This window comes from Cydia pomonella, chromosome 10, assembly GCF_033807575.1.
Source record: "Cydia pomonella isolate Wapato2018A chromosome 10, ilCydPomo1, whole genome shotgun sequence".
Classification (NCBI taxonomy): domain Eukaryota; kingdom Metazoa; phylum Arthropoda; class Insecta; order Lepidoptera; family Tortricidae; genus Cydia; species Cydia pomonella.
This window is the reverse complement of record NC_084712.1, coordinates 23,385,352-23,518,771: the sequence shown is the minus strand read 5'-3', so window position 1 is coordinate 23,518,771 and position 133,420 is coordinate 23,385,352. Positions and strand designations below refer to the sequence as shown.

At 38.5% G+C, this 133,420-nt stretch overlaps 6 protein-coding genes across 11 annotated transcripts; 3 read left to right on the top strand and 3 right to left on the bottom strand.

The window, feature by feature from the left end:
• Positions 1-135: 135 nt before the first annotated feature.
• On the bottom strand, positions 136-5,199 carry LOC133521773 (uncharacterized). The gene is made up of 3 exons (XM_061856840.1): positions 2,988-5,199; positions 2,564-2,822; positions 136-2,213 (listed from the first exon to the last, which is right to left on the bottom strand). The coding sequence occupies exons 1-3, from the start codon at positions 4,899-4,901 to the stop codon at positions 481-483; spliced, it is 3,906 nt and encodes a 1,301-aa protein (XP_061712824.1). The 5' UTR covers positions 4,902-5,199; the 3' UTR covers positions 136-480.
• A 14,262-nt stretch (positions 5,200-19,461) lies between these two features.
• Positions 19,462-64,897, bottom strand: LOC133522464 (CD209 antigen-like protein B). 2 transcript variants are annotated; one of them, XM_061857827.1, is made up of 8 exons: positions 64,801-64,897; positions 64,090-64,221; positions 63,678-63,794; positions 48,024-48,164; positions 23,523-23,714; positions 22,296-22,429; positions 21,373-21,499; positions 19,462-20,382 (listed from the first exon to the last, which is right to left on the bottom strand). In XM_061857827.1, exons 2-8 carry the CDS (start codon positions 64,133-64,135, stop codon positions 20,189-20,191), a joined length of 951 nt encoding a protein of 316 aa, XP_061713811.1. In that variant the 5' UTR covers positions 64,136-64,221; positions 64,801-64,897; the 3' UTR covers positions 19,462-20,188. The 2 variants fall into 2 exon arrangements, with proteins under 2 accessions (XP_061713811.1, XP_061713813.1); XM_061857829.1 differs by lacking the exon at positions 64,801-64,897 and adding an exon at positions 64,372-64,635.
• LOC133522463 (protein I'm not dead yet-like) lies at positions 48,283-62,843 on the top strand. Of its 2 annotated transcripts, XM_061857825.1 has the most exons (15): positions 48,283-48,725; positions 49,985-50,117; positions 50,493-50,648; positions 52,179-52,303; positions 52,947-53,058; positions 53,800-53,875; positions 55,650-55,710; positions 56,189-56,314; positions 57,483-57,585; positions 58,531-58,649; positions 59,259-59,350; positions 59,603-59,698; positions 60,688-60,884; positions 61,487-61,636; positions 62,004-62,843. In XM_061857825.1, exons 1-15 carry the CDS (start codon positions 48,715-48,717, stop codon positions 62,166-62,168), a joined length of 1,722 nt encoding a protein of 573 aa, XP_061713809.1. In that variant the 5' UTR covers positions 48,283-48,714; the 3' UTR covers positions 62,169-62,843. The 2 variants fall into 2 exon arrangements, with proteins under 2 accessions (XP_061713809.1, XP_061713810.1); XM_061857826.1 differs by lacking the exons at positions 48,283-48,725; positions 49,985-50,117; positions 50,493-50,648 and adding an exon at positions 50,668-50,792.
• A 3,444-nt stretch (positions 64,898-68,341) lies between the features above and the next one.
• Positions 68,342-132,126, bottom strand: LOC133522462 (ecdysone oxidase-like). The gene is made up of 4 exons (XM_061857824.1): positions 131,648-132,126; positions 71,981-72,117; positions 70,436-70,569; positions 68,342-69,965 (listed from the first exon to the last, which is right to left on the bottom strand). Exons 2-4 carry the CDS (start codon positions 72,102-72,104, stop codon positions 68,469-68,471), a joined length of 1,755 nt encoding a protein of 584 aa, XP_061713808.1. The 5' UTR covers positions 72,105-72,117; positions 131,648-132,126; the 3' UTR covers positions 68,342-68,468.
• Positions 83,825-106,751, top strand: LOC133522461 (sulfotransferase 1C4-like). Its single transcript, XM_061857822.1, has 7 exons — positions 83,825-84,178; positions 85,249-85,377; positions 87,564-87,663; positions 91,257-91,564; positions 91,755-91,849; positions 93,592-93,769; positions 106,316-106,751. The coding sequence occupies exons 1-7, from the start codon at positions 84,109-84,111 to the stop codon at positions 106,432-106,434; spliced, it is 999 nt and encodes a 332-aa protein (XP_061713806.1). The 5' UTR covers positions 83,825-84,108; the 3' UTR covers positions 106,435-106,751.
• On the top strand, positions 94,668-105,370 carry LOC133522460 (uncharacterized). 4 transcript variants are annotated; one of them, XM_061857821.1, is made up of 9 exons: positions 96,196-96,515; positions 96,948-99,165; positions 100,390-100,598; positions 101,357-101,709; positions 102,026-102,157; positions 103,516-103,772; positions 103,860-104,031; positions 104,208-104,304; positions 104,573-105,370. In XM_061857821.1, the coding sequence occupies exons 4-9, from the start codon at positions 101,592-101,594 to the stop codon at positions 104,598-104,600; spliced, it is 804 nt and encodes a 267-aa protein (XP_061713805.1). In that variant the 5' UTR covers positions 96,196-96,515; positions 96,948-99,165; positions 100,390-100,598; positions 101,357-101,591; the 3' UTR covers positions 104,601-105,370. The 4 variants fall into 4 exon arrangements, 1 of the variants encoding a protein (XP_061713805.1); XR_009800060.1 differs by lacking the exons at positions 102,026-102,157; positions 103,516-103,772; positions 103,860-104,031; positions 104,208-104,304; positions 104,573-105,370 and having other exon boundaries at positions 94,668-96,467; positions 101,357-101,563; XR_009800061.1 differs by lacking the exons at positions 102,026-102,157; positions 103,516-103,772; positions 103,860-104,031; positions 104,208-104,304; positions 104,573-105,370 and having other exon boundaries at positions 94,670-96,515; positions 100,390-100,468; positions 101,357-101,571.
• Positions 132,127-133,420: the final 1,294 nt, after the last annotated feature.

The following is a 133,420-nucleotide window of genomic DNA, read 5'->3' as shown; positions in this document are numbered from 1 at the left end:
ATACGTTGGGGCTGATGGCCAGGATTTGCGCTGATGTGGATGGCAGGTTGTAGAAATGACGAAGGCAGCGGGTTCTTCGAATTAATTATATAATTCGGATTTTTCTACATGGTTTTTGATAATTAACGTTATAAAAAGGAGCAAAAAATAAGTACGTATAAGCTACGTGGTAGTTCGGTGAGAGATCGAAATGTGAGTGTCATTCTCTGTCTTCATTGGTGCGCGCAGGGATGACGAGCCTCTACACCATTGGCTGCCGATCACGACATATACGCGATGGATGCCTCTCATTGGCTGCTGGTGACATGACGCGATAACATGTATGTGACGTAGGTGCATCGCAGCCGGGGATGAGCGCACGGGTCGCTAGGCGCGGCCAGGCTGAAGGTCACAGGCCGCCGCCAGTTTCTATGCGGTTTAGGTATGCCTTAACATAAGCTCCCGGCCTTGGAAGAGTCAACTTCCAATGAGACGGTGAAGTTAGTCATCATGCGTAGGTAGCGGGCAGATCTTCGAAAAGGCTCGACGTACAGTGCCGCGGGATGTGCGGATATCGGCCACTCGGGAGACGCCGTCTTTACCCGGGAAAGTCTTGGTGATTCGCCCTAAGCTCCATTTGAGGGGCGGAGCATGGTCCTCCTTGATCAAGACGAGAGTGTCCACCTTGAGGTCGTCCATATTCCTCGTCCACTTTGTTCTGACCTGCAGCTCGGATATGAACTCCTTCGACCACCTGGCCCAGAAATGTTGTCGCATTTGCTCCACTCGCTGGTATCGTGTCAGACGGTGTACGGGAGCATCGTTGAGGTCAGCGCACGCAGGAGCTGTCAGCGGACGTCCAACGAGGAAGTGAGCAGGGGTTAAAGGGGTGTAGTCTTGCGGGTCTGAGGACAAAGGACTCAAAGGCCTGGAATTCAGGATAGCTTCGCATTGAGTCAAAATCGTGCTAAACTGTTCGTAAGTTAGCTTAACATCACCTATCACGCGTCGCAAGTGATGCTTGCAACTCTTAACACCAGCCTCAACCAGACCGGCAAAATGACTAGCATAAGGTGGTGTCATAATAAATTCAATTTTATGAGAATTCGCGTATTCTTTTATTTCGCCTGAACATGATTTTAAAAACTTTGCAAAATCATTCATAAGACCTACAAAGTTCCGTCCGTTATCTGAATATATTTTTGAAGGTTTACCACGACGCGAAATGAACCTTTTCAACGCCAGTAGGTAAGCATCTGAAGAGAGATCGGTAACCAACTCTAAATGAACTGCGCGTGTAGCAAAGCATATAAATATACATAAATACGCCTTAACAGTTGTGGCTCCCCGACCTTTGCGGTTTAAAATGTAGAATGGACCCCCGTAGTCCACAGCGCAATTGACAAACGCGAACCCGGGTTCTAATCGCTCTGAAGGTAAATTACCCATAATAGGAGTTAGCGTTTTACCCTTAAAACGAACGCAAACAACACAGCTGTGTACCACTTTCCTAGCTAAATTCCTACCGCTTACAGGCCACCAGGCCTCGCGAAGCGAGAACAATATATGCTGCGGTCCTGCGTGCAATAATCTTTTGTGTTCATATCGGAACAATAAAACAGTAAAATGGTGCTTACTAGAAAGTAATATCGGGTGTTTCTTATCGTAATCAAACCTAGAAGAATTTGTAAGCCGTCCTCCGACTCTAATTACCTTGTTATTGTCAATGAACAAATTTAATTTGGCTAAGAAACCCTTTGCGATACATTTGTTCTTTGTCAATACATTGTGAACATCCGATAATGACTCCAATTGCGATAAGCGCGAGAGTAATATTTCAGATTCCCTCAGTTCATCTACAGTGAGCGCACCGGTTCGACGTGCATCTTTATTGCGCGCGTTATGAATGAAGCGAAGCACATATGCGGCCGCGCGTTGCATACGGTTGAACTGAGAAAACCTGTCGAATGTAAATAGGTTATTGTTATTGTCGTTGCATACCAGACTAGTCATAGGATTAGTTTTACGTTCGGGTATCTGGGACTCGTCTAGCAACAATGACGGATCGACACTCTGAGCATTATAATTAATGTCATGAAGGAAGTCGGGACCGGTCCACCAGAGACTGGAGGTGCGAAGTGCGTCCAACTGTACTCCCCTAGAAACCAAATCGGCCGGGTTGCACTTGCCGCTAACGTGATGCCACGAATGTTCTTTCGTTATTTCGTGGATTTCTGCAACCCTATTTTGAACGAAAGGTTTTAGTAAATTAGGCTGCATTCGGAGCCAACTTAAAGCAATTGTTGAATCGGTATAAAATATTACTCGGTTGAATTTTGCGCGGAACGATTCTTTTATTTTATTATATAATTTAGCGCCCAATAAACACGCGGACATTTCCAATCGAGGCGTACTCAACGGAGGCGAAATTGGGGCCACTTTACTTTTTGAGCATAGCAACCGGACGGTAACAGCTGATTTATCATCAATCGTTCGTACATAGGCGCAAGTGCCATAAGCTAATTGGCTTGCGTCTGAAAATATATGCAATTCTATACATATATGGTCATTGCACATAACATGCGTGGTATGCGAATGCTAGGTAAAATAGCTAGATTGTTTACAAAGCGGTGCCAGGCTTGCGTGACGTCATCGGGAACCGCTGCGTCCCAATCCACCTTTAATAAAAACAACCGTTGTAATAAACATTTAGCGATAATTATCATCGGACTTAATAATCCGAGCGGATCAAAAACCTGTGATGCCGTGGATAATATTATGCGTTTTGTGACAGGTTTAGGATTTGACTCGTGTCGCGTATGATAGAACAATTCGTCACTTTTGTTGTACCAACCGAGACCTAAAGTCTTACTATGCGCGTGTTCGCCTAATGATAATTCCTTTGATGTATCATCATTATAACGTTGATCGGTACAATCGAAGTTAAAAACCCATTTTCGTAATGGGAAGCAACCAGAACTTAAAACTTTCGCGGTTTCGTCACAAATTCGTAGCAATTCGGGAATTGTAGACGATCCAGAGATCAAATCGTCTACGTAAAAATCGTCTCTAATCGTTCTAGCTACTTCGGGGTCATTACATTCTAGCGCCAACTGTTTGAGACACCTGCAACTGAGGAAGGCAGCGGCCGCCGTGCCGTATGTAACGGTACTCAGCTGATATATGTCAAGGTCGTCGCATGGATTATCGCGCCATAAAATAAGTTGTAAGTCGCGTTGAGATTCGTCAATTAAAACTTGTCTATAATGTTTTTCTATGTCGGCGCATGCAACAAACCTATTTTCGCGGAATCTCAGCAATATGGCAATCAAATCGCCTTGAATAGGTGCACCTACGCGTTGTATGTCGTTCAGCGACTTGCCACTGGTCGTGGGGGCGCTAGCGTCGTAAACGACTCTAAGACGTGTTTTTTGTGCATGTTCACGATAAATTCCATGGTGGGCCAGAAAGTAGTTAGGGGTTCCGTAGGTATATACTCGTTTCATATGACCTAACGCGAGATACTCTTTTATAAAGTCGCTGTACATGCCTTTATATGTAGGATCGCGACTGAGACGTTTTTCTAACGACATAAAGCGTCTTTTTGCTTGCGCGAATGAGTCACCGAGAGATTCGGGAGGTTCTTTGAGAGGAAGTTGCACGCAAAACCTACCATCCTCGAGACGGGTGGTCGTTTTGACAAAATGGTCTTCGCATGCAATTTCCTCTTCGCTGCGCGAATCGTGCGATTTGTTGTTTGCCTGCACCTCCTCTATTTCCCAAAACCTACGTAATTGATTATCTAATGATGGCATGTCAAGAGATTGCGTAAAATTACAATTGATAGGCTTCGTGTTGCGCGTATTAGAGGAAACAGGTCCGGAAACAATCCATCCTAACTTAGTGTTTACTAAAAATGCCCCGTTTGTTAAGCGCGTTATCTCAACTTGACCTTCGAGGAGCTCCCAAAATAGGTCAGCTCCTATAAGTAACTCAACGGGTTGACTTTCATAAAAGTTAGGATCTGCCAGACGTACGTTATCTGGAATGCGGAATTGATTACGTTTGCTCGGAAACGTAGGCAATGATGAGGTTAATTGCGGTAAAACCCTACATTGTAATCGCGCCTTGAAATTGGTAACAAGTGAATTTATTTCGATTTCACATACTCGCGAACTATGTGTAGCTAAATTCATGATACCGTTTAATTCTTCAGTGGACTGTAACGATTGCGGATTTAATTTGTCACACAACGCTTCGGTAATTAGACAACCTTCGCTCCCATTGTCGAGAATCACTCGCGTTTTATGATAATTACCGTAATTATCTGGAATTTCGACTAGGGCAGTTGCTAACATTACAGGTCGCCTCGAAGACAATCGCGCGTATACGTCTTCGTCTATGTGTGCGTTCGATACCTGCAATACGTGTTGTGCGTGTGCGATATTATTATCAGTGATCGAGGAGGAGGAGGAGGGCGACCTTGATGCGTTGTCTGTTGCCAGCAATGCTACGGAGCGCTTGTCACTGGCACCTTCCTTCTCGTCCTCGTGAATTATGGAATTGTGTTTTTTGTTACACTTTCTACACGGGCCATATCGACATTCACTGGATGCATGTCCTGTTCGTAAACAATTCTCACACAAACTTTTATCGCGAACTAACTTTAATTTATCTTGCAAAGTTAAATCAATGAATGCTTGACACGAGTACAAAGGATGTTTACCGTTGCACATAAAACATAATTTTTTGTTTGGTGTTTGTTTGGAGTGAGATTTGTCGACGGACTTTTCGGTAACGATATTGCAGTGAACCTTTGGAGCCGTGTGCGCGTTATGAGTGTATGATTTTTTAGCATCATGCTGCGGATAAGTGCTATTAGTGTTAGACCGGCTGTGCGTAACCAATAAGGTTTCTAACATATCGGCGCGGTCGCGAATGAACTTAAGCAAATCGTCTACCTTAAGCGCGACTTTATTTTCGTTCGACACTGGTAATAAAGTGCATTTATATTGCTCCCACTCACGTTCGGTGGTGGAATCTAATTTAGAGACAACTAAATAAATAATTAGTGTGTCCCAACTTTCTGTGGCTCGCCGAGCAGTTTTAAAGCGCGTAAATTCTTTAAAACTGTATCTAATAACTTTCTTAACAGTGCCGGCGATTCTTTGTTAAGCGATTGTATAGAAAATAAGGCCTTTACGTGATTGTGCACTAGCAATCTACTATGTCATACCGGTTCAATAGCAATTCCCAAGCAATCGTGTAATTATCTGCCGAAACTCAAGTGAATCGATAACAAGAAGCGCATTACCCTTGAGCGATGACTTTAAATAATGGAACTTTTGAATGCTGGTTATTTCTTGCGAGTTATGCACTAAGGACGCAAATGTGTCACGGAATTGTAACCAGTGTTCATAAGATCCGTCGAAAGTTGGCAAAGAAATGACGGGGAGCCGAACTGTTTGGGCTAAATTATTCGAAGCTTGCACTTTAGGTTCGTTAGCTTTCTCCGAGCATTTCACCATACATTGAGTTTCAGCCAAATCGCGTAATATTCGCTTTCGAATGCCTCTCTGGCTTGAAAAAGTGAGTCCATTTCGCTATCGGGAATTAAAATTTCTAGCTGATTATTAATTTCAGTAAAATCATCGAAAATACCCCGAGCTCCCTGTATGCGTAAATTAAGCTCTGTGCGCTGGGTATCGGACAAAATTAAACCCTCAAACGTTTTGACAAACTTTTTGAAATTAGTTAGCCTACATTTTACGGAACCTCGCCTACGGCTTAAATGTTTTATCTTTTCCAAGTCCGTTCTTGATTAGGACCTAACGCGGCGTGAAACACAAGATCATCTTTGCCAGTCATTTTGCGAATCGAATAAAGGCAGGCGCCAAGTACTCACAGTTGCAATCACCACCACGGTCGAGCACAGCAAGGCAGCTAGCGGTAAAGCTGATGCGGGCTGCTTGCAGACTTTTGCGAAGGTCGATTCGACGACGTGCGATAGGGTCACAACGAAAGCACAAGCACTGGAATTGAGAAAAGCACGGTATGACGCAAGCGTAAAAGGGAAAGGTAGGAAAGGTAAGCTGGCTCGTCTCACCGAAGATCTTCACCGCTGCCGATGACTCAGGTCGTTACAGCACTCTGCCGATGCGTTCTCACATCCAATCCGTGTATCCAAGGCTGGTTGATATCCGGTCTCGATGGATCAAAATTTATGTCTGCGCGTATAGACATACGTTGGGGCTGATGGCCAGGATTTGCGCTGATGTGGATGGCAGGTTGTAGAAATGACGAAGGCAGCGGGTTCTTCGAATTAATTATATAATTCGGGATTTTCTACATGGTTTTTTGATTAATTAACGTTACATAAAAATGAGCAAAAAATAAGTACGTATAAGCTACGTGGTAGTTCGGTGAGAGATCGAAATGTGAGTGTCATTCTCTGTCTTCATTGGTGCGCGCAGGGATGACGAGCCTCTACACCATTGGCTGCCGATCACGACATATACGCGATGGATGCCTCTCATTGGCTGCTGGTGACATGACGCGATAACATGTATGTGACGTAGGTGCATTGCAGCCGGGGATGAGCGCACGGGTCGCTAGGCGCGGCCAGGCTGAAGGTCACAGGCCGCCGCCAGTTTCTATGCGGTTTAGGTATGCCTTAACACTTTTGATTGTTTTCGTTTGATGTTTTTAAGTGCGCTTATTATATCTGACAATGTGAAGTTTTCGAAATGAAACGTTGGGGATAGCGATATAAGGTGTCGTTCTAAGTACGCGAGGGCGGTGTTTACACAGGGCTTTGTATTGTTATCGCTCGTGTGCGCGTAGTACCGGTTTACTATAAAAAAACCATTTAAAAAATATATGAGAAACAATTTTCGGAGAAACGATGATTATGACTACAAAGCGGTATCATTAAAAATATTCGAATAATAAATTGTATATGAGCCAATATGGACCCTACGGAAATAAGCCTCGACTCTAGTTTGTCTCTAAAATTAACCGCCAATCATCATTAATTTACCGCTATTTGACGTAAAGTAGACAGTTTATTGTTTAATTAGTTTTAACTATAAAATGAATTTGTTTTTTTTTTTTTGAAGTAACTATAGCAATAGCAAACGTTTCCTTTAAAATGGATGATAAATATATTTCGGTGACGCCGCCACACATCCGCGAATTCCGCCAAGAGAGCAACGATGCCCCAATGTTGGCTGTAATTTGGGGTAGAGACTATATCACAGAAAGTTTATAATATGGTGTAGATAAAATGGTGTATGTAACTCTACATAATTAGGTGTTAAAACACTAGTGTGATAGAAACCACACTCGTATTTTAATGGCTTTCATTATGTAGCAGTCACATAAACCCTATACACGTGCAACCTGTGGAGTGACTACACTAAAAAGCCTACAATGCTCTGCGCGTCCAGTACAATAACGCCTTCAGGGGTTGTTGGGGCTGCCCTGGGCGCTGCAGCGCGTCAGGGATGTTCGCCGCATGGAGAACCGACGGTTTCCAAGCCGTGATGCGGAAGCGGGCGGCGTCCCTGAGCGAGCGTGTTCGGGGGCAGTACCAACACTCTCCTGAAGGTGATTGCTGAGGGGATGGACAGCCCTATCCTTATTCACTGGATGTCTCTGCATGCCATTCCAAATTGCAATTATACTTTCTACTAACACACTTGGCCGTAAGTCATTACTAACATAATATGGATGTTTTGTCCGAAATAATGCTTTCATTTCATTCATTTCGTTTTCTAAAATATATGAGTTTGGAGTTTTTTTTAATTGGTGCGAAAATTTATTTTTCACCTCAGCAGCTCGAACAAGCTACTTTCGTCACTCCAGGGAGTGAGACAAGCTTTCGTCATAATGATGATGCCTTTCATTCTTAAATGTAAATAAATGTGGTTAACTTTACTGATGTTGTTTTTTTTTTTACCTTTAATATGTTCTCACTACTGAGGTGATAAGTTGTATGTGTCACACGAGAGCAAAGTTATTTTCCATTTCGGTGTTTTGGAGTCCTCACTACGCTCAAGAATCTAACTTAGAATCACTCGCTTCGCTCGTGATTCCAATTATAGAACCTTTAAAAAACATAGCTAATCATCCTCAGACAAAATAAGACATTTCCTTCCAGCCGTTTCTCTCGGCGAATTGAGTTTTGTCCTACACTAGAAGGATCAATTCTTCCTCCTTTGTTTAAGTAACCATCAGGATGTCGATTGTAAATTAAACTATTGTATGGCTTTGAACTAGTTTTGATACAAAACAGTGAGCGATGTTAAAGGTATAAAAATAAGATCAAAACCGGTCACAAGTCATTTAACCTGAGTCGGGCCCCGCGTGGGCACGACACCGGACGCGACAGCTCACGACGCGGCGACACGGCACTTGCCCTCCGCTCCGCCTGCCACCGGACGGAAGCCTAACACAGCTGTATTTGTTGAGGGAGAACGTTTTTGTAGATAAAACTCGTATGGGTACGTATACGTATTTTGCAGGTTTGAGACGGATTGAGGTAATAAAGTGGTCAGGTCGGCCACCGTCATCAAGGAGGCCGACTCTGTTCTGCACTCGGGGCTCGACACCAGCCACTTCAAGCTCCGGGAAGAAGGGAGGGAGCAGGGGCTGGGGGGGGCTGAGGTCGAGCCTTGCGGGGACGCAAGGGAGGGGGGGGAGGTAGCCCAAGAGGCTACGGTAGCTGTGGCGACAGGGGGGGGCCCGGAACAGGAGGCGCTGCTACCCAGTGGCGCACCTGTGGAGGAGGCTGGGGGCCAGTTGGAGGAGGCGGGGAGCATGGTGCAATTCGGGGAGGACTATGCCGGACCGCGCATGGCTCGAGAGTCGTCACCGATTCTCATCGATGGCGGGCTCAGAGGATTTGCGTGGGCCTAGCGGAACTCTACCTGGAGGGCACCATGTCACCCATGTCCTTCGACGACACGGTCCAGGAGGTGGCTGCTGATCTCAGCACCACCAAACAGTAAAACGCCGAAATGGAGGGTCTAAGGTGTGTACAAATAAATCTTCAACACAATAAAGCAGCCACCGCCCTTCTGGCTAGGCAGTTAAAAAGCGACAAGTTTGATATTGCCCTTATTCAAGAACCATTATCTACAAAGGCGAGATAAGAGGCTTAAACGGTACTGGCGGGACATTGCTTTATGTTTGTCCTGAGAGTAATATGAGGACATGTATTTTATGTTAAAAATGGCATTGATGCTATGCTTCTACATGCTTTCTGTTCCAGGGATCTGACTACGGTCAAGATCCAAAACAAGGGGGGGGTAAGGCACTAATCATCTCATCAGCCTACCTTCCCTACGAGGCAGCGGATCCGATCACTGGGCAGCTACGGGATCTTGCTGACTACGGCAGCCAAGCGAACACGACCCCTGATCATTGGCTGCGACGCGAACGCGCATCATGTCATCTGGGGAAGCTCGGACGTCAACAGAAGAGGGGAGAAGGTACTGGATTTTCTGGTAAGCTCTTCCCTTACAATTATTAAATAAAGGCAATGAACCAACATTCGTTAATGCTAGACGGGGTGAGGTTATTGATATAACGCTAGCGTCCAACAACGCGAGCAATAAGATTAGTTCATGGTATGTCTCTGGGGAAATCTCTTTATCAGACCACAGATACATATGCTTTAGGTATAAGACTAAAACTCAATTAGGAACTATACGTAAACGGAATCCCAGGAACACCGACTGGTTAGCTTTTAAAAGCGACTGAAGGTGAGGAACTAGGAGAGCCGAAAGGTAAGCTAAACTCTATCATTGACATAGAATTTGAAGCAGACAAAATAGTACAAGCTGTCTATACAGCCTGGTCTAACAACTGCCCGGAAAAGAAAATTCTGGCGAAGAGGGTGCCTTGGTGGAACCCGGAGATCGCAAAACTCCGGAAGGAAACCAGGGCAGTCTTCAACGATGCTAAAAGGACTAATGACTTTGAACATTACGCGCTAAAACTCACAGAATACAGCAAAGCTGTGAGGAAAGCAAAAAGAAAAGCATGGATGAACCATTGCGATCAAATCAGGTCCATACCGGAAGGTATGAGACTTACAAAAGCACTAGCCACGACAAAGTCAGTTCCGCTTACTTCCATTAGAAGAGGGGACGGAGGAATGACTGAAACGGGGTTAGAGACCCTTAAAGTTATGTGTACAACACACTTCCCAGGCTCGATAATACATCAGGGCGTAACGGACGATGTAGCAATCAGTGCAATGGAACAATCCAGTAGCACAACCAGGTACAACTGGGACACGTCTAAAAAAGTAGTAGATCACAATAAGATACAATGGGCACTATCAACATTTCAGCCATACAAAGCCCCGGGGCCAGATGGAATCTACCCCATACTACTACAAGAAGGTGCCAATGTACTAATACCACACTTAGGTAGACTGTACAGAGCGTGCATAGCCTTTTGGACACGTGCCACGTGTCCTGGAGGATGGTAAAAGTGACATACTTGCCTAAACCAGGCAAGGCAGATTACACAGAAGCCAAATCGTACAGGCCGATAAGTCTGTCATCATTTTTCCTTAAAACACTGGAGAAACTGGTAGACAGACACATAAGGGATGGTCCTCTTAAGAGACATCCACTACACCAATTGCAGTGTGCGTATCAGCCAGGTAAATCAACTGAAACAGCACTACACCTGGTGACAGCCAAAGCGGAACAGGCAATAGAAATAAAGGAACTATGCTTGGCCAGTTTTCTAGACGTGGAGGGGGCTTTTTGACCGCACCACGTATCAGGCAATCAATACCGCAGCATCTAAACACGGCATAGAACCGACAATCTGCAGATGGATCGGTAACATGCTAAATAGCCGACTAATGAAATCTTCCCTTATGGGAGACGAAATATTAGCAACGGCCACGAAGGGCTGCCCACAAGGTGGAGTTCTGTCACCGACTCTCTGGAGTCTGGTAGTGAACTCACTGGTGGAAGAACTTAACAAAGGCCCAACATACACGGTAGGGTATGCAGATGATTTAGTGATTCTTGTAAACGGGAAATTCCCGGGAACAGTATCAGGAATCATGAATACGGCACTGAAGCAAGTGGAGAGATGGTGCAACAGCCATCAACTCTCTATCAACCCAGGCAAAACAGTGGTAATACCGTTTACCCAGGAAAAAGACCCTCAATGGCATGGAGCAACTGAAGCTTTATGGAAGGGTACTGGAAATGTCCGATGAAGTGAAATATCTAGGTGTAACACTAGATAAAGAACTGAACTGGAGGAAGCATGTCGAACTTACCACAACCAAGGCGCTGAGAGTGTTTGGAATGTGTAGAACGGCATATGGGAAAACATGGGGTTTAAACCCAAAGGTACTAAGATGGATCTATACCATGATGGTAAGACCTATCATTTTGTACGGATGCCTGGCATGGTGGACAAGGACACTAAAGAGCACATGCAGGGAGAACCTTATGAAAATACAGAGAACAGCATGCATGGCTATTACCGGGGCGTTTAGAACAACGCCAACAGCGGCGATGGAGGTACTGCTAGACCTCCCGCCGCTACATCTGGTGATACAATCTGAGGCGCGGAAATCGCTACACAGGCTGGCTCTAACCGGCCTATGGAGCGATAGCAAGCCAAAGACTAAACACACAAACATGGAATGTGACAATTTCATGGAAAGGATAACGAATATGGGCTGCGATAAGATGCAACCCAAGTTTGTGTTCCGTAAGAATTTTGAAGTTAAAGTTCCAACAAGGGCTGAATGGACCGAAGGTCTTCAAGCACCAAATTCGGATGAAAACGACATCATATGGTACACAGACGGGTCCAAGACAGTATCTGGTACGGGGGCAGGCATTTATGCAAATGACTTTAGTTGTAGCATAAGCATGGGTAATTACGCTACTGTCTTCCAAGCCGAGACGTACGCTATAATTGCCTGTGTGCATGAGAATATAGTTAGGCAAACCCAAGGGAAGAATATCTATATACTCAGTGACAGTCAGGCTGCACTCAAGGCGCTCAGGGCGCCCAGAGTGGACTCTAGACTGGTGTACAATGGTGTCCAAGCTCTGAACGAGCTTGGAAGACAAAATAGAGTGCAACTGGTATGGATTCCAGGGCACGAGGGATTCATAGGCAATGAAAATGCAGATGAACTTGCCAGAGCCGGATCCGCAAGTAACCACATAGGTCCGGAACCATTCGTGGGGCTCTCACAGGGAACCATTATAACGGCTATTAAAGACCACACTAGGACGAGACACCAAAAAGAATGGGACAGTCTGACGGGTCTAAAGCACTCAAAGCTCTTCATACAAGAAGTAGACTCCGGTTGGAGCAAAAAGCTATGGAAACTTAGCAGGAGACAACTCCAAATTATAACAGGGGTGTTTACGGGCCATTATGGGGTCAAAGGGGTTTTGGCCAGGATGGGACACTCTGACAACACCGATTGTCGAATGTGTGGTGAAGAGGAAGAGACAGTAACACACCTAATGTGTGAATGTCACGCCCTCGCCAGACAAAGAATGAAAGACTTTGGAGCAGGCTATCTGGAACCAAAGGAATTCAAAAGGCTACCCATAAGCTCCATCATCCGACACATGGAAATGGTCAAAAAGGCTCTTGAGTAGCTAATGGGTCTTTCCTTAGGGGGCAACTACACAAAAGATCCCTATGGGTCGAAGTGTATCCGCAAGGGCCCCCGGTAATCAGAAGATAAGATAAGATAAGTGGTCAGTACGATTTTAAAGTAGATTTGGAGCTTATTTTATATGTATACCGGGTGTGGCATGTAACAAGGGCAAAAAAATTAAACTTACCAACATTTGTTCAGCAATTTATAGCACACTTAGTTTATTCCAAGACGCAATGTATTGCACATTTTGTCATGTCGTGATAAACAACGTGAATTACACTGATAACGTACATAAATACATTGAAAATAATGTTTAATTTGTATGAAGAGTAGGAAGTCTAAAGACTTCGTAATTTTTAAAAGTTATTGAACTAAAGTGTCATCGTTTGAAGAGTATTATCTATGTTTAAATTATTTGCTTATGTTACAGGCCACATCCGGTATAAATTATAAATCCTAAAACTAACATTACAGTTACTTTAAAGATGTGTGCGGTTAGGTAGTTTTGTATATACATATGTATTATATAGTACAGAATGTATTATATATCTTCTGCTTCTTTCTCTTTTAGAATTGATTACTTCGTACACTAAATCACACAACTAAATCTAAAGGTACTTTTTAAGGCACAACGGAAACACTGCGCCAATAGTCTCATTTCAACCCTTTCACAAACTAGTAGCTATTTACTTTCTAATGCGGCGACCAAAGCTCGAGGCTCGTGAGTGACCTCAGCCGAAGTGGGCCGGGCAAATACCACGTACAAACAACCAGATCACTGTAGCTGAGCTGTGGTGGGCTTTACGGCTTTGGGATAAGGTTTACGAGTTAACAGCAAAGAGGAGGGTCTGCCATCTTGTGACCTAAATCGGAAACTTAAACATGACATTGACACGTCATTCCAAAGCAGTTGCTGCCCCCTACTGTGCACGCACGCTCACTTGCGCGTTGTAGGCTCTGTCATCTTGTGGCCTAAATCGGAAACTTAAACTTGACATTGACACGTCACTCCAAAGCAGGTGCTGCCCCCTACTGTGCACGCACGCTCCCTTGCGCGTTGTAAGTTCTGCCATCTTGTGACTTAAATGGGAAAACTTAAACTTGACATTGACACGTCACTCAAAGCAGGTGCTGCCCCCTACTGTGCACGCACGCTCCCTTGCGCGTTGTAAGTTCTGCCATCTTGTGACCTAAATGGGAAAACTTAAACTTGACATTGACACGTCACTCCAAAGCAGGTGCTGCCCCCTACTGTGCACGCACGCTCCCTTGCGCCTTGTAAGTTTTGCCATCTTGTGACCTAAATGGGAAAACTTAAACTTGACATTGACATGTCACTCCAAAGCAGGTGCTGCTTACACTTTGCGCTAATAATCAAGGGGCTCTGCCCCTTACAGTTCATGCACGTTTCGATATACAAGTTGTTCTCGAGTTCGGTGTACTTAAATTATATTTCGTCAACCATATGTACTGTTAGTTATGTAAGCGTACGTATAACTAACAGTAGGTAACACTTAAAAGAGTCACCATGTATGGTATGTTAGAACTTTTCAGTTACCTAATAGTATGGGTATAACTAGTGATCGCGCTAAGAGACTACCAAGAATATTTAAGCACACAACACAGGTACGGATGTCTGTAAGTAAGAAAGTATCTGGGCTTTTTGTGCCTATATAACTACCGGCAGGTGATATGATTTTACGTCTAGGTATATAATAATATTTTCAGATGTAAGTATTCCTGCATCAAATAATACAAACGAAGGTGAAATAACTTTCCCACACAACAGTAGACGCTAACAATATTGAAAAGGTCAGGATACTAGTGCCAAAACCCAAAATGCAACAAATAAACCGAATAAAAATATACCAACGACTTGAAATTCGCCGCGGCATTGTTGCCTCCCGCGCTCACACCACGCATAATAGTCGTAAGTGCCTATCGAAAACTCATTCAAATCTTTTCTCTATTCCCTAGTAATAAAGTCCAAATTCAAACGGTTTTATCAATGGCTGTTATATACGAGACGGGCAGCCGTCGTAGTGAAAATATGCAGCAGTATTAAAATTGCATCTCCGGGTGCAAATACTTGCAGCGTCTTCGCTTGTGACGGCTCATTTTAAATATTCAGGACATTGTGCCGAAATTCACTAGCGTTTTGAAATATTGCTTCGGAACGGTAATGTGAAGTGTTTAGAAAATGCAGGTAGCATGCTCTAGGTATTTTGACTTCTGCGATATTCCTCGACATTCTTATAACATAGCCTAGTAGTAGATATAAATAACATACCCTTTACTAGGCAAAGGGAGATATATTTCCAACATACGGCACTTCAAACTTGTGTTCTATTTTCGATGAGTAAGACTGACATTTTCATTTTTGAACTTTCAGCCTGATAAAGGGTTAAATAATAGTACCTAAGTAGTTTATGTGACTGCTACATAATGAAAGACATTAAAATACGAGTGTGGGTTCGCTACTCGCTTTTAGCTCGTTTTATAAAAACATCACACGAGTGTTATAATGCCTAGTCATGTACAATTACATACACTGCTTTAAGTAGACCTAGACACATATTATAAGCTCTCTATGATATGTTTAGGGACCGTTACGAGTGCCAGTTCGGCATTATTGAAGACATTTTTGATAAAGATAGTTATTATTCAAGGAGGCATATCACAATGCGCTTATGAACGTCAGAAAGCTACGCCGGCTCTAACCCTACACCTTTGAATGTACATACCCACAAAGAGCATTTTCCCAGTTTTATAACAAAGGGTGGATTGAGTCAGAACGTATTGCTAACCATAAGACCATTAAGTGAGATGTTATCTTCCGGGGCCGGAACCGGGGCGAATCGGTGCGGCGCATCGGAAGATCCGATTACACTTAATAACGGGGCGAAACTGAACGCTCAGCTTTACGGTCATCTTCAATGTACAGGGTGGGTTTTAACTTTTACCCATATTTTTAGATGACTATATCATGTGTCAAAGTTCAGAGAAAGATCCCTCTTTTCGTGTAAAAATTAATGTAAAAACTCTTGAAAATAATTACAATCAGTTTTCGATAAAAACAGATATGATTTAATCTAAATCTTAACAATCAGTGACAGGTGCTCCACAAGGCGCTCGGAAAACTTTAGTTATTTTAACTGTAGTTAGTTTTATATTCATGTTGTAAGTTAAAGATGCTTGTGAGTTTTGGTTGATATTTTTTTTAGTGACTTGGATATGGCTTAAATGAAGTACCAATTTAAGCACTTTTATAAGGTCGAATAACACTAAAAGCGCATACATACACTCGTAACGTTACTATGATGATTTGTGTCCTATGCAGTATTAATGGTGAAAGGAATTTATTCAACAACAACAAATGTTAAAAATAAACTATAAATAATCTTAATAATAGGTAATAATAACGACTACAAAAAAAAAAACTTCAAGTAAAGGCATTATAAATAAAACACGTCCCCTAAGTCGCTGCCGATGGGCAGTGTGCCCAGAAGGCTGGTCGCATTGCCACGTTGGATGGCAATGCTTATCCTTTGAACAAAATACTGGCCAGCCCTCTGGTCACCTGTGGCATCTATAAGGCGCGAAGCTGGGCCCTTGTAGAGCCGACGCGCGCTTGGCTCCCACGGCCCCAGCGGTTCGACCCCAAACGCCTCGAAAATGTAGCTACTGGCGAGGGTGGCGTATTTTCGGTTTTTGAGGTCTTCGGCCGCGGACGCGGCACGCCCAGCACCACTGCTGGTACCCGGAAGGTGGGACGGCTCGAGGGTGTCAACGCATGTGGCATCCCCAACCAGAGGCCGTCCCAACTTCCAAGGCACCAGAGTCATACCGTCGGACCTCTTGCCATCGTCCCTTGCCAAACCGACGAGCTCCAGTATGACCGGAACTTTGACACTGACAAAGGCCCTTCGGATGACATCGTTGATGCTGGTGGGTCGGGCTATGCGGCCGGCGCTTCTGCCATAAGAGAGTCCATGGTGACCATAGCTGTCCATGGCACCGCAGCGGCAGCGATGGGGGACGTTCGTTATAGTCCCTAAACGCAAACAAGCCGCCAGTCGAAACGTGGAGTTGTCTATTAGTGTCTATTAGGGTGGGGATGGATGGTGAGGGTGGAGCTTGCAACCACAGTCCCACTCTGCAGTGGCAAGAAGACGAGCTCGATCTGCCATACCAGTTGACGTATCAACAAGACTATTCCGTACTATGGGTGTACCGTGTTGTGGGTATGAATAAAGAATGTATCTATCTATCTATCTATCTACTAGACGGCAGAGCGGCTCGTCCCACAGCCTCTGCGAGCAGGGATTGGTAGGTGGCTCTGTGTTGCCACAGGTTAGTGACCAAACATTCCTGGCCTCGGTGCTATGTGCTGCCTCTATGACCCCGAGAGTAGGGATTAAAATACTCTCAATTAAGTTTTGAGCACTATGCACCGAGGACAAGAAGGCTGGCAGCGAGACACTAGAAATTTTGCGGATATCCAGGTCACCGTGCCGGATAGGTAGAGTAGTCTGGGTTCAAGACCTTTCTTTGAAACGTATGTTGAGGACTGATGCCAAAGTGTCCTCAATTAGCGAATCTAGTTTAAGGAGTAGGCTGGGATGCTTCCAGAGGTGGCTGCAGCGGAGAACGTAGGTGAATTTGGGCAGTGTCGAATGATGGAATAGGCGGTATGCATGTTGATATTCAAAAGTCGTTCCGAAACAGAACTGAAATTTTGAATTTATTGACTTATATAAGTATTAATTGACTTCAATTGTTTTTCACATTTCGGAGACAGTCACCCGAGGGCCTCGGAACGCACTTTCCTATTGTATATACAAATACGTATGCAGGGGTGCTAAGCTAATTGTTTGGCTGACTGTACATACAAGCTATACGCATCGTCGAGAGTTCCTACATACTCGGAGCGTGTGTGCCTGAGGCACGAGTCCTTAATGGATGACAAGATGATGATGATGATGATGGAAAGCACCACGTGATCACCGATCACCCGTCAAAGAAAATGACGTGTCGGACACCTTGGCCCGGGCCCGGGCCCGTCTAGCATGAGTCATCCTTTAGTCTGTATTCAGACATCTCGCAAAGCTTATCAAGATATTGAAAACACCTTGTATTTAGAACTTGGACATAATTTGTGTAGATAATTATAATTTAGCTTTAATTCTCTCTAGCTGTAAGTATGTTGCCGGCCTTTAAGGAAAGAGCGTACTCCTATCTTAAATGCCGGCAACGCACTTACAACCCCCTCTGGTGTTGCAGGTGTCCATGGGCGGCGGTAATCGCTTACCATCAGGTGATCCGTCTGCTCGTTTGTTTCCTGTACGTACAAAACCGAGCTGCGTTCATTACTGAACGGCCCGCTAGACGCGATTACCGTTAATAACTGCAATGGAACGATTCTACTGTTCGCTGCACGGCTGCACTAACTCACTGCCCTCCGAACAGGTCTTACAGCATTTGTAGCCAGTTGAGTTACTTATATTACGGAACTGGTTCTAAACGCGAGCGAAGACTTTGGACTCGGATATGTCCTTAAACTACGTGCAAAAGACAGGTATGGGGCACAGCACAGGGGATGTCATTCCAGATCTAGAGCAAAGCCTAACTGGGGAAGTACTTCCACCTTACAGAAATCCGCAGCAAAATAACATTAGATACTACTCATAGCGTTGTGTTCCTGCCGGTGAGTAAGGTTGCCCAACGCGCATGTAACACCTCTGGAGTTTCAGGCGTCCATAGGCCACGGAGATTGCTTACCATCAGGCAGCCTGTGTGCTTGTTTGCCACCGACGTAATATAAACAAAGAAGTGTTTGTTTTAGGGCTTGCCAAGTAATCATCGCTTATGGAAAACGCCAAGGTCACGTGACTGTTCGTAACATCTGTCATCTTGGCCGTCGTTTACGCTCCGTAGCAACTGTCACTGTCGCACTAATATGGAAGAGAGATAGAGAGACAAAGCGTTTCGTTGTCATATCGCAAGCGATTGTCACCTTAGCTAGGCACCCAGGATCAGGACCTACAAGTTATCGTTTCGTTTGGCGCAGGCCGATTTTCATTTTGGCTACTTCGACAAGAAGAGTAGCGAACGGCGAGCGAGCTAAATAACAGCTTTCCAATCTGCATCAAAAAGCGTATTATAGTTTTTAACTAGCTTATAGTTTTTAACCGGTTCATTGGACAAAAAACCTAACAAAAAAGACTTCCTTTCTAAATAAAACCATTTTTGGAACGAAACCAAAATAAATCTGAGCAAACTTTCTGCTGAAGCAAAAACAAGTGTAATAACCACGTTTCCGAAATAAATAATAGTTGAAATAAATCCTGACCTCTCTTGCTTCGTGTTTACAGAACTTAAGTTTTGATGACGGCGTGAAAATGGGATCGAAAGTTTTTAACTCGTTCTACGCGAACGCAATCGCGGGTTATACTCGTACCTAAGAAAAGAAAAGAAAATGACACTAAATTTTATCCACAAAGCACTGGCAGAATGAGAATAATGCAACCACAAAAGTGAAAATGTTAAAGGTAAGCCCACAGTGGACAAAGGGATTTTCATACGTTAACATTGGAGGCAAATGTTGCGCCATTTCTGTGTTTATTATGCAGTTTTCCTGTAGCTCTTGGGCTTATAATCGCTGCTGAAACTCCGACGTTATGTATAATATACAACGTGTGTCTACTCTCTGGACAATGACCGAGATCCCGAGTAGAGTTCCTTCTCTGGAATGTTCTAATATGGTAAATTATTTGATGAGACAAACAAAATTAATTTTAATAAATCATCAATAAATAGCGGCATACTGTATTAGTCGTTCACAACGACGATAAGATTAAAGTGACACAACTCAATTTCAACTTAATTGATGTTATTTAACACAGAAGTATATCACGGACTCGTCCATAAAAAAAGAGAAATAGTTTTTCCACTTCTAAATTCTCCATGAATTTTTAGTATGTTATTGACACAAAAAAAAACTAGGTTTTTCAATGTAGTTTGCAAAGCTTTGTTGTTGAAGCGGAAACTTCTTCAGCGGCGCTGTGCACTTTATGTGATGGAGAAAAAATGTTTATCCCACAACAAACTGTCTAGAAACTTCTCACAGATGAACTCATACGGTATGTGACACCACAGATCGTCGAGGTGTTTAAAAAAATACAGGTTAGTGCCTCTTTTTAAGTATAGAAATACCTTTTTTTCATTTGTGATGGTTCTATTATTAACCCCATAACAGATTAGTTGAGTCTTCTCACATATCGTCGAGGTGGTGGAACGTGTGGATATTGCTGTGTTGGTTCTACTGTTCAACCCACAGCAGACTGTCAGGTGCCTCCTCATAGATGAAGTAATATGGCAAGCCGAGGTTATGGAACTTACGGGTGTTATTGTGATGTGATGGGTGCTCTACTGTTCATCCTACAACAAAAAGTCAAGTGCCTTTTCACTGATGAAGAATGTTTACTTGTCGTGCAACAGGTTGTTGTGGGTGTTGGAACAGGTAGTGTTGTGATGGTTCTACTGTTCATCCCACAGCAAACTATCAGGAGCCTTCTCACAGATGAAGTGATACGGCATCCCGCACCACAGGTCATCGAGCTGAGCAGAGCGGAAAATGCCACCGCAGAACTCCCCACGGTGCTCGTTGTGAGTCCCGTTGTCTGGCTGCCCGCCCGACCAGCGCACGTAGCCGGCCTGCTCCAGGGTCTGACCTTCAAGATCGAATGACATATTTAAGTCAATTTGTTTGGGATTTTAACAAATAACGAAAAGCATTTTGGAAGCAGTGAGCCTAGTCAAAAACAAGAACCCATTTGATTACAAGACTGTTATGACTTAAAGCTTTGGGTCATGAGTGTATTCTTTGTTCTACTCCAATTCGACAATTAATTTCATGAATTGATATATAACGTCAAAATCTGAGCGTTATGAACCATCTTATTCTCCACTAGACGAGGTCCAAAAATAACACAAATTTTTGGTATAACAATATACAATATGTTGGTGACCTATTACGAGAGGATGTAAACTAAGTTCACTTTGTAACATCGATTTTTTTGCCTCCATAATTATATCAGAAGGTTACAACAATAATTTTTACACAAGGTTAAGACTAGGACCAGACCAGGCGGTGCCGCGGGATCGTGTTAGTTAACTGTGTGCGCACTGCATGTCTTGCGCTAAGTGACTGACTGAGCTAAACGTTCCTTTGAACTGTATACCAAAAATGCTGACTCTAAACACGCGTCACCACCATTTCCTTGCATATATATATGGAAGTGTCTTATTTTGACTTTTTTGGTAATTAATTTTCTCGATCAATAAATCGCTAAATTGTGCATTTAAATTTTTAAAAATCGCTACTACTAATGCCATCTATCGGTGAATTAAGTCAAACTTTGTACTTTTACCATTACTGTAATTTATTTTTGTAAATCTGTGTTGTGTACAATAAAGTGATTAGTTGATTACTATTACTACTACAAACTGTCAAGTACATAAGAAATTTACTAGATTAAAATATAGGTTTCAACCTTTCAACATCCACACTCGATTTTCTACTTCCTAATACTTAATGCCTTAAAACTTGACGCGCGTATCAAATCCCATTTTATGTTAGTCTTAAGTAGTTAAATTGTTCGTTTATTTTTTCTCGATCACGTTTACATTGTTTTATGAAAAAGGAAGTATAAAAAGATTACCTTGGACGGTGAGCCATTCTCCATGCTCGTTCCAATCATGGAAGCCGATAAAGACGATGTCCTTGCCAAATGGCGCCCTAGACTGCAGCTTGCCGGGTGGATTCTTGGCGAACAGTTCTTCCAGGACCTGAAAGAAAATAAGATAAGAAATAAACACAAACACAAAAGAAAAAGTTATGCCAATAAAAAACGGGACCCGAAAGCTAGTGTAAGTGTCGCATGTGGCCGTGACGGACAGAACATATTAAATAAAGCTACGATATTAATTTAATACACATTTTAAAATAGACGACAACATACCAAAACCAAGCAACGTAATTTAGTCGGGTTTGATGTTGAAAAAGCTTTGTCAGGGAACCAGACGCACGTCGTACTTATGATGTTTTAGTAGCATGAAAAAATTAAAAGACTACCTACGAGTATAAACAAGACGAACAATAATAGCATAGCGCTTTTATTAAAACAATTCTACGGATTACACTCACGTATTTTTAGTCACTCGCGCGACATGTTTCGGAGAGCTTAGGTCTCCTTTCTCAAGCACTAACAGTGCGAGCAGCGCTCACGACGGCCGTGTATCGGTCGCGCGAGTGACTAACAATACGTGAGTGTAATCCGTAGAATTATTTAATGTTAATATGTCTCACGACAGAAATCCGAACATAGTGCTTTCTCTGCTACTTTGAAAGTTCCATAAGAATAATATAAGAAAATCCGGTTCCACTTGGTATGTTGGTAGTTTGGCTTCGGCTTCGCTGATGATGATGGCAAGATGGCCGACCTTGGCCGTGCAGGTCATGTGCGCGCGCAACCACATGCGCGGCACCATGTGGAACATATACCAGCTGCCCGTGCGACTGTCTACCTGACCTGACTCTGTTGAAGTTATTAGTTCGGACGAGGTTCTACTGTAATATATTAACCTTAGCTTCAGCGTCGCTGTTGATGACGGCTAGATGTCCGCCCTCGGACGTGCAGGCCAAGTGCGCGCGCGACCACGTGCGCGGGACCAGGTGGAACTTGTAGCAGTTGCCCGTGCGCGCGTCAAGCTGGTACTCTGTTGAAGTTAACATTGATTTGGATGCTGTGAAACCATGTAGACACCGTGCGTCAAATGCGAATCCCAAGGAGCTTCGGTGTCTGGCTAGACCACAATGAAAACTAAAAGTCACTAATCATTTTTTCACCCTTGTTGAGTATATAAAATAAAAGTCACTAAAGTTTCTACTGCTACCCTGCTAAGCTTAAAGTCTGTCTTTTAATTTGAATACCTTACTGAAATAAGTTAATGTTACGTTTACATGCCTACCGAAACTTGGCAGGCGTCCACAAGCGCCAAGTCTGTACAAACACTTGGACTGGCTCGAACACCATTTACACGCTTGCGACTGCGGCATTGTATTCCGGACAGGCAAGCATGGCAGACGTGAACATAGAAGTTATTTTGTCTCTTGCGTTTGGCTTGACATTTTTTTAAATAAAAAAAAACAAAGGAAGCGAAAAGTTAAGTAAGCAGAGATGATGGTGGATGTGATTTTTTTTTCGTCTTGAAGTTAGGAAACACACTACACTACGTTCTTCTTTGAACGACTGTTTAATTTAACATTCATTTACGTCAGTCATTGGCGTCTATTTCAAAATTATCAAAAATCTAAAGTAACTGTAGAAATTGTACTAAAGGATTGGCAATAAACGTGTTCACGGTGAGAGCTCGTGAGCGATACTAAAAACGCGCCCATCGGTTAAATGCGTCGCAAGCACTTGCTGCAAGCTTCCTTTGATATGTGTCCAAAAACAAGCAGCGGCCCGGGTCGTGCCAAGCTCTGGTAAGCTCAGGCACGACAAGCCAAACATTCTCGTTTACACTTATGCCTGCGGGCGCCTGCCGAGACTCGCCACGCGTATGAACGTACCTTTAGATGTATCTTGCTAAGGCATAAACAACATGCTGAATGGATTGAAACGACAGTGTGGATTAATCCTTTTCCTACTACTTTTATTCCCGCAATCTATCGCCAAAGAGAGCTAATTACTGGTTAAAAGTTAACCGCGTGGAGGTAAAGGAATAGTGGAGTAAAGGGAAAAAATATGCAGGGTTTATTTCATGACGAAATTTTGGGCAGTAGCTGCAATATTCTAATATTACTCACCATTGTCAAAAGTTCCGCAGGCGTTGGTTATCTGGTTGGTGTACTTGCGGTAGCAGATGTAAGGGTATGTGTCGCTGCAGCTCACGTCGGCCAGCGAGCCATCCTTCAGTTGCAGGATGCACTGCTCAGAGTCCTGCTCATTGTCAGGCTCGCCAGAAGCCCAGTGGTGCGGGATCCTCTCCAGGGGAACTCCTGAAAAGTAGGATTTATGTCAGATGTGGACAAGTGAGAGAGATGGTTCAAATTCATGTAACAGTATTCGGAGATAACACGTTTGGGGTTTGGTAATGTAGTACGGCATGTGAGAATATTCGGAGGTAACAAAAAGCTGTTACATATATTTAAGGCATATGTGTAGAACGCTGTAATGGTTTTTCAAACGGGATTGATCCTTCTCACTAATGAGAAATTAGAATAGAATAGAATAGAATAGAATAGAAGAAATTTATTCAGAAAACGCTTAAGTTTAAGTAATACATGAGACGACAGAATCAATTTATTATTAAGCGTCACTGAAAAGGTCTCCACTCAGCTTAATGTCAAGATACCACCTAAGGATCTCGACGCTGGTCTTCCGTGGAAACCTTTCCGAGAGAGCGCAGCTACACGCTAAAGTACAAAATTTTATATATTTAAGTACAGAAGTTTCAAGTAAATATCATAAGGCTATAATTATTATTCAATTAAAAACTACAATAACAAATAAATTATTTAAATTATCGGTACCTAAACAGTCAGTCAGTCGTCATACAAGGCGAAATAAATTATAGGGTAGGCGTTCGTTCTAATACATGGCATAGTGATGGCACAGGAGTATACCCAATATTTATAATTTTTGTATGTGTAAAATATGTTTTTTTAAATTTACATTTAAATGAACTAATTGACGGTGAGTTCCTTATAGGTGGAGGTATATTGTTCCAGCACTTCGTGGCAGAGTATTTAAAACTGCCACGAAATGCTGCGGTGCTGTGCCTTGGGCAAATAAAACGAATGGCTCCCCTAATATGGTGCTGTGAAAAAGTTAACTTTTCATAGAGGTAGAGGGGTGTCATGGTCTTCATAATGCCAAAAAGCATGCAAGCAAAATGCAGCGAACGTCGCGATTCCATATTCATTAACCCACTATTATTTAAATAAGGAGTTACATGAGTTCGAGGTGGAATATTAAAACAAAAACGTGCACATGCGTTCTGCAGCCGCTGCATTAGCTTTTTTGTTTGGTACAATAGACATCCACCTATGACAGTATCAGCATAGTTGAGTTTTGACAGTATTAAAGATTCACAAAGAGATATTCTTACGTCAGTACTTAAATATCTACGTACACTATATAATATCTTAAGTCTATAAAAACATACTCTAGAGATCTCCAATACGTGGTCGTGGAATCTAAGTTTACCGTCCATAAGCACACCCAAGTTCCTTGCTTCCGTTACATGCTCAATACAATCATCCCCAATCTTAATCAAAGGGTTGTGGTTGCACATTTTACGCCTTTGCTTCTCAGTACCAAGTACAAGGAATTTTGACTTTGCTGGGTTTAAGACTAGACTGTTTTTGTTGGACCATTAACCCGATAAATTAGGTAACTACCGCGGTGCACAAAAGAAACAATGTCTTCTGTTTAACAGCGTAGGGTTTGGGGCCAAAAAAGAAATTACAGATATTTCATGCTATAATCATTTATGAACTTTACTGCAATAGTACATTGTGCAATGAGGGGGTTAAGTGAAATTTTGCAAACGAGGTCTTTAGATGCACGACAGCCGCAGGCCATTTAACCATACACAATAATAATTTAAAAGCAGCTCTCCTTGCGTAGAAATTGACTAGATGATACAAAAAACCATAATGGCCAATTACACTAGTCGGCATAATGTAGCTCATTCCATCTCAGTATGCTGGCATACAATAACATCGTTTACGAACAAGTGTAATGATAAAGTAATTTTTCAAACTAATCAATTGAAAGTAATCCGGGGGGGTATTAATACCTCTGCATAAAGGATGACTCACGCTACACAGTGCCAGGACCGGGCCGGGGCGGACCGGAGCGAGCCGTCACACGGACTTTCAGGAGCGCCACCGTCGCCGGACCGTTCCGGGGCCGGGGCGACCGGGCCATCATCTCTATATTATAGTATCTCTATGCGTTGACACTATCGTTGAGTCTCCGAGCGCGAGACAGGCCGGGCCGGGCTGTCCGAGCTCACCGAGCCGTCCAAATAACGGACTGTTCATGACAAATGTCACAAATGTCAATCATATTGAAAAAATTGGTTCGATGGGAAGCAAGTCGATATAGAAATAAATAATAAAATCAAAATATTGGCCCTGGCTGCCATAATAGCTGATGAAGAGAATACTGCATACTCTGGGCAATTTTGCATTTGGACATTTCGCGGACACTTTCGGAAAAAGGAGAATTACACAACATTATGTGAAGAGCTTTATTTCCACATGACCCGAGACTCTTTCGAAGCCACCGTGTTCTCTGCTTAAGGTAATGGAAATACAATGCGTGTATATTGTCTCAAATAATCATGTGCCGAAGCATATTAAACTATTAAAAGGTAAAGGGATGACCGGTTCTCCATACAAACATAGTCCCCATTTTCCTCTCTGGATATTGATATTCCCTTCGTTCTACATCCAATTTTGTAATAGTACATTACGATACAAGTGCGAAAAATAGGAAATTCGAAACAAGTGGCGATAAATTAAAACACGACCGAAGGGAGTGTTTTAAATCGACACGAGTTGCGATTTACTTATTCGCACATGTATCGTACAACGTTTTACAGTACATGGCTCTTTAAATGTTCGACACAGTAACGTAATATGCTAATTTTCGCACTAGTGCGGTAAAGTAGCAACATATGTACTGTAAAAATATTATCCGTAATGGGGACTACGTTTGTATGGAAAAGCGGTCTCGTTTTGAGGTAGGTAACTAGGCAGATTACTTAGAGATTGACTCATCACAAGCTGCCCTAAGTGCTTCTTAGCGAGTAGACAGGCCTATTGTTTTTCAGTATTATTTTCTTCTATTGAGGTGTGCATTTGTGTTGTATTGCAAAAATATATCCGTTGGGGTTCAGTGATACCCGATAGATATTAACCCTGAATCACAAATGATCATTTTGCTTAATGCCGCGTTTTTGCATTATTTTCTCCCATCAATCCTATCATAGACTTGTTCCGTTTCAGGAATACATGAAAAACTTAAGTTTAAAAGAGAAGATATTTAAAATGGCTGTAGGAATACCACAACCTTTTAAAGTATCGATATAAGATAATCATTTACAAACATTCAGCTATAGAGAAATACGCGTACACCACTAAGAATGTCGGTGGTGCGCTCTCAAAGTAAAAAAAATAACCTTTAAGTTCGGTACACTAAGATAGAATTGTCTAACAAGTACAAAAAATAAACTTACTTACTTCTTGCGGAAAAGGAATTTTTGATCTATAATACGAGTGGGTTAGGTAGTTGAAATTTACAGTGTGCATTTTATGGTTCCGTAGCCAAAATGGCAAAAACCCTTACAGTTTCGTCATGTCCATCTGTCTGTCTATCTGTCTGTCCGTATGTCACAGCTATTTTACTCAAAAACTATAAGATAACCAAAAGAGAAAAGTGGAAAGTAGGTATTTTTTATACTACGTTGGTGGCCGGCCTGATGGTAAGCTACTACTTAGTTTAGAAGTTCAAATGTATAAAAATATAATTTTTAGGCACGCCATACATGTAACTAAAAGTGAAAAGGTTATTCAAGTGAAAGAGTATTAAATTTAAGATTTTTTTTAAGTAAGTGAGATGGCAAAGGAGTCTTGCGTAGCCCGTCATGCTAGCCCGAAATGATATGAACGCTCTGACGTCGGGCTACAGCGGCGGCCTCATATTGAGAAAGTTGGGCGTAGCCCTTGTGCTATGCGTGCTCTAAGGCCGAGGGCCCCCTCATAACAAATGAATCGGGGGTAGCCTTACGTACCTAAGTAGCTTCCTCATACTAAAAAGTCGTGCAGAAGAAGATAACAATATAATTTTTTCAATATGTCAATTCCAGTTTTTCTGTGTTTCTTAAATGTATAGTAACATGGCAGCAGTTTTCATCTTTAGGGTTCCGTACCCAAACGGGACCCTATTACTAAGACTCCGCTGTCCGTCCGTCCGTCCGTCCGTCCGTCTGTCACCAGGCTGTATCTCATGAACCGTGATAGACAGTTGAAATTTTCAAAGATGACGTATTTCTGTTGCCACTATAACAACATAGTATTGTGTTCCTGCCGGTGAGTAAGGTTGCCAGAGCTCAACGAGGGGAAGGAGGGTTGTTAGGCTCGGCAACGCGCATATAATTCCTCTGGAGTTGCAGGCGTACATAGGCTATGGAGACTGCTTACCATCAGGTGGGCCGTATGCTTGTTTGCCACCAACGTAGTATATAAAAAACCAAATACTAAAAAAATTACGGAATCACGTTGGGCGAGTCCGACTCGCCCTTGTCCGGTTTTTGTATTTATTCGTAAGCTTGCATTAATTGCCATGGCACTTTAGGCTTAGCTTGTAAGTACAGTCGAGGAAATTGATTCTTTAGCAGTTAACGTGTCACGTTACAATGGACAGCTCTTACCATAAGTATGTACAGCCAAATTTACTTGAACCGCAAGTTGCTAAAGAATCAATTTCCGCGACCGTACTAATAGGATATTCTTTGCTAATAGGTCTAATAAATAATATGTTGCGGACTCTTTTCTTAAACCTTTTTACTTGTATACTTTTTACGACATTTGACGCTGTCATGTTATTCAAATAGTAAAATAAATCTGACAAGAGAGAAAATTGTGATCTTATTTACAGAAAGATACTTAATGTATGAAAAAATAAGCAAAAATAAGAATGAATGTTTTGTGAGTGTGAAACAATTTTATTTTCTTTGACAAATAGAGCACTGCATTGCATTAACGATTATTATTATTTTAATTTGTATGTCTTTCCCATCACGGAACAATGGTATTCCGGACCTTTGAGAAGCGTGCGCCGAGCCCTAACCTAACGTAGAGGCCCTTTTGACACGTTCATGAAATGTAAGATGTACACCGAGCTGATGCTGCCCTTGCCCATGTCATAGGACGCACGCAGAGGCAGGCCCGACAGGGTGTAAGGACTATTGAGAGTTGTTGGAATCTAAAATAAACTAGGTTATTGTGTGAAAGCGACGGGCTAAACACTGAGCTATGGGATAAAAAACCAGACGCCTGCCTAATAAAACGGTATACAATTTTATTTCCGGCAGACGACACAAAAAGCGACATCTGGGATTGCTCAAGAGTAACACTGGTGTGAGCGGCTCAGGGGTATCGAGAGGCGTGCACCGCTTTCAACCCAGTGGCTGTAACAGCCACTGTGCCAACTCGCGTCTTGCACTTCCACCCTTGGAACTTATAGCTCTAACGACTCCACCCTGGCCGGCCGGCCAAGGCAACCCAGAAGCAGATAATCCTGTCCCACCCACCCTCCTTCGAATGACAGAACTCCCTAGGAACACTCGGGTACGTGAGATCGTTACTCCCCAACTGCATGCCACAAGCTGCCCGAAGTTGACTGATTGCACTGGTAAAATCAGCGGGCCATAGATTATTAGTTTGCAGTTCCTAAAAGCCATTGCTGAAAGGATGTGTAGCTGTCATATACAAAAACAATGGGTAGACAGTCTCAAAGGGTACGTCTTATGATAAATAGTTTCATGCCGCAGTAAAATAATGTGATTTGTAGTATTTAGTTTTAAAATATATTTTTATAATGTGTATGCTAATCTTAAGGTATTTATCTATGGGCCGCTAGTTTCCTGAAATAAATTATGATAGATAGACGGATAGATGGGGTGTTCTAAGAGAAAGTCGCTTTGAACATGCTTTTGTCTTGTATGGCAGCTTCCTCAATCAACTGCGTAAAGCTCGAGAAAATACTGCCAAAAGGCTAGGCTAGATAATAAGTTTTTATAAAAGAAACATGTCTTTATGGGACCCATAACATTGAAGCAATACAAAAGTTAGAAATGAGAGTCAAATCTGACAATCGTTATCTACGCACGAAACGCCCCTTATTAAATGATACTTGATCGTGACGTCATGATTAAGTTTAATGCGTTTTATTTGCATTGCATTTACAAAAAGAGGAGCTTTCGAGTTTCGAGGATTATGTTTTTAAAATACGTGTATATTACGTAGGTTTGTTTGTATTGATTTTTTGATTCTAGAAATAATAGTTGTATAACCTTAATATGTATGTAGGTAAGTACTAAGTACATAAAAGGTACCGAAATAGGTCAGAAGAGCAGTAAATTCAATATTACTATACAGTATATCCAAAAAGAGCGCTATGATAAGTAAAAGTTCCTTTTTAGGGTTCAGTACCCAAAGGGTAAAACGGGAGCCTATTACTAAGACTCCGCTGTCAGTACGTCTATCCGTCTGTCACCAGGCTGTATCTCGTAAACCGTGATAGTTAGTTGATATTTTCACAGATGATGTATTACTGTTGCCGCAATAACAACAAATACTAAAAACTACGGTACCCTAGATGGGCGAGTCCGGCTCGCATTTGTCTGGTATTATTTAAATATAGGAGGCAAATGAGGAAAGCCCATGAACAGAGGTCGTACCTATCATAGGATAAGTAGATATATATGTACAAAGAAACAGCGGCATGTTAAGTAGATTTTTTTTATATAGTAGGCAAACGAGCAGAGCCCATGAACAGAGGTCATACTCTTATCATAGAATTGGTAGATATGTACAAAGAAACAGCGCTATGTTAAGTAGAATCGATTTTTTTTAAGTTTTGCTAAACGAGCAGAACTCATGAACAGAGTTCGTATCATAAGATTTGTAGATATGTACATAGAAATGGCGCTATGTTAAGTAGAAGTATTTTTTTAAATATAGGAGGCAAATGAGCAGAGCCCATGAACAGAGGTTGTATCATAGGATAAGTAGATATGTACAAAGAAATGGCACTATGTTAAGTAGAATTTATTCTTTTTAATATAGGAGGCAAACGAGCAGAGCCCACGAACAGAGCTCGTATCAGAAGATTTGTAGAGATGTACAAAAGAATGGCGTTATGTTAAGTAGAAGTATTTTTTTAAATACAGGAGGCAAACGAGCAGAGCCCATGAACAGAGGTCGTATCATAAGATTTGTAGATATGTACATAGAAATGGCGCTATGTTAAGTAGAAGTATTTTTTTAAATATAGGAGGCAAATGAGCAGAGCCCATGAACAGAGGTTGTATCATAGGATAAGTAGATATGTACAAAGAAATGGCACTATGTTAAGTAGAATTTTTTTTTTATATAGGGGGCAAACGAGCAGAGCCCACGAACAGAGCTCGTATCAGAAGATTTAAAGAGATGTACAAAGGAATGGCGTTATGTTAAGTAGAAGTATTTTTTTTAATATAGGAGGCAAACGAGCAGAACCCATGAACAGAGCTCATATCATAAGATTTGTAGAGATGTACAAAGAAATGGCGTTATGTTAAGTAGAAGTATTTTTTTAAATACAGGAGGCAAACGAGCAGAGCCCATGAACAGAGGTCGTATCTTAATATTTGTAGATATGTACATAGAAATGGCGCTATGTTAAGTAGAAGTATTTTTTTAAATATAGGAGGCATAAGATCAGAGCCCAGGAACAGAGCTCGTATCAGAAGATTTATAGAGATGTACAAAGGAATGGCGTTATGTTAAGTAGAAGTATTTTTTTTAAATATAGGAGGCAAACGAGCAGAACCCATGAACAGAGCTCATATCATAAGATTTGTAGAGATGTACAAAGGAATGTATGACCTATTATTCACCTCGTAAATTATTTGCAGGTGACTAAATAAACACCCTGTATATATTTGTTGTTGTATTAACAAATCAAGCATTTACATTAAAAAAGTGAGTGACATTTAATTAAGTGGAACTGCTGATGAAGACCAGACGGAACACCTCAACTACGCGTATTTCACGTTTGGCGATATCTTCTTCGTTGAGATTGTTCTGCAAGTTATTTTTTAAGCTTCATTTTAGTCAAGATCTATTTCTGATAATGGATCCCAGGAATAATGGATGAAACTCTTCAAATATTTTACATACAGTATATTTTTATATTTGCATTTAAACAGTGCTATTTGGTGAAACGTGTTCATGAAGATTAGAATATAACTTCTCCTTGACAAGTATTTTACGAGTTAGGGCTTAGGTATATTATATGGGCTTACCTATGGGCTATTGTTTTTCATTCAATAGTTTACATATGTGAAAGAGAAAGTATAACAATATGCTTGTTAGACTAAAATAGCTTTAGTTTTGTTAATTTCAAAAACTTAGTAGGTGATAATTATAACATAGGTATAGAATCTTCAAAAATAAAACAGTAGATACAAAGCAGGTGTTATTGGCCCGTCTTTATATATAGAAAATCGATGGCATGATTCCTAGGAACAGATCTTCGTATGTGTTATAGTTTCAAACTTTCCCATACTGAACGATCTAAATAGGCCACCATGTATACCCTACGGAACATTTTATTTCGTTGGATGAATTTAGGGTGTAGGGGAGAAACTACCTAATTATGAGCTACTTACTGAAAACTATCATTAATAGACAATTGTAAGGATATTTAACATTGCCAAAATAAGGTTAAAGGTGCCCTCTAGTAGTACTTAGTCGATATTGTGATACAATGAATGGTATTATAAACATTTTTCTTTTTTTCATATACTATGGACATTCCTCGATGGCACCAAGCTGCAACTGGAAAGCGATGATCACACGGCAAATAAAATCGTGAAGACTGTAGCAGCCACGTCTAAGGAGGATGAATGTATCCACATTCAATATTTTTTATTTATTTTTTGTTTGATATGTAAAAATGCACGTCAATAAGGTGGCAAACTATTATTAACAGAGACCGGAATTATTGTGGCATTCTTGAACTGTCATAGAGAGTTCTCATTTATCGACTTCGGGTACACATATATCGATACAACGTAGAACACAAAATATTAAAAAGTTATAAAGTTAATGGATATTTGACTGTAAAAGAAGTAACTGCTTTTTTGCATTTCTTTTTACTTATTAAAAAATAGCTCTATAGTTAGGGAGTACAAGTCCAGTAAGGGTTGCTAGATAGCATCTCTCCAGCAACTCTTACTGAGTTTCAACATAATTACTTATATTTTCAAGAAATGAGAGGGGTAAAAAATTATAACTAACCATATTATTCTCAAAATGTTGGATTGTTTTAAGCATGACATTCAGTGGAATACATTTTGAGCGCTGGGATTCGGTGGTTAACAGTCATAGTCGGTCTTTCGCATGTATTGCCGTTATTCTTTAAAAACGGATGGGAAAGTTACTTACATTTTATTCACAAGAAATGCAAAGTAATTTAATCATTCAAATTTTGAAATATTTTATCACCTAGGAATGTAAAATTAACGACGACGACGACTTGTGATGATTTTGAAGTTTAAATATTTTTTGGCGTTGGTGTGGTAATTATACATTAATTCATAACGAGTTCAATTATTCACAACCAGTGGCAGTAAATTAAAACACGATCGAAAGAAGTGTTTTAAATCGAAACGAGTTGCCAATTATCTATTCGCACATATACAACGTTTTACAGTACATATGGCACTTTAAATTTTCGACATAGGCGCGTAAAGTGCTAATTAACGCCCTAGTGCGGTAAAGTAGTACCATATGTACTATAAAAAATGTTGTGTTTCAGTCGTTAGAAAAAATTGTTTAACCCTCGTGTCATCAAACCCCCGAAACGCTCAAGATTTCCACTTCTCTAAAATACATAACTGTTTTAGCCAAAAATATTAACTGTTGAACTATATTGAAGGCCCGGTTCACATTGAGTGGCTGCACCACTGTGCACATACAAAGTTTATTCTAACTGTAACTTTTTTGACCACATTATTTTCAATATTTCTCGATTTTTAGCGAGGTAAAATTTTTTTGATGTCATGTACCAAATAATACAAAAAAGGTACTAAAACTGGGAGTAAGCGTCAGGATGTCAGGACCATGATAGCTATTTATATCGTTATAAATAGCTATCATGGTCCTGACATCCTGACACTTACGATACTACAATACAGTAAGGGCTATAACCGCGAACCACTTCATTAGTTCATCTATTCGCCTCTCTATCACTGCGCGATCTTTCTTTGTGCGAAAGAGAGGCACATAGGCTTCCCCTTCCCCCTGACGAAATTATGCGTTCCACGTCTATCATTAATTTAATAACAATAAAACATACGAAGAGTATTATTGTATTATTTCAGTAGTTACAGTAATAATAGGCATAAAATAGGGAATATTACGCAAAACTCTGCGTAGAGGGCGTTACTAACGCACACGGGGCCTACCGCGAAATGGAAAATCTAAATTGTGGTTTCTGCCTCCATCATTCTTGCATATTCGATAGACAGAGAGGCAGATAGGTAACGAAATTTCGTTTCGCGTTAGACCATCTGTAACCAAAACGCCTTGATGCATCAATGCCATAGTGAAAACTTGTCAAAAAACTGTTTAAGGCATAGTATGCATAAGTTACTCTCAGGTTTATAATACATGCTAGTGCTGCTCTCTACAGCCTGAAAAAATGTATGGCCTATCTATTTCAGGAGAATGCATCGTACGCGAGCAGTTAGCAATAATATCGCTAACGACAAATTGCAAATGAAATATAGGCACCTTTATGAGTAATTCAATAACTGCACTGAAATATGATGTTCGTACTCTCTGCAGGCAGATTTACAGAAGATCAGTTGGACTCTAAATTAAGTAAAAGAAATAGTTTCCCGTAATCTACAGATTTATTAACGAGATATTTCATTATATATAACTTCGTACGAAATGAAAAGTAATACGTGGGAATATGAGAAAAAATTAGTATATTTATATTAATTTATAACCTACATGCTCATTAATGAATAATTTTTACAAGCAGTAACATTACTAGATATCTCATTTAATATAATCCGACTAAATTACATTTCCGCAACACCTGCGTATTTCACAAAATAAATCAAGACATTATGCAACTTATATAATTTTGACGTATATATCCGAGTCGCCCGTGTTGCGACCGTCGCGACTTTCATGTAGTAACACCTAACATGGAAAAGTAAATAATAAAGACTGAATCTTCACGGATACCGCGTTGTTCGGGAAATATATATAGGTCAAATAAATACTTAACTAAGTCGCTTGTAATAAACCTTGCGTAGATAGATAGATAGATAAATGTATAAATAGAATACTCTTTATTGGAACACCTCAGTAAAAAGATACAAAAGAAAATAAAAAACAAACAATTGATTAAATGTAGAGGCAGACAACAGGCGGCTACGTAACGACTTATATATACTTATAGTACGTTATTCTTTTGTTATATAATTTATTTCATTGTCAATAATATGATAATCCGACAATATGTACGAAACGGCAGTATATAGTTCTTAAAGCTCTGCTTCTTCAGAACATTTTTTTATTCCACTTCATTTACTATTAAAATTGGTAACAAATTCTTAGGCAACTTGTCTGGCGCTATCAACTATCTCAAGTAAAATGTGGAGCCAGCGTGACTAAAATAAATATAAGTACTATTTTTTTATTGCTTTCCACAAAACCGGCAATATGTAGAATTGTGTAGCTTTATTTACAGGGTTTCATATAGAGATTGGCAGTCATTGTTAATTAACTTCTCTCTGCGCCGAGTAAAATATAACCCGACCAAGTAATGTATTGGCTATACCATCCATATTTAACAAAAAAAATTATGACGTTTTGTAACCTTCTTATTTTGGCAAATATATACCGACACATCCGAGCATGCACATTGCGAAGGGTGGTATTCTGGTTTTTCATCTTGGTCCAATGTGTATTTGCGTCTGACATTTTGCTTAATGAGAGAGTGAGACGCAATGCACATTGGACAAAGATTTTAGACTAGTGGAATATCACCCGAAAGGAAGAATTGAGTCACCGGGTGGCCCGGAGGCTCCGGGAAGTCCGATTTTTGCTCATAGCATGACCGGCTAGTCTCCGGTCCGAGCCCGCACCGGGCCACTACAGAGCTCCGGTGATGACGTAATGCTTTCCATAGAAAACGAAGCGCCGGAAGCTCCGGCCCGGCCCTGCCCCTGTGTAGCGTGAGTCAACCTTAAAGGATGACTCACGCTACACAGTGCCAGGGCCGGGCCGGGGCGGACCGGAGCGAGCCGTCACACGGACTTTCAGGAGCGCCACCGTCGCCGGACCGTTCCGGGGCCGGGGCGACCGGGCCATCATCTCTATATTATAGTATCTCTATGCGTTGACACTATCGTTGAGTCTCCGAGCGCGAGACAGGCCGGGCCGGGCTGTCCGAGCTCACCGAGCCGTCCAAGCAACGGACTGTTTATGACAAATGTCACAAATGTCAATCATATTGAAAAAATTGGTTCGATGGGAAGCAAGTCGATATAGAAATAAATAATAAAATCAAAATATTGGCCCTGGCTGCCATAATAGCTGATGAAGAGAATACTGCATACTCTGGGCAATTGTGCATTTGGACATTTCGCGGACACTTTCGGAAAAAGGAGAATTACACAACATTATGTGAAGAGCTTTATTTCCACATGACCCGAGACTCTTTCGAAGCCACCGTGTTCTCTGCTTAAGGTAATGGAAATACAATGCGTGTATATTGTCTCAAATAATCATGTGCCGAAGCATATTAAACTATTAAAATGAAAAGGGATGACCGGTTCTCCATACAAACATAGTCCCCATTTTCCTCTCTGGATATTGATATTCCCTTCGTTCTACATCCAATTTTGTAATAGTACATTACGATACAAGTGCGAAAAATAGGAAATTCGAAACAAGTGGCGATAAATTAAAACACGACCGAAGGGAGTGTTTTAAATCGACACGAGTTGCGAATTACTTATTCGCACATGTATCGTACAACGTTTTACAGTACATGGCTCTTTAAATGTTCGACACAGTAACGTAATATGCTAATTTTCGCACTAGTGCGGTAAAGTAGTAACATATGTACTGTAAAATATTATCCGTAATGGGGACTACGTTTGTATGGAAAAGCGGTCTCGTTTTGAGGTAGGTAACTAGGCAGATTACTTAGAGATTGACTCATCACAAGCTGCCCTAAGTGCTTCTTAGCGAGTAGACAGGCCTATTGTTTTTCAGTATTATTTTCTTCTATTGAGGTGTGCATTTGTGTTGTATTGCAAAAATATATCCGTTGGGGTTCAGTGATACCCGATAGATATTAACCCTGAATCACAAATGATCATTTTGCTTAATGCCGCGTTTTTGCATTATTTTCTCCCATCAATCCTATCATAGACTTGTTCCGTTTCAGGAATGCATGAAAAACTTAAGTTTAAAAGAGAAGATATTTAAAATGGCTGTTAGGAATACCACAACATTTTAAAGTATCGATATAAGATAATCATCTACAAACATTCAGCTACAGAGAAATACGCGTACACCACTAAGAATGTCGGTGGTGCGCTCTCAAAGTAAAAAAATTAACTGTTAAGTTCGGTACACTAAGATAGAATTGTCTAACAAGTACAAAAAATAAACTACTTACTGGCTTACTTACTTCTTGCGAAAAAGGAATTTTTGATCTATAATACGAGTGGGTTAGGTAGTTGAAATTTACAGTGTGCATTTTATGGTTCCGTAGCCAAAATGGCAAAAACCCTTACAGTTTCGTCATGTCCATCTGTCTGTCTATCTGTCTGTCCGTATGTCACAGCTATTTTACTCAAAAACTATAAGATAACCAAAAGAGAAAAGTGGAAAGTAGGTATTTTTTATACTACGTTGGTGGCCCGCCTGATGGTAAGCTACTACTTAGTTTAGAAGTTCAAATGTATAAAAATATAATTTTTAGGCACGCCATACATGTAACTAAAAGTGAGAAGGTTATTCAAGTAAAAGAGTATTAAATTTAAGATTTTTTTTAAGTAGGTGAGATGGCAAAGGAGTCTTGCGTAGCCCGTCATGCTAGCCCGAAATGATATGAACGCTCTGACGTCCGGCTACAGCGGCGGCCTCATATTGAGAAAGTCGGGCGTAGCCCTTGTGCTATGCGTGCTCTAAGGCCGAGGGCCCCCTCATAACAAATGAATCGGGGGTAGCCTTACGTACCTAAGTAGCTTCCTCATACTAAAAAGTCGTGCAGAAGAAGATAACAATATAATTTTTTCAATATGTTAATTCCAGATTTCCTGTGTTTCTTAAATGTATAGTAATGGCAGCAGTTTTCATCTTTAGGGTTCCGTACCCAAACGGGACCCTATTACTAAGACTCCGCTGTCCGTCCGTCCGTCCGTCCGTCCGTCCGTCTGTCACCAGGCTGTATCTCATGAACCGTGATAGACAGTTGAAATTTTCAAAGATGACTTACTTCTGTTGCCACTATAACAACATAGTATTGTGTTCCTGCCGGTGAGTAAGGTTGCCAGACCTCAACGAGGGGAAGGAGGGTTGTTAGGCTCGGCAACGCGCATATAATTCCTCTGGAGTTGCAGGCGTACATAGGCTATGGAGACTGCTTACCATCAGGTGGGCCGTATGCTTGTTTGCCACCAACGTAGTATATAAAAAACCAAATACTAAAAAGTACGGAATCACGTTGGGCGAGTCCGACTCGCCCTTGTCCGGTTTTTGTATTTATTCGTAAGCTTGCATTAATTGCCATGGCACTTTAGGCTTAGCTTGTAAGTACAGTCGAGGAAATTGATTCTTTAGCAGTTAACGTGTCACGTTACAATGGACAGCTCTTACCATAAGTATGTACAGCCAAATTTACTTGAACCGCAAGTTGCTAAAGAATAAATTTCCGCGACCGTACTAATAGGATATTCTTTGGTAATAGGTCTAATAAATACGGACTCTTTTCTTAAACCTTTTTACTTGTATACTTTTTACGACATTTGACGCTGTCATGTTATTCAAATAGTAAAATAAATCTGACAAGAGAGAAAATAGTGATCTTATTTACAGAAAGATACTTAATGTATGAAAAAATAAGCAAAAATAAGAATGAATGTTTTGTGAGTGTGAAACAATTTTATTTTCTTTGACAAATAGAGCACTGCATTGCATTAACGATTATTATTATTTTAATTTGTATGTCTTTCCCATCACGGAACAATGGTATTCCGGACCTTTGAGAAGCGTGCGCCGAGCCCTAACCTAACGTAGAGGCCCTTTTGACACGTTCATGAAATGTAAGATGTACACCGAGCTGATGCTGCCCTTGCCCATGTCATAGGACGCACGCAGAGGCAGGCCCGACAGGGTGTAAGGACTATTGAGAGTTGTTGGAATCTAAAATAAACTAGGTTATTGTGTGAAAGAGATGGGCTAAACACTGAGCTATGGGATAAAAAACCAGACGCCTGCCTAATAAAACGGTATACAATTTTATTTCCGGCAGACGACACAAAAAGCGACATCTGGGATGGCTCAAGAGTAACACTGGTGTGAGCGGCTCAGGGGTATCGAGAGGCGTGCACCGCTTTCAACCCAGTGGCTGTAACAGCCACTGTGCCAACTCGCGTCTTGCACTTCCACCCTTGCAACTTATAGCTCTAACGACTCCACCCTGGCCGGCCGGCCAAGGCAACCCAGAAGCAGATAATCCTGTCCCACCCACCCTCCTTCGAATGACAGAACTCCCTAGGAACACTCGGGTACGTGAGATCGTTACTCCCCAACTGCATGCCACAAGCTGCCCGAAGTTGACTGATTGCACTGGTAAAATCAGCGGGCCATAGATTATTAGTTTGCAGTTCCTAAAAGCCATTGCTGAAAGGATGTGTAGCTGTCATATACAAAAACAATGGGTAGACAGTCTCAAAGGGTATGTCTTATGATAAATAGTTTCATGCCGCAGTAAAATAATGTGATTTGTAGTATTTAGTTTTAAAATATATTTTTATAATGTGTATGCTAATCTTACGGTATTTATCTATGGGCCGCTAGTTGCCTGAAATAAATTATGATAGATAGACGGATAGATGGGGTGTTCTAAGAGAAAGTCGCTTTGAAAATGCTTTTGTCTTGTATGGCAGCTTCCTCAATCAACTGCGTAAAGCTCGAGAAAATACTGCCAAAAGGCTAGGCTAGATAATAAGTTTTTATAAAAGAAACATGTCTTTATGGGACCCATAACATTGAAGCAATACAAAAGTTAGAAATGAGAGTCAAATCTGACAATCGTTATCTACGCACGAAACGCCCCTTATTAAATGATACTTGATCGTGACGTCATGATTAAGTTTAATGCGTTTTATTTGCATTGCATTTACAAAAAGAGGAGCTTTCGAGTTTCGAGGATTATGTTTTTAAAATACGTGGTTTTTTGATTCTAGAAATAATAGTTGTATAGCCTTAATATGTATGTAGGTAAGTACTAAGTACATAAAAGGTACCGAAATAGGTCAGAAGAGCAGTAAATTCAATATTACTATACAGTATATCCAAAAAGAGCGCTATGATAAGTAAAAGTTCCTTTTTAGGGTTCAGTACCCAAAGGGTAAAACGGGAGCCTATTACTAAGACTCCGCTGTCAGTACGTCTATCCGTCTGTCACCAGGCTGTATCTCGTAAACCGTGATAGTTAGTTGATATTTTCACAGATGATGTATTACTGTTGCCGCAATAACAACAAACACTAAAAACTACGGTACCCTAGATGGGCGAGTCCGGCTCGCATTTGTCTGGTATTATTTATATATAGGAGACAAATGAGGAAAGCCCATGAACAGAGGTCGTACCTATCATAGGATAAGTAGATATATATGTACAAAGAAACAGCGGTATGTTAAGTAGATTTTTTTTATATAGTAGGCAAACGAGCAGAGCCCATGAACAGAGGTCATACTCTTATCATAGAATTGGTAGATATGTACAAAGAAACAGCGCTATGTTAAGTAGAATCGTTTTTTTTTAAGTAGGAGCTGAACGAGCAGAACTCATGAACAGAGTTCGTATCATAAGATTTGTAGATATGTACATAGAAATGGCGCTATGTTAAGTAGAAGTATTTTTTTTAATATAGGAGGCAAATGAGCAGAGCCCATGAACAGAGGTTGTATCATAGGATAAGTAGATATCTACAAAGAAATGGCACTATGTTAAGTAGTTTTTTTTTTTAATATATGAGGCAAACGAGCAGTGCCCACGAACAGAGCTCGTATCAGAAGATTTATAGAGATGTACAAAGGAATGGCGTTATGTTAAGTAGAAGTATTTTTTTTTAATATAGGAGGCAAACGAGCAGAACCCATAACAGAGCTCATATCATAAGATTTGTAGAGATGTACAAAGGAATGGCGTTATGTTAAGTAGAAGTATTTTTTTAAATACAGGAGGCAAACGAGCAGAGCCCATGAACAGAGGTCGTATCATAAGATTTGTAGATATGTACATAGAAATGGCGCTATGTGAAGTAGAAGTATTTTTTTAAATATAGGAGGCAAATGAGCAGAGCCCATGAACAGAGGTTGTATCATAGGATAAATAGATATGTACAAAGAAATGGCACTATGTTAAGTAGATTTTTTTTTTATATATAGGAGGCAAACGAGCAGAGCCCACGAACAGAGCTCGTATCAGAAGATTTATAGAGATATACAAAGGAATGGCGTTATGTTAAGTAGAAGTATTTTTTTTAATATAGGAGGCAAACGAGCAGAACCCATGAACAGAGCTCATATCATAAGCTTTGTAGAGATGTAAAAAGGAATGGCGTTATGTTAAGTAGAAGTATTTTTTTAAATACAGGAGGCAAACGAGCAGAGCCCATGAACAGAGGTCGTATCATAAGATTTGTAGATATGTACATAGAAATGGCGCTATGTTAAGTAGAAGTATTTTTTTAAATATAGGAGGCAAATGAGCAGAGCCCATGAACAGAGGTTGTATCATAGGATAAGTAGATATGTACAAAGAAATGGCACTATGTTAAGTAGATTTTTTTTTTTTTAATATAGGAGGCAAACGAGCAGAGCCCACGAACAGAGCTCGTATCAGAAGATTTATAGAGATGTACAAAAGAATGGCGTTATGTTAAGTAGAAGTATTTTTTTAAATACAGGAGGCAAACGAGCAGAGCCCATGAACAGAGGTCGTATCATAAGATTTGTAGATATGTACATAGAATTGGCGCTATGTTAAGTAGAAGTATTTTTTTAAATATAGGAGGCAAATGAGCAGAGCCCATGAACAGAGGTTGTATCATAGGATAAGTAGATATGTACAAAGAAATGGCACTATGTTAAGTAGAATTTATTTTTTTTAATATAGGAGGCAAACGAGCAGAGCCCACGAACAGAGCTCGTATCAGAAGATTTATAGAGATGTACTTACAAAGGAATGGCGTTATGTTAAGTAGAAGTATTTTTTTTAATATAGGAGGCAAATGAGCAGAACCCATGAACAGAGCTCATATCATAAGATTTGTAGAGATGTACAAAGGAATGGCGTTATGTTAAGTAGAAGTATTTTTTTAAATACAGGAGGCAAACGAGCAGAGCCCTTGAACAGAGGTCATATCTTAAGATTTGTAGATATGTACATAGAAATGGCGCTATGTTAAGTAGAAGTATTTTTTTAAATATAGGAGGCATAAGATCAGAGCCCATGAACAGAGCTCGTATCAGAAGATTTATAGAGATGTACAAAGGAATGGCGTTATGTTAAGTAGAAGTATTTTTTTTAAATATAGGAGGCAAACGAGCAGAACCCATGAACAGAGCTCATATCATAAGATTTGTAGAGATGTACAAAGGAATGTATGACCTATTATTCACCTCGCAAATTATTTGCAGGAGACTAAATAAACACCCTGTATATATTTGTTGTTGTATCAACAAATCAAGCATTTACATTAAAAAAGTGAGTGACATTTAATTAAGTGGAACTGCTGATGAAGACCAGACGGAACACCTCAACTACGCGTATTTCACGTTTGGCGATATCTTCTTCGTTACGATTGTTCTGCAAGTTATTTTTTAAGCTTCATTTTAGTCAAGATCTATTTCTGATAATGGATCCCAGGAATAATGGATGAAACTCTTCAAATATTTTACATATAGTATCTTTTTATATTTGCATTTAAACAGCGCTATTTGGTGAAACGTGTTCATGAAGATTAGAATATAACTTCTCCTTGAGAAGTATTTTACGAGTTAGGGCTTAGGTATATTATATGGGCTTACCTATGGGCTATTGTTTTTCATTCAATAGTTTACATATGTGAAAGAGAAAGTATAACAATATGCTTGTTAGACTAAAATAGCTTTAGTTTTGTTAATTTCAAAAACTTAGTAGGTGATAATTATAACATAGGTATAGAATCTTCAAAAATAAAACAGTAGATACAAAGCAGGTGTTATTGGCCCGTCTTTATATATAGAAAATCGATGGCATGATTCCTAAGAACAGATCTTCGTATGTGTTATAGTTTCAAACTTTCCCATACTGAACGATCTAAATAGGCCACCACACATTTTATTTCGTTGGATGAATTTAGGGTGTAGGGGAGAAACTACCCAATTATGACCTACTTACTTAAAACTATCATTAATAGACAATTGTAAGGATATTTAACATTGCCAAAATAAGGTTAAAGGTGCCCTCTAGTAGTACTTAGTCGATATTGTGATACAATGAATGGTATTATAAACATTTTTCTTTTTTCATATACTATGGACATTCCTCGATGGCACCAAGCTGCAACTGAAAAGCGATGATCACACGGCAAATAAAATTGTGAAGACTATAGCAGCCACGTCTAAGGAGGATGAATGTATCCACATTCAATATTTTTTATTTATTTTTTGTTTGCACGTCAATAAGGTGGCAAACTATTATTAACAGAGACCGGAATTATTGTGGCATTCTTGAACTGTCATAGAGAGTTCTCATTTATCGACTTCGGGTACACATATATCGATACAACGTAGAACACAAAATATTAAAAAGTTATAAAGTTAATGGATATTTGACTGTAAAAGAAGTAACTGGTTTTTTTGCATTTCTTTTTACTTATTAAAAAATAGCTCTATAGTTAGGGAGTACAAGTCCAGTAAGGGTTGCTAACTTGCTAGATAGCATCTCTCCAGCAACTCTTACTGAGTTTCAACATAATTACTTATATTTTCAAGAAATGAGAGGGGTAAAAAATTATAACTAACCATATTATTCTCAAAATGTTGGATTGTTTTAAGCATGACATCAGTGGAATACATTTTGAGCGCTGGGATTCGGTGGTTAACAGTCATAGTCGGTCTTTCGCATGTATTTTAAAAACGGATGGGAAAGTTACTTACATTTTATTCACAAGAAATGCAAAGTAATTTAATCATTCAAATAATGAAATATTTTATCACCTAGGAATGTAAAATTAACGACGACGACGACTTGTGATGATTTTGAAGTTTAAATATTTTTTGCCGTTGGTGTGGTAATTATACATTAATTCATAACGAGTTCAATTATTCACAACCAGTGGCAGTAAATTAAAACACGATCGAAAGGAGTGTTTTAAATCGAAACGAGTTGCCAATTATCTATTCGCACATATACAACGTTTTACAGTACATATGGCACTTTAAATTTTCGACATAGGCGCGTAAAGTGCTAATTAACGCCCTAATGCGGTAAAGTAGTACCATATGTACTATAAAAAATGTTGTGTTACAGTCGTTAGAAAAAATTGTTTAACCCTCGTGTCTTCAAACCCCCGAAACGCTCAAGATTTCCACTTCTCTAAAATACATAACTGTTTTAGCCAAAAATATTAACTGTTGAACTATATTGAAGGCCCGGTTCACATTGAGTGGCTGCACCACTGTGCACATACAAAGTTTATTCTAACTGTAACTTTTTTTACCACATTATTTTCAATATTTCTCGATTTTTAGCGAAATAATTTTTTTTTGATGTCATGTACCAAATAATACAAAAAAGGTACTAAAACTGGGAGTAAGCGTCAGGATGTCAGGACCATGATAGCTATTTATATCGTTATAAATAGCTATCATGGTCCTGACACTTACGATACTACAATACAGTAAGGGCTATAACCGCGAACCACTTCATTAGTTCATCTATTCGCCTCTCTATCACTGCGCGATCTTTCTTTGTGCGAAAGAGAGGCACATAGGCTTCCCCTTCCCCCTGACGAAATTATGCGTTCCACGTCTTAATCATTAATTTAAGAACAATAAAACATACGAAGAGTATTATTGTATTATTTCAGTAGTTACAGTAATAATAGGCATAAAATAGGGAATATTACGCAAAACTCTGCGTAGAGGGCGTTACTAACGCACACGGGGCCTACCGCGAAATGGAAAATCTAAATTGTGGTTTCTGCCTCCATCATTCTTGCATATTCGATAGACAGAGAGGCAGATAGGTAACGAAATTTCGTTTCGCGTTAGACCATCTGTAACCAAAACGCCTTGATGCATCAATGCCATAGTGAAAACTTGTCAAAAAACTGTTTAAGGCATAGTATGCATAAGTTACTCTCAGGTTTATAATACATGCTAGTGCTGCTCTCTACAGCCTGAAAAAATGTATGGCCTATCTATTTCAGGAGAATGCATCGTACGCGAGCAGTTAGCAATAATATCGCCAACGACAGATTGCAAATGAAATATAGGCACCTTTATGAGTAATTCAATAACTGCACTGAAATATGATGTTCGTACTCTCTGCAGGCAGATTTACAGAAAATCAGTTGGACTCTAAATTAAGTAAAAGAAATAGTTTCCCGTAATCTACAAATTTATTAACGAGATATTTCATTATATATAACTTCGTACGAAATGAAAAGTAATACGTGGGAATATGAGAAAAAATTAGTATATTTTTATTAATTTATAACCTACATGCTCATTAATGAATAATTTTTACAAGCAGTAACATTACTAGATATCTCATTTAATATAATCCGACTAAATTACATTTCCGCAACACCTCCGTATTTCACAAAATAAATCAAGACATTATGCAACTTATATAATTTTGACGTATATATCCGAGTCGCCCGTGTTGCGACCGTTGCGACTTTCATGTCGTAACACCTAACATGGAAAAGTAAATAATAAAGACTGAATCTTCACGGATACCGCGTTGTTCGGGAAATATATATAGGTCAAATAAATACTTAACTAAGTCGCTTGTAATAAACCTTGCGTAGATAGATAGATAGATAGATGTATAAATAGAATACTCTTTATTGGAACACCTCAGTAAAAAGATACAAAAGAAAATAAAAAACAAACAATTGATTAAATGTAGAGGCAGACAACAGGCGGCTACGTAACGCCTTAATTATACTTATAGTACGTTATTCTTTTGTTATATAATTTATTTCATTGTCAATAATATGATAATCCGACAATATGTACGAAACGGCAGTATTTAGTTCTTAAAGCTCTGCTTCTTCTGAAATTTTTTTTATTCCACTTCATTTACTATTAAAATTGGTAACAAATTCTTAGGCAACTTGTCTGGCGCTATCAACTATCTCAAGTAAAATGTGGAGCCAGCGTGACTAAAATAAATAAGTACTATTTTTTTATTGCTTTCCACAAAACCGGCAATATGTAGAATTGTGTAGCTTTATTTACAGAAATTTGGTTTCATATAGAGATTGGCAGTCATTGTTAATTAACTTCTCTCTGCGCCGAGTAAAATATAACCCGACCAAGTAATGTATTGGCTATACCATTCATATTTAACAAACAAATTTATGACGTTTTGTAACCTTCTTATTTTGGCAAATATATACCGACACATCCGAGCATGCACATTGCGAAGGGTGGTATTCTGGTTTTTCATCTTTCCAATATCTTGGTCCAATGTGTATTTGCGTCTGACATTTTGCTTAATGAGAGAGTGAGACGCAATGCACATTGGACAAAGATCTTAGACTAGTGGAATATCACCCGAAAGGAAGAATTGAGTCACCGGGTGGCCCGGAGGCTCCGGGAAGTCCGATTTTTGCTCATAGCATGACCGGCTAGTCTCCGGTCCGAGCCCGCACCGGGCCACTACAGAGCTCCGGTGATGACGTAATGCTTTCCATAGAAAACGAAGCGCCGGAAGCTCCGGCCCGGCCCTGCCCCTGTGTAGCGTGAGTCAACCTTTAACCTCTGCGGCGTCAGTGTGATAATCTCCTCTTAAAGGCCGATCTTAGATCAAGCAGATCGTAATTTGTTCCTGTGTAATGTTTTGACGGTAGTCACAATTAACCAATAGATAGGAAGGATAGGTATGTACGGCAGATGCCCGAAGGGCAAACTGCCCAGATATAGGATCCCACGTAGCGGGGCTCCGTCGACTCAGGGAACGAGACAATGATTTTCACGTTTCACGATATGCCTAGAAATTGCAGGATATGCCTGATTTTACGATGGGCTGCCGACATGTAGAATATTGAGGCATTTGTCATTGTTGTGATAGTTCATTTGTTTAATAAATAAAAGATATAATTAATTGGCTCCGGGTTAATGCTTTTACCAACATAAAATGTAAATAGGAGTTAGATAGCAGCTTCAGCTTATTTGCTGATATTTTTATCAAGTAAATAACCTGACAACTGTCTTCGCATCGAATAACAACACTTCTCAGGATTGGTTAAAATGTGAAATTAATGATAAATGATGCATGCCTTTCCCTACCAATATCCGTTGCAATCAGCCAACCTTACAGAAAACTGCAGCCAAATAACACTAGACCCTACTCATAGTGTTGTGTTCCTGCCGGTGTGTAAGGTTCCCAGAGCTCAACGAGGGTGCAAAGTACTAGGGTAGCAACACGCATGTATAACAATTCTGGAATGCGTCCATAGGTTACGGTGACTGCTTATCAGGCGGACCGTGCGCTTGTTTGCTACTGACGTAGTATTAAAAAAAACCTCGGTAGTTCAGTTGGTAGAGCGGCGGGTATCCCAGAGTTCCGAGTTCAAAGCTCGCCTGAAGCTCGTTGTCTTGCACTATACTCTTTAACAGTTCCATCAGCCCAGCGATTGCCATGCCTGTATAATGAATATACCCTCAACGGTAGCAAAGTCACATCTGTGAAATATGGCATGGGTTTGTACCATACATACCTAACATACCCTAGAAGGTGGCATGGATGCCGGTGAAGTTGCAGCCAAGCTGTTTGTCTTCCACGATACTCTTCGATTCTAACTCAACTTGGAAGGTAGTTCATTGTTCATTGCACCTTACCCTCGACGGAAGAGAAGTCACCCCTGGAGAAGGTAGCGTAGGTGCCGGTGAAGATGCCGCAGTCCAGCTCGTGGTCTTCCACGAAGCTCTTCAACAGTTCCATCTACTGCGTGTCCTCGTATCTGTACAGCAATGAACATACCCTCGATGGAAGCGAACTGTCCCCTGGAGAAGGTGGCATGGATACCGGTAAAGATACCGCAGTTGCTCAGCACGTGGTCTTCTACAAAGCTCTTTAATACATCTGACATCTTTTGAGTCAGCGGCGATGCCAGGGTGCCTCCTGGAAACAGAAAAATAACGTTTACGAGTAGAAAAAAGCGTTTAAAGTTTAAAATACAAAATTTTATGAAAAATAAATTATGGAAATGGATTATATCGCGTATAATGAATTTATAATACATCCCGACGTTTCGAGCCCTTTACAGCGTTCGTGGTCAACGGGTCACCACTGAGTGCAGACCACATGAGTAACTGTCGCGGTAACCGAAGACAATATGACAAAATATTAATTTTAGGCTATTTAGAAAGCTTGCAGGCTCTTCTAAATTCCCGACTTACGAGTAGGTATATTAAGAATGTTATTATTTTGACTATGGGCGTATTTTTATTTAGGTCTGGGTAGATAGGTATTATATATATTTTATTTGTATATTGAAGCCTCTTTAGTCGACTATTTACGATTACAGTAGGTGTACTGTTCTTATTTCAATTTACAATATTGACATAATTTCGTCATAGGTACTGTCATTGTGTCAAAGGTGACATTCGAAAAGATCTTCAGTCTCTAAAAATGCTATAGATTATCAAACAAAATATAATAATCTAGAAAAATGGGAGCCTTGTAAGTATTCATTTTTAGTTACCTATTCGTCCTTTCAATGTATTCATAGGGTTTCGTAGCCAAAATGGCAAAAATGAAACTTATTGTTACGTTAAGTTTTCATGCACAATTAAATGCTTGCTAGTACTACCACAATTACTGCTTAGTGCTTAGTTTTTGTCTTCTGTACGAGTATAAGGGTTAAAGGGTAATGCTTTTGTGCATGTATGTGTGTTTAGTTCCTTGTGACGCTCTACAACTTAATGAAGTTGCTAGGTTTTAATGTCACCAGGCGGGAATTATTATTGTTGAAGTCATTGACATATATCTAAGGAGGGGCCTTACGGGCAATAAGAATGGGGCCAGTACAGCGGTGTCACGCACACAGAATTCGAGTCCATCCTGCAGTCTAACGCCACAACGCTATTGGTTCATGAATCCTTAGTGCCCGTAAGGCCCGTCCTTAGATATATGTCAAGGGTTGAAGTCATATTATTGAAAACACAAGGGGAGGTTATGAGGCTACGATTTTAGAAGTTTATGATTTAAAATTTCAGCAATTATATGTACTTATGTGGGTATCGTGGGCATCATGTGTGTGTCGTGAGTCATCGATGTTTAACTGATTTGTTTTTATGACACAGGGCAGGGTTAAATAAAATCTCGTTTTAAATTATCATACGTGTCTGTATTTATTAACGAAGTTTTTATCTCTTTACAGTTTCTCGCTATTGTAAGTAAAACACGTTTTATTTTTACTAGAGTCTAAATGAACCCAAAATATGCACTTGTGAAACTTTTGTCATTTAATAATTGTGAATAATAACTGTTTTATTTTAATAAACAATTATTATTATCATTTATCATCCATTAGAATAGGTACTAGAATCATTGAGTTTGATGATACGTTACACGGGTTGTTTACGTGCAATTTGTGGCATGGCATTGATGACACTTGACCTGGCGGCAAAAAGGTTAAAAGTGAAAACGGGACACTAATACCGAGGTCACGGGACGGTGCCGCGGCGGCCGCTAGCGCGCGCACGCGGCGCTCCCACCGCTCAACCCCGAGCTGCCTTTAACTGCATCATATTAGTCATATAATATTGACATACTTGCTGATAGTCCTGGTGAATTTCACAAAACTCTTAAGGTGCATAGATGTGATATGTTACCTCTGATCTCTTTGTTAAATTTTTTGTAGTTTATTCAGATATTTGTGGACACCTTGGTTGGCCGCCTTGACTGCACAAACTGCAACATTACCGTTTTATGCACAGTTGGGGCAAGGATGAGCGGAAGCCCGTGCCCACCTTCGGCGGGACTTTCAATATTTTCAAGAACAACTGGAGGGGGTGCCTCACCTTCGACCTAACTATAATTATTCTTATCCTGCTATGCGAACCCGTTATGGTAATCATCGCGTATATTTTTAAATGATATTAAGTTTACATCACCGATCAAATACCGCAATGCAATGTAATAAAACACGCATGCGAGTTTGCACTTCGTCTAAATAAGCCTTAACCACAGAGAGAGAGTAAATGCGAAGACCGGAGGCTGAGCTCTGTGTAGGGCCGTAGGATGTACAGATGTGATGTATTTCATGTAATTTACTTTTGCTTTGGAGACTTTTGGCAACTTTTATATCTGTATGCATCCTGTAACTTTATAATGGGTAGAAACAATTTATCTGATACATATTATACACACGCGCGTGCGTGCGTGCACTTTTCATAAAAAAAATCCTACATTTAGTACTTGATTGCTGTAGTAAAATGTTTGCAGGAAAGCAAAAACACGTTGATAGGAATATGGCTGACGATGTTCGTGTTCATGCTGATTCGGCCCATGGCGGTGAGCGCGAGCGCGCTGTTCCCCATCTTCGCCTGTCCCATGCTGGCGGTGCTGTCCAGTGACGACTGCTGCGGCGCTCTTGTTAACGTAACTACCTTATTGTGAACTATGTATAGCCTTTATTCATGTAGTTCGGCTCATGGCGGTGGGCGCGAGCGCGTCCTGCCCATCTTCGCCTGTCCCATGCTGGCGGTGCTGTCCAGTGAAGACTGCTGCGGCGCTCTTGTTAACGTAATTATATTTTAAATTAGTCTTCATTCGCGAACTCTCTTTATTCAAATAGAAGTTGTTACTTATTTTTCACACCCATTGTAGTTGAATAAAAAAAAATCTTTCTTAATAGTACAGCTCACACACAGTCACCAATGTTGTATGGGCTGCTATGGAGGTTTGTACACGGCCACGATTTAAACACTTTTTTTTTTAAGGACATTATTACACAAATTGACTAAGTCCCACAGTAAGCTCAATAAGGCTTGTGTTGAGGGTACTTAGACAACGATATATATAATATATAAATATTTATAAATACTTAAATACATAGAAAACACCCATGACTCAGGAACAAATATCCATGCTCATCACACGAATAAATGCCCTTACCAGGATTTGAACCCGGGACCATCAGCTTCGTAGGCAGGGTCACTACCCACTAGGCCAAGCCGGTCGTCATAACACGTCGCGGCTATATATTTAAGTATTTGTATATTTATTATATACATAGTTGTCCTGAGTACCCACAATACAAGCCTTCTTGAGCTTACCACTTCGTCAATTTGTTAAAGAAAGTCCCTATAATATTTACTAGCATGTTGCCGGCGCCCGATGTCTTCACGTTTCAGTCCATTACAATAGAGTAGTACATGTGTTGTGCCGTCTGTTGTTTGACCGCGTCTTGACCACGCGGTTCGACCACGGCGTCGCTAACACGCCGTGCAGCGGTCAAACCGTGCCATGGACAAGATGCCTTAGGGAGGCGTTGGGTGGTTGCAGTATCGTATGGAGTCGTATCACTCGTATCTGCTTAATAAAAAACAACTATGTCCGTTTCGCACCATTATCGCCGGTCTCGAGGTCATGAAATTGCTTCGCGTCGCTCGGCCCTGTAAATCACGCTCAGCCATCAATTCCCTATATCTTAGCATATGTAGTAATAAGTAATGTATTTTTCACCACACCAACTGGTAAAGACCCTCATGTTTGTTTAAAATGTGAGAAAGTTGCATTTTATGCACATGTGGGGCAAAGTAATCAGATGAAAATTTTCAGTTGTGTTATGTTACCTAGTAGAATTGACTTTTAAATGATGATTTTGAATGATATTTTTTAATACGTTCATTTGGATTTGATTTAATTTAATTTTTTTGGTATTTCATAGTTAGTAGTTTCCTCGTGTTTGTGTGTCGAAAAAGTTTGTGCTTCACTCGGAAGCAAAGTTTGTTTAACCCTCGTGCATTGAAGCCCTCGCAACGCTCAAGATTCCACTTCTCGAACCACTCGCTACGCTCGTGATTCAATTTTGGAATGTTTCGTTTGCTCAGGTATAAATATTAGCACGAGCGGTTAAACAACAACTTTGCCCCCTTGTAAAACAAATAACTAATTATCTGTTTTCAGGAGAACATAGTGTTATTCTTTCTTGGCGGATGGCTACTTTTATTGCTGAACAACTGCGGCCTGGACAAGAGGATGGCCTGTATGTTTCTGGCCGCGGGAGACAAGAACACATATACGCCGCTTAAGTAAGTTACTCCAACACATGGTGGTGATGATATTTTTGAGCATCTTGGCCGCTCCATCATCATCAGATGATGTCATTTGTTATGATTTAATTTTGATTGTAATTCCGGGCGCAATGTCGCCTCAACTATGGTGCTCCCATATTGGTTTTTATATAACATTGTGTGACAGGGACGAAACGATAGTATCGATAGTGTTTTATTATGTTGTCCATGTGTGTTTTATGTTATTGTTGTATGAGCACCAAGGCCGTGTCCCCACTAAGTTGTAACGACACATGATAGCCGGGCGTCGTGGCTTGTAGACTTAAACGGAGGTGTTCACATTTAGGACGGCACGATTACTGCGTTGCGACGTAGTGGGAACTCGGCCTTACTCGGAACAATTAGTACCAACTACTGTTATTATTATTTTATTTGATACACTAGCAGCTCTTGTGTTTATTTAGCACTTATTAATGTTCTAAAATGTGTATGTAGTCTATTTTTGAAAGAGTTTACCGACGGTGCACTGACAACAGTTTCTGGTAGAGAGTTCCACACATTTACTACACGATTTGGCAAGAAGTGTTTCCTAGGGTTGCTAGCACATGGAGGTTTGATTAGTTTATTGTTAAAAGCTTGATTATTAAAAGATTATTTTCAGATTGCTCTTAAAGTCCTGTATGGCAGCCTTCTGCATATCTGCGGTGGCTGAAAGGGATTTGACAACACAAGCCATAATGACCTATGTTATAGACGCGCTGGAACCTCTTAAGGTAACGATTTATTAAATATGTGCGTAATTTTGTGCCCACCAATTTGCGTCTGCCGGCCGAAATATTTTACAGATGGCGCCAGCATAGCTTTTACCCGTCAATCCTATGAACAAAACTATAGAAACAGGTAAAACCATTATACCAGTTGATGGGTAGGATATGTTCGTAAGGTTGCTCCAGATGCCGGGGCAGATGCGGGCTACGTCACTTTACGGAACGAGACAAAGATTTTCTAGATATGCCTAGGCATATAACGATCGGCCGCCGACATATACAAAACTTTGACAGCTGTCACCCCCATTTTGTTAATCTACTACAGACTTTGTAACAAATGGCTTGCGAGTTTAGAGAATTGTTGACTAGGAAGGAGCAACCGCAATGTATTGCAAATAGCATGCGATCGGTAACGTTTTAAGAGGCAATACGAACTGCGTTTATTAAACTGGATAAAGCGACCCATATTTAGGAAAGTGCAAATCGAGAACGGTTCATTTTGGTAATAAGTTCATTTGAGTTTCATTCGTTATGAAAATAGTTTGTTATAATATTGGTAGTAATTGAGGAGTGGTGTATTTTGAGTTTAGTGTCGCATGCACCGGAAAGGTTTTATGTATTAACTTAATAACTTGTAAACTTATTTTTAATACGATCTAAGAATCAGTCATCGTAAACAATGATACCGTCACGTTCAATACTATACTTGTTTTATTCTTAACTATACAAAATATGTTTTTGTTGCAGGCAGTGAAAAACGAAGCTAATTACGTGGAGTTAAAGATCATTCTGTGCAACGCTATAGCTATTTCTTCTCTTCTCGGTAAGTCATTTGCTACAGCGATGGAATATATAATTATATAATATACTCGTAGATGAAGCTACGAGCTGTGTACATATTTGACTTCCTAAAACAGTCCGTATGACCGCCGCTTATCGGACACATATAACTGACAGACATGAGTTTCAGACTTAAATAAACGTAGTACCTGGGCGACCGAGCTTTGCTCGGTTATAACTATTTATTGTAATATGGTGGTGTATAGGTGATAATCTTAACTACATTTTTTTACTAAATTAAACTTATCTAAAACAATAAAAATTAAAAAATTATAATATAAACTTGAACATATAAAAAAAAAGTTAGTCACCGGGCGAGATTCGAACCCGTAACACTCGTTTAGCAGTCCGAGTCTTTACCCGCTGGACCAGACGGACAGTGGCCGGCAATACGAAATTAGCGACCATATTCTGCGTCGAAAGAAAAACGCATGAAAACTCGAAAACACGCGTTTTCCCAAACATAAGAATAATCTAGATAGATTGTATACCCCCAAAAACCCCCATATACCAAATTTCAGCGAAATCGTTAGAGCCGTTTCCGAGATCACAGATATATATATATATATATATATATATATATATATATATATATATATATATATATATATATATATATATATATATATATACAAGAATTGCTCGTTTAAAGGTATAAGATAATTATCGCGATAGGAATGTACAGCTTTGTCACTCAATATATAATATATCTCCTTTAACATGTTGCATGTAAGTATAGTCGTTCGTTTTGTAGCTGGCCCTGAACGGCTAATCCTTTGTCTATTGTAAGTAAAACCGCACGTGGAAAAAAATCTTATTAGCACCTGAGCACGGGCTAGTCCAACGCTCAAAAAATAGTGTAAGTGCGCTCTCCGATAACGCCCCTTTGTTATACAACTCGATGACACATTTTAGACTGGTTCTGTAGCGTTTGGCTCGCCGGCACTCAGTAACGTAACGTAGTGGGGTTTTTGCATTAGCTCATTTTGAATCTTATTGCAATACCCATAGAATCGTAATTGGGTACTTGACACATGTTGAATATTATAACAAAATTTAGTTAAGTGGAAAGAAAATGAGCCATCAATTATAAAAAAGTGGAATTTAAAAAAATATATTGAGATTATAAAAAATACAAGGCTCCGAATTGTCAAAAAAAAATTTTTTTTTGACTTTCAAAAATAGAAAAGAAAATGGTACCATTCGTTTTTTATATTTTATTGAAAAATAAATTGTATGACAACTATACACATAAACGCAATATTTCAAGGTCAAAATGGCAATTTCCTTGATCTTCCATACATTTAGGACAGACTTATATGATGTGACGTCACATCACCTTATCATTTTGTTAGAGGCGTTTCAATCGTCGAGTACGAGCGTCAAACTTTAACTATCATTTATGATTTTTTTGTTGCTTAAATGCCATGAGTCCTATATAGACATTTGATCCTCAGGAAAATCAAGATAGTTTGTCATTATTTACAAAAAACAGTCAAGTAGCCAATTCAATAACCGGTTAAAGCGAACGAAACTTTTTATGCAGGTAAGTAGCACCAAAGAGAGTTTAAGTGGCGCCATCTTGCCGGGCATCGCTTGAAACGATGCTGATGTTTGATCTTTTAGATGGCGCCACTTTTTGATATTTAACAAATTTAACACATATCAGTGAAAGAATAAAGCAACAAAGTCAAATGGCGTTCTAAAAGTTTTAATCATGTGTCGAAAGATGGCAATCAGTTATTTTTAACTTTCAGGTAGTATGTGCATGGTGCATGCATCTCTTACGACGTTGCAGCTCAGGTCACTGTATGCCGAGTAAGTTATTTATGCGAATACTTTAATCAATATATAGTCTAAAAACATAATACAATAATGAATAAGCGATGGACCGATCACCTCCTACTACCTCACCTCACCTACACAACTACTAGATTAAACTTAAGTAAAGGGCTAACGCACAATGGAAGTTTTTATATACGATCTAGACTATATTTGCAAGGGCAGACAGACTTAGAACGTAAATTATGTATTTTAATTTGGATATGCACATAAGGTACTCAAAATAATCCGTATTCATTTTCTGTTCACGGAAATAAATAGTTCCTGCTTATAGGTATATTTTACTTTTTTTTTATCAAATAACCTGCCGCCGGACACCCTGTAACTATATAAGATCAGATAAGATAAGAAGAATTTATTAGCAGAAAAAGAATTTAATCATTCTACACAAATTAATATTTATTGGAACAGAAAATATATATATGACGTGTGACACTACACTTGTAACTTTCAGACCCACAGTAAAGGACACAGAGTTTCCCGACGTGTTCAACTTCCTCAACTACAGCGTCTACGCCTACCCTACCGCTCTTGTTATGTTCATATTTAATACAATATATGAGGTCATTTTGGTCTCCCAGTAAGTATTCCTTTAGAGGCATTTCTGGTCTCCAAGTATAATATATCACCTACAGCGTCTACGCCTACCTTACCGTTACTTAACACAATATATAAGTTAGTTCTAGTTCTAGTCTCCCAGTAAGTATTCCTTTAGAGGCATAGATTAGATTAGATTAGATTAGATGATTTATTTCATGAAAGACAATTACATAATAAATTTGCATTGATGTCAAAAATACATATCTGGTCGACAAGTATCTATCGACTACAGCGCCTACTTTATCATGCCACCTTACCGTGCTTGTCATGTTCATACTTAGCACAATATATGAGGCAGTTCTGGTGTCCCAGTAAGTATTCCCTTAGAGGCATTACAGGTCTCCAAGTATCCACTACAGCGCCTATGTCTACCCTACCGTGCATGTCATGTTCATTACTTAACACAATATATGAGCCAGTATTGGTCTCCCAGTAAGTATTCCCTTAGAGGCATTACAGGTCTCCAAGTATCCACTACAGCGCCTATGTCTACCCTACCGTGCTTGTCATGTTCATTACTTAACACAATATATGAGGCAGTTTTGGTCTCCCAGTAAGTAGATATTTCTTGTGTCCTATGCACGTGTGTGTTATCAGAGTGTGATGTAGTGTATTGTGGTGGTCTGATTGTGGCCGTAGTTATCTGATTGTATTACACTGATTTTGCATATCTATTCAAACCACAGAATTGAATTTGAAATAAATGGTACTAAATAGTTTATTTTTCATTAGGTTTTCCAGTTTTATAAAAATCACCAGTAAGAAGTGGAAAAGACTGTTTCATGATGGTTATTTTTCACTCCCAATATTATTTAAGTAAAGTTAATTTTGTTTAGTAATTCAGAAAAAAAAAAAACATTGAATATGATTAATATGATGATTGGTCTTTAGTAGATGGATTTCCCTTAACTTTCATATTCTCATTGACTGATCTTAACCTTTTAACCGCTTAGTTTTTTTTTATCGAGCGTGCTTGTGACGCCGCCGGTACGAACACACGAAGTTTTGTCTTATTTATCAGACTGCGGCGAGATGAGCTGGATATTATATAGCTTATATCTATATCAGTCTACGACGGTTAATAGGTTAACGGTATTGTATTGCACACAGCTCTATGCTTGTAAGTAATGAGTAACTATTTCTGTTAGGTTGGCGGCAAAGAAACCAATGAGTCCTGTAAGCAGGGAAAAATTACAAAAAGCTTTCGCCAAATATAAAAAGGATCTTGGACCTTGGACTCCACATGAAATGGTAATTACTTGAAGCTATTTTAAGGTCTGTCCACACCGCAGATTACTTTTGTGGAGCAGCGCTGTGCAACAGTAAGTAACTAAGTGAAGGTAAAGCGACAAATGTCGCCAGTGTGTCTCCTGCGGCGCGCGATGTCGCCAAACATGCCGAGCGAAGTCCGGCAACGTCGTGCCACTCAACTTCACCCGACGTCACTGGCGACGAGTGCATACCTGGCTTAAGTTACCTAATGTTACTGGTGGATGCACATATAGGAAATACACTGACTTTAAATCCATATTGATCATGAACAAAACTTGAATGAGACTTAGATATATAAAATATATTAAAACGGGTCACTCGGGGACACGAGAGGGAGGAGGGAAGACTGCGTCGGTCAGTCAACGCGTGTGGCTCCTGGTCAAGCTCCTCATTGAGCGGAACAAGTCAAGCAGTTTTCCACTTTACCCTTTACCAGGCTTGTGTTCTGTTTTTAATTAGTAAGACGGGCATTCGATTGTTATTTTTAAACTTCAAACACCACTTACATTACTTGCCGAATTTCATATTTCTAACCAGGTGAATGAGAACTTTTTTTACGTTAGCATAGAAGATTGTTTTTTTCACAGCTTCAAGAGACTGTAGACTTGAGTATATATTACGGTTTTAATTTCAACTTGATAATCGTACCTTCACGCGTTTCCGAGGTAAAGGGTCTCGACAGGGAGACGAATGGACAACAAAGTGATCCTATAAGGGTTCCGATTTTTCCTTTTGAGGTACGGAACCCTAAAAATCGTGAATCTCTCGCTTTAGTCTCTAACCACGCTAACTATATACTATAGGAACACTAATTAACTTTGAAGAATACATATATATATCCATAATCCATACTTGACGTAACACTTGGCATAAAAACTTAGGCGTGGCCCCACACTATTAAATTTTGGGGTATCTTGATTGCAGGTTTCCATGTTTTTCCTGTTTGTGATCCTGGCGTTGTTCTTTACCCGCTGGTCCCCGTGGTTGAACATGGGCTGGGCCACCTTCCGCCAGTACGGCGGTGAATCCCCAGATTTATGCGGGTAGGTATCTCGATGGCCTATAATTCCTCTTGGTTAAACAAATTTAGAAGCTCCCAGCTTGGCTGCCTCTCCTCTGAGGCGCAGATGAGAGGACACGTTAGAATGCTAGAGGTCAGCGCTGTAATTCGCAGTCGCATAGAGCTACCACTAAACCAATGCTAAAGATTCATTCCGTTGCGTCTCCTCTCATATCCATCTTAGTGGAACGTCAGCCTAAACCTTATATTCGCTGCAGTGTGACCTTGACCTTTCGTATGTGCTTGATAAGAATTAATGACCGAATATTTCAATAATATTTGAGCATTATTTTATAATTATTTGTTCTGTTCTATACAGTACGGCCAAAGTTTGAACCAACATTTAGGACCACCCCAAATGTGATTGTCAAATGTAGAAAAATCTCGAAACTCCTCATTATTGTGCATGCATGGGGAACGAAGCACCATTATCATAATTAACGTTTCCCTTGTTTCGTGAGAGTTTTCTTAACTTTTTGGAAAGTTTTCTAAATGTTCACATCTGTAGACTCATATAAAAATGGGGTATAGTTTCTAAAGTTTTCTTCGTGGTCGGAAGTAAGCATACATTAAACTTGAAGATTTGTTGCAGAGTAAAGGATGCCACTACAGCAGCTATATTCGTTGTGCTTTTACATTTTCTGCCAAAATCGATTAATTTCTTGAAAGTATGGACGGTCAAAAGTAAGTGTTATTTATAAGAATACTGGTAAGGGAACTTAATTGTGTTTTATCACAAATACTCCTATAAAAGTTACGTTGCGAGCCATGTAACTTGTACGAAACGTTAAACGCTATTGACCTTTGTTAGTGCCAATTTTCACCACCGCATGCGCTGCGACCGCTTTACTTACCCACACCACGCCACCATGCACTTCGCAATACACCAAATAAAATGAATGACGGATTAATATAAATATCCATATCCTTTTTCAGAACACAGAGATTTGCCGGAGATGAAAGTTGAATCTGGAATATTGTTCTGGAAGTTTGTCGATAAGCATACTGATTATTCACTGTTCCTAGTTTTCGGTTAGTTTTTACCGTTTTATTATATATGTCGGCAGCCGATCTTAGTATCCTCCAGATCATGAAATTCCTGGGCATACCGTATAATGTGAAAATAATTATCTCGTCCCCTGTTTGCCCTTCGGGCATCTGAAGCAACGAAACGAATCAATCTATCCCACCTATTTATTGGTTTAATGTGACTACCGTCAAAACAAAATTACACGGGAGTTTTATGATCAGCTGGATTTTACGATCGGCCGCCGACATATATTATAGTGGCTGATAGTTTTAGGTTAGAGGTCTGAAATCATGAAAATCTGGTGTTCATACAATTGTTAATTTTAACTTTAGTATGGAACACCTAAGTAGTTTAAGTAATTTCAGGGTTGGCTTTAATAACAAAATTTCTCAAGTTAATCATAATCTTTTTATATACACCGTGGGCCAATTAAACCCGACAGATTTCAAAGGTGTATTCTTGACCGCATTTTTTGAAATCGGTCTTGTTTTAGAGATAATGACAATTTCTGTGAAAATTTGTTTCTTTTATAACTTAGTGAAAACGCCTTTTTAGCTGTGACGCTGCCACTATGTGACTTGGTTTAGACATACCTACTGACAGATATTAAAATATTAAAGTAAACTCGCAATTTTCGTCTGTAAATAAAAAAAAAACTTTACTTATTCGTTGTAATGATTTTTTTTCACCAAGGTGTAAAAATAAATAACGTGTCGTGTGCAGAAAACGCAAAAGGAAATTTTATTTCGGCAAGTGAGTTTTGGCCAAATTCGCCAAAAAAAATTTTTTTTTTGCCGAATTTGGCCAAAACTCATATAACATTTTTTGCTCCTTATGACCTCAGGAATGCGTGGTTAAAATCTGTCGGGTTTAATTGGCCCACGGTGTATATGCTTTTAAATTCCATAATTTTCATCAAAATTTGGCGTAATGACGTCATTGCAAATTCCATGGGGAGTCAGCTTGGTAAGGGTATTGTATTGTTTTCCAGGCGCCGGTTCCATAATTTACAAAGCCATATGGGCCACGGGCCTCGCCGACGGCATACCCAACAGCGGCGGCGACGGCGTCACGGGCATGCACTGGTACGGGGGGATCTTCATCGTCGTGTTGGTCTCCGTGTTCTTCGGAAGCATCATGACGGGCATGGCGGCGCAGGCTTGCCTCATGCCTCTCATGTTGGCTATGGTAAGGTGAAGCCATCACACATGGACTGGTACGGGAGAACTTCATCGGCGTGTTGGTCTCCGTGGTCTTTGGGAGCATCATGATAGGCATGGCGGCGCAAATTGTTGGTTATTTTAAGGTCAAAAAATAATGAAGAAGCGATAACTGTCAGTGATTTGTGCAGAGCGTGCATGAAAGAAGAGGAAACAACAAAACACATTCTCCTAGACTGCAAACAGGTAGAAGTATACAGGAACAAATACCTAGGGACTCCGTGCACTTAGGAGAGACAGTTAGCAGTTAGTAGTTAACCTGAAAACTTTGCTAGGCTTCATGGAGGAGCTGTAGCGCTACATCGTTTCACGATTCAAAATAGGCACAATTTGCGGCAAATGCCCAGAAGCACTAACTATGTGTCAGTCATATGGACCGTTTTTCAAAGTCAAAAACGTACTAAGAGTTTTGTCTAATTATATTTCGTCGTCCTCTCTTATCTACTTCATTTTTTTAGTTTATTTTAATCAGTTCTTGATTTTCGTTTTGTAAATACGTTAGTGTGAATGGTTCTGCAATCTGCTGCAGGGATTTTTTGGTTCAAATATTCATGTAATGCTATGTTACAGGCTATGACAGGGCAGGACAAGTGGCCTGGACGGCGGAACTTGGTAGCGCTGGGCGTCGGGCTGGGCACGGGGCTCGGCTTCTGCCTGCCCTTCGAGCATACGCCCAGCGCCTTGGTCAGCAAGACGGCTAAAGTCGAGCTCAAGAAGCAGGTGACTTGACTATTTCGAAATATATTCAAAAACTCAATCGCAAATAAAAATTTATAATTGTTTACAAAATTAGACAAGAATCTCCTGAGGAATGTGATCTGTAGTCCTAAGGAGTGGCGCGACAGTATATCATTGGCGACATAGATTGCCCGTCTTTTACCCCTGTATTAATGAGAGAGCGACAGGCAGTATATCCTGTATATCTCGCGCGAGATGTTGTCGCGCCGTACCTATGACCTAGACCTACTGCAGTAGTAGAGTCAAACGTACGAGTAGAATGGCATACTAAAGCGAGTTTGAAACTAAAAGAGAAACGCTTCGCGTTCGCTTTGCACTCGATCAACCAATTATTGTAATATTGTTATAGGTAATGTACTCCATCGTGAGCACAATAATCTGCATGATCGTGCTGTGGCTGAGCCTCTGTTTCTATGCACCCGTGCTGTGGGACCCCGAAGACAAGGGCATCTTCCACCAGGTGGTGCCAGGAGGCAGCACCACTGAGGCGGGCGCAGCGCCAGCCGAACCATAAATACTAGCAGAATTGAAGACAAGCGAAGTCTAAAGATTCTAAAGGCTTCGTTACACCGAGAGGCGATGAAAGCGCGTCGTGCGCGTATCCTGCAAGTAGTGCAAGTTGCGGTAAGTTTCCAAAAAAGTTAGAAAAGTTCTCAGAGATTTTAGTATAATTTCACAGGAAACAAAGGGAACTTTTATTTGAAAATGGTAAATTTCCAAGTGAAAATTTCACAGTTTTGGAAACTTCCCGACGCGCGCATTCCGCCTAAAAGCAAGTATTCTATAATGCACAATACAAATACGTGCCAAGTCTGACCGGGATGACCTTATGGAACGCTTGCGCCGGCGCACCGCCGTAATGATTTGGAAATTAATGACTTAATAAACTTAAACCGGGATAAATGCAACTATGGAATTATTGCGTATAAGTCGCAAACAGATACGATTGGTGGGTAGGCCCCTATGTTACGTTACATTCGTAGCTCGGACCTTTATCTCTAGATGACGAAAGCTCTTGTAATTCATGTCGTTTAAAAAAATAACCCAAAAAAACGCAATAACCCCATAGTCGCATTTATCTCGGTCGACCTTGGATAATTTATTTTATTTATGTATGAGGGAGTCGAATGAAGCTTAGGTTAATAGTTTAGTTAGCGATTACATTAAAATATATACCTAGTATAAGGCGTTTGTTATTTTTGATATTATTTATAAAATAAGAAGTAAATCTACTCTCTCTCGAAGAAGTAAATCTACGAACATGGTTAGGAAAAACAGCAACACTTAACTGACATAAATGCGTACTTATGTTTTTTGTGTTAGTTTTACACTACGATGTCTAAGAAATAAAAACACAAGTACACAGTTGTGCTTATGTTACACACTAGTCGATGAAGAAGCTGAAAAAGTGCAATTGGGTACTTTGTGTTTTTTTTTTGATTACTTAAAGTAATCAAATTATGATTTATCTCGATAAAGGAATTCATAGAAACACGATCAAGAATTAAAATTATTTATTAAAAGAAAACTAATAAGATACTATTAGAGATCTTACAATAATATTGTAACACAAACTAAAATTACCCACAATTAGATTGCACTCAGTACAAATTATAGTGGTGGAAATTGGAGGAGTTACGAGGAACAACTGAATTGTTATGAGTTACTAGTATTGGACATGTAGGGAGTTAAACGACTTTAGAGTGAAATGATATTAATAATTTATATTGATAATGATATGTTTATATTCCCTAACTACTAATATTATACATGCAAAGGTATCGTGTCTCCCTGTACATCTGTCTAGTGCATCTTCACGCATAGGCTGTATACTGAGGCGGAGATGAGAGGAGACGTGCGGGAAACAACCAGTAGCATAGCTTTACTTCTCTGCTATTGATTCCCGTACGTCTCCTCCGAGACTGAAACTACGGTCGGACACTATCGATGAAGCCAAACCTTATATTCATTTTGTTAATCCCTCGTTTTGCTAGGGAAAGTTCTAGGTATAGTAAAAGCTTACCTTCAAGATGGCACCGTAGGCGAGCCTCATGCCAGTTGGCAGGCACACGGTGCAGCTTGAGCCAGCCGCCAGCATCCGGGTAGTCCTCGTAGTCGCTGCGGTACCGCTTGCATTCTACTGCAATAGACAACCCAGTTAATTAGCTAAGATTGTTGTTCACACTCACAAAAATTAACACATCGTGAAAAAATGCTGGCCCATAGAAAACAGCGAAATCCGACAGACTTTAAGGGATTGATTGAAACAGGATTTAAGAACTAGTTTCATAGTGAAATTTATTCAGTTTAATCTACTCCCTCGCGCAATATTACTCAAGATTTAAAAAAATACCCTATCTCACTAATTATAATAGAAACAGCAATTTAAATTAAATGATTATTAGGTAAACCAATATTATCAGTTCATTACTCACCGAGAGAAGTTGCAGCCACCAGGAGAAAAAATGCTGTCACCTTCATTTTAACACTTGAATAAAATTCTGATAAATAATTTCCTCAACTTTAGCACTGAAATTACTTTTTAATGCTTTAGTACAGAGTGGAGCCTAGAACGAGAAAAATGTAAACAGGTTTTCAATGAAGAAGATATACAATGTTCCTGTCTAGAACATCCGAAACCATAGTGTTCTCAGTTAAGAACATTGTGTAGAATACAGCAATTTTTAAATTGATTGGGTAATTTGTTGGGTACTCACTACTCAACGATATTTCCAGTTATAAAGGTTTATGATTTTAATTGTCGAATACGGATACCGAAAATACTAAATTACAATCCGTATTTGTGTAGGTATTGTTTTTATAATGTTGACATTACAATTTTGTGGTAAACATGTCGGTGGTTAATAAGGTATTAATCACAACCGTTAAATTCTTTTTGTTTTTTTTTTTTTTTTAAACATGGTATTTCTGTTTTATTCCAAGAAAACTTTGTTACAATATAGAAAAATATATTTGAATTAAACAGAAAATGTTAAATGTTTATACTGGTACTGAAATAAAAGGACGTTCTTAACCGTATAATAATAATAAATATTGCTACTGGCTTAATTGTTTAATTCATTTCTTGCTGTTTAATTTTTATATATTTTACAGGACCCACTCTGTATAGGTATGAATAGACTTACACCACAGAATCCGATGACGAATCTGCGAAGGGCTAGAACTGACTGAATAATAATTTTAAGCTGAAGTCAATTCAAATTTACATTGTGATATGAAAATTATATCTAAAATATGTCAGTCACCCGTGCGTCTCGTTCGCGCTGATACATCTACGGGCAAATACGAGGTAAATTCATTCGCGACTATCATTTAGGTATCATTTTTATATCAAAATGTGAGTTTGAATTGGTGAAATTAATCACAGAGAGCAAAGGTTATCGCTGCCCCACTATATAACAGCCAGTGAAAAAAAATTGAATTTGGAATTTGTTGCACACAAATAAGGTAGCTAATTGAATGCGTTTCCTAAAGGCTCTTACGATTGTTCGCGCTGAGATCTTTAATGGCGCCTGAACTTGGGTCGACGCTTATCAATATTATCATTTAATTAAGAGAGGACAAATACTGAATTGTAGTTTTATATTTAATTGTTACACATTTTAACCTTTTGAGCGCCAAGAACACCGAAAGTCGATGTTACTTGTCGTGCCCACAGCGCCAAGGACAAGCACCAGCAAGCACAAGGAGCAAACGCAAGGGCACTAATGTAAACCTTATTCGAAAGTGGGAAGGTTACTTTGACCGCGTCCGCCATACACTTATATACACTTTTAGGTGGTCTTGGCGTTCAAAAGGTTAAAAGTGGGAAAACTGCCTGTGAGACTCTAAGGCAGTATTTCTTCCACTAAAAAAAACCGGCTTACCACAGCTGCTTAAAACGAGAGCAGCTTAACTTCGATTGTATGTAAGCGCCTTTTTCGCGGCGAGTTTGTATGTACTTCTTTTTATTTTATGCGTCATTAATAAATTTTATTGTGTTGTATTGTACACCACGAAACATGATGAGAAAAAAATGTTTTAGGGAGAACTCTCGTATCCCAGATTTAACTACTCTGTCGAAACCGCTTTTGTAAATGGCTTTGCACAGGTATTTTTATTCCAGCCAGTCGCGAAAGGGGAAAATCGCTGCACCAGGAAAAACTGTTTGTTTGAAAACGCAGCGTGTATTAACTTGCATGTATGTGCAGGCATTTTCCGCTGACTCAGCCGTTTGGTCGGTGCGGGCATTCTACAAGCGCGGGGAATCCAAGTGCTCCAGTATACTTATACTGACATGTGCAGGTATACTCTGAGAGCATCTTAAAAAAAAGTAACTTTTTGATATCATCCTGGATGTTCTTCCCCGCGTTATGCTTGGTAAGTATAAGGAACGAATTTTCGATGTCCAAAAATTTCTTACTGTTCGCCCTGCATAATATTGTTTATAATTACCTAGGATTTTATACTATGATTTGATTATCGGACAAAGTGGAGCTTTAGAATTTCCTGTAGTTAGATGGTGGAATATGAGTGAAATATAAAATTCCTTCCAGTCCGAGTCCACCGACATATGGGACTACGTGGCTGGCGGGTAACTTGCTCTACATTGCCTACCCTGTCAAACATTGCCTGGCCTAAATAGCAATCATTCTGTTTCTGTGTCGCATACAATGTGTTTGTGCACGTATCGTGGAGCCGTTAACCACGTATAGTACGATGAATTTTATGGACAAATCACCCCCATACCTGTCTTTTCTCAACCATTTTAATAATGCACCCTTCTAAAGTTTTATGGCGCCAAACAAGACTGCACTTGGTTAATGTACCATTATCTGTCCGTTTACCTGTAGCATATTTAAAAAATAATAATTAATCGATAGCTTATGAATAAGGGCATACATTTCAAGCATAAATATCACAGAGAATTACACACAACCACTAGAGAAATAATAACAAAGATAAAAATTGTCTTCAAAAATTTTCTTTTTAGGGTTCCGTAGCCAAATGGCAAAAAACGGAACCCTTATAGATTCGTCATGTCCGTATATAATTTTTTTTTAAACTGAATAGTTTGCGCGAGAAACACTTCCAAAGTGGTGAAATGTGTGTCCCCCCCCTGTAACTTCTAAAATAAGAGAATGATAAACCTAAAAAATATATATGATGTACATTACCATGCAAACTTCCACTGAAAATTGGTTTGAACGAGATCTAGAAAGTAGTTTTGTTTAATATGTCATAAATGGTACGGAACCCTTCATGGGCGAGTCCGACTCGCACTTGGCCGCTTTTTTTTACGTCACGTACATGTACGAAAAAAAGAGATAAATCTTTTTTCGAAAACGAGGTCGTTGACCTGTACTTTTGTTATTGTTAAATGATAGTACAAGGATATCAGATAAAGTTTCCATCAAAATGATAGCCCTAGTTAAAACATTTCACAAGTTACACGAGTCCAAACAAGACCTTCTATAATGAGCGTCAACATACTCCTAAAGAATAATCGCCCGCCGCCCGAAACTTAGTTCGACCACGTTCGACGCACATTACAGTACCTGAGTCGACGGAGCCCCGCTTCTATTTGGACTGGACTGGACAGTTTGCCCTTCGGGCATCTGAAGCAACTTATTGAACCTATCCTACCTATCTATTGGTTAAATGTGACTACCGTCAAAACAATTACACAGGAACACTACGATCCGTCTGATCTTACGATCGGCCGCTGCCATAAAGATGTTTTATCATCTCGACCGTACCCGCGAGACCTAGGCTCGCTCGCTCGATGAGAATACGCCATCAACTGAGGCGGCAACTTTTGCACGCTAGTGCCAACATAGCCCTAGCGTTGCTTATAGTTTTTGTATTTAGCTTGAATAAATTTAATATAAGTGAGACATGGTTTGTTACATTTTTTTTTTGTTTTCGGGACTTACACAAAACTTAAATGACCTTCACTGCCAGGGAGCGTGGCCTGGGAACAAACTATTAGTAGGACATGCTATGTAGTCATGCGTAGCTGGCAGTCTATGTGTTAACTAGGTGTAGGTACTGCCCATAGATAATACATAGTAGGGACGCTCATATATATCTTGCAATGAAAATATGTGGCATAGTAGGTACTTTATAGTCAATAAAAAAAACCGGACAAGTGCGAGTCAGACTTGCCCACCGAGGGTTCCGTACTTTTTAGTATTTGTTATTATAGCGGCAACAGAAATACATATCTGTGAAAATTTCAACTGTCTAGATATTACGGTTCAAGAGATACTGGTGACAGACGGACAGACAGACAGACAGACGGACGGATAGCGGAGTCTTAATAATAGGTTTACCCTTTTCTACGGAACCCTAATAAATAGTACGTTAGAATAGGTTTTAATCAGGATTTATTTGTGCAACAATTATCTATCTTTGCATCCATTGTTTTAGCCCTAAGTACAACATGAATGACTTAATGATCAGGGGGCTTAGCCAAGATGACGCACTACTGCACTAATATGGCGGAGTAATAGAGAGGCAGTATCGTTTCGATGTCGTAGCGCAAACGATTGTCTCAAGAGACTACCTGTCTTTGTCTAACTGTATCCGCTATCCTCCTTATTCATAATTTAGCAACCCTTTTTTGTCAAAATATGTTCCTTTCTAACTAACGCAAATGTCAAATAAGATTAACATAATTTATTTATTTATTTTAGTAAACCCTTTGGACGCCATGCCTACCGTGCGCGGCACGTAACTATGAACCTTGTGATCAATGCACGAACGTTGATATTCGGCTGTAGTAGCGCACGGCAGTTGACGGTCAAGAGCACTAAGTGGACACTCTGTGGTCCTTCTTGATGATATCTGCAGCATGCTCCGCGATCATCGCGACGGGTGCGTTGGTGTTCCCGCTGGTGATGGTGGGTATCACCCCCGCGTCCACAACGCGCAGGCCCGCCGTCCGCCGCACGCGCAGCCGCGCATCTAACACCGCTCCCATCGCCGTCGAGCCCACTGGATGCCATACAGTACACGCTATCTCCCGCGCATAACATCTCCAGTAATCGTGACTACCGAATTTTATACCAGCGCATCCTTTCAACTTGAGATCTACTAATTTCGCTCCAACGCGTTTTAGACTAGTTGTATTCAACACGCGCAAGTAATCCTGTATGCTTTTCGCATGGATATCTAAATCTGTATCGTTTTTGTAGTAACCTAAGTAAATCTCTGGTGGGTGTGTAGGATCTTTGCTTAGTAAACGCACGTGCCCGCGTGAAACAGGCTGGATCAGGTTTATCTCGGTGAATAAACTTTTGAAGCCTTCTAGCGCTTTGTCTAAGGCATCGCAGACTTCGTCGTCTAAATGATACACGCTTCCACAGTACCAGAGCGCATCTTTACCGGAGTCTGTAGGGTACGCTGAGACTTGATAATCCGGCACTGCTTTCGATTTGTTAAGAGATACGTATCCTGTGATTGTAGCGCTTACGCCATGCAAGTCTAGAGGCGCATCTTCTGGTTCACTACGCTCAGCTGTAAAGTATACAGGAGCAGTAATATGATCATGTAGGTTTTCTCCAACAGGTAAATCAGCAATGACATTAATATCGAACTCCTCGAGATGCTTTCTTGGACCAATTCCTGAGAGCATCAGAAGCTGTGGAGTGTTAATAGCCCCTGCTGAGAGAACGACTTCTTTATTAGCTTTGATTCTGATTGTTTTGCCTGCTTTAACTAAAGCTTCGACCCCTATAGCGATCGCACCATCCATGATAACCTTAGTGACTAGAGTATGTTTCAGAACATGTAAGTTTGGTCGTTTGGATATTGGTCCTAAAAAAGCTGTTGCAGTACTCTGACGCACACCGTCGGCAACAATATACTGTCCTTCAGAGAACACAAGCTGCTTATCACTATTCGCATCCAATAAAATCTCATATCCTAGCTCCCGAAAAGCATTGAAATACAACTGGTTTCTCTCCGGATCAGATATCCTCGTGACGCCCATCGGTCCGCTGGTTCCATGGAACTTTCTGAAGCGGGAATTCATGATTTTATCATCCTTCATGTTCTCGCTCTTGATGAAGTACTTAAGCGCGGTGTCCCAGCCCCAGCCGGGGTTGTCCCGGGCCCAGGAGTTGAAGTCCTCAGGATTGCCTCGTACGTGCAGCATGAGGTTGGCGCTGCTGGAGCCACCCAGCATCTTGCCACGCGTGAGCTTGATGCTCTTGTTCTTGTGCGCTTGACTGGAGTAGCCGTCGTTGACTGTTTGGTAATTCCAGTCTAATCTGGAGCCGATGATGTAGTAGTATAGACCGGGTAGCTGTAAAACAATAATTACTTAATTATTGGTGTCAAAATGGTGCAATTTGCAATTGTTACATTAAGTGCTACATTTTTGAATAAATAATAAGAAATAAAATCTTTAAATTATACAGAATTACAATAAACACAATTTACCAGGAGAATTATCAATAATTTTATCTCTTAAACTGTAAACACGTATTTACCTGAGACTCCACAAGCGGGTCCCCACCAGCTGCAGCAGAGTCGATAAGCAGCACGCGCCACGTCACCACCTCCGAGAGACGGTTGGCCAACACGTAGCTAGCTGTGCCCTATGAAGTCGCACTACTCGCTGTAAACACGTATTTACCTGAGACTCCACAGGCGGGTCCCCACCAGCCCCGATGAGCAGCACGCGCCACGCCGCCACCTCCGAGAGTCGGTTGGCCAACACGCAACTAGCTGTGCCCTATGAAGTCGCACTACTCGCTGTAAACGCGTATTTACCTGAGACTCCACAGGCGGGTCCCCACCAGCCTCGATGAGCAGCACGCGCCACGCCGCCACCTCCGAGAGTCGGTTGGACAGCACGCAGCCGGCTGTACCCGCGCCCACGATTATAAAGTCGTACTCGGCTTTATCTGAGAAAAAATAGGTAATCATTTGTCTACAATCGCGTTAGAGTACATCTAAGCTAACCCTGTACCGAATAAGAAAGTAACAAAGTGTGAAACTACCATCAATGTATAAATTCTTATAAAAACATGAGGTTCATAGTGGCATGACACACTACGTCACGACGACGCTATCAATTAGTGCAAAGTAAGCCTAGACGGACTCAAAGAACGATGGCTTCTTAAGATAATGGAAAGTACTGAATTGTACGCACACCGTCAAAAATACCTTTTATTTTTATTTATTTATACTGTCGGTGCCCTCGCATAAGTATCCAGCTTTCAACTACTACTAATGGTGACAAGTACGAGTATATGGCTATTTGAAAGTCACATGAACCTAGCCGCCGCCATAGAACCGAAGTTACGCTCTCATTTTAAAACTACATTCCGAAATAGGATGAATTTGACTTAATTTGCACCTGTGCTTGCGGCGGCATACGCGTGCTCAAGTATATGATGGGCAGCGCCGTCAGTATCACTTGCTCGACGCGCACGCGGCAGGCACGTAACGTAACTTTCCTAGCACTATTGCTTGCGGCGGCATACGCGTGCTCAAGTATATGACGGGCAGCGCCGCCAGTATCACTTGCTCGACGCGCACGTGGCAGGCACGTAACGTAACTTTCCTAGCTCTATTGCTTGCGGCGGCATACGCGTGCTCAAGTATATGACGGGCAGCGCCGCCAGTATCGCTTGCACTACGCGCATGTGGTAGGCACGTAACGTAGCTTACCTAGCACTATTGCTTGCGGCGGCATACGCGTGCTCAAGTATATGACGGGCAGCGCCGCCAGTATCACTTGCTCGACGCGCACGTGGCAGGCACGTAACGTAACTTTCCTAGCTCTATTGCTTGCGGCGGCATACGCGTGCTCAAGTATATGATGGGCAGCGCCGTCAGTATCACTTGCTCGACGCGCACGCGGCAGGCACGTAACGTAACTTTCCTAGCACTATTGCTTGCGGCGGCATACGCGTGCTCAAGTATATGACGGGCAGCGCCGCCAGTATCACTTGCTCGACGCGCACGTGGCAGGCACGTAACGTAACTTTCCTAGCTCTATTGCTTGCGGCGGCATACGCGTGCTCAAGTATATGACGGGCAGCGCCGCCAGTATCGCTTGCACTACGCGCATGTGGCAGGCACGTAACGTAGCTTACCTAGCACTATTGCTTGCGGCGGCATACACGTGCTCAAGTATATGACGGGCAGCGCCGCGAATATCGCTTGCACTACGCGCACGTGGCAGGCACGTAACGTAACTTTCCTAGCACTATTCCTTGCGGCGGCATACGCGTGCTCAGGTAGATGGCGGGGAGCGCCGCGAGTATCGCTTGCACTACGCGCACGTGACAGGCACGTAACGTAACTTACCTAGCACTATTGCTTGCGGCGGCATACGCATGCTCAGGTAGATGGCGGGGAGCGCCGCGAGTATCGCTTGCACAACGCGCACGGTGCCCAGCACGTGACGCGCGCGCATCCATGTCGGCCACATCGCGTTGTCAATTCTGTGCCAATTGAAATCACTTACTAAATTACATATATTGCTATAAAGGTTAACCTGGTGGCGACCGCAATAACGTTAAAATTAAAATATAATAAATAAATGGACAATACCGGGTTTTGCCTGTAACATGAGCAAAATTTTAAACTGTAGGCTGTTCTCCTCCAACTAACCAACATTTGCTCAGCAACTTTTAAAAATAACTTGTATTTTGATTTTTAAAACACTTTAAAGTTTATTCTAAGACGCAATGTATTGCGAATTTTGTTAAGCGTGACAATCAACGTCAATTACACTGATGACGGCGTACATTGAAGGTAATATTTAATTTGTATGAAAAATAGAAAGTCTAAAGAATTAATATTGTTGGTAAGTTTAAGGAGTACAGCCTGCAGTTTAATTTATTGCTCGTGTGGCCAGTATATAAAATATTTTATCTATACGTTCATCTATATCATAACCTCCCGGGATATCTACTACCGTGCCCCCGCCAAGACGAGCAAAGCGAAGCGCAACCTACCTTTTCTCGAAGCGCTTCGTAATTTTTTGAACCCTCATAACTTGGCTTTGGATTATACCAGATAAACAAAATTCTCGGGATATAATTAAATTAAATAAATTAAATAAACATTTATTTCAGAATTAAATTTCCATATTATATTATATTAGTAACTTATTACCTAATATACTAAACCTATATTAATAACTATTTTATTTTATAATGTAGTACACTAGCATGATTATTATGGGCATGTAGGCTGCTCCAGTACTGCCAGAAAGCGCCATCTACCCTGTCCGCGACTGTGGCAAGGAGACTGTTGGCGCTGCCGCGCACGCGCCGCACCAGCGACGCCACCGCCGCATAATATCGATAGTAGACTTATTAAACATAAAAAAATTCAATTGCATAGCTCTTATACTTTAGATTGAATTCACATCTGAAAAACCCCAATTTCGTCATTGACTCAATCACTGATGATCATCAAAACACTTAGGGTACTTCCTAGAGTCCTAGGAAGCTGAAATTTGGTATGTAGGATATTATTAGTACACAAACAACAAAAAATTCAAAAACTTGAAATTTTTTGCCCCTAAGGGGGTGAATAGGGGGGTGAGATTTTGTATGGGGTATCAATAATAACCGCTGAACGGATTTAGTTGAAATTTGGTATGTAGATAGTTTCTATTATGACGAAGGATATAGAATAGTTTTCCACCCCAAAATCACCCCGTAAGGGTTAAAAAGGGGAGGAATCAGTAAAAAAGAAGATTGTATAAAAGATACGTATTTCAGGATTTTTAATAGTAAATTTTAAATTTAAATAAGGCCCCAGCCCTTTAAATAAGGGGATGGAATTGTCATAAGCCACTTACAAAAAGGAATACCACAAAAATATTTTCATGCAAAATGTTGCCAAGACGAAACGCATAAGGCTCGCACTGTCAAAAAGTTCCGATCTCTTGTAGAGCCAGGCTTCTAACTCTACAAGCCCTAACTTCACAAACTACACCTTAATCAAAATATGTGGCTGGGCCTTTACGTTACTACAAGAACTATTGTATAATTATAAAATAATGAAACCTTACGTCCATGTGACGGCAGCGAATATATTTTATCTACATATATATCATATACTCCCTATAATATATTCAGAAACGATAAACTAACGGCCAATATTAGAAACCTGTTGCAGGGGGGTTAGCTATACTCGTATCTGCAGCTGTACATGTAATAAGGACTGGGTAAATGGGTACCGGCCGAGTAATGTGACACCCGGAAATGGGTGGTGTGATTTAGGTACATAACGGATACCGCAGATCCTTGAGGCAGTTTAGGTTGAAATAAAACTATGCAATAGATTTTATCGCGTGGGTATAGGGACCGTGCGCGTTGGAGGGTCTGCCATCTTGTGGCCTGAATCGGAACATAAACATTTACATTTACACGTCACGTGTTTTCTTGTGCATAGTAGATTCTGCCATCTTGTGGGCTACATCGGAACAAAAAACATCACATTTACGCCTCGCGCCAAAAATCTGACGGCTCCTGTGCTGCCTCCTACAGTTCATGCACGCTCCCTATAATGAATTTAAAATACACCCCGGCGTTTCCAGCTCTTGGCAGCGTTTGTGGTCCACGGATGATGGATGATGGATGGAATGTATTTTAAATTACACGCGAAACAATTTTATTTCATGAGTAAAAACTGTCGCGGTAACCGAAGATAATATTTGACGACCGGTCTGGCCTAGTGGGTAGTGACCCTGCCTACGAAGCTGATGGTCCCGGGTTCAAATCCTGGTAAGGGCATGTATTCGTGTGATGAGCATGGATATTTGTTCCTGAGTCATGGGTGTTTTCTATGTATTTAAGTATTTATAAACATTTATATATTATATATATCGTTGTCTAAGTACCCTCAACACAAGCCTTATTGAGCTTACTGTGGGACTAAGTCAATTTGTGTAATAAAGTCCTATAATATTTATTTATTTAATATTAGTTTAACGAAAGAACTGAAAACAAGTCCGTCTGTAGGTACAATATGCAAATATCAATACAATGTGAACATTTTATTGCTCTTGAGAGTATGAGTATGAACGGCGCCATCAGATATATTGGAGCGGCCAAGGCGCTCAAAAATATCTGAACATGCACTTACACCCTGATAATAGGCTTCGTTCAGATTTTTGTGATCACCTTGGCTGCTCCGATATGGATGTTAATTGAGTCACCTGCAATCATAATTTTAATTTCATTCCAATTGCAAGAGTCAGTTTTCGCTATTTCGGGTTTGCTACCATAGTAAAAGTTGCTCACTTGCTCAGTATGACCTATATATTCACCCCGTAAATTATTGCAGGTGACTAAATTAATATACTGTGTATAATGGCGACTCTACATAGATGCTATGAACGTTTCTTAACATCGCCAAGACATAAAGTATCGGTTCTTGTCGGAGTAATGCGGCACCCGGAAATTGTGGCATGATTTAAGGCGCCGGATATTAACGCACCATCTAGCGAGATTTACTAGCATCTGTGGACACACGAGTAGATAACACACATAGAAGTAAGGCATGTAGATATATAATGTTGCTATATTATATTTCTAAGCTTGAGGTCTGTTCGAAAGCCTGTTTGTTATCTACATATACATCAGTTATTCATTAAATTATTTATTGATAAAGTAGGACATTTTATTTATAATATTATACGTAGCGGAATAGAATAGTTTCAAATACGCAAGCTGAGCAGTCGTTCGTGTGTGTGTGTGTGTGTGTGTGTGTGTGTGTGTGTGTGTGTATCCTGACCTGGATAGAGCTGGAAATAGTTGCAACAAGTCACTAGCTCCTGCCAATGTAGAGCGCTTTTGCGTTCGGCAGGTGTCGAGTACTAAGCGTAGGGCTGGCCCACATTTTAATAAAAAAAAATTAATGTTCAACTTCTGAAGCAGGCTTATTCGAACGTACCTACACATCAGAATGATGATGATGTAATTTAGTTATCTTGCGTCTCGCTCGCGCCAATCCATGTACGGACAAGTACGAGCGAAATGCACGATAACGAATGACATCATTTAGCCTCCAATTAGCCAGTAGGTCTTTAACATGGATTTCGTTTATACAGACAGGGCAACCCACTCGCTCTCTTTCCGTTCGGAAAGGTTGGCATAGGCAAGGCAAAGAAAACAAGCAAAAAAAAGCAAGTTAGCAAAATAATCGACATAGTTTGGTGTCATTCCTGAAAAGCTCCGTTTTACATTCCTCACCTGAAACTACTGTAGTTTCAGTACAAGCCATTTTTACTAAAAAGGGAGTTATAGCTTTTTATTTCACAATCTATAACTCCCACGGGCACAATATAGGCCTTTGTTCTTCAGTACACCTGCATGAAATAAGATCGAGCAAGTGTGATGAAAAAATTAAAGCAAGAATGCCTTAACACATTTCCACCCGCAACAGGCGCAACTAATCCGTATAAAACCTTAACTCAACACTAACAATGCCTCGCCCTGTTTATTTATTTATCCCTGCGGCTGCAAGCGTCGCAGCCGTCCGTCACGGCAGTGTTTATGTTTGCGACAGCCCTAACGTCCGCAAATTGCGTCCCGGCAGGTGGCAGCGTAATCACTCTGCGAAAAGTGCAGCCCTAGCTCCCTGACACCCCCTACAGTGTAAGAGCCTTTTCACATTGCCCGAATCGATGTCGAATGGAGGTAAAATGTGAGACATACAATACAATACAAACACTCTTTACAGTACATATGGTGCTACTTTTCCGCACTAGTGCGTAAATTAGCACATTATGCAACTATGTCGAAAATTTAAATGGTCATATGTACTATAAAACGTTGTACGAGTACGATACATGTGCGAATAGGTAATTCGCAACTCGTGTCGATTTAAAACACTCCCTTCGGTCGTGTTTTAATTTATCGGCACTCGTTTCGAATTTCCTATTTTTCGCCCTTGTATCGTAATGTACTATTACAGTACATATGGTGCTACTTTACCGCACTAGTGCAAAAATTAGCACATTATGCAACTATGTCGAAAATTTAAATGGTCGTATCTTATACCTTTAAACGAGCAATTCTTGTATATATATAAATATATATATTTCTGTGATCTCGGAAACGGCTCTAACGATTTCGCTGAAATTTGGTATATGGGGGTTTTTGGGGGTATACAATCTATCTAGATTAGTCTTATGTTTGGGAAAACGCGTGTTTTCGAGTTTTCATGCGTTTTTCTTTCGACGCAGAATATGGTCGCTAATTTCGTGTTGCCGGCCACTGTCCGTCTGGTCCAGCGGGTTAAGACGCGGACTGCTAAACGAGTGTTACGGGTTCGAATCTCGCCCGGTGACTAACTTTTGTTTTTTTTTTATATGTTCAAGTTTATATATAATTTTTTAATTTTTATTGTTTTAGACAAGTTTAATTTAGTAAAAAAAATTTGTTAAGATTATCACCTATAGACCACCATATTACAATAAATAGTTATAACCGAGCAAAGCTCGGTCGCCCAGGTACTGTACTGTAAAACGTTGTACGATACATGTGCGAATAGGCAATTCGCAACTCGTGTTGTAATTTATCGTCACTCGTTACGAATTTCCTATTTTACGCACTTGTGTAGTAAATAACTATTATGGCACACCTAAATACAGAAACAATACAAAGAATACATCCCATTAAGAAGAGGTAAACAACAGGCAGTCTTGGCTTAAAAGCACACAATTATGTGTTTTTCTGTATTTATTCATTCCTTCAATAAATCATGATTACGAGTACTAAATAACAATAGATAACGCAAATAAGACGGACTTGATGCCATATGGCAACCCCCTGCTGATGTTTCTATCATAAGCGCCTTCCGATAATTTCATATGAATAAATATATTGTATCTGACATCCGATATCGGAACAGCGCTCCCGATAATTTCAGCCATTTCAGCCACCGATAATATTTGTTTGTGTCCGTATGTGTAGGTAATGTTTGTTGAAGTGTGTGTGACAGCTAAAGACCGCGCCCCCGCGGCGTGACTACGCGGATATAGGATCCTACATCCGATATCGGATCGGATAGTGTGAAAACTCTCTGAGTCTTGAAACGTATTATGAGTTAGTTCTCAGGCACGCGTATGTTTACGTAACAGTGTGCTGATAATTGCATTTTGCACGTTGAAACTATTAGATAGAGTCAAACCAATCTTGGTTTGACTCTACTAATAGTTTCGTTTCAAATTATCTAAGTTGGCAACGATTTTGATAGCCCAGCCTGTGCAAGTATTTTTTTTTTTTTTTTTTCTAGCCTATCTTGTGTCCCACTGCTGGGCAAAGGCCTCCCCTTTTTTCCGCCACTCATCACGGTTTGAGGTATGTTCCCGCCAGTCTCTGCAAAAAGCGTCGAGGTCATCCCGCCATCTCTTTTTTGGTCTGCCTCTGCCCCGGCTAATCTGCGGTATCCATTCGGTAGCCAATTTGGCCCACCGATCCGGGTGCATACGGCAAACGTGTCCTGCCCAACCCCACTTAAGCTTAGCGGCCTTAACACCCACATCTATAATACCAGTTCTGGAGCGCAGTTCGGTGTTCCTAACTCGATCGGTTCTCCGAACTCCTAGTATGCTGCGCTCCATTGCTCGCTGGCAAATCTTGAGTCGGGACTTCTGGGCTTCCGTTAATGACCAAGATTGGGCGCCGTAGGTTAGGATAGGCAGGATACACATGTCGACGAGTTTGCGCTTTAGTGTCAGTGGAAGGTTGCCCTTCATTAGTGCCTTCATGGACCAGAAGCTCTTCCAGGCATTTTTGATGCGTCGGTCGATTTCTTTAGACTGCCTGTCATCGAAGGATGCTATCTGGCCCAAGTATATGTATTCGTCGACATATTGGATATCCTGCCCATCAACCTTGACTCCACGTTTCGCGCCATTGGTCATTAACTGGGTTTTGGCCCTGTTCATTTCGAGTCCGACTTCAAGACTTGCCGTGCTAAGGTCTTGTAGCATTTGTTCTAGATGGGGTGCAGTGTGGGAGAACAAAACTATGTCGTCGGCAAAACGCAGGTTAGTTAACCTTTTGCCGTCGACGTCAATGCCCATTCTTTCCCACTTGGTCGCTAGCTTTTGGAAAATCTGTTGTAAGCACGAGGTGAACAATTTCGGAGATAGCGGGTCGCCTTGCTTGACTCCCTTTTCAATGCGAATTTTAGGGCCAGGAACATGTAATTTAATGTTTGCTGTGCTTTGCCGATAAATGGTTCCAACGAGTTCAACATATGCATTGTCGATACGTTGCTCACGCATTGCGGAGAATACAGCAGAATGCTTGACACTGTCAAACGCTTTGCTGTAACCTACGAAAGCCAGGTATAGTGGTATTTTGAACTCGTTAGACTTTTCCATTATTTGATTTATGCTGTGAAGGTGATCTGTAGTGGAAAAACTTGGACGGAAACCGGCTTGTTCTGGGGGCTGGTGTTTATCAAGCAGGGGGGCTATTCTATTTTCGATAACTTAATAAATAATTTATAAATGTGAGATATTAGGCTGATAGGTCTATAATTTCCAATGTCTGATTTGTCACCTTTCTTATGAAGGAGAATTATATTTGAGTGGCAAAAATCTTGTGGCAAACGACCAGAGTACAAGATGGAGTTAAACAAGTTAAACAAGTTGTGCAAGTATTAAACGTCATAATTTCATAGAAGTTTGACGTTTAAAATAACACTTGCACTGTCTGCTCTGTGAAAATCACGCCAATTTATCTTGGTCTTTAGAGTCAAAGAGTGTAAAATTTAGAGAGAGTTGAAAGTTGAGAAATAGGCCTAGGCCAAGGCCTAGTTTACCCTCTGGGTTGGAAAATCAGATGGCAGTCGTTTTCGTAAAAACTAAAAACTAGAGCCTACGCTAATTCTAGGGATTAATTGCCAAGCGGATCCCAGGCTCCCATGAGCCGTGGCAAAAATGCCGGGACAAAGCCAGGAAGAAAAAGATTAATTAGTAAGGTTGATATTCGATTGTCATTTAATTTTTAGAACTGTCCGCACGGATAAGGGTTATTAAGTTTCACGGGTTTAGGCAACGAAGCTTGCTGAGTTGCCTAAGTAAGACGCGAGATAGAAAAGTTTGATTATATCACTATTGTACATAATACTTTTTCGTTATCTACGCTGTGACGCATCTGAACAGGACGGTCGAAAACTTGAAAAAAATTGTCCTCTGAGCTGCCGATTCCTACCCACTTTACCATGCATAACAAAACCTTATAGAATTTATACTCGTATTAATCTTTATAAAATTAAATAGTGCTCGCTAGTCTTAAAAGTATTGTTATATAAGTGTATCTCATGTAAGTGAATTTTGTAAATTCTTTATGAGATAATAAATGTCTTAAACCATACATAATACTTTTTCTACGAGTCATCTAAAATGATACTTTTTTTACTATAAAATTTAGTAGATATAAGACATAAACGCGTGACTCCCGCCCTGCGTCCTGCGCCCGTTTAATATTTTCTATGGGAGCGCGGCGGCACGTGATTGATAATTGTTTTTATAGTTGACTACAGCGTATCGAAATGAATCCTGTAGTTGAGTTTGAAGCCCTTACATGAAAAATACGCAATTATAGTTTGGAATACGAGATCTTAATTCACCCAATACACTCGACGAGTAGAAAAAGTATTTATAGGTACACCTAGCTCCATAAACCAGTGGTATCAACTCCCTGACACCATTTGCGACTCTGAACTAAACTTACTTTACTGGCGAAAGATGCACTCACATCGAAATTGAGTTCCAACGTATAAAACACAATGTTATGCCACCAAGGCACACGGGTATCGAACAAGGATGGTTTCAATGAGATATTCTGTACCCCTAGTGTAAATTTAGTCGATAGCGAAACGTGACGTACGCGTTTGCGTTAAGTCTCATTTTGTATGGGTTTTTGAACAGCGCGCCAAGCGGGACGTTTTGGTAAGTCAAAAATCTCATACAAAATGACACTTAACGCAAACGCGTACGTCACGTTTCGCTGTCGAAAATATTTACACTAGGGGTACTGAATATCTCCAATACGAAATCGACAATACGAGTTTGGATTGATAAGCAAGGAATTTCCAGCTGAAGATTCATACAGACCCGATACCAGAAAGCCGCTCCCATACATTTGAAGTTACGCTCTCATTTTAAAACGACATTTTTAAATTACAGAAATTAGCCATCAGATCTGTCGGAGCGGCCGAGGTGTGCAAAAATATCTGAACACGCACTGTAGCACCTTGACAATAGATATTTATGAGCACCTTGGCCGCTTCGATATTAGTATAATTTGTTATCTTGTACAGTCAAGTGCAAAAATATGTATCGGAAGAATCGTCTCATAAATATGGTACTACGCTCTTATTACACTGGAATAAGATGCTATGGGACATATTTTTGAGTAAGATGTATACACCCATATTTTGACACTTGACTGTACCTTTAAACGAACAATGCAATATATACAAAGTGTTTGTACACGTATATTGGAGCCAACCACGTATAATAGTACGATTAATTTTATCGACAAATCACCCCTCATACCTATGTTTTTTCTCAACTATTTTAAAATTGCACCCCTTCATAGTTTTATGCTGTCAAACACGACTGCAGTTGGTTAATGTGTCATTAAGGTAGAAGTACTAGTGCTCGACGCTGCACTAGTCACCGAAAAGGGGCACTTTATTTCATGGAAATATAGGTTAATATGGAACAACGAAGATTTTTCTGTATTCGAACTTAATCCTTGTCACTTTGACATAAAGTGCCCATGTCGAGTACTAGTGCAGCGTCGAGCACTAGTACTTCTACATTACCTGTCCTCTTACCTGTCGCAAATTTAATAAATAATAATCATTCGATATCTTATGCATTAGGGCGTACATTTCTAGCATAAATGTCTCAGAGAATTATACACAATCACTCGAGAAAATAATAACAAAGAAAGTGTCTTCAAAAATTAACTTTCTTTGACATTTTATATTTTTTTCGAAAACGAGGTCGTTAACCTGTAGTTTTTTTAATGTTAAATTATAGTACAGGATATCAGCTAAAAGTTCACATAAACATGATAGCTCTAGTTACAAAATTTCACAAGTTGTACGAGTCCAAACAAGACCTTCTGTAATGAGCTTCAACTTAGTTCTAAAGAATAATTGCCCGCCGCCCGAATTATCATTTGGAACTAAAGCAACTTAGTTCGACGCACATTACAGAAGGTGTTTGGACTCGTGTAACTTGTGAAATGTTTTAACTAGGGCTATGATTTTGATGTCAACTTTTGTCTGATATCCTGTACTATCGTTTAACATTAAAAAAAGAACAGGTCAACGACCGCGTTTTCGAAAAAAAAAGGTATAAATAAATACCTAAATAAAATTTTTTGAAAACAATTTTTATCTTTATCATTAATTCTCGAATTATTATGGAAAATTCTCTGTGACATTTATGCCCTAATTTATAAGCTATCGCATGATTATTTTTAAATGTGCGATAGGTAAATGGACCACGGAACAAAAAAAACAATGGACGGATAATTGTACAATAACCCAATGCATTCGTGTTTGGCAGCATAAAACTTAGAAAGGTGTGCATTTTTAACATAGTTGAGAAAAAACATAGGTATGAGGAGTGATTTGTCAATAAAATTCATCGTACTATACGTGGTTAACGGCTCTACAATACGTGCACAAACACATTGTATAATTATGTTTCGGGTATCTCGGAAACAGGGATTTGCGAAGGAACTCCCCTATGCTTGTAATGTACATATGATACTTACTAATAGCCTTACTTACCTGTTCTGACAGAGTGGTAACTACAGAACACTACACTGAGTATAGCCCGACATGCTCCTGGCAGTTTTTTGTTTTATTGTATGACATCTATTTTATTGTATGGCTTGCAGGTTTACCAACCTAAATGCCGTTCCTGAAGGCCTGCCGCGAAACCTGAAAATCGTAATTTAGTTATTTGCCTCTCTATCGCTCGGACATGCAAGAGTCATAGAGAGGCAAATAACGAAATTACGAGTATAAAATGTTGTGTCCCTTTTTGATAAGCGTTATTTTTGTGCGATTATTTAATAATAGTATTAATATTAAGTAGCTAATATAGATAGACATTGAACTATTATTACCAGGGGTCGGACAAAAAGTGCGGATGACGTAAAAATGACGTAATCTTGCACACAGGATGATGTTTGAGTTTGTATTTAAACTTCCGTGTGACATGTAGTAACAAAGTAGTATTAATGAAGTAACAAAATAATCGTAAATAAATCCATGGAATTAATAATACAGGTGGTAGGGTGATGTAGTGAATAAAATAAATTTATTTATATTTATTTAATAAAACGAAGTCAATTTATTGTTCATCTGATTGACAATGTGTCAGTCAAAAACGTACTTACTCATTTCAAGTGGCGATATCGTTTAATAAAGAGGTCGATAAATGATAAGTGATAATTGTTTATGAAAATCAAAAATACTATTTGAAATCATCCTATAAGTGGTTTGACGTCATCCGCACTTTTTGTCCGACCCCTGATTATTACTGTGGCTATAGATAATTCCGATAAATAAATATGCAAACGACTAATCTTACTTTTTAGCGACCTAATAAAAAGAGCATGATCGTTGTACCTATCTATGTTTAGGGATCCGTAACCAAAATAGCAGATCTTACAGTTCCGTCATTTTCGCCTGTCCGTCCGTCTACTTGTCACAGATTTTACTCTATAAAAATATGATATATATTAATGAAATGAGGTTAAAACCCACAGATTGCAATGGTTGGAACCATCTTGGAACTTATAACAAATGTGTTTAAGGCATATTTAGAGACATGTTTTTTTAAACGATTACAATGTCATCCGTCTGCGTTAATCTTTGCACGTTTGCCTATCTTATATTATTTCAACTGGAGCTGGATTTCGTGCTTAGCCTTTTAATTTTGTAGTTAAATTGCAAACAAACGTACTTTTAGGGGGTAAATATTTTAAATTGTTTGTTTCATAAACTTGATTTGCTCCCTAATTCATAATTCATAATTCATAATTGATTTATTGTCTGTAGAACACGGGTAGATACAATGATGGAACATAACCCTAGTTGTTATTATAATTATTTCCTTGCGAAGAGAACAAGACGTAAAATTTGTGTGCTGTACGGAACCCTCGATGTTCCAGTCCGACTCGCATTTAACCGGATTTATTAAGCTGTTATCTAAGATTAATAATATAATGCGAAAGTCTAATCTAAGATAAAGATTATTATGTTATTAGTTTTTATTTTAAGTCTCAAATTGCAAGTATTGCATTGCAGTCATTTCAACAAACTGGTGCTCACATTGTGATCGGTCACAGTCGGCATCAGTAATAATATAAACTAATATATAATCGGCATATTGTAATTGAAGTAGGTATAATATCACTGTTATAATGAGTGGCAAAGTAAAAGTTCAGGAGTTAGATTCCTCGACTCAGAAGCAATTGACGACTCTTTTCGAAGGTATGTTTTCTGAACGTAGCTACTATATATTTAGTATCCCTACTATACCCTAAAGTACCTATATAATATTATACATAGGTAAAAAAAATAAATAGCAATTTTAATTCTGTAAATAACAAAAATAGTAACCGAACGAGCGAGCGACGTGTAGCGAAGTTCTTACATTCATCTTGAAAACCAGTGCTGGCTCCCTAGCCGTGCCCCAAAACGATCTATCTTATCTCTCTATACGCTACTATCTATATACGCTTATCTAAGGGTCTCCCTCTGGTTGCATAACAACTTTTGTCATATTTTTAATTGTCATAATCCTTTATGCATAAAATTGTAAGTCATAAAAATCTTTAGTCAGAATTATTCCTGAACATAACTGGGTTTTTGACATAAATGAGTTATGTCATAATTTTAACGTGTCCCGGCATATCCATGTTTTTAAGATGAGCTATCAAAGAATAGTTTGAAGGACAATAACTTAAATAAATGGCCCGATTCGAAGAATGCAATATGATAACGATAAGTTCTGGTTTAGATAAATTCTCATTTAGATATCGTCTGTATGTCGTATAATTGACAGAAGCAGCTCGATTCGGGCAACCAATGTCACTTTGACGTTAGAAATATCGAAGATAGATCGTATTGGAATCACAGCGGAATCGAAATAAACGTCAATTTTGACATGTCGTTTAGTTATCAATCTTTTAAACGTGTCTTAATCATTATTCGAATCGGGCCGAAATTTGTTCTAATATAAATTAAATTGGGTAAACGCGTAGTTGAGGGATATTTTAGTCATTAAATTATGAGCAGGCTGGATCAAGGAGTTATGGAGCTAGAAGACCTAGAAGGCCAAAAGGCTATTTGTGAGGGGTCCTGCTATTCTGGTTATCTTATTTGCAAGAAAGTATGCTCGAGTTTGGTATCAAATGAAAGTGCTCGGTTTACACATTTATAATATTGTTTTTTAATTTGTAAGTTAAAAATTAAAAACGACTTAAAATAAACATAATGTAGGTTTTGGTTAACAATCTAATATAAGTCGTTTAGTAGGTATAGCGAACTGCTTATTGCAGGCTGGGAATTTGCTTCATTCGGAGATATAGGCTGCATTATGCCCACGACGTATGCGGACGAAGCCGACACCTTTCTCAACATTGCCGTCCGCCCAGACGACGTGTGGGTGATCACTTACCCCCGGTCAGGTAAGAACGAAACGGACATCTTTCTGAACATAGCCGTCCGGCCGGACGACGTGTGGGTGGTCACTTACCCCCGGTCAGGTAAGAACGAGAAGTGGTCGATATTTGTTCTTAGTTTCGTTCATGGTAGAAAAATACACGTGAGGTTTCCTTATACCCTCCCCCAACGTGATCTATCGTGATTTTGTCGTGACCCCTCCCCCTTATTGAAGCTCGCGTAATTCGTGCACAAGGCCTAAGAACAATTCTATTATTTTAGTTACCTAACCCTTAAATGCATGGTGTAGGATGCATCGGCAGCTTACACAACAAAAACATCTAATGTTATGCATAATTAGATAATGTACATTGTGCAACGAGGGGGGGAGAGTAAGCGAAATATTGCAACCGAGGCTGTTTCACGACAGCCGCGACTCGAGTTTGCAATATTCTTATGCTCCCGGAGTTACAATGATTTTCATCACACTACATAGGCAGACAGGTTAGGCATCGAAGGCACAGACAGGGGGGGGGGGGGGGCACACTAGCAATATAATTAAAGTTAGTATAGATGGTAGCGATTTCTGTTATTTTATTCCAGAAAACCTACTTTTGCGTATAGTTGACTTTCGATTATGTAAACTACATCACTAGATGTCACTACAAATGGATATAATGTTAAGGCATGAATACAACATTAAGAAGGTTGTATATACCTCGTTTGTCAAGGCCTTTCTATCTTTCTATATTTATAATGTTGTTACCCAGCAACTATTGTTTGCTGTCAATCAAAAATAAATAAATAAAGATTTAAGAGCTTATTTGTTCTCTATTAATTTTCAAATGGTAGCCGAGGAAAAATGGAGCAAGCATAAACTCGAGTACCTAGATTCAAATAGGGAAATTAGACTTCTAATGTTACAAAACCTGGAGGTTCAACATTTTAATAGTGGTCAAGGTAATGCCGATGCCGGGAGGTTTAGGTAGGAAGAAATAATCTCCTAATCTCGAAGGTAGGAATAAAATACCATCTGCAAAGATTCGTGCGATTTGATTCCGCCAAAGAAATCTGAACCGAACAAGAGCGCATCTATGAGGTACGTGCGTAGACAAGACATACGACCCATGCCTGAAATGCATCAGCTACAACAAAGACCCGAATCACGACATCATTACTCATGTGTCAATTTTAATGAATATCTGGAGCGAACTGCTTACGGAGCTACAGAGCTAGACTAATTTACCCTAAATTCTCCAAATGTGCCTGTTACCTCCGGAATATTTTGAATTCAAGTCCAGTTAGCTGTTAATGTCAAAGAAGGAGGTTGAGAACCATGCAAGTCAGTTATGTGAATACCAAAGAGTACTGTCAGACTGAGATATGTACATAAGTCACAGAAAATGAGGGTAAGGTACCTTTGTGGCTACAAAGAAGAACAATTTCAAAGAGTCTAGGAGCTGCAAGTACTTACACTTACTCTATTACTATCTTGTATACCAAATTGAAGTCAATAAACATACTTACGTTAGTATAAGGTTTTTTCTTTTCTTTTCATTCTTTTAAAACCTTCTCTACATAGTATTAGGTCTACTTGGTCGGTTTCGAAGTAATTTTTTTGTTTGATTTCTTGTAACCAATTTTGTTACAAGAAACCAAACAAAAAAATACTTCTAAACCAACCAAGTACACCTAATATTATGTAGAACGAAAATACACTTACGAATGCATATGTGGAGGAAATCAGAGATGGCGCTTTCAAATGAGTTTCAATAAAATGCTTCAAGAGGGCTCTCTTTACCTATATACTTACTTTACTCTTTGGCACAGACCTATTCGGCGGCTAATATTTATAAATATACACAAAAATAATAATTTATAAACGTTAGTTTTTTAAAAGTAAAACTCATTTATACCTACTTGAAAAAAAACATTATGCCCTATATGCCCATGAGCGTAATGAAATTTAAAAAAAAACTTTTACGCCCGTGGAATAGATCATTATAATACTTATAGCCCGTAATATAGATCATTCCATCTCAGTATGCTAGCATACAAAACACCGTTTACGAGCAAATGTGATGAAAAAAAAACGGAGCTTAACAGCATCGTTCGCAGAAGTTTCTTCTTCATACACAAAAAAAATTGGGTCTGCATTTTAAGCCTACCTATTTATATTGAAAAAATATTAATTTGAATGTTAAATTTTTAGGAACAACTTGGACACAGGAACTGGTGTGGCTGGTTAAAAACGACCTCGATTACGCGAGGGCTCTGAAGTTAGATTTGCGAGAGAGATATCCCTACCTCGAGTGAGTACCAGATGTTGAAATAAATACATTACACGATAGGTCTATCACAAATATCACGATTTAGGAAGTTCATAAAAGTTTATTTGTATATTTTTGTCATCAATTTTCGCAGTAAACCTAAACTAGTAGCTCTGTGAGCTGTAGACCTCGCGAGCATAGCTTAAAACAGAATAAATGGTTAGCTCCGCTGTTTAGAAGTATTTATAAAAACTAAATTAACAAAAAAACATAATTATCGAATAGGGTGGTGCAACTTTGTATATAGAAAAAAAGTAGAATAGATTTTATCTTCACAACGCTCCCTTTATTATATTATGGAATAGTAATCTATGTGACAAATTTGAACTCATTTGCAATGAAATTAATTTAGTGGTCGCTATGATTTTGTGTTTTGGAGTATCCTCATACAAATAAAAAAATACAAAGTAATCTAAAAGTAAAAAAAATCGACCGCCATATTTTAACATGCTTATAACCAATATATAAAACATATAAAGAGCCGTTAAAGACATTTCCAAAGCAGAATTATTGATGAGTCCATTTATTTTCATACAATTTCGTATGGCAGGATTATTTCATTTATAGTGCCTCAGATATACCTTTAAATGATGTTTAATTGCTCAAAATTTGCTATGGATACTTTTTACGTATATAGGAATTTAAAAAACCCGCATGGATAAGGAATTTTTATAAGTCTATATTTTTGGACCACCCTTTTATCGAACCTACCCAAAAAAAATCACGGAAATCAGTTTAGAAATGCGACCTGTAGAGTAGAACAGATGGACATTCGAAACAATGTTTGCCTAACAGGCTAATTCGAACGTACACTGATGTCATTCTGTTATCGTGCATTTCGCTCGTACTCCGTACATGTACTGGCGCAAGCGAGACGCATGATAACTAAATAATATATTTCATATATCAGTCGTGCATTCTGAATAGAATAGAATAGAATATTTTTTATTGTATAACTGTGTACATACAAAGGTGGTCTTTTTTTACAATATAAGCGTCAACAGTTGCCTGCTAGGGCGTACAATTTTCTTATGGTGGGTAACCTACCTATCCTAAAACTAAGCTTAAACTTAAGTACATAGGTATAGCCGGTAAAACCACTCTGCCAGTAGAAAAAGGCGCTAAATCAAAATATTCCATCAGCCTCCGCACCTACATTTTCTAAACCCGCCGCCCCTCTCCACCGACGGAAATGGCTTGACAGACTGTAACATATTAATTTGCAAAGAATTCATTAAAATCATAAAATACTTTATTGATTAGCCAGTTCTTAACGCTCCGCTTGAACATAATTCCATCTAGCGCTTTTAAATCTAGAGGAAGATGGTTGAAAATGCGGATAGCCATAATAAAAGTGCTTTTTTTGTACAAAGAGTTGTTTACCTTTGGAAGGTAACTATCATATTTGTACTGGTCACGTATGTTGTTTTTTAATGATGACTTATTAACAAAAAATACAGATTGACTTTTAATAAAAATACATAGTTCTAGGATGTAAATACAGGTTAAAGTTAAAAAACTTTTTCTCTAAATACGTTACGAAGCGATTCCTCGGTGTGCATACGATATACAGCTTTTAAGCATTTTTTTTGTAGTTTAAATGTTTTTTGCACATCGATAGAATTGCCCAAATAGATAGCTCCCGTAATTTCTTCAATAGGAGTCCCGGCGTCAGATATATCTAATGGAATTGGTGGAGTTTTATAATGCCTAAATTGAATCAGTTTTGTTTTACTAAGATTCACTTTCAGATTTAGAGTATCAAGCCAATCTAGAATTATTCTAAGGATGCGCTTAATATTACTGTTTATATCTTCATCCCTGTTATCACTTGAGAATAATATAGTCGCATCATCTGCGAACATCACACTTGGCTCTTCAATTTGATTTGGACGTTTAAATAAATAAAGAAAAGAAGTGGACCCAACACGCTTCCCTGAGGTACAGTCAGCGTCAAATACTTTGTAGCAACCAAAGTAGCCAAATAGTTCGGTACACCATATATTTAGTATGGTGTACCGAACTATTTGGCCACTTTGACTGCCACAAAGTATTTGACGCTGACTGTACACCCACTAAAACCTTTTCAAACGTAGATTGTTTATGCTCAATTGTTTTGTTTTGTCTATCGTAATGTTCGATAAGCTTGTTCTCTATAAATTAAATAGCTTTTGAATAATTGCAATGCGTTACCTCTTACTCAAATGCGCTCTAGTTGCTGTAAAAGTATTTTATGTTGCACACAGTCAAATGCTTTTGACATATCGAGTAACAGGGAAACTGTTACAAAAACTGTAACAGTTTCCCTGTTACTGTAACAAATTAATCATAGAATATGGTCACAAAATTTCACGCGAATCGGTTGAGAATTGCGACCTGTAGAGGAGAACATCCGGACATACGAAAGCAGATTGCGCGAGTCAAAACGTAGACCTCCGCTACGCTTCGGTCAAGAAATGAATAATAATGTATGATAGGTGAAATGAATATGAATATATGAAATATATGTTTTTCTTAACATCAAATTCGGAAACTTTTTAAATAAAATTGAGAAGAGGCAGAAGTTGTGAAATTAGAGAGATGGTTGAGAGTCTGAGTCATGATCGGTTAACTGAAAGTAGCAGCAGCGGAGAAATGCTGATTGATTAAATCAAGATCTACATCATTATTCACAGGGGATTGCTAAGATCTACCTACTCCTAATGTCTTAAGGAATTTTTAGGTTTTAGTAGGATCGCCATTTCCAATAAAACAGTGGATGTGGCGTATTTCGCTTTTGCTAAGTTTATCTTAGCAATCAAAGATTGTATGCTATCGGTCAGCCAGGGACCAGGGAGCCGGAAGATGCTTAATTTTAACGGGGCGGATTGGTGCATGAGTATCATAAAGCGGTGATAGAAGAGAGTTAAATAAAAGAAGCTTGTCATTGACATCACAAGGCTCAGATATCACGCTCCAATCAATCTGAAGAGCATCATCGCACAACTGCTTAGGATTCTAGGTTTAGATTTAGGCGGTCGAATTTTATAAGATAAGAGAAGCAAATCGTGGTAAGAGAATTCTACTGCCGGTTATTTCTCGTATTTAGCAACATGACTTGAAGAGGAAAAAGGAGTAAGATCCAGTAAAGATCGGGAAAGTGGTGAGTAGTACCAGAAGAGAGAATGGAATCGCAACTGCCAGCTAAATAATTTAATGATTTGGATCGTAAATCATTTTTTAATAAACATGTATTAAAATCACCCATAATAATATGATGATCGAATGAAGGCTTAAGGTCTTCGAGGACTTTTAACTCAATTACTCTAAATATATATTTCTGTTTAAAATAATTCTTGTTAGATCCCTCGGCTACATTATACTATAAAATTATACTGCTATGGTATGCAGTGTAACGATATGCAATTATAATTAAATATAAATTAAAATTAGACACGTTTTCGTGATTTTTTCTATTATGCCAACTTAAACTTAGTACAGACTGCTAAAAACGTAATACTTCTTGTTTACTTTGCTGTAATTGGGTAAAGAAGATAATTATTCGATTTAGATTTAATTATGGTACTCGTTTACAGAGGCACTCATATAATCCGGACAGACCTACTAGGTCTCGCACCAGAGCAGCTCCAGAGAATACAGACCCTCGGCGAGCTGGCCATCACCACGCCCTCGTTCGAGCTGGTCGCCAACGCCCCCTCTCCCCGCTTCATCAAGTCCCACCTGCCCCTCCCGCTCCTGCCCCCGAACCTGCTGGAAGCTAAGTTGGTGTACGTGGCGCGGGATCCGAGAGATGTGGCGGTGTCTTTCTTCCATCTTAGTAGACGGATTTTTAACTACGTTGGGGACTTTAAAACATATTGGAATCTTTTTGTGAAAGATTTGGGTGAGTTGGAAGCATTCGGTAGTTAATAAGTATTTGACTGTAGATTTTGTTAACTGTCTCAGTTTCGTTTGCCTTTTGCTATATTTAATTTATTAAAGACAAAGTTTTTCTACAAATTTAGACTGAGGATGTTGACATGATTTTTTTGTTAGTGGACAAAATTTACTATAAACATTATTTTTGTTTTTAGTATTGTATTCTCCATTTTTCCTTCATCTAAAAGAAGCGTGGGCGCTGCGTCACCACAAAAACATGCTGTTCATCTTCTATGAAGATATGACGAAGGTAAGTGTTACCAGAAATATTATTATTATTTTTTTATTCAAAATAGCTACACAGCATTAGTAGCATTACAGTATTACTACTAAGGCACTGCGAACCACAAAACATATAGACAGCAGTCGCCACATCCATCGCTCCTTCCAGCGCAGATTAAGTTGAAGTTTACTCAAGAGATCTCGGCAGATTTTTATTTTGGGATAAAATGGAGTTTGACAAAGCAATTTATCCTTAAGCATTAAAAAATAAGCACATAAATACAGGGTGTAATAAAAATAGTGGGGGTCCGTTTGGGGGCATATTCAGTATCGTGTTCTGATTAGGAAAAAGTAGAAAAAAAAAATTTACGCAGAAAATTTTTGACACTTTGGAGGGTTGGCCGATAGGGATTACATGCCCTAAAGATTTTTTTTTCTCGTCAAAATTTTTTTTCTTCGATTTCCTTAAATGGATCTCGACTATTTTTGTTACACCTTGTACATTAAGTGACCGTCTACATAATAAGTCCGGATTCCGGAAAAAGTATTACTTTGTCGATTCTATAGTTTTCCGAACAACCTCGGGACCATACAATTTTCTCGGTTATTTAAAAATACAAATTGCTTTTTTTTTCGATATTTTTAATAAGTACTTAGTTAACGCATTCGCTGACAGTATGCCAACAAGCAACTATAGGCTTAGGCTGCGTTTCGACCAAAGATATGCGAGGATGCGTTGCGATGGATGTGTTTTTAACCAATAGAATCAATGCACGCTGAGCGAGGAAAACAAAGGAAGTGATTCTATTGGGTCTTATCCTCGCACATCTCTAGTCAAATCAAAACGCAGCCTTAACGACGCTTAACTATATTACCGTCAGCCAAAGTGTTCATGATATTTTGTGTCCTATGTTGTACAGTCAGCAAAGCTATTATACTTGGTCAAGCAAATGCTGTCAGTAGCAAAAGGCGGCAAATTTGAATAATCGCGGGTTAGCAACACTGTTTTCGATTGTCATCTGTGTTTTATCTCTGGAATGTAGATAGTGAATGACAGCCATCATGTTTGTTTACTTTACATTCTGAATCGTTGCTATTTCAAGAGAAATTTCTGCTGTCACCATTAAATACCAATATATTAAATAAGCTTGTGCATGAACTTAAGCCAAGTCAAGGTGCACACAATATACAATCATGCTCGTTGATCGTAAATATTTGTATAATTTGAGGTTATGTTAGTAGATATTTTAGGTTGTAGTTTACATGTTTATAAAAAACGTATTATTGATGTTTAACACACCCTATAAACTAAGTACTTCTTCTAGTTTCTTGTACTGTATTTCATGTACCTACCAAATACATAACCAACCATTCTATGTTGTTGTTGATACCAAGAGTCCTTAAGACTGTCGGTGTTTAGCTTTCGCTCTGAATTAATATAATTTATATCAATCAGTGGTAATCGCTGTGGGCCACACATATTGCAAACAATATAGTAATTATTTTTGTAAGTATTACTTGTAGTGGCTGTTTGTTTACCCCAATAAAGAGAGAAAAAATAATGTTTTTGGTTTGATGTACATTGCTGCTTTTCTTAGCGCAATACGAACGCAATACTGCTTTTTGAGTGTTGCCCTACTTCACTTTGCTGTACCATGCTACTGACATACTTTGCTTGACTGACTATAGCTTAGCACCCCTGCATACTTGTATGTAGGGTTAATTGCTAAGCTAATTGCTTTCCTGACTGTACAAACTTACATGTTTCAGGACTTATCTTCAGTTATTAAACGAGTAGCAAATTTCTTCGGCAAAGAATTCACCAATGAAGAAATTGCACAACTTTGCCAGCACTTGGACATAAATAACTTCAGGAATAACAAGGCGGTGAACTTTGAAGGGTTTCTAAATAAAGATGATACTAAAGACAAGGTCTTCATAAGGAAAGGTAGTGTACTAGATGCCTAAATTAATACATTAACAGTAACTATACGTTACTGCCTGCAACATATATATGCGACGCACGTAATCACGTGGTATACTTCCCTCTTAAGGTATAAGTCACACTAGTCCAGATCTAGAGCAAAGCCCAACTGGGGAAGTACCCAGATAGCAGATCACCTTGCAGCAAATATGATTTTTCTTTGATTATAAATTGCTACGTCAAATGTAACAAGGCAAGCTTGTATCAATCTTGGAGCAACTTATAAATTTGATATATAATGCTTCAAATATGTTGCAGTATTGCCGCAATCTTGCATTTTATTTCATGTTTCGAATATAATCTTTCAAAATTGCTGCAAACTTTGAAGATACTGCAAGTTGCAAATATGATTTTTGACATTTGATTCAAAGTTTCTACAAACTTTGTTTATATTTCAATTTGCAAAGATGGTCTTTCAAGTTTGTTTTATAATTGCTGCAAGCTTTGCTGTGACTTCAAGTTGCAAATATGATATTATTATTTTTTTTATAGTTGCTGCAAGCTTTGACGTTTTTTCAAGTGGCAAGCATGATATTTCAAAGTTGCTGCAAACTTTGCTGATATGTTAATTTGCAAAAATGATCTTTCAAATTTATTTTAAAGCTACTGCAAACTTTGGTGTAACGTCAAACTGCAAGCTTAATAAAAAAAAAATTCTAAATTGCTGCAAACTTTGATGATGTTTCCAGTATCAAAGTTGATTTTTCTACTCGTCGACTGTAATGGTTGAATTAAGATTTCGTATACAAAACTATAATTGCATATTTTTCATATATGGACTCCCAACTCAAGTGTACAAATTTTTTTCGATACGCTGTAATCAACTATAAAAAAAAAAAATAGACCAATCACGTGCCGCCGCGCTCCCATAGAACGGGGGACGGGCGGGCAGAGGCTCGCGCGTTTTTGTCTTTTGTACTACTTACCAATTTTCATTACTTATTTAGGTTTTATAGTAAAAGAAATACTATTTTTGATAGCTCGTAGAAAAAGTATTGTATACAATAGTGATATAATCAGGCTTTTCAATCTCGTACCTCACTTAAGCAACTCAGCAAGCTTCGTTGCCTAAACACGGTACTCGACTGAAAAGCTCTCTATTGTATTACGATTGTATAAAATACTATTTCCGTGTTTGGTTTAAAGTTGCTGTTAACTTTGGTGTAACATTAAGTTGGAAACATGGTCTTTAATTTAATTATTTTTCAAAGTTGCTGCAAAGTTAATTTTTATAAAATTATTTTATTAATTAGTAAAATTACGTACCTACATGCACATAATTATTATCATCAAAAGGACACAATACCTACATGATCTTTCAATTTTACTGCAAACGGATGATGATCTTTCAGATTTAAGTTTGTATTGATTTAAAGTAACTCTTTTACCTTGGTCCTAGTTTTACCTCGGACAGTTGGCAATATTTCCACATTGCCACGGTTATTGAAATACCTACTTCATTCATATTATTTGAAACGTTATTATTAATCATCAAAATCAAGCTATCAACGAAACTTGAAAGCGGTCGGTATCTCAAGAAAAAAATCAAAATATAAATTGTCTTATGAAAAGTCAGTATATCGAATGTTAAGTACCTACATCAAGGATGATGATTTCATGTTTTGCTAACAGATAAAAAAAAGAATATAATATATGGGTTAAAGTTAAATAAGTAATTAGCTACTCGATGGTAGGATTACTTCAGCCTAATCTCAATTGGAAGTGCTATTACGAAGCTTACTTGTCTAAAAAGTTGCTTTGTTGTACCTCAGATACCGAAAATATGTTGTACTTTGACCAGAACTTGCTACTAATGTACCTACTTAAATATTATTATTTTTTTAAGGATTAATATTTGCCGTATTCCTAATTATTGGTTACCTGCGTTGTAAGTTACCAGGTAATTGATCTTAGAAAGGATTCCTAAAATGATTAGGCAAAAATTAAATAAGACCATTGCTAACTATATTTTTCCAAGGTACTAGAAAAATCTATTGAATGGCGTAAGTAAGTATGCTAAAAATATCTGATTCCATACATGAATATTATTTCTATGATTATTTTATTATTAATTAAAACAAAACAAGCGAAATTTCGTACTCTTTCGACAAATACAATACATTAATAGTTGATTAGTTGGTTATTGTACGAATTCCCGCCATGCCGCCAATTCGCAAACCCAAAACAAAGACGATATGCAGTTCACATTTCAAAAAAAATTATTTGAATCGTCTCAATGTCTAATATAATTTGACCCCTAACTTCAGTACTACTAAACGATAAATAATATGTCAGACATAAAATGGAAGATCGATTCGTGTTGCTACGCAAGTGTTCGGTAAGCGTCGTGAATCATCCTTCGTTGTTGAACAGACGCAACTTTCGCTACTTGCTTTAATAATACGTATTATGAGGTTCTTAAATTTAAACCTTAAGAATCAAAAAATAGAGCACTTTTTTGTCTAACAAAACTTTGACCGTTTTTTAATATCATGGTCCAGTATATAGCGCGGTTAGCGTCTACCTGACAGCTCCATCCGTTCGCCGGCCGTATTGTGCTATTACCAATTTACCGCCCAAAATCCTTATGAAGAAAAAAAAACAACTCCAGCAGAGGCAGCAGAGGCGGTCGAGACAAGATGGCTGAGGCTGCATGAAGCTGGTATTGTGAATATTGTGATAAAGTTTTTATTGTTACTGGACATAGTAGGTAAGTAGGTTAAATTCTTTAATTTCCTTATGTAACGATTTTGTTGTTTTTAACGAGAATACGGCCTATCTATACGAAAGCAGATATCATTTTAGCCTTTAGACGTCTTCAACCCCAGAGGTGATGCTTTAAGGAAGGATTCACTGTGTGTGTGTTGATGGCTAAAGGGCAAGCAGGCCTGTTAGCATAACTTGACTTTTGACGCGCGAGTTCAGGGTACAACGTAAGATATGCTAGGCCTACAGGTTGTAGCTTATTTACTTTATACTTCGAGTCACGCTTGAAGTATGAACTCGCGCGTCACATGCCAAGATATGCTAGGCGTACGAAAACATTACTATGAGTCGATATGGAATGATATTGGTACCTAGAGTTAAAAATCTGACGGCTTCTAGAGATATTTACTTATTTTCTATTTTTTATTTTCTTTAGGAAGAACTGAACATGTCTCGAAAACCTTTTGTCCTAATGTCTAGGCAGGGACAGTTAAAGAGAATAAAACGAGAAATGGCACAAAACACACAAACAAATAATATTTCGACCAATGACAGCCACACAGAGGAAAACATATTGTTTTCTCATCACAACTCTCGTCAGGTGGTGCAGCTAATGGCAGAGAACGAATTTGACTTGAATAGCCCGGGTTCCTCTTGACATTGTTCCCATCCTCCTCAAAATCATTTCAATTCCTCTCCAAGTCAACAAAATACTCCAGCTTATAATGATTATTCGGCATTTAATAATTTTATTAATGAACAGCCTTTATCAGATAGTGATAGTGATGACCAGGTTAATCCAATTGATATGAATGAATCATTTAAAAATAGTTTGAGACATTGGGCTATCAAAAATCAAATAACCCATGTTGCTACTAATGAATTGCTGAATATATTAAAAGATCATGAATGTTTTGATTTGCCAGCTGATGCTAGATCATTACTTAAGACTCCGGCAAATGTTATCTGTCGAGTTGTTGAGCCAGGACATTACTCTCATATAGGTTTGGAGAAAAATTTGAGGGAAATATTGAAATTTGTTAGTGAAAATGATAATGAAATTCTTCTATTAATCAGCATTGATGGGTTACCATTATTTAAAAGTAGTACAATGGAGTTTTGGCCAATTTTGGGTTCTGTCTATAATGTTCCTGCAATAAAATCGGTTGTGTTCCCTATTGGTGTGTATTGTGGCCCTAAAAAACCTATTAGCTGCACATCTTTTATGGAAGAATTTATTTCTGAAGTTGCTAAATTGATTAACTCGGGTTTGACTATTAACGGCAAAAACATTAAAGTTGCTATTAAAGGTTTTGTTTGTGATACTCCGGCAAAATCTTTTCTATTAGGAGTCAAAGGACACACAGGTTATTATTCATGTACAAAGTGCAGACAGCCTGGTGTTTATTTGGAAAACAGAATGACATTTCCTGAGTGTGATGCAACTCTAAGAACCCATGAAGAGTTTCTCAAGATGGATGATGAAGATTTTCACCGTACTCAAACGCCATTAATATCAGTACCAGGCATAAATTTTATTAAAAGTTTCCCATTGGATTATATGCACCTTGTTTGCCTAGGTGTTGTGCGCAGTCTTATTTATATATGGATGTTTGGACCAGTACCAATAAAACTGCCTCGTCAAATTTTAAATAACATCAGTGCTGATCTGGTTGCTCTTGCCAAGCACATGCCTTTAGAGTTCAATAGGAAACCACGTTCTTTGGATGACGTCAAAAGGTGGAAGGCAACTGAATTTCGCAATTTTTTGCTATACACAGGGCCGTTAGTACTTTCAAAATTAAAGTCTGAATATTTATCATATTATAACAATTTTATAAGCCTTACTGTTTCTATGAGTATATTATTAAATCCGGAATATTGCTTTAAATACAATGAATATGCTAGAAATCTGCTAAAACATTTTGTCAAAACATTCATCAATTTATATGGCGCCCAAATGGCAACTTATAATCTACATGGTCTTGTACACCTCAGTGATGATGTATATGAATTTGGTGCACTTGATTCCTGTGCAGCATTTCCATTTGAAAACTTTTTACAGGTTTTCAAAAAGAATATCAGAAAAGGGGCCAAACCTCTTCAGCAAATAATTAAGAGGTTCGGGGAAATGAGTAATTCTAACTTTTGGACTAAAAACATATTACCTTGTGGTTCTATTTATCCAATATTTTTAAAACCTCACTCATCAGGCTTGCTTTTGCCAGGGTGTGATAAATTACAGCAGTTCAGCTCAATTAAATTTCAATCTTTTGTAATAAAAACAGCACATCCGGATTCATATTGTGTTTTAAAACATGGTAATATTGTAGCAGTATGCAACATAGTGTTTTCCAATAATGTGCAGAGCATGGTTATACTCTGTAAAGAGTTTGCAACTAAAGAAAACTTCTTTGGTACACCATTAATAGAAAGTTCTAGTATAGGAATTAATATAGTAAAAGAAAAAATGAGTCTATGTGAAAAACCTGTGTCGGATATTGTGGGAAAAGTTGTTCTTCTCCCTTTTCATGATCACCATGTCGCAATCAAAATGCTGCATTCATAGGTCTTAATCCATAATGTCCTTTGTTCCTGTCCTATCCTTTACTAGCCTTGTGGATTTTGTCAAAGTGGATGATTACTTACTACAGGTATGTGGATATCAAGCCGGGCCTATTTTTAAAAAGCTTGTAACTGGTTAATACAAGTTACAAGCTTTTGAGAAATATGCCCCTGGTCAAACTGTTAATACAAGTTGCTTTTGCAGAGCCGAAGTGTATGAAACACCCAACATTTTATTCGCGATATTGAAATTAGTCCTATATATTAGTCCTATAGTAGAAGTGGATGTAGCTGCTGCAAGTGTATGTAGCTGCTAAACCCCCGTGCCGCTACGCGATAATAGTTTTAGGAAACCTTTTTTAGCTTTTTAATTTATGACATTTAAATAATTTTGAAACCATGCACAGTCAGGGAGAAAATTGAATTATTTAAAAATAGACATTTGATGCCATTCGCTGTTTCTATCACGGATTAAGATCAAGAAACCAACCTAAGAGCACTAGGAAAGCCACCTAGTATCAAAGAAAACATTTTCCATACATTAGCTAAAAATACAAGGTTATTCACTTAATCGCATAAGGATATTTCTGTGATTCATTACAGCTTGCAGCATGTCTTCATAAGTGAAAAAATGTATAAAAAATAGTAACTTTGATTTTCGTGATTTTTAGTAATCCAATAGCATCAGAGTATTGTTACAGATGGCGCCAGCGTAGGTTTTCCCCGTCAAATTTTAGTTTGGGATTTGGCTGAAATCCCATAGAACAAAACTAGATACTGGGGAAACATATGCTGGTGGCATCTATCAAAACCTTTAACATTTGCCTTCCCCATTGTGATGTCTTCATACAAAATTATGATTTTAAAAAGCGTATAATATGAGTATGTGAGTGATTGACCGAAGTAATAAAAGAGCATTTTCACAATGTATGGGAAACGTTTTCTTTGATTTGTGTTTTTCCTAGTGCCCTTGCCTTAACATGGCTTGGTCTCTATGAAATCCCTGATGGAAGCAGGACAGATGGCACTAAAAAACTTTGTTTTAACCAATTTTGTTACTGCCTACATTAAAATAAAAATTGCAATGTTATAATTTAAAAAAATCTAAAGGCCCGCTAAGATAATCTTCTTATAGGGCATGGGATTATAGTAGCTGCCAATACTGACCCATAAAAAAACCATCCTGTATGTTCACCGCAACCGCTTATAGTCGAAAAACTCCCAGAATTATTGACAAAATCGTTACTACTTACTTATTTCGTTGGTCAATTTAGCTATGCTTCATAGGTACTTATTTTGTAATGTATTTTCAGATTCTTTATAATGGCTCATTTTGCCATTGTTACATTTGTGGACGAGGCTGATGCACCAGGAATAATTGCATCAAACTGGGTAATAAATGAAAATTTATGTTCGTACCCTAATGTACGTACAGAAGAATTAAAAGACAAATTGTTAAAAAGGAAAGCTGAACCCGAGGATAAATGGCCGCAGTATAAAATAAAAATTCTAAAATACTACGGTATGAAATTTTCATATATTTTTAGGGTTCCGGACCTACCTGAAAAGGAAATAAAACCGGCCAAGAGCATGTCAGGCCATGCTCAGAGTAGGGTTCCGTAGTTACTCTTCCATCACAATAAGCTAAACTGGAGCTTAAAGTATGGTAGATTGTTAACCAAGGGATGAACTGTGGGTGTACGTCTTTTTAGTATGAAGGGGAAACTTTTTGCGATAACTCAAAAACAGCTAAACTGATCATATCCGCTATAGTTTTCATTTAATGTCTTTCTTAAGCTCTACTTCCAAGATTTTTTTCATATTTTTTGGACTTATGGTTCAAAAGTTAGAGGGGGGGGGGACACATTTTTTTTCTTTCGGAGCAATTATCTCCGAATATATTCACTTTATCAAGAAATGTTTGTTGAAGACCCATATTAGTTTTGAAAGACCTTTCCAACGATATCCCACACTGTAGGGTTGAAGCAAAAAAAAATTTCACCCCCACTTTACGTGTAGGGGAGGTACCCTACACGTAAAATTTTTAGATTTTATTGTATGACTTTGTCGGCGTTATTAATTTATATATCCATGCCAAATTTCAGCTTTCTAGCACTAACGACCATGGAGCAAAGCCTCGGACATACAGACAGACAGACGGACGGACATGGCGAAACTATAAGGGTTCCGTTTTTTGCCATTTGGCTACGGAACCCTAAAAACAATACCATCTCGAATATATATTTTTCGTAATTTTCCTGAATCCATTTTTACTTTCAGAAAATTATAGCGAAGCCCGTCTCCATTTGAAAAAAGCAGAAGAAACTTCCAATTTGGATTCTGATGAGGAAGTAAGAAAAAGAAAAAGAAGACTAAAAAAAATATCCCTGCCAGAAGACTCTAACTCAGAAGATGAATACCCCATTATGAAGATGTCAAAAACCCAGCAAATATTAAAAAAAAAGAAAATGATTTAGTGAAATATCCAACTCCTCCTAAACCTAAAATAAGTGCCATGTTAGTAGCAGACACAAATAAAAATGCCAGTAATTCCTCTAAAGAGATGAATTGTCAACACAACCCAGCTGTAGAAGGCCATCTGTGTTCTAGTGGAGTTGAAGACCACGCATATGGTAATTGGTTTATTGTATATTGACCATGTCTATTTTAAGGATCCCGAGGAGGTTACGTAGAAATAAAATTTGAAACTGATTTTTTTAACTGAAGTCCGTTTTTCTGTCTCTTTTTTGGTTATTAATCGTGTTGGGTGAATAAAAATAGCTTTGGTAGCTACTTTTAAGGGAGTCACCCTAAATCTCTACATTCTCTACCCACCGTGTGTGACAGCTTATCTGATACGCATTTTTAGCAGATTTAGAAATAATTTGTAGCATCTAAATTTTTTGTTATATATTGTTTTAACGTTTGACTTTTATGTGTTTGTTGCAGACATTGTGCCTGAAGAATTTAACAACTGTGCAGAAGTTAACAACCATGGGGCAATAGATGGAAACTCTATCATTGTATGTAGTCCCACTCATACTCTAGCCTGCACAAATAATTTCTCGAACGGTATCTCTGGTATGTGTTTTTTTCGTCATTGTTTTTAGATTAGATGTAGATAGAATATTTCTTCACATCACCTATTCAGAAATAGTTATTTGTGCAATAGGAGAGCAAAGTTAGTAATTGCAACGAGTGCCGATTCTATAATATAATCACGAGCGTAGCGAGCTATGATCATTCAGAATCGTGAGCATGGCAACGAACTAAAATCGGCATGAGTAGCAAAAACTTTGCTCTTGGTTTGTGAAATGTGGTGATATGAATATGTGCTGTGAAAATATCTAGGGCTACATTATTTAATTTTTACCTTTGCGGCCATTGTGATTTGTGGTATGATGACGATGACGACGAAAGATGATGGACACGGATCTCTTTTACCCACTAGACGCGGAGCATGCGACACTATTTGAGGTCACCACACACGGGCGCTCCCATATACTAATTTGTGACCTTATTAATAACAAATATCATTTTCATGTTGTTGTAGCATAAATTAGAACAGGAATCAATTCAATTGTGCGGCTCACGGCGCAGTATTTTATAAGCAAAAGAGCTCCTATATTTGTGGTGACCTCGCGGTCTTAGCTTCTAATCTGAGCTCCATATGCTTCATATAGCGGTGTTTGGATCTAGTCTGTGATGATGGATGACTGTCGAATGGCGGATGACGAATGTCTGAAGACGGACGTCAAATAACGGATGTTGAATGACAGATGTCAGGTGGATGGTGGATGTATTGATTGTCTTAGTGGTCTTTTATTTTCCTCAAAGGTGGCGTAAAAAGTATAGGCATGTGTTACATATGGTACCTAGCAATAGTTATTTATTATACAAGGGGGCAAAGTTGTTGTTTAACTTCTCGTGCTTATATTGAGACCCGAGGCAGCGAAATATTCCGAAATTGAGCCACGAGCGTAGCGAGTGGTTCAAAAAGTGGAATCTTGAGCGTGCGAGGGCCTCAAAGCACGAGAGGTTGAACAAACTTTGCCGCCGAGTGCAATACAACATTTTTCACCACAACAATGCGAGGAAAATACAAGCTGTTAAATAATGCAAATGTAATCAAAATTATTGCTATTCAATATTTATCATTCAAAATTATCGCAGAAAATGAATAATATTGTTGTTGTTAGAATTTGTATCAAATTACATTCCCCCCATGTGGATAAAACGTAACTTTCCACACACATATTAAAGGATATTAAGAGCGCCTTTCCGAGGTGGAGCGGAGAAAAAGTATTTTCATCGTGCATTCTATTTTAGAATCCCGAGCGTAGCGAGCTTTACTTTGTCAAGGATTATTATGTACGCTTTCTCCATAAATGTAATTTAGCTCCCTTGTGACACCATCTAACTACATATTATTGTTGTAGGCTGCTCGGTAAGCAAACAATTTGGCATGCAGCAGGCTCATTTAATCCAGGTCGTGACTGACTTGGCCAAACAAATGTCTGAATTGAATAGAAAAGTTGACATACTTTTAGGGACACATACAGCAGATAGCTTTAATGCATATACACAAGATAATTTAGAAATTTCTGAATTATTAGCTACTCTTCCAGTAAAGGATGATGCGAGTTTTTGTCATTTCAATGACCAGTTACAAATAGTCCGGAACAAACAGGCAATTGTGAGTATACAGTATACACTTGTCTACTTATGTCCAACACTTATGTATTGTTTTTTATCTTGTAATTTTGTAACTTTTATTTAATAGGTATCATTTTTGGCTGGTATTGGCGGTAGAAACATTCGAAGTCTAACCACTAATATGTTGAAAAGAATACTACAAGACGAAGTTGCCGAGCTATATTCCTTAACTGGAAAACAAATGAAGAACTCCAATAAAAAACCATTTTTAAAGACAGAAACCTGTAAAATAATCTTTCGTAAGTATATTTTGTGACCAAATTTCCTAACATTAAAGTATCTCAACATCGACTTTGACATTAACGGCCTCATATCATATTTAATAATTATATTAAAAAAGTATTATTTATACCTTTCCCATACGCCTGCTTAAAATTTCGTAAGCACAAGTAAATTCAAATCGTTTTTTATTCAGAAATCTGCAAGAAAGTTTACGAAGATGCGACAGAAGAAAACCTGAAAGAAATAATTAGCGACTGGCTGAATCAGGCTAAAGTTAGGACAACAAGAAGGTAAGAATTACTGTAAGGATTAATGCTTTGAAAATCCCTAGTTTCTAAGGTCGGTGTCGATAGAAAAGTAAATTATGGCAAACAAACCCATTTACCTTCATTGCATCGCAATTTTCTGAAATAACTGCCCACGTTTGACTGTTATTTTTCTGATCCTAAAAAAATAAGTATAAAGTAGGTAACCTTAATGCGTCTATGATACATACCTCAAGTCGATTGGTATGTGGTAAAAACGGCATGTCATTATAATATTATTTATTTGTTTCAGGGCAGAAAGACTAAACAGACAAGCATAACCCTTATAAAGGCAGAGGCGATATTTTAAACATAGCTAATATGAGAAAATGGAAGAATCCTTCAGCATTTTCAATTGAGAAAACCATTATTATATAGTTGATATATATTGCTTTCGTACCTTATACTTACTTTTTTCATCAGTATTTAATTTTGGTGTTAAGAAATCCACGGCAATAAGTGGTCAATTTATGCACTACGCCTGTTAAGGAAGGTGAGTTATCATATCACTGTTTTAATAGAGAATATATGTCAAATCAAGTGTACTAATAGGTAGAGTGCATATATTTACCACGTGTTTTTTTTAATTATTTAGGTTTTTTTACTGTAGATGTATTCCCCAGTGTATAACTGGGGTCTTATTAAGGGATAAATAACGAGCCTGTGCATTAAGTAACAATACTGTATGTTGGTACTCTTTATATATTATTATTGCATACTGACACCAGTCAGTTTAACCAATAGTGCTTTAATAGTTATTTACGATACAAATGCAAAAAATAGGAAATTCGCAACGAGTGGTGATAAATTAAAATACGACCGAAGGGAGTGTTTGAAATCGACACTAGATGCGAATTACTGATTCGCACGTGTATCGTACAACGACCCATATGTACTGTATATGGGTCTTTAAAGTTTCGACATATGCACAGAAAGTGCTCATTCCCGCACGCGTGCGGGAAAGTAGCACCATATGTACTGTAAAATAATATGTTGTGTTCCATACCTAATAAATACTGTAATAAAATCTTACACAATTACCCATGAATAATTTGTTTTATTTAGTTAGTTTAAGGCTTCGTCACACTCCAGCGCGGTGCCGGCGGGGCGTCGGCGCGGGCGCGACACCGACAGTCCGACACACCGTTGTGCCTCGTGTCACGACGTGAGGCTAACATTCGGACCTCAGCGACGCGCCTCGCTCACGCCTCGCCAGCATCGCACTCGATTGTGACGAAGAATCCTTTAGTTAAACAAACACTATGCAAAGCTGAGATGTTACTATTGCATATAGTTTATGAAAACAGACATCATTCAAATTTGACATGTTAGCCTTGCATTTAAATTGTCGAAACAAAAAAGACGTAAATCTGACATGTCAGTATTGCGTATAATTTGTTAGAACAAACATCATGCGAGGTTGATAATATCAGTATTGCATATAGTTTGTTAAAACAAAAAATATGTAAGGTTTACAATGTCAATATTGCATATAAATTGTCGAAACAAACACGATGCAAATCGAACATGTCATTATTGCACATAGTTTGCAAAACAAACTTCTTGCAAGTTTGTTGTTGGGAAACTAGGAGGTTTGATCCAGGCTTGCGTCAAGTGTACATACTTGTCATCGCAAACTTGTCACAACCCTTCACTTGTGATACGTCAAACTTGTTGCAAGGCGGGTCCAAGTCTAAAATGCTATCTGGGTACCTCCACCTTACAGAAAACGGCAGCCAAATAACACTAGACCCTACTCATAGTGTTGTGTTCCTGCCGGTGAGTAAGGTTGCCAGAGCTCAACTAGGGGGGGCGGGTTTAGGGTCGGCAACGCGCATGTAACTCCTCTGGAGTTGCTGGCGTACATAGACTATGGAGACTGCTTACCATCAGGCGGGCCGTATGCTTGTTTGCCACCGACGTAGTATAAAAAAAAAGAGTTGCCTGAAATGAAGGTTTTTCATTAAATTATGTACCTATGTAAATATTGTTGTAGGTAAATCAGGCGCGTGGCGCGATCACTTTGACGAAGAGATGACAGCCCAGGCGCAGAGCTGGATGAACGAGAACCTCGCCGACACCGACCTGCGCTTCCCGAGCCACTCAGAAATGTAGTAGATCCTCTACACTACACGATAACCCAGCGCTGGACCAGTGAGGTGGCCATGCGATGGTTATGGATCCTCTACACGATGGACCAGCGCTGGACCAACGAGATGGCCATGCGATGGTTGAAAGAACGCTCTACGGAACGGGCCACGTGTAGATACGTGCGCACCAACGCTGGCCCACTACCTTTGATGTGCGGACGAGAAACCGACACCGTGGCTATCCCATCGCCATCCCGCCGCGCCAAAAGCCACCCGACACCACTACCCTCTCTACACGCTGGCCCGTCTTAGTGGGCCAGTATGATGGCCCATCGTGTATATGATCCTGTATGTGGGTTGTACCGATAATATCATGTAGTATGCACCCGGCTTTATACTCTTTGATTATCGTGTTTATAAACATTTTATTGATAGAAACCGAAGTTTCATTCCATATAAGGACTAGCCCACTGCGCATGCACAAACGCGAAATGTAGCTGACCCATGTTTACCAAAGCAAGGACAGTGGGAGTGGGAGTTAGAACTTGTTAAGATCCAATAGAATCACTTCAATTAAGTATCCTCGCGTGAAGTGATTATTTTGGTTATTAACAAACACATCTCTCGCTACGCATCCTCGCACATCTCTGGTGGAGACGCATCCTTAGGCAGCGAACAGGCCGCAAGCGGCGCGCGGTGCGACGAACGGCAAATCAAGGCCATTCATACACTGCGCTCGACCAAATGTATAAATGGCCTTGATCTGCCGCACCGTGCGTCGCTTACGTCCAGTCCGCGCCCTTAAGCTTCCTGAGCCAAAGTCTATTAAAAGTTAATCAATTCATGTAACAAAAGATATAAGTAAATCAATCGAGGCCTTTTCTCCAAACTTTTTCAAGTTCATTGTTGAAGATTGCTCTCCCTCTCACTCAAACTAACTTTTTGAATCTCAACTTGATTTTTTAATTTTGACGTAAGATACGCAAAGCGCTGGTGGCCTAGCGGTAAGAGCGTGCGACTTGCAATCCGGAGGTCGCGGGATCACATCCCGGCTCGTACCAATGAGTTTTTCGGAACTTATGTACGAAATATCATTTGATATTTACCAGTCGCTTTTCGGTGAAGGAAAACATCGTAAGGAAACCGGACTAATCCCAATAAAGCCTAGTTTACCCTCTGGGTTGGAAAGTCAGAGTGGAAAGTGGGTTGGAGCGCTTTCGTAAAAACTAGTGCCTACGACAAATGTTGAGATTAGTTGTCAAGCGGACCCCAGGCTCCCATGAGCCGCGGCAAAATGCCGGGACAACTCTAATCTTTAATAACATGACATTACGAGTGAAGGCACGCGTCGTCGTGAACGACACGATCTATAAAAACCGGCCAAGAGCATGTCGGGCCACGCTCAGTGTAGGGTTCCGTAGTTACTCTTCCGTCACAATAAGCTAAACTGGAGCTTAAAGTATAGTAAATTGTTAACCAAGGGATGAAACGGTACCTTTCATCCGAGTTAAACAAATAGGCAAATTTGCATAATCAGTACCTAATTAAAGTAAGTCTTTTTACTATGAAGGGGAAACTTTTTGCGATAACTCAAAAACAGCTAAACTGATCATGTCCGCTATAGTTTTCATTTAATGGATTTCTTAAGCTCTACTTCCACGATTTTTTTCATATTTTTTGGACCTATGGTTCAAAAGTTAGAGGGGGAGGGAGACGCATTTTTTTTTCTTTCGGAGCGATTATCTCCGAATATATTCACTTTATCAAAAAATGTTTGTTGAAGACCCCTATTAGTTTTGAAAGACCTTTCCAGCGATACCCCACACTGTAGGGTTAAAGCAAAAAAAAATTTCACCCCCAATTTACGTGTAGGGGAGGTACCCTAAAAAAATTAAATTTTTAGATTTTATTGTACGACTTTGTCGGTTTTATTGATTTATATATCCATGCCAAATTTCAGCTTTCTAGCCCTAACGACCACGGAGTAAAGCCTCGGACAGACAGACAGACAGACAGACGGACATGGCGAAACTATAAGGGTTCCTAGTTGACTACGGAACCCTAAAAAGCACACGCGGTATACCTCTCGCGTCGAATGATTCCTTCAAGTCTCTTTGATTGGGATTAATTTAAAAAATAATTGAAGAATTATGTTTTTACAGTGTTTTTATTAATTTGGAAGTAGGTTTAGAAGTACTTGTTCGTACAAAAAGAGAAAATGTTTTTCCACTTCTAAATATTTTACATGCTCCATGATTTTTAGCATGTTTTTGACACAATGTAAAACTAGGATTATAGGTTTTTTTTTCAAACATTTGCAAAACAATTTTTTTTTATTTTTTCCAAAAAAGCGAAACCTAGAAACATTAAAATCAAAGGAATTTGTTAAGATTTAATTAGGACACTGTTTTCTTCCGAAATGGAATTTTATAGTAAAAGTGTTATTTCGTTAGGATCGAAAAGCTATTCTTCCCACTTAAATGTTACAGTCCTAAATAATATAGTGCTAAACTTTCAAAAAATATCTACAAACATATTACGTATACAAACATTTGTCATAGCGGCCATCAGTAGAGTACGGAAGGTAGAGAAGGAATGAAATCTCCATGTACCAAAAAGTCTCATCAAAAAACTTTAAATAGGTGGCGCTACAATACCTAGAGTACTTGAACAAAAAAATCAAATCATAGACAGCGCAATTCACTCCGTCAATAACGCCTAGGTTCTTAGCTACTCTAGCGCTACTCTGGAGAGATTTGGAACTATTATTTATAGCTGACAGCTGGACACTTTTGCAACAATTCTACCATAAGAGATGCCACTCCTCTTAATTCAACACTCATTAAGTCAGAGGTTTAGTTCACCCTATACTTACGGTCACCTAATCAGGTTGCCAGGCAACTATAGTACATTGTACATCGAGGGGGGTAGGTGAAATACTGGACACGAGAGTGATAATTCCCGACAGCCGCAGGATGGAGGGAATTATAGACCCAAGTTTGCAATATTCTTACCCCCGGAGTTACACACAAAGTTATTCATCACACTTGCGAAGAAAAAACTAAATTTTAAGCCAAATAGTTCTTAAATACGTTGACATTTCAATCATTCGTCCGCCATATTGGCATTGTTTGACAAGTTAAGCATCGAAGCTCGAAGGCACAGACCTATCAGGCATACAGCCACGATTGAAAATTGTGTAGAAATATTTTAAAAGGCTATTAAATTAATCAAAATTAAATATTTTTAAACACACACGAAAATAATAAATTGGAAACGCCAGTATTTTAAAAGTAAACCTACATGGTTCGTATGAATTCGTGACAGAAGTCTAACTTCCTGGGAGTAATAACTCGAGCAAGTGTGATGAAATAGTTATTTACAGTACATATGGTGCTACTTTACCGCACTAGTGCGCAAATTAGCATATTACGTTACTGTGTCAAACATTTAAAGGGCCATATGCACTGTAAAACGTTGTACGATACATGTGCGAATAGATAATTCGTTTTTATGTCAATATTATTAATTATTTATTATTCATATTATGTTTGGATTTCATTTGATTTTAATGTACTTACTAACCCCTAGCTATAACGATGGTACTAACAATGTTTTATGGAATTCTTATAGTTCTGAATTTTTTTTTATATTTAAAGTTTCGACATATTCACGGAAAGTGCTCATTCTACGAGTGCGGGAAAGTAGCACCATATGTACTGTAAACATTACTTAATTTGCATGCAGCGAATAAACCAGTCTAATTGCAGCATGGTTATTGCGGGTGCTCACCTCACCTCGTCCTGCCCAAGCAATAATTTCGTGTCCAATCAATATAAGAAACATCTTGTTAAGATTTTTAAAGTTGGACCGGCACTTGCGTGAAGTTTAATCGAGCGATCTAGCCTTCGTATCGGGTCGGAAGGCAAGTTAATGGAAACTTTAGCAGTTAAGAAGTGTGATGCAGCCATAGATAAGGTTACTTGCTCAATAATCTTGTTAATCGGTGCCTAACTTTGGGTTAGGCTAATTTAGGTTATCTTAATGAAATTATGAGTTTTAAGAATTTATGATCCAGCTTTATTTGCAAATAATCACGTAGATGTTCTGCCGCCTAATATCTACGAGTAAAATTATCACACTGTTATGTAGGTAATTCGACAGTATATCCATACGCCTACGGAAGGTGGAGATAAGGAACGAAATCTCCTGTACCAAAAAGTGTCATCAAAAAACTTTAAATAGGTGGCGCTACAATACCTAGAGTACTTGAACAAAAAAAATCAAATCATAGAGAGCGCAATTCACTCCGTCAATAACGCCTAGGTTCTTAGCTATTCTAGCGCTACTCTGGAGATATTTGGAACTATTATTTATAGCTGACAGCTGGACACTTTTGCAACAGTTCTACCATAAGAGATGCCACTCCTCTTAATTCCACACTCCATACATACGCCTTTCAATCTGTCAGCCTGTTACGTTGTCACGGCTAATATATAATACTGAACTAAATAAACTTATATAAATTAAAGGCCCCTTTTTCATGCCCACACATTTGACATTTGGGGACCTCGAGGAATCGCAGCCATCTTGGAAAATGTGTACCATCCAGGAGAAATTCGCGTTTTACTCTAAATCTACATTCTCTATTAAAATATAGTGTAACAAGTAAAGCTTATTAAATTCTACACGAAAAATTCCTGGATATTTTTGCGGAAAAAATACATCTTGTTATAGAAAATATTTGCTGAATGTTATACACTTCCAGGGGACATTCTCTTAATAGGAAACTCGAAGGAATATGAATTCCAATTTTAACTATACATTTGTACGTGATCTACCCCCATATTAACATTTTACTCGAAATGAAATGAAAAATGAAATTAAATGAAATGAAATGAATTTTATTATTAATAACAGAGTTACAGGTCACCACATTTTAAATATCACAATATTAATAATATTTATACAATAGTATATAAATTAATTACATTAGTTTAATAAATTTTAATTGTAATAAATGAATATTCTTCTGGTATGTTTTTGAATGGTTTTTAATTTAAATATTTATAGGTAAATCGAAGAAATCTTGATAATTATAAAATAATTCTTACGACAACCAATTTTTTAGTCTGACTTTAAACGCCGCGATGGAAGTTGCATTTCTTACAGTGTCAGGCAGGCGGTTGTAAACGGAGGGGCCTAAAACGTACACGGACCGCTCTGACCTGGCAAGCCTGTGTGCTTCGGTGACCAGCCTATTATGGTGTCTATTACTGCGGAGGTTGTAATTGGTGTTAATGCCCCTGCAATTAAACATATCAAGGTTTTCGCGCATGAATCTTGCTACTTGGTTAATAAATAGGCAGGGTAAAGGCAGAATCTTGAGATCGCGAAAGATGTCTCGCGCCGGTGCATCCGCCGCCTCGCCGGCCATCGCACGAACGGCACGCTTCTGCATAGAGAACGCACGTCTCCAGTCGGAAGCACGTCCCCATAGCTCAACGCCGTACGTCAGGAGCGAGTGCACCGTCGCAAAATAACACTCTCGCACTGCGCCTCTTCCGGCTGTGCTCGCTAACCGTCGCAATGCAAAGCACGCGCGACCTAGCCTTCCACAAAGTTCATTGATGTGCGTCTCCCATGAAAGCGCGTTGTCGAGCTGGAACCCGAGCAGACGTGTGCTGGCCACGTGCTGTAGAGGGGCACCACCTGCACTTACCCTCAGGGTTGGGCTTCTATGACCGTTTAATTTAAAGGTCATGTAGCTCGTTTTCTCTTTATTTAAAGCGAGACCGTTTGACTGGAACCACTGGTGCAGTTGCTCCATAACAAGGTTAAGCGCCTCTTCCAACCCCCGTTCAGCGGTCGCACTGACGACTGCCGTGACGTCATCGGCGTACATCAGTATGTCTGCACCTTTGATTGTCTTTGGCAGGTCGTTCAGCAAAATGCTAAAAAGGGTGTTAGAGAGGCACGATCCTTGAGGAACGCCCATCAGGTTTTGTAGTTCGGAAGACACAACCTTACCTCCATCCCCGATGACAACCTGGGCCCTGCCGGTCATAACTAACTAACTATTGTGGCGCAGTGATCCAAAGAGGTGGAGGTGAGAGGTGAGGTGAGGTGAGAGGTGAGTGAGGGGTGGTCTTGGCCGGTCATAAATGACAGTATTAGTTTGGAGGCCGCGCCTTGGATACCGTAGTGTGCCAATTTGTCTGCAACTAGTGCGTGGTCTGCTGTGTCGAAGGCACGCGATAGGTCACAGCAGATGACAGCTACGTATCGTCCCGCCTCGCGGGCGCGGAGCACACAGCGCACCACTTCTCGCACCAGGTCTGTAGTCGACCGGCCGTGTCGGTAGGCATATTGGCTGTCGGATAGGGTGTTCCCTGGTACCCAGAAACTGAGTAATCTGTTATTTAACCCTGCTTCAAAGCATTTACTAGGGCCTGGGACCAAGGATATGGGACGATATGATTTTATAGTGGATTTTTTTCCTTTCCCTTTATAAAGTGGACATATTTTGACCTTTTTGAGGCACTCCGGATACTGTCCTAATCGCATGCAGTTATTAAATAGGTTAGCCAGGACATAACTGATTGCGGGGCTGCCTCGCTTTAGTAGTTTCGCGGAGAGGCCATAAACGTCGGTGCTATTTTTAGGTGCTATAGATGTTTTAAATATTTTTGTAATTTCGTCCGGTGTAAACAGTCTAATAGAACAATCGCTGGCGGCGCACTCGTCTAATAAAGACGCAATACACTGGTCGATCGGCAGAGGGCGCGCCGCACGCGGCGGCTGCCGATACGAATTCGTGGTTTAGCGCATCCACCGCCAGTTGTTTGGTCGCGAACGGACGGCCCGCGCTGTCCACTAGCAGCTCGGTGTAGTCGACGCGCTCGCGGGGTGTCCGAGCCAGCTCGGTATTAATGACGTTCCACATTGCTTTGGTCTTATTGGGATTACTGCTAATCAATGAATTAATGTATTCTTTACGTTTATTTTTTAATTTATTATCATATGACTTTAGAATTTTGATTGACACGTCGTGTAAGGAGGTATTGGCGGGGTATTTGTTTGATATATTAATAAAATCAAAGGCTAACAGTTTTAAATCAATTAATTCACTATCTATCCAAGGATTATTTTTGTGACGAATGTTTATGTTTTGCAACGGAAGGTAAATATCAAGTTGGCTTGAGAGGATGTTCATCACTTTAGTTGCGAATTGATTACATATTATCGCTATGATCTGCAGTAATTGCTTGCCAATCTATAGACTCGAGCCCAGATACAAAAGACGCAATGTTTTTTTCGCTAAACACTCGTTTCGTTATCACCTGAGGCTCCGGGTGGCGCGGGTTGCGGGGCACGGTGAGTCGCTGCGCTTCATGATCACTTAAGTTAGTGACAATGCATTCCGCGGACACACGGTCGTCTCGGATATTTGCATATGCGTGGTCTAGTAGCGTCGCGCTGTCACCGTCCCTCCTGGTGACTTCATCAACGTACTGACCAAAACAATGTGCCGCCAACATATCAACCAACTCGACTGCGACTTAACCAGAAAGTAGGGTTATGGGTTTAAGTACTGATGATTCAGTACACCCTGTAGCTTAGGATACTGGACGGATTTTTTAAAATTACATATCGGTAGATTCCTCTTACCCTTCACAACTTGTTTACACTTGTTTTATTACAGAAAAATTAAACCAACGGCCTTGAGAAGACTCCAAATATTAAATCATATTTTTAGGGTTCCGTAGCCAAATGGCAAAAAACGGAACCCTTATAGATTCGTCATGTCCGTCTCTCTGTCCGATTATGTCACAGCCACTTTTTTCCGAAACTATAAGAGCTATACTGTTCAAACTTGGTAAATAGATGTATTCTATGAACCGCATTAAGATTTTTACACAAAAACCCCATACTTAGAACTGAAACTCAAAAAATATTTATTCATCAAACCCATACGTGTGGGGTCTATGGATAGGTCTTTAAAAATGATATTGAGGTTTCTAATATAATTTTTTTCTAAACTGAATAGTTTGCGCGAGAGATACTTCCAAAGTGGTAAAATGTATCCCCCCCCCCCCCGTAACTTCTAAAATAACAGAATGAAAAATCTAAAAATAATATATGATATAATATACATTGTCATGCAAACTTCCACCGAAAATTGGTTTGAACGAGATCTAGTAAGTATTGTAGTTTTGTTTTTAATACGTCATAAAATTTAAAAAAAAAAATTCATCAAACCCATACGTGTGGGGTATCTATGGATAGGTCTTCAAAAATGATATTTACGTTCCTAATATCATTTTTTTCTAAACTGAATAGTTTGCGCGAGAGACACTCCAAAGTGAAAAAAATGTGTGTGTGTAAAAAAGATATATGATATACATTACCATGCAAACTTCCACCGAAAATTGGTTTGAACGAGATCTAGTAAGTAGTTTTTTTATACGTCATAAATGGTACGGAACCCTTCATGAGCGAGTCCGACTCGCACTTGGCCGCTTTTTCTTCTCGCCTAAACTATTTAGCGGATTACAATAAAATAGACATCAGTAGATTAATATTTAGTACACGAGTGCTACGCAATACAAAGTTACTAAAATGAACGGAAGAAGACTTTCTAGGGCTAAATAATGTGTTTGCAAAAACAGATTTTAGGTCTTAAATGGGGTTCAAACAACAGTGATAGTAATCAAATTTCACACCTACAACTTCTGGGATCCCGGTATGCGTGTCTAAAAATTTGAGCTTCGGGGACCATGGGGATCAGACGGCATAGGAAAAAGTATGCAACTTATTTGTTTTTTTCTTTTTTTCTCTTTAGCTATGGATTTAATATGAATATTGTGTAAGGCGAAGTGAAAGCTTATAAAATTTCACACAATAAATGTTTACAACACTAGCTATGTCCCTAAAATGAAGCCATCTCATAGAAATATGGCTCAGAGATCAAAAAGTTGTACCACTGACGTTTTAAAATGTGTAAAATTCAATAAGAACGGGTAGATAAGTATTAAACTTGTAGGTACAGTCAGCATCAAAAGTAGCGGACCAAATAACGTTTCATAAGTAACTACCATTCTGTAACAGCTTAACAAAAACTGATGTCTTTAATATAGTACAACTATGACTGTAAAAGATATACTTTTGAACGCGAATTTTTGAAATTTATCTATATAAATATGGAGAAGTTATGCGGAATATCAGATACTTTTGGCGCGTTGTTTCATCCGCTACTTTTGATGCTGACTGTACACACCTACCGCATGTTTCATACATACTTATGTTCGTTTGTGGACACGTAATCCGAATGTAATCAGCTGCAGCTCCAAGCTAATACTAATTGCACGCTGCAGGCGTGTGGGTAATTCCTACCCCACTCATCCCCTATATCCACTTACCCCACTATTCCGGGACACCTTGTAGTGTAGGAAATGAAGCAAGTTGTTGTATGGAGACCCATGCATTAATTTCTCAGTCGATGAAATTTTGCTTGGTTATTGTATAGTATGAGTCGAAAAAAACATATAAATATCCAAAAAAAAAACACTTCTAAGTTAGGTATTTATACGTAAAAATATAAATCTGTTTATATTTTTAACCGAGTAATTCCTCTGTCCAAAATTATTTTACCAAATAAGTTATTTGTATAAGTATGTAATACTAGAAAAAAATCTAAAAATTTTGTCAAACATGTGATTTTTTTAAAATGATAATTCCTTTTTTTGACGCTAATTTTCATCGGAAAATTGCACTGTCATTTATTTCTTCTTATATGATCTTAGAATATAATTTGGCGTAGTGGGTAAGAATATCCAAAAAAAAATACATGCCCAAATTTATGTATTTTACAACTATTAAAAACTGAGAGTGGAAAATATCTCAGCCTGTATTCTTTTTAAATATATACTGAGTAGTCACGTATACACTTAAATTGAAAATATCCAAAAGAAATATCATCCAGAACACCGAAATTTTTGAAGCGAAGATAAATCCATCCCGCGGTTACGCAATAATGTACCGTCTTCTTTTAGCAGTTAAGTGCAGATTAGTGTCCTTGTGCTACTAGTACGACCCGACCGCGTGACCCGCATAGTGTAGGAAATAAAGGTAGTGGACCCCGCAGTAACTCCTCTGCCAGAAAAAACTTTACAGTATGATAAAGTATCAATAAATAAAAAGTATTGTCTTAATTTCCAAAGAATAATAATAATAGGATTTAAGTAAATACCTAAAGTATTAAATCTTTAATATCTTTTTACGGAAAAATGCTCCGTTCAAACTTTCTTCACCAGACATATTCATGTAACGTATTACAACAATATATGAAATATCCAAAAAAAATATCCCAGCAGAAATACCAATATTAATAAAATATAATTTTTGGACGTGTCTTGGACCGGAAAATTACTCCGTCTAATTTTTTCACTGGAATGCCATTTTATTGCCGTTTTATAGCTACAAAATGAAAATCTAAAAAAAAATCCATATATCTATACTATTTTCAGAAATTGCCTTTTTACTCGCTGTGAAAAATTTCTCTATCCATTTTATTTATTGAATTAAGATCACAGTTTTATTTCCATCCAACTATAAAAACATCCAAAAAAATAACGAGCGTATTAAAAACTTAACATATCGGGAGCAGTGTTTAGGGAGCGGGGTGTACAAGCGGGGTGCGGGAGCGGTACCGGCCGCCGCCAGCGCGCGCGCCGCGCCTGCCCGGCGGTGGCAGCTTGCTACTTCTCTATTCATTCGCGTATCGCCTAGGTGCATAGGTTACTGTTTTAAAAAATATTTCTACTTGTTTCTTTTTTGACCTGCCGTATGCCTGCCTGTCTGTGTAGTACCTACCGTAAGTATAGTCTCTATCGTACCTACAAATGAAATAGGTAGGTTATGCGATGTGTCTAATTTAAATATTTATATTCTTAAATTCAATTTATTCAATTCGAGTCGTACGTATTAGGCCACCAAACGAAGGAAAAAACGGGGAAATAATTCGTGTATAAGCGAATTTTGGCATAGTTGTAGATAAAGGTACCTTATATAACATACTGAAAGTACTGATAGATGGGGGTGGCGCTATTGTGTACGGGGGAGGGAGGGTTTAAATGTCCCTTTTTTAGTTTATCTTAAATAACTCGTGAACGGTGGCCCATATCAAAAAATGATCTATCACGCAAATCATCTATATAACATTTCCTACAAGAAAAATTCAGTACACTTTTTACTAGGATCAATATTTAAAAAGATATTAAAGCGGGAAAATTAATTAAAATCAATTTTCTGGTCCAATTCTCTATATTTTCGTAAACGGTGGCAATTAGCAAAAAACGCTGTAAAATGTAAATAATCTACACAAACCTTCTACAAAAAAGATTCAGTACACTTTGTGAAAGGATCAATATTTAAAAAGATATTAAAAAGGGAAAGTTAATAAAACCAATTCTAAGGTTCATTTTCTTTAGTTTTCGTAAATAATTTGTAAAGTATGACCCATAGTAAAAAAAGTCTTATACATAAATAAGTAACATAAAATTTTCTATAAGAAATATCTAGCACACTTTTCGCTAGGATGAATATTTAAAAAGATACTAAAGCGGGAATGTTAATAATAATCAATTTTAAAAACCCTTTTTAGTTTTCGTAAGTAACTCGTAAACGGTAGCCCGTAGCAAAACACGTTCTTACACATAAAGAATGCACATAATATTTCCTACAAAAAATAATTCGATCACTTTTCTCTAGGATCAATATTTAAGAAGATATTATAGGGGGTAAATCAATTCATAGGTACTTTTTTTAGTTGTTCGTAAATAACTCTTAAACGGTGCTCCAGTGCAATAAGAATGTTAAACATAAATACTTAACATTAAAAAGATTTCTTAAACTTTTTCTTTAGGATCAATATTATTGAGATATTAAACGGCGAAAGTTAATTTTAATCAATTCTGCACATTATTTGTGTTTCTCGCTTTAAAAGCATAATAAATATTGATCTTAGGGAAAAGTGTTCCGCATGTCTTTTGTTAAAAAAAATATTATAATTGTTTATATACACATATATATTTTTTGCTATAGGTCATACTTTACAAATTATTTACGAAAAACTAAAAAAGAGACCTGAGGATTCATTGTAAGTAACTTTGCTCCTCTTTGACTAAAAAATCGGACAAGTGCGAGGCGGACTCGCCCACCGAGAGTTCCGTACTTTTTAGTATTTGTTGTTATAGCGGCAACAGAAATACATATAAATATTTCTATCATAGCATGCCAAACTATAATTCTAATCGTAACCAGCGACAATGATATCGCTTGGAGCGCACGTGAGACAATTGCATCGACGCGGCTGCTAGCTTTAAATGGCCCTTTTTTAGTTTATCTTAAATAACTCGTAAACGGTGGCCCATATCAAAAAATGTTCTTTCACGCAAATCATCTAAATAAAATTTCGTACAAGAAAAATTCAGTCCACTTTTTCACTAGGATCAATATTTAAAAATATATTAAAGCGGGAAAGTTAATTAAAATCAATTTTATGGTCCATTTTTCTATATTTTCGTAAACGGTGGCAATTAGCAAAAAACGCTGTAAAATATAAATGATCTACACAAAACTTTCTACAAAAAAGATTCAGTACCCTTTGTGAAAGGATCAATATTTAAAAAGATATTAAAGAGGGAAAGTTAATAAAACCAATTCTAAGGTTCCTTTTCTTTAGTTTTCGTAAATAATTTCTAAAGTATGTCCCATAGCAAAAAAATATCTCATACATAAATAAGTAACATAAAATTTTCTATAAGAAATATGTAGCACACTTTTCGCTAGGATGAATATTTAAAAAGATACTAAAGCGGGAATGTTAATAATAATCAATTTTAAAAACCCTTTTTAGTTTTCGTAAGTAACTCGTAAACGGTAGCCCGTAGCAAAACACGTTCAAACATTATTTACAGTACATATGGGGCTACTTTATAGCACTAGTGCGAGAAGTAGCATATTACGTTACTGTGTCGAACATTTAAAGGGCCATATGTACTGTAAAACGTTGTACGATACATGTGCGAATAGGTAATTCGCAACTCGTGTCGATTTAAAACACTCCCTTCGGTCGTGTTTTAATTTATCGCCACTCGTTTCGAATTTCCTATTTTTCGCACTTGTATCGTAATGTACTATTATGTTTTACATAAAAATTTCTAGAAAAAAGATTTCTATTCTTTTTCTTTAGGATCAATATTATTGAGATATTAAACCGCGAAAGTTAATTTTAATCAATTCTGCACATTATTTGTTTCTCGCTTTAAAACCTTAATAAATATTGATCTTAGGGAAAAATGTTCCGCATGTCTTTTGTAGAAATTTTTATTATAATTGTTTATATATATATACACATATATATTTTTTGCTATAGGTCATAATACTTTACAAATTATTTACGAAAAACTAAAAAAGAGACCTGAGGATTCATTGTAAGTAACTTTGCCCCTCTGACTAAAAAAAAACCAACAAGTGCGATTCGGGCTCGCCCACCGAGGGTTCCGTACTTTTTAGTATTTGTTGTTATAGCGGCAACAGAAATACATCATCAGAATTCTGTGAAAATTTCAACTGTATATCACGGTTCATGAGATACAGCCTGGTGACAGACGGACGGACAGACAGCGGAGTTTTACCCTTTGGGTACGGAACCCTAAAAAGGACCTGGAAACTGATTATAATGAATTTTAATATCTCATTAAATATTGATCCTAGCGAAAAAATTTACGGAACTTTTGTTGTACAAAATTACATTTCTATTATTACTGTATAAAGAAATTTTTGCATTGGGCCACTGTTTACGAGTTATTTACGAAAAACAAAAAAATTAGGGACTTGTAAATTATTTGTGATTTACTTTCCCCCTTTAATATTGTTTTAAATATTGATCCTGGAGAAAAGTGTTCTGTATGTTTTTTGTAGGAAATATTATGTTAATTATTTATGTATAAGAATCTGTTTTGTTATGAGCTGCCGTTTAAGAGTTATTTACGAAAAACTAAGAAGTGACTTTAAAATTGATTAGTATTAATATTCCCGCTTTAGTATCTTTTTAAATGTTGATCCTAGCGAAAAGTTTCATATATCTTTCTTGTAAAAAAAATTATGGTTAATATTTATGTATGAGAGATTTTTTGCTATGGATCATACTTTACAAATTATTTACGAAAAACGAAAGAAAAGGAACCTTAGAATTGATTTTAATTGACTTTCCCCCTTTAATATCTTTTTAAATATTGATAGTTTCAAAAAGTTTACTGAATCTTTTTTGTGAAAAAAATGTGTAAATTATTTACGTTTAACAAGGTTTTTGCTATTTACGGGTTATTCACGAAAATATAGTAAAATGGACCATAAATTTTAATTAACTTTCCCGCTTTAATATTTTTTAAATGTTGATCCTAGCGAAAAAGTGCACTGAATCTTTCGATTAGGCAATTTTATATATATTATTTACGTTAAAGAACATTTTTTGCTATAGGCCACCGTTTACGAGATATTTGAGAAAAACTGAAAAAGGGGGTAATATATAATATAATAACCGTCTTTAGCGTGATATTATTCTAATCAATGTTATATAAAACTGCGTAAGTATATATTATTCGGTACAAATAAAACGCAAAAATCACTAAATGTAGTGTAAAGACTCACACATCAGTGACAACGACAACTCCCTTCTTAAGTGTGGACTGCGGGTCACGCGGTCGGGTCGTACTAGTAGCACAAGGACACTAATCTGCACTTAACTGCTAAAAGAAGACGGTACATTATTGCGTAACCGCGGGATGGATTTATCTTCGCTTCAAAAATTTCGGTGTTCTGGATGATATTTCTTTTGGATATTTTCAATTTAAGTGTATACGTGACTACTCAGTATATATTTAAAAAGAATACAGGCTGAGATATTTTCCACTCTCAGTTTTTAATAGTTGTAAAATACATAAATTTGGGCATGTATTTTTTTTTGGATATTCTTACCCACTACGCCAAATTATATTCTAAGATCATATAAGAAGAAAAAAATGACAGTGCAATTTTCCGATGAAAATGAGCGTCAAAAAAAGGAATTATCATTTTAAAAAAATCACATGTTTGACAAAATTTTTAGATTTTTTTCTAGTATTACATACTTATACAAATAACTTATTTGGTGAAATAATTTTGGACAGAGGAATTACTCGGTTAAAAATATAAACAGATTTATATTTTTACGTATAAATACCTAACTTAGAAGTGTTTTTTTTTTTGGATATTTATATGTTTTTTTCGACTCATACTATACAATAACCAAGCAAAATTTCATCGACTGAGAAATTAATGCATGGGTCTCCATACAACAACTTGCTTCATTTCCTACACTACGCAGTCCACACTTAAGAAGGGAGTTGTCGTTGTCACTGATGTGTGAGTCTTTACACTACATTTAGTGATTTTTGCGTTTTATTTGTACCGAATAATATATACTTACGCAGTTTTATATAACATTGATTAGAATAATATCACGCTAAAGACGGTTATTATATTATATATTACCCCCTTTTTCAGTTTTTCTCAAATATCTCGTAAACGGTGGCCTATAGCAAAAAATGTTCTTTAACGTAAATAATATATATAAAATTGCCTAATCGAAAGATTCAGTGCACTTTTTCGCAAGGATCAACATTTAAAAAATATTAAAGCGGGAAAGTTAATTAAAATTTATGGTCCATTTTACTATATTTTCGTGAATAACCCGTAAATAGCAAAAACCTTGTTAAACGTAAATAATTTACACATTTTTTTTACAAAAAAGATTCAGTAAACTTTTTGAAACTATCAATATTTAAAAAGATATTAAAGGGGGAAAGTCAATTAAAATCAATTCTAAGGTTCCTTTTCTTTCGTTTTTCGTAAATAATTTGTAAAGTATGATCCATAGCAAAAAATCTCTCATACATAAATATTAACCATAATTTTTTTTACAAGAAAGATATATGAAACTTTTCGCTAGGATCAACATTTAAAAAGATACTAAAGCGGGAATATTAATACTAATCAATTTTAAAGTCACTTCTTAGTTTTTCGTAAATAACTCTTAAACGGCAGCTCATAACAAAACAGATTCTTATACATAAATAATTAACATAATATTTCCTACAAAAAACATACAGAACACTTTTCTCCAGGATCAATATTTAAAACAATATTAAAGGGGGAAAGTAAATCACAAATAATTTACAAGTCCCTAATTTTTTTGTTTTTCGTAAATAACTCGTAAACAGTGGCCCAGTGCAAAAATTTCTTTATACAGTAATAATAGAAATGTAATTTTGTACAACAAAAGTTCCGTAAATTTTTTCGCTAGGATCAATATTTAATGAGATATTAAAATTCATTATAATCAGTTTCCAGGTCCTTTTTAGGGTTCCGTACCCAAAGGGTAAAACTCCGCTGTCTGTCCGTCCGTCTGTCACCAGGCTGTATCTCATGAACCGTGATATACAGTTGAAATTTTCACAGAATTCTGATGATGTATTTCTGTTGCCGCTATAACAACAAATACTAAAAAGTACGGAACCCTCGGTGGGCGAGCCCGAATCGCACTTGTTGGTTTTTTTTTAGTCAGAGGGGCAAAGTTACTTACAATGAATCCTCAGGTCTCTTTTTTAGTTTTTCGTAAATAATTTGTAAAGTATTATGACCTATAGCAAAAAATATATATGTGTATATATATATAAACAATTATAATAAAAATTTCTACAAAAGACATGCGGAACATTTTTCCCTAAGATCAATATTTATTAAGGTTTTAAAGCGAGAAACAAATAATGTGCAGAATTGATTAAAATTAACTTTCGCGGTTTAATATCTCAATAATATTGATCCTAAAGAAAAAGAATAGAAATCTTTTTTCTAGAAATTTTTATGTAAAACATAATAGTACATTACGATACAAGTGCGAAAAATAGGAAATTCGAAACGAGTGGCGATAAATTAAAACACGACCGAAGGGAGTGTTTTAAATCGACACGAGTTGCGAATTACCTATTCGCACATGTATCGTACAACGTTTTACAGTACATATGGCCCTTTAAATGTTCGACACAGTAACGTAATATGCTACTTCTCGCACTAGTGCTATAAAGTAGCCCCATATGTACTGTAAATAATGTTTGAACGTGGTTTGCTACGGGCTACCGTTTACGAGTTACTTACGAAAACTAAAAAGGGTTTTTTAAAATTGATTATTATTAACATTCCCGCTTTAGTATCTTTTTAAATATTCATCCTAGCGAAAAGTGTGCTACATATTTCTTATAGAAAATTTTATGTTACTTATTTATGTATGAGATATTTTTTTGCTATGGGACATACTTTAGAAATTATTTACGAAAACTAAAGAAAAGGAACCTTAGAATTGGTTTTATTAACTTTCCCTCTTTAATATCTTTTTAAATATTGATCCTTTCACAAAGGGTACTGAATCTTTTTTGTAGAAAGTTTTGTGTAGATCATTTATATTTTACAGCGTTTTTTGCTAATTGCCACCGTTTACGAAAATATAGAAAAATGGACCATAAAATTGATTTTAATTAACTTTCCCGCTTTAATATATTTTTAAATATTGATCCTAGTGAAAAAGTGGACTGAATTTTTCTTGTACGAAATTTTATTTAGATGATTTGCGTGAAAGAACATTTTTTGATATGGGCCACCGTTTACGAGTTATTTAAGATAAACTAAAAAAGGGCCATTTAAAGCTAGCAGCCGCGTCGATGCAATTGTCTCACGTGCGCTCCAAGCGATATCATTGTCGCTGGTTACGATTAGAATTATAGTTTGGCATGCTATGATAGAAATATTTATATGTATTTCTGTTGCCGCTATAACAACAAATACTAAAAAGTACGGAACTCTCGGTGGGCGAGTCCGCCTCGCACTTGTCCGATTTTTTAGTCAAAGAGGATCAAAGTTACTTACAATGAATCCTCAGGTCTCTTTTTTAGTTTTTCGTAAATAATTTGTAAAGTATGACCTATAGCAAAAAATATATATGTGTATATAAACAATTATAATATTTTTTTTTTAACAAAAGACATGCGGAACACTTTTCCCTAAGATCAATATTTATTATGCTTTTAAAGCGAGAAACACAAATAATGTGCAGAATTGATTAAAATTAACTTTCGCCGTTTAATATCTCAATAATATTGATCCTAAAGAAAAAGTTTAAGAAATCTTTTTAATGTTAAGTATTTATGTTTAACATTCTTATTGCACTGGAGCACCGTTTAAGAGTTATTTACGAACAACTAAAAAAAGTACCTATGAATTGATTTACCCCCTATAATATCTTCTTAAATATTGATCCTAGAGAAAAGTGATCGAATTATTTTTTGTAGGAAATATTATGTGCATTCTTTATGTGTAAGAACGTGTTTTGCTACGGGCTACCGTTTACGAGTTACTTACGAAAACTAAAAAGGGTTTTTAAAATTGATTATTATTAACATTCCCGCTTTAGTATCTTTTTAAATATTCATCCTAGCGAAAAGTGTGCTAGATATTTCTTATAGAAAATTTTATGTTACTTATTTATGTATAAGACTTTTTTTACTATGGGTCATACTTTACAAATTATTTACGAAAACTAAAGAAAATGAACCTTAGAATTGGTTTTATTAACTTTCCCTTTTTAATATCTTTTTAAATATTGATCCTTTCACAAAGTGTACTGAATCTTTTTTGTAGAAGGTTTGTGTAGATTATTTACATTTTACAGCGTTTTTTTGCTAATTGCCACCGTTTACGAAAATATAGAGAATTGGACCAGAAAATTGATTTTAATTAATTTTCCCGCTTTAATATCTTTTTAAATATTGATCCTAGTAAAAAGTGTACTGAATTTTTCTTGTAGGAAATGTTATATAGATGATTTGCGTGATAGATCATTTTTTGATATGGGCCACCGTTCACGAGTTATTTAAGATAAACTAAAAAAGGGACATTTAAACCCTCCCTCCCCCGTACACAATAGCGCCACCCCCATCTATCAGTACTTTCAGTATGTTATGTAAGGTACCTTTATCTACAACTATGCCAAAATTCGCTTATACACGAATTATTTCCCCGTTTTTTTCCTTCGTTTGGTGGCCTAATACGTACGACTCGAATTGAATAAATTGAATTTAAGAATATAAATATTTAAATCAGACACATCGCATAACCTACCTATTTCATTTGTAGGTACGGTAGAGACTATACTTACGGTAGGTACTACACAGACAGGCAGGCATACGGCAGGTCAAAAAAGAAACAAGTAGAAATATTTTTTAAAACAGTAACCTATGCACCTAGGCGATACGCGAATGAATAGAGAAGTAGCAAGCTGCCACCGCCGGGCAGGCGCGGCGCGCGCGCTGGCGGCGGCCGGTACCGCTCCCGCACCCCGCTTGTACACCCCGCTCCCTACACACTGCTCCCGATATGTTAAGTTTTTAATACGCTCGTTATTTTTTTGGATGTTTTTATAGTTGGATGGAAATAAAACTGTGATCTTAATTCAATAAATAAAATGGATAGAGAAATTTTTCACAGCGAGTAAAAAGGCAATTTCTGAAAATAGTATAGTTATATGGATTTTTTTTTAGATTTTCATTTTGTAGCTATAAAACGGCAATAAAATGGCATTCCAGTGAAAAAATTAGACGGAGTAATTTTCCGGTCCAAGACACGTCCAAAAATTATATTTTATTAATATTGGTATTTCTGCTGGGATATTTTTTTTGGATATTTCATATATTGTTGTAATACGTTACATGAATATGTCTGGTGAAGAAAGTTTGAACGGAGCATTTTTCCGTAAAAAGATATTAAAGATTTAATACTTTAGGTATTTACTTAAATCCTATTATTATTATTCTTTGGAAATTAAGACAATACTTTTTATTTATTGATACTTTATCATACTGTAAAGTTTTTTCTGGCAGAGGAGTTACTGCGGGGTCCACTACCTTTATTTCCTACACTATTGTGTTTGAGCAGCGTCTTCAGCAGATTGTAGGCTAAGCCGATGTTTATTTTGTGTTTAGGATTGGCTGAGTTGCTTGCTTGTGCGTTGACGTGAATTATCGATTATAGAATGTCAGATATATATTCCGATTATATGTATTAAACTTTTTTTTATACTACGTCGGAAGCAAACAAGCATACGGCCCACCTGATGGTAAGCAGTATCCGTAGCCTATGTACGCCTGCAACTCCAGAGGAGTTACATGCGCGTTGCTGACCCTAACCCCCTCCCGCCCCTCGTTGAGCTCTGGCAACCTTACTCACCGACAGGAACGCAACACTATGAGTAGGGTCTAGTGTTATTTGGCTGCGGTTTTCTGTAAGGTAGAGGTACTTCCCCAGTTGGGCTCTGCTCTAGACTAAATCACACTTCTTCTAACTTGTTTCACAGAACGCTTAAATAGGTATCTGTTAGCATTGCATAGCATTAGTTGCCTTCTTCGCTCTGGTGGATTATAACCGTGGCAGATTATTCCAACACTTTGTGGCCGCATATCGGAAGCTGCCACGAAAAGCAGACATACAAGTCAACAAATCGTTGAGTACCCCGATTGGTTGATTTCCGCTCATCTCCACATCAGTGGAAAGGCGGCCTTATTCCAAATTTCAAATCGATAGCGTAAGTACCAAGTTCCCGAAATATTTAACAGGGTGACAAACAGAGACACATCATAACACTATCTTTTTGGTACGTATTTCTAAAAAGGAAAGCCAATCGTTCAACGTTTTAAGTATAATACACTATTTGCCATACGTTTCATTTAACCAGCGGGCAAATTCGCGTTCGAATGCAGTTTAATTTCCTCCGGGGTCAGTTAGTACGCGTGTTCACATTACGTTCAAAAGCTTTTGTGCATTCCACCAAATTGTCTATTTGTTCATATTCCCGACAATAATCTAGATTCTAGAATAGCAATGAGGTAAAATACCTATACATAGTGATAGAACAAACCCTATGGTTCGTGTCATCCACAATGACCCGCACATTTGTCAAATCTAATCTTTAATGACATGACATTACGACTATTACGAGTCAAGATAAAGATAGTTTATTATTCAAGGCATATTACAATGCGCTTATGAACGTCAAATAAAGCTACACCGGCTCTAACCCTACACCTCTGACTGAAAAGGTTTAAATCCCCCCTCAAATTTTGGAGGGTATCCCAATATGGGACCGGCAAGAAACCGGCAAGGCACGTGTCTTCGTGAATGATACGGTCTATACATACTCAGTCGTATTTAAGTGAAATAATCACACTTTCTCCGGTTTTTAATTTTTTTGTCAATGGAAATATAAAATACGTTATCATTTTGCGTTTTAAACTTCAATAGTTGTAAGTATATGTTACAAAAAATTGCGAATTTCACAATTTTTGGATTAATATCGTGTTGTTGAACGTTAACAAACATTGTAAAATAATTAATGATTAAACGAACTTACCTGAAGTGAAGTTCTATCATAATTATACGAAGCGCCTCGTCCGAAGAGTGCAGAGTGGTGACACCTATCGGCGTAACTACATGTATATATATATCTTCAGTTACTAATCTCGAGGACGAGGCGCTAAGTATAATATGTTCCAGTTACACGGGTAGCCCATTGTCAGTTATCCGCGTGGCTCGTGTTTTCCTGGGCAAGGTACAGTGGTCTGCAGCGCCGAGTAACCCTCTCTGCATATAAAATACTAAAGCTGACTGTATACTGAAGTGAGAATTAGGAATTTGTTTTTCACAGTTGCGCCCCATGAGGCCAGTGCCAGTGTGCCTTACATAGTTAAGCGCTTATTACTTCAACACGGTCGCCGGGCACCTACAACTAGTACCCGGCGACCGTTTCTTAATTATTTCTATTTGAATTTAAAATCTGATTCCGCTACCAAAAAGTTGTCTGGAAGGGAATGTGATTCCTGTATAATCCCGCTACCAAAGGGTAAAACAGGACCCTATTACTAAGACTCCATCGTCCGCCTGTCTGTCTGTCTGGTACCAGGCTGTATCTCATGAACCGTGCTAGACAGTTAAAATTTTCACAGATGATGTATTTCTGTTGCCACTATTACAACAAATCCTAAAAACAGAATAAAATAAATATTTAAGTGGGGCTTCCATACAACCAAACGTGATTTTTTTACCGTTTTTAAGTAATGGTATGGAACCCTCAGTGCGCGAGTCCGACTAGCACTTGGCCGGTTGGTATTTATTTAAGATATTACACAAAATAGATAAAACAGTAAGAAAATTATCATTTACAATTTCAACAACTGAAAAGGACTTTTATTTATTCAGGTGTTTTAATTAATATTTTATTCTGCTATTAACCTATTTGCTGTGCAAGAAGAACACGACTGATACTAACAAAAATATAATAAAGCTCTATATCTTAAAAAGCGTTTCAACTATCTTTCCTCGGTCCGCTGTGCGGAGAAGCATCTCCTTGCTCCACCACCTTCATCATCAAAATTTTATAGCAACTCTTTTTCTTTTCGTGCTGTTCGGTTGTGGAATGCTTTGCCATTAGACATTAGACGTGCTAAATCCCTTCCCGTTTTCAAAAATCTCTTGAAGACTCATTACCTTTCGCTGCCTTAACTTGCCTTTATTTATGATTGTATAATATATAATGCATGTATATATATATGTATTTATTTTATTAGTATGTAGGTATGTATTATATTGTTTGCGTCTTCATTTTGTTGAATTATATGTATATCGGCACTACCCGTTCAATGTTGTAAGTTCATAGTTTCCTGCTACCCAAAGGTTGTCTGGAAGAGATCGCTTCTTAGCGATAAGACCGCCTGTTGTTACCTAACTTTTACGTGTCTTTTCATTTCCTGTCTATTTTTAACTGTATGGTGCACAATAAAGAATATTTACTTACTTACTAAAGCGACCCTCAAAAAATACTAGGTAACTTGCACAAATGCAGTAACAATGCGCAGCAGGTTAGGTCTTTCTTTGCTGATTCTTTGATTAGCACCTTATTAATACCATGTTTACACCACTGTAAACACCATGTGTTTACACCATGTTCATTTTATTTGTTGGTTAATAATAGTATTTTATGCAACAGTTGTATAAGAAGGGTCAAAAAAGGCGAGTGGCGTGAGTTACATGTGAGCCGGAGCCGAAGGCGTAGGCGAACATTGTAAATGAATACGCCACGAGCACTTTTTGACCTACTTATACAACGTTGCATACAATACTTTTTTTTATACTACGTCGGTGGCAAACAAGCATACGGCCTGCCTGATGGTAAGCAGTCTCCGTAGCCTATGTACACCTGCAACTCCAGAGGAGTTACATGCGCGTTGCCGACCCTAACCCCACCCCCCTCGTTGAGCTCTACGAGTCCTACGAGTCAAAAAAAATAAATCTTAATTTAGGTAAACAAAGCAAAAGTATATAGCCAAGACGCGCGAGCATACCTTGTGACGCGCCCGGCCCGCCCCGGGCCGCGGCCGGCCGGTCGGCGACACCTTCTCGTAACTCATGAGGCCCTGCTACTTGGTACTTGCTAAATTCAATTTTTGGACAGTTTTTTCTCGATATTGGCCACCGTAGCCTACGGAGACTAACAAGCAACGCTAAGCGGTCTTCGTAGTCTATGGGTGTTGCTATATTACGGGTGTCACATGCGTGTTTCTGACTTATGAACCAAATGAATATTTTGTAAGTTGGCAGCAATGTACTTACTTTAAAACTGTATTCGTTTTGATTTTGTTAGGTTGGTAGCCATTAATCGCAGTAACGTTATAGCGATTAAAAGCACAAGTGCTGTTATGAGGAATAGACAATATAGACTTTTCTTGAAACCTTTTATGTATGTTCTTATATTCGTTTTAATGAATGCATAAATGACAGATAACAGTAGAGGAGTAGGAAAAGAGTTTTTTCATCATTAACCGAGGCTTCCGTGTCATATACTCATAACAACAAACACCTAAAGGATCAGTTTCGTACAGGATAAAGCCAAAGGTTAATGGTCGTACAAGGAAGTGGCCCCGAGGGTCGAACCTCGAACCCCACTCAAAGATCCACCGACCTGCGCTAACCCGCTTTTTACTTTTTCCTTATAATTGCAAAGAACATAAGACCGATTCAGATTCGACAACTTAAATATTACGGTTTTGATTTTATGTTGATAGCTTGATGATGGCTCACGCTGATTGGTGAAAGTATGTATGTATGTACCTATATACTTTATTGTATATAGAAATAAAAACACAGTTACAGAGTAAATTAAATTACAACAATGGTGAACTTATCCCTGTATAAGATCTCTTTCAGTTTACCTTTGAGGAAATGAGTCGAACAGAAGTTACGATTAATGAAGGACAAACAAAAACAAAAGTGTACAATCAATAAAATTAATGAAATGCAAGTTTTGAATACACATTGCTACAAATATAATTATATATAGAGAAATATAACAATAAATGAAGAAAGTCGTGCGAGCATGCACGCCATATATGTATCAATACGATCGTCAACGTCGCATCAAAAGCTTAAAACCATAACCAGTTGTTTAATTAGAATCGACCTCCATGTGAGACGTTTTGAATTCATAAGTAGATGCGTAATTTTGGAGATTTTTTCAAGCATTATGCAAAAAAAATGTTTGGGGAATTCATCTCCGCTGCGTGTATCAGGAAAAATCTGATAGCGGCGATGGAGATGCGCGCCACAATCATAAGCACAAACAGTATCTGTGCCCTAAACGAATAATTATATTGTCTCCGTTCTGTTGGGGGTAAAACTATCACAAATATTTGGGTAAATCAACTTTTTGTTGTTATTTTGTCCCGTCAGTCAGGATACGATAATAGTATCAAAGTTTGTTTGAAGAATAACTTTTCTTCTAATGCCCTACACTCTACTAATGCGCTTATTAGATGAGATGATCCATTATGAAAAGGGCTTATAATATGACAGCCATAAAAATGTATGTTTGATTATTTTAAATACCATAAAACCAGGCTTTTCAAAGTAACCCAGGTGACCGACACCGGTAAACCAACTTAGTCAGTAGAAAACGGCGGCAAATTTAATAAATGTTATTAATAATTATTTTTCTATTAATTGATTTGCCAGACTAAAACAACACTTGATCTACTCACAGTACAGTAGGATGTCCGATAAGGTCAGGCACTTCCGCTCCCCGTAGAGGACGCACAGCTTATGTTCGTGGTATAGGTACCTAGTATAAGGTAAGGGACGTTCGCAGCCCGTTCTGACTGTAGGGCTGCCTCTTACCGACAACTAGTCACTCGCTGGACATGTTTCGGAGAGCTTAGGTCTCTATTTTCAAGCATTAAAACCGTGGGACTAGACGTGGACTTGCGTTTCACCCTGACGTCGTTACTTTACCACTGATTCGCACTAAACGCTACGCATCCAGATTTATCATGTGGAATTCACTTCCTGCAAATCTATTCCCAGTCCACTATAACTTGGACCTTTTTAAATCGAGAGTGAATAGACATCTTTTAGGTAAGAATGTTCCATCCTAGACTACATCAGCACTTTCCATCAGGTGAGATTGTGGTCAAATGCTTACCTTTTCGGAATAAATAAAAAAAAAAAATTTAAAGTGCATGTGAGTAGCGTTCACGACGGCTGCGCGCACGGAGACCTCTCCGAAACATGTCGCGCGAGTGATTAAAATAACGTGAACGATTTATTCTGCAAGTAGGCCTCAAGGGCTCTTTTACAAGTAAATACAACATTTATAGTAACATCATATAGTGACATGAGAAATACATAACAACATTTATAAATACAACAGCCAATACCTGGGTAAACATTACATTATAATAATCTTAAAATAAATAATTACTACAATACAATAGAGATGTATAGTCTCTATGAATAAAAACACATTAAATCTGGAGATGTAAAAGGTCCCCAATGTCGAGAGTACTAATACTAATAAAATTTGGAGGTGGAAAGTCTCTCCAAGTGTCAAAATATTTATACTGTAATATATCTTAAATACCATTAACTGACAATATCAAACGTCCTTCCATCCTTATAAAGTAAAATAAAATAAAATAAAATATTTTTATTTCAGAACCATAAAAATTCCATAAAACATTGTTAGTACCATCGTTATAGCTAGGGGTTAGTAAGTACATTAAAATCAAATCAAATCCAAATATAATAAGAATAATAAATAATTAATAATATTGACATAATAACAATGAAATCATGATTCATAGTAAAATAAAAATTAGTTAAAATAATGAATACAAAAATAATTAATAAATTAGCATGTCAAATTCAAAATAAAATAGACTAGAATAATAATTACGATTACATATTCCCATAAATAATGATTTCATTTCTTATGCCTGCTGCTCTCGCGTCCCATGACCCGGGCTAAGACAGCAATCGTTTGGCGTCTCCCTTAACTCAAAATATCTAAAACACCTTGTTGGTTGACAACTTAGATATATAAGAGAGTGGAAAATTTGTATAGGATGGCTTTATTTATTCATTTTATTTTTAGTGCTCCGTAGAAAACTTTATTCACAAGGCACTTATGGGATCACTTTGGTCATGCAAATCGCGATCGTGAAGAAAAAGTTAAGTAAGTTTTGTCTAAGAGGCTTTTTGACGTAGATACTTTGAATTTGGAACAGTTATAGCAACTGTGAATAAGTCAAAACGGCATATTTCTTATTTCAGGGGATTAATATTATATTACGGGAATTTAGGCCTTACTTGCCCCTCGGTAAGCAGATTTTTTTGTACTCGTCTACAATATAACGATGATACGAATTGACCAAATAGCGGTAAGAATTTTTCTCAGTAGGTTATTTAATTATTCGTGAAGAAAATACGTCTGTAATTTGTATAGTTTTAATATTTTTTCTATAAAATGTGCAAGC

What these genes read in the sequence shown, in the direction of transcription:
- LOC133522464 (XM_061857827.1), bottom strand. Translation starts at nt 64,135, where the DNA reads ATGAAGGTGACAGCATTTTTTCTCCTGGTGGCTGCAACTTCTCTCG. An exon ending in ACAGCGACGCTGAAGCTAAG is followed by an intron (nt 21,500 to 22,295) that starts GTTAATATATTA and finishes ATTTTCTTTCAG; the next exon opens with GTCCTGGAAGAACTGTTCGC. An exon ending in AGAATGGCTCACCGTCCAAG is followed by an intron (nt 20,383 to 21,372) that starts GTAATCTTTTTA and finishes TCGATCTTGAAG; the next exon opens with GTCAGACCCTGGAGCAGGCC.
- LOC133522461 (XM_061857822.1), top strand. Translation starts at nt 84,109, where the DNA reads ATGAGTGGCAAAGTAAAAGTTCAGGAGTTAGATTCCTCGACTCAGAAG. An exon ending in TCTATGAAGATATGACGAAG is followed by an intron (nt 91,850 to 93,591) that starts GTAAGTGTTACC and finishes TACATGTTTCAG; the next exon opens with GACTTATCTTCAGTTATTAA. An exon ending in CAAGGTCTTCATAAGGAAAG is followed by an intron (nt 93,770 to 106,315) that starts GTAGTGTACTAG and finishes ATATTGTTGTAG; the next exon opens with GTAAATCAGGCGCGTGGCGC.
- LOC133522463 (XM_061857825.1), top strand. An exon ending in TTCACTGTTCCTAGTTTTCG is followed by an intron (nt 59,699 to 60,687) that starts GTTAGTTTTTAC and finishes ATTGTTTTCCAG; the next exon opens with GCGCCGGTTCCATAATTTAC. An exon ending in AAGTCGAGCTCAAGAAGCAG is followed by an intron (nt 61,637 to 62,003) that starts GTGACTTGACTA and finishes ATATTGTTATAG; the next exon opens with GTAATGTACTCCATCGTGAG.
- LOC133522460 (XM_061857821.1), top strand. Translation starts at nt 101,592, where the DNA reads ATGTTAGTAGCAGACACAAATAAAAATGCCAGTAATTCCTCTAAAGAG. An exon ending in AGTTGAAGACCACGCATATG is followed by an intron (nt 101,710 to 102,025) that starts GTAATTGGTTTA and finishes TGTTTGTTGCAG; the next exon opens with ACATTGTGCCTGAAGAATTT. An exon ending in AAAGTTAGGACAACAAGAAG is followed by an intron (nt 104,305 to 104,572) that starts GTAAGAATTACT and finishes TATTTGTTTCAG; the next exon opens with GGCAGAAAGACTAAACAGAC.
- LOC133522462 (XM_061857824.1), bottom strand. Translation starts at nt 72,104, where the DNA reads ATGTGGCCGACATGGATGCGCGCGCGTCACGTGCTGGGCACCGTGCGC. An exon ending in GCCGCAAGCAATAGTGCTAG is followed by an intron (nt 70,570 to 71,980) that starts GTAAGTTACGTT and finishes ATTTTTTCTCAG; the next exon opens with ATAAAGCCGAGTACGACTTT. An exon ending in ACCCGCCTGTGGAGTCTCAG is followed by an intron (nt 69,966 to 70,435) that starts GTAAATACGCGT and finishes ATTGTTTTACAG; the next exon opens with CTACCCGGTCTATACTACTA.
- LOC133521773 (XM_061856840.1), bottom strand. Translation starts at nt 4,901, where the DNA reads ATGTTAGAAACCTTATTGGTTACGCACAGCCGGTCTAACACTAATAGC. An exon ending in CAATTCCCGAATTGCTACGA is followed by an intron (nt 2,823 to 2,987) that starts ATTTGTGACGAA and finishes GGTTGGTACAAC; the next exon opens with AAAAGTGACGAATTGTTCTA. An exon ending in ACCTAGCATTCGCATACCAC is followed by an intron (nt 2,214 to 2,563) that starts GCATGTTATGTG and finishes ATAGGGTTGCAG; the next exon opens with AAATCCACGAAATAACGAAA.